Source organism: Lynx rufus, unplaced genomic scaffold, assembly GCF_022079265.1.
Source record: "Lynx rufus isolate CCGP_SWC_20201006 ecotype Redwood Valley unplaced genomic scaffold, mLynRuf1.p SCAF_10, whole genome shotgun sequence".
NCBI classification, from domain to species: Eukaryota; Metazoa; Chordata; class Mammalia; order Carnivora; family Felidae; genus Lynx; species Lynx rufus.
The window spans coordinates 32,191,602-32,335,780 of record NW_025814824.1 but is presented as its reverse complement, the minus strand read 5'-3'; the positions used below and the strand labels follow the sequence as shown (position 1 = coordinate 32,335,780).

At 40.5% G+C, this 144,179-nt stretch overlaps 1 protein-coding gene and 1 pseudogene across 1 annotated transcript; both read left to right on the top strand.

The window, feature by feature from the left end:
- Positions 1 to 42,633: 42,633 nt before the first annotated feature.
- Positions 42,634 to 143,539, top strand: GLDC (glycine decarboxylase). Its single transcript, XM_047103334.1, has 25 exons — positions 42,634 to 42,885; positions 43,426 to 43,504; positions 63,469 to 63,604; positions 75,365 to 75,529; positions 80,817 to 80,894; positions 82,569 to 82,716; positions 83,040 to 83,236; positions 85,055 to 85,151; positions 94,340 to 94,445; positions 95,632 to 95,771; positions 96,361 to 96,441; positions 98,068 to 98,165; positions 98,667 to 98,751; positions 98,914 to 98,955; positions 100,079 to 100,221; positions 115,151 to 115,226; positions 121,474 to 121,599; positions 123,026 to 123,175; positions 124,401 to 124,513; positions 126,158 to 126,299; positions 128,726 to 128,837; positions 135,823 to 135,918; positions 140,419 to 140,591; positions 142,077 to 142,157; positions 143,301 to 143,539. Exons 1-25 carry the CDS (start codon positions 42,634 to 42,636, stop codon positions 143,442 to 143,444), a joined length of 3,060 nt encoding a protein of 1,019 aa, XP_046959290.1. The 3' UTR covers positions 143,445 to 143,539.
- Positions 68,432 to 71,261, top strand: LOC124502422 (NADH dehydrogenase [ubiquinone] 1 alpha subcomplex subunit 1-like; annotated as a pseudogene).
- Positions 143,540 to 144,179: the final 640 nt, after the last annotated feature.

Here is a 144,179-nt window from a genome sequence, read left to right as displayed (position 1 = left end):
ATTTCTCCTTTTTTTTTCTTTTTTTAGTTTATGTATTTGATTAAGTGATCTCTACACCCAACATGGGACTTGAACTCAAGACCCTGAGATCAAGAGTTGCATGCACTTCAGATTGAACCAGCCAGGTGACCCCATGAGTGAGTTCCTCTTAGGACCTGTTTGTTGTTCCTCAGAGCTGAGGAGGACAGAACCCAGGCCAGGCCCAGTACTCTTCCAACCCTGCATCTCCCTTTCTCACCCATTGCCTAGAACTGGAAGAGAATACTAACCCTGGCATAAGGTCAGAGTCAGAGATGATGGAGCCCCAAGGATTCCCAACTGGGTGCTAAGGAACTAGAATGCCACAGCGTCATGGATCATTCTAATTCCATGTGGGGATGTGTGGTTAATAAGAAATATATTTAGTCTTAGTCCCTCTCTGGTTATTGGCACAAAACTCCTAAAACCTTTGGAATATCTTAAGTGAGAGTGGTTTTGTTGTTGTTTTCCTGAATGAGAGTAGTTCTTTAAAACTCTTTTGAAAGTTATTCATAAAAAAAAAAAGTTATTCATGGGGCGCCTGGGTGGCGCAGTCGGTTAAGCGTCCGACATCAGCCAGGTCACGATCTCGCGGTCCGTGGGTTCGAGCCCCGCGTCAGGCTCTGGGCTGATGGCTCGGAGCCTGGAGCCTGTTTCCGATTCTGTGTCTCCCTCTCTCTCTGCCCCTCCCCCGTTCATGCTCTGTCTCTCTCTGTCCCAAAAATAAATAAACGTTGAAAAAAAAATTAAAAAAAAAAAAGTTATTCATAAAAAATCCCTTTTTAGCATACCTGAGTTTATGCTGATGGGGTAACTTAGGGTGGAACCCCTGGATAGCCTCAGGATGGGGCTGGTCACCAGAGAGACCAAGCAATTAGAGGGTTGGAACTTTCAGCCCCACCTACTGACCTCCAGGGAGGGGAAGCTAGAGGGGATGTTACAGGTTAAACTCTTGAATGGCAAGATTTCATAAACTTCTGGGTTGGTGAAGACATCCAAGTGCAGTGAGGCTGGCATACCTTAATTCCACAGGGACAGAAGCTCCAGTGTACCATCTCATCTGGGTGTTCACCTGTATCTTTTATAATGTCCTTTATAATAAGGTGGTAAAGGTATGAAAATGTTTCTCTGAGGGGTACCTGGGTGGCTTGGTGAGTTTACTGGCCGACTCTTGATTTCAGCAGGTCATAATCTCAGTTTGTAAATTTGAGCCCCAAGTCAGGCTCTGGGCTGACAGGGCTCTGTGCTGACAGTGGGGAGCCTGCTTTGGATTCTCTCCCTCTCTCTCTACCCCTCCCCTGCGCATGCACTTAAGCACTCTCTCTGTCTCTTTCTCAAAATGGATAAGCCTCAAAAAAAAAAAAAAAAAGAATGTTTCTCTGAGTCCTGTGAGCTGCTCTAGCTAAGTAATCAAACCCAGGAGAGGGTTGTGGGAACCTCTAATGTATAGGTGGTCAGCCAGTACAGGTGACAATCTGGACTTGTAATTGGCATCTGAAATGGGGGCAGTCTTGTGGGACTGAGCTCTTAACCTGTGGGATCTGATGCTATCTCCAAGTAGATAATGTCAGAATTGTTAAATTTGTAGGACACCAAGTTGGTGTCCCCTGAGAACTGGGGAATTGTTTGGTGGTGTGGAAAACAGTACAGGAGTTGATGCCTAATGCTGAGCTGGACACATAGCTTTGGCAATGACTGACCTCATTCTGGCTCCAAATCCCTCCCACATCATCCCCTGCTGCAGGCCTTCACCTACTCCAGACTCTAAGAGTAATCCATTAATCTGGTCTCTAAACAGGGAAATACTTAGGAGATTAGTTTTCCTATTTAGCCTAGGGTGGGGGTGGGTGGTGATCTACTTGGACCTTATTCCCTGATTCCAATAACTGGGATTCTGCCTGGATTTTTAGTAATGGGCACTCTGCATGATTCATTGACCCTGCCACCAAAATTATCTTAAGTTCCAAGTGGATTTTCTATTACCCCAGTGTCTCTAGGATCTCATGGATTCCTTACTGTATTATTGGAGTATTTACCTCATGAACTTCAAGTGACCAGACCTTGCTTTGGAGTTACTGCTTGCTAGAACCTCTGCCTCCTACAGCTTTAAAAATAAACAACAAACAAACAAACAAACAAAACAGTTGCCTGAGGCCAAGCTCTGGCTGCTTGTGGTGAAAGATCCCCTCCCCACTCTACCACAGCAGTGGCTATTGCTAAAAGCTGACCCCTCCCCCCCAGATTCCAAGCTCCTAAAATATGCCTACTCCCACTCTTATGCCACCCCCTGGACTATGCACTAGTCCTATGACCCTTCTTCTATCTTGCAGACTCTCCAAGTCCCTCCTAGGAAGGGCACCACCACCACCAGCAGCAGCAGCCAGTCTCAGCCTGACAAAGTTAGAGGTTTTTCATCTTGTTTGTTTTCATCTCCACCGTACTCAGCCTTCTTCATCCCCATTTTTTAATGAGAACTGTGTTTGGCTAGGCTCCAGCTTCTCCAAATATGTAAATGAGCTGTTCATCTTCTGATGCAGTGTCTATATATGATGGAACTCCTTTCCAAAATAGGTACAGGTTCTATCTGCAATTCCAGAGGTCATTTTTTTATAGATTTGAAGAAAAACCACTCATGGTTTATTTGCTCTTTTCACAAGCTGGCCACTGAGTGAACTTTGGAATTTACTCTATGATACCTGTTGGTGTAAAACTCTGACCAGAGAGTGCTGGATTACACCACCTTGGCCAGCACCAGCCAGGAAACCCCACGTGAATGTGTCACCCATTGCCACGAAGGTCAGGGTCTGCTGCTTTGAAAACTTGCTCTGTCGTTTTCCTTCAAACCACCATGGGATTTTCCTCCAGACATCTGAAGACTGAAATCTGTTGCATCCCTTCCCTTGTCACTCTCTCAACTCAAGCCCTGCATGGACAGGCTCTGAACCTCGGGCAGTTGCTCTCTCAGAGGCCACAGGGGTCTCCTCTGTGTAAACTTCATTGATTCTTTTCCTGTTTCCCTTTCCCCTGACCTTTCTGAGGCATATGGACACAATGCCCCTACCCACCCAATCCTGACATTTCTCCTTTCTTGTCTCCAGGATTCTAAGCCATACTGTGTCTCCTCTTTGTTTCTCAAGACTTTTCCTTGCTTCCTTCAGGGGTTTTGCTCTCTATTCTTAAATATGGGTGATCCCTAAGTTTTGATCTGATCTGTTTGGTCACACCCCTTCCCAGAGACCTTGCTTGGATATGATATACTAACTTCCCACCTTTTCTTTACCCCATCCCCCCCACGTACTCCCCCCCCCACACACACTGAAAGTAGATGGCTCTTAGGCCCAGATTCCTAGACTTGACCTCTGACTTTAACCCTACATTATCACTGGCGTGTTCTCTGCCTTCCCTTGAGTAGCCTTCCTCCCTACCTCAAACTCACGGTTTGGGAAGCAAAGTCAACTTCCTATACCCTAAACTCACTCTCCTCCTGGATAGACCTATTCTGTTTTGTATGCTAATACTCTCCCATTTTCTAGACTCAGAATTTGGGAGCGACCTTTGATTATTCCTTTTCTCTTGTCTTTTACTTATATTACAGGAAGGGTGTTCATTATATCTTGTAATATCAAGTACTACTATTTTTTTAAATGTTTATTTATTTTGAGAGACAGTGAGTGAGCAGGGGAGGTGCAGAGAGAAGGAGAAAGAGAATCCCAAGCAGGCTCTGCACTTTTAGTGCTAAGCCTGTTGCGGGGTTCAAACCCATGAATTGTATCATGACCTGAATTGAAACCAAGAGTCACCAGGCTCCCAAAGTACTACTTTGTTTTTTAAAAAGTTTGGGGCGCCTGGGTGGCTCAGTCAGTTAAGCACCCGACTCTTGATTTTGGCTCACATCATAATCCCAGAGTCATGGAATTGAGCCCTGCATCAGGTTTACAGCATAAAGCCTGCTTAAGATTCCCTCTCTCTCTCTCTTTCCCTCCTTCTGTCCCTTTCCCACTCTCTCTCAAATGAAAAAATGTATATATAATATATAATATTATTTATATATTTATAATATACATATATTATTTAAAAAGTTTAAAAATATTTTTAGGAGTGTATTTCCCCATTGTGATTACCCTTCACTAATATTGGGCTTAATTATATACATTTAATTTATTATTAGGCCAATGTCTCCTTTTCAAGTGATTGAATTATTGGCATTTAAATATATACATATATACTTCTTATTCTGACTGTAAAAGTGTCCCAACTCTCTTCTCCTTGGCTTGTCTATAAGTACAGAAGCTGTTTCCCAGCATGTAGTAGTGGCTATGAGACTAGATCTTACCAGTGAGTTATAAGAAGTCTATCAATTCATCTATTAGGGGATTTTGAATATATGATGACTTGATTTCTTAATCCAATTCCTATATATTCTTATTAAAGGAACAGAATAATTTCCCCCAGGGAGGTCCACAGTTTGACCATGTTCTCAGAGTGATCTACATTCTGGTCTCTCTGAGGTCACAGAGACATTACAGCCTGCATGTCTCCATGGATTTGTTAGGGAAGAAGTGACCAAGCATGGTCTCAGAAACACAGAAAGCAGATTAGGGGTTACTAAGGTGTAGGATTAAGAAGAAATACCTGCTTAATGGCTATGGATTTTCCTTTTGGAGTGATGAAAAGGTTTTGAAACAGGATGGTGGTAAGGTTTGCACACATTGTGAATTTACTAAATGCCACTGAATTGTTCACTTTTAAATGGTTAATTTTATGCTATCTGAACATCACCTCAATTTGTTTATTTATTTATTTATTTATTAATTTTTTTTTAACATCACCTCAATTTAAAAAAAAGTCCCACCAGCAGAAACATCATACTGCCCTACTTGTTCTTTCCAGGAAGAAGAGGGATAGAGAATGGTATGGTAGCAAGGGCATGTATATGCAAGAATCACAAACTGTAAGACCAAGAATTCTCCACCCTCTTTTCTTCTGCTCTCCCATGTTTTACATAGCAGTATTGATTGTGGAATGGACTGTCCTCATGTCAGACCCTAGAGAAAAGGAAAGAAATCTGTAGTAACTTAAGAAAAGTGTGTCAAAAAAAGTTTTTATTATTATGAAAGCAGACAAAATACATATGAATAGAGAGTTAGTAGGGCATCTGGGTGACTCTGTCAGTTAAGCATCTGACTCTAGATTTCTGCTCAGGTCATGATCTCAAGGTCTTGAAATCAAGCCCCACATAAGGCTTCATGCTGGGCATGGAGCCTGCGTAAGATTCTTTTTCTCTCCCTCTGCTGCTTATGTTCAATTGCTCTCTAAAATAAATAAATAAATAAATAAATAAATAAATAAATAAATAAATAAAATAGTTATTAGATATAAACATAAAAATTCATTGGTATATAGGTTTTTTTTAAAAATTATTGAAGTATAGTTGACATACGATATTACATTAGTTTCAGGTGTACAACATAGTGATTCAGCAAGTGTATATATTCTGCTATGCTCACCACAAGCGTAGCCACCATCTGTCAGTATACAACACTATTACAACACGATTGACTATGTTTCCTATGCTGGACACTTATCCCTGTGACTTATTCTAGCTTTAAAATTATTATTAAAAATAAATTTCCCAACTAATGTTCTGGCTTGTATAATTCTGAGAAACAGGGATTCAGCGATTCACCCAGAAAAATCACCGCTGTGATTGCCTTCTTTGTATTCACACCATTGAGACCACTCTCTGAAGCCCTCACCTTGAATCACTGTAAAGACTCTCAACTGTTTCCCCAGCCCCCCAGATAATTTCCTTTAACCAAGAGACTGTAAAATGTCTCTCCATGCTTCAATAAAGTCCTGACTGACCTAAAACTTTTGGGCTTCTTCTCCCTACAGCCTGGATCAGCCACGCTATACCTGTAGGCTCAGCCTGGGTTATCAGGCTCTAGGACAATTTCAAACTTTGGGCAGGTGGCAGGGCTTGCCTGAAATGTGGTGACACCCCACTTAAGCTAATAATTTGGAGTTCCTTTTGATATATTTTCAACATTTATTTCATGGGAGCTACACTGGTGCTTTTATGCCATGTTTGTTGTTCTTTTAATTTTCTGTCAAGGGGTTGGAATCACTGGGTTTGGGCAGGCATGTAAGTGGCTTCTTATGGAAAGCTGTGTGAAAGGGTGCCCTGGTGCTGGCTCATTCCTGATAGTTTATTCCTCTAAGACTGGTGCTCAGGGTAGGGTTGGAGTGGATTGCCCTGATCTGGATCTTGCATAAGAAGTTTGGGAAGGCTTTACATCTTGTTCAGTGCTTAAGTGACGTGGCATCAGATTAGCCCTGAGGTTGCCTGTCTGTGATATTTAATAATGAAGATATGCATTAGGGCTTGGAATGGTGACTAAACTACCCAAATAATCCTACCAATGTCTCCCTGACATTTGTTATCCTGTACCTGACATTACTCTGAACTTCTCATATTCTCAGGTCTTTTGAACGATATGGCTTTTGCCAATTTGGATCCTGTAGGCATGTATGACAAGATTTCAGCCCAGTAAATGACTAAAAAGGTCTTGATCCTCTTGCATCATGTTGACTTACTGACGTTAGGAAACTGTAATGCAAGCAAATAAAAAATAGCAATCTCTATAAATATTTGGGGCTGTGAACATGAATACTTTGGAAGTATAAGAAAAGGAAAGGAAGGGAAAGGAACATTTCATTTATTTATAACCCACAATAACTGGATTTTACTAATGAAGAATAGTGGTGGAGCAAGGTTAAGATCTGCTAAAACACACACTTCAATAAGTGGCAGAGCCAGGACTTAGCTGCAATCCTTGCAGTCAGAGAGCTGAGTTTCTACTCCTCCTCTCACAGCAAATGCTCCTTTGCTTGAGGTAGCTCCCTTGCTTACCTAGAGCACTGTCTTCTGTGTGATATTTTTTCCATTACAAAACACATAGTATTTTTTTTTAATTTTTTTCAACGTTTTTTTATTTATTTTTGGGACAGAGAGAGACAGAGCATGAACGGGGGAGGGGCAGAGAGAGAGGGAGACACAGAATCGGAAACAGGCTCCAGGCTCCGAGCCATCAGCCCAGAGCCCGACGCGGGGCTCGAACTCACGGACCGCGAGATCGTGACCTGGCTGATGTCGGACGCTTAACCGACTGCGCCACCCAGGCGCCCCAACACATAGTATTTTTTAAAAAATAAGTTTTGTTTTTTTTAAATTAACTTGAGCGCCTGGGTGTCTCAGTTGGTTAAGTGTCCGACTCTTAGTTTCGGCTCAGGTCATGATCTCATGGTTTGTGGATTCAAGACCTGCTCAGGTCATGATCTCATGGTTTGTGGGTTCTAGCCCTGTGTATGTTGGGCTCTGCACTGACAGCCTGGAGCCTGCTTGGGACTCTCTGTCTTCCTCAGTCTCTGTCTGTTCTCTCTGTCTCTCTCTCAAAAAAAAAAAAAAATCACTTCAAAAAGAAGAGATAAAATAAAAATATGTCTATTTCTATTGGATCCTTAGAAAGAACAGTACTTATTATTTTTGCAATGAAATTTACAATCTGAGCAAGGCCGTCAGAGTTTAGCAGTTGTGTTGAGCCGGTGGCCAGTTTTGCATCAGAATCCTGTTTATGCATGTGGTAACAGCCCAGGTCTGGAAGCAAATTCTTCAGCACATTGCCTGCCCTTAACAGTGAATTAGTGGTCTTCTGGGCTTTGAATCAGGCTTTTGCTTTCTTGTCTTTCCACACTGCACATGCTGGTCAATGAAAGAAACATGATCCTTTTCCAGTACATTTTCTGTATCACCCATTGCCACAGTCATCTTTCTGAATCTGCTTCTTTCTCCTTTAATTTTAATAGAGAGATACATGTATTTACTTCATAAATTTGCTGTTTGGTAAATCCAGGGACTCTAGCTGGACATTTACAAGGCCTCAGCTAAGAGCTGAGTGGATTGTCTGTTTAAAGGAATTCACAGAGTTGTTAGATGAGGAATTCACATGAGACTGGGCATGGCAGTAATTGCTTTTAAAGTACTGGGCACATAGTAGGCCCTCTATAAATGTTACTTTCTGACTTAATTGAGGTCTTCCAGGAAATGCATGCTCAATTCAGGGAAGGAATATTTGATGAATCTTTCCCTGTTAAGTGTTCCATGTTCTACCATTCCCCTCACGCCCCTATCCCCATCTTTCCATTGTTGATGCAAATGTTTACTGGCCAGAATGTTTCTGTATGGGAGAGATCAATTTTAGTATCTATTACCTACCTCTCCATTTATAATGGAATGCTAATTTTTGCCTGAGCATATAGCTATCCCAATATCATTTACATTTTCTAGCTTTTGCCCCTTGCAACTGAGTATAGCCACATGACTTATTTCTGGCCATCAAGATGCAATGAAAGTTGTGTATACAACAACCCAGAAATGTCCCTAAATGAAGAGGCATGCCCTATTTCTTCCATCCCTACTTCCTGCTGGATTGAGTGTGGATGTGATAGCTGAAACTTGTATAGCTAGCTTGAACCATGAGGTGGAAGGCACGTAATGAGGATGGGAGAGACAAAAACCTAGAAAATTGACTGTGGCCCCATCATACCACCCCTAGACTGTCAAATCTCTAGATCTCATTTATATGAGAAGGAATAAGCCACTATTATTTCAGGTTTCTTTTCACTGGTGACCTAGCTAACCTAATCTAAATAATAAGGCCTGTATATTCCAAAGGGCAGGGATTTTGGGGTGGCAGTTCTTTAAAGTAATAAAACTAATCACTGCCAGTTTCCTTTGAAACAAGATATCAAATGCTAACTTGGGGTGTTATTTAGTTCTGGTTGCAGAACAAATACTCAACATGGATCCAAGCATATAATGTTTAAAATTTTTTTTTTTCAACGTTTATTTATTTTTGGGACAGAGAGAGACAGAGCATGAACGGGGGAGGGGCAGAGAGAGAGGGAGACACAGAATCGGAAACAGGCTCCAGGCTCTGAGCCATCAGCCCAGAGCCCGACGCGGGGCTCGAACCCACGGACCGTGAGATCGTGACCTGGCTGAAGTCGGACACTTAACCAACTGCGCCACCCAGGCGCCCCGTAAGCATATAATGTTTATAGGTCTAAGTATCTTTGGGACTTGAAGGATGTTTACTGAATATTGATTGCATGCCAGACTCTGTGCTGGGCATATCAAAGATACTATTTTGCATTTACTCTACTTTGTGATTTCTGTGGCCTTGAGAGCAAAAGCATACTGCAGTGGAGGACGGGGACTCCGGTGGGGTAGAAATATGTCAAAACATTTTCCCAGGTGCTTCCCTCTAAGTCGCTCAAACCCAAGCAGTGTACTCCTTTTCTTTTACTACACAGATGCTACCAGGTGACCATGATCTGGGCTCCTGCTCCTGCTTCTCCCTGCTCAGACTGACAAGGGCCTTTATTTTGTAGGGATCACACTTCTTTCAAGGTTTCTTCTCCCAATCACAAAGGGGCTGTGGGCACAGAAATGCTCAAAAGAGAAAAGTTGCTCTTTGCTCTTGGCTTTCTAGCCCTTCCTAGCTCAGTCATAGAAAGCACTGCCAAATAAAATCAGTTCTGCATTTCTCAGAATGTCTCACTCATTAAAGAATTTATTTTCATCAGCTGTTCTACCTACAATATATCATTTACTTCTCACAGTAACTATATGAGCTAGGTATTATTTTCATTTCTGCTTTATAGTTAAAGAGTCTGGAATTTAAATTCATCTGAAGTCACCACATTAATAAGTAGTGGAGGCAGGATTTGAATTCAGGCGACATGACTCCAAAGTTTGTGTGTTTGACTAAGCTATATTATCTTCCTAATGCTGAATTCCTGTTAATATACCCTCATGTCTAAGCACTACCATATAATTTAGTTTGGAAGATTCTAGACACTCATGAAATACATGAGATTTGGGGTACAAAACATTTTTGGTGAGAGATCAAGAAAGAGAAATTTTTAGCTCACAGTTTAAAGGTATCTTGCTTTTAAGGGGTGCTAGGTCCAGGTTCTCATCTAATGTCATAGGAATGGGATATTTCTTTGTCCATATTTCTCTCTCTCTCCTTTTTTTTTTTTTTTTTTTTGAGAGAGAGAGAGAGAGCATGCACAAGCCCCTCTTTATCCATTTCTGTGTGATTAAGCCACTTGGGCAGGGGTTGTTACATGTATTGAATCTAATTCAATCTGATATGCAACCCCAACTCTCAGGACTTACAGTGAAAGTCTTGGGCAGGCCTGTGGCCTGGTGTGGCATCACCTCATTCAGATACATGGCCTGATAATGTGGGAGAGATGCTTTCCCAAAGGAAATGATTGTGCTCTTAAATTTTTTTTAATGTTTATTTTTTTTTTGAAGGAGAGAGAGACACAGAGCATAAGCTGGGGAGGGGCAGAGAGAGAGGGAGACACCGAATCCAAAGCAGGCTCCAGGCTCTGAGCTGTCAGCCCAGAGCCTGATGTGGGGCTCTAACTCACAAACCACGAGATCATGACCTGAGCCAAAGTCAGATGCTTAACTGACTGAGCCACCCAGGTTCCCAGAAATGATTGTCCTCTTAACAGAAGCAGGGAGAATGCTTCAGAATAGGCAGGAACTTGAGATATTCACAGCAATAATTAAAGGATCATCTTTATTTATAGGACTTGAAATGCTAGTTTAATGATCAAGTAACCTTTCCAATAGAGAGGATCTTGGAGTTAAGATCAGAAGGCCTGTGTTCTAATATTGCTTCTGACAATACAAATAAAACAGTCAACTCTTTGCCCTCAGTAACTCCTTCTATAAACCAAAGGACTTGATTGAATAAATCATTTCTAAGGGTCCCACTCAACTTTCAAAAAAAATTTTTTTTAACATTTATTTATTGAGAGACAGAGAGTGAGCAGGTGAGGGGCAGAGAGGAGGGGGAGTCACAGATTCCAAAGCAGGCTTCAGGCTCTAAGCTGTCAGTACAGAGTCTGACACTGTACAGGGGCAGTACAGGGGCTTGAACTCACAAACTCTGAGATTATGACCTGAGCCAAAGTCAGGTGCTTAACCAACTGAGCCATCCAGGCACCCCAGTCCCACTCAACTTTTTAAGCTCCATACCATTTTAATTTTTTTTATGTTTATCTTTGAGAGAGACAGAGCATGAACAGTGGAGGGGCAAAGAGGGAAACACAGTATCTGAAGTAGGCTCCAGGCTCTGAGCTGTCAGCACAGAGCCCAATGCAGGGCTTGAACCCATAAACTGTGAGATCATGACCTGAGCTGAAGTTGAATGCTTAACTGACTGAGTCACCCAGGTGCCCCTAAGTTCTATACCATTTTAAGCAACTCTCCCTACTCTTTCTCTCCCCTTCCTCCCTCACTATGCTCCAGGCATAGCAGTTTTACCTGCTCATATATGGCTGTTATATTTTTTGAACCTTTGTCTACATTGTTCCCTTTACCTGGAAAATGCCTCTTTCCCTACTTGACATCTGATTTGACATTCAGATTTCAGCTTATATCACTTCCTCAGCAAAACCTTCCTTGCATTCTCCAAATTAGATTGACTTTGTTATTATCTCTCATAGCACCTGTTTCTTTTTAGATTCATTATCAAAATTTGTATTGATTGATGTAATGTAATGCAACACAATGCAATTTAATGTATTATTTTGAGCACATACTAGGCACCAGGCAATGTTCTAGACTCTGGGATATAACAGTGAGAAGGCAGGGTTTTTGTTTGTTTGTTTACCGCATGGAGCTTACAATCTAGTAAGGGAGACAGTTGGAAAACAAACATAAGATCATGACAAATATGTGTTATGAACAATAAAGCAAAGAAGGGGATATAGTGTGACTTGCTTTAATATCATTTTACATGAGTGACAAGAACAGGTCTCTTCAGTGATGTGACATCTAAGCTGAATGAACTGAGGGAGCAAGCCACAGCAATATCAGGGGAAGAGCAATTCAGGCAGAGGGAACTGCATGTGCAAAGCAAGAAAGCTGGAGTCAAAGGATCTGGGGTAGAGGTGCATATCTACAGTTAGGGAAATGGCTACATTGATTATGTTATATGTTAAAAAATTATATATCCGTTATTAATATAACATAACTATTTACTTTTGTTCATTATTTTAAAATATACAGAACCTTTCCCCTACCAGAGATTAGGTATTCATCTCTGTATTCCTTTCATATGTGTAGCTATATTTTTATATTTATTTATCTGGAATTTGGGGTTTTTTTGTTTTGTTTTGTTTTAAGATTTTATTTGTAACTAATCTCTACACCCAACATGGACTTGAATTCACAACCCTGAGATCAAGAGTTGCATACTTTACTGAATGAGCCGGCCAGGTGCCCTGGAATTTAGTCTTATGTGAAACTACATTGAATGTTTTTACAAATTCTTTCTCTTTTTTTATATATTAAGTTTTTATGTGTACTAAGATATGCCTTGGGATCTTGGTTCTATTCACCTGACTGCTGTGTCTTAGGCCAATGTCCCACTGCTTTATTATTATTATTATAAGTTTCCAAACAAAGGAAAAATAAAAGAATAACATATATATCATGAACACCTCTACATTGCCTTGATTCAACAATTATATACCATTTGCCATATTTGCTTTAGATGGTGTAGGAATGCTGAAAACATTGACTCCATTTTTGACCCTCTGTCTTCTTCATGCCCGTACAATGACCTTCCTCAGGGCTACATGTTCGAGGCCCCATGGAAGTTAAAGTATGCCTTGATTAGAATATGGGAAGGCTTGTTCTGGTGCACAGAAGGCCACTTTAGAAAGCCACCATTTGACCTCATCACAATGCCCCTTGCTATATAAAGGCTGTGGATAAAGTCTGAACTGGGCAGAAAATAGCTGCCCAGCACCTGGACTGTTGCCTACCTGATCCCCCACATCAGCAAATTTTCTTGAATAAAACTCTGTATAAACAGTATGGAGTGGCTTCCTTCATTTTTCAGTCTCAAAGTGTTTTCTCAGTCCGGAGGATACTTTACTGTTCTTCTACCACCTTCTAACTATTGGCAAGCAAACCAGGATGCTAAAAATAAAACAACCATGGGTAATGGGGCCATGCCAAGAGAAAGCCTGTTGTCTGAGGGGGAAAACCCAGGTTGGCCAGCCATCTCCATCTGGGAAGATTTGGTCATGTTTTTGAGTATTTTGGACCGGTGCATGGGTACAGGGATGTCCCAAAATGCCCCAGGGATTGTTAGATATCTTATCTGAAATGGTGGGGAAAAGGAAATGGAGAAGGGAAAGTGAACAAGCTTTTGCAACAGTAGCTTGGCCATTGATCTGTTCATTAAGAGATGCTATCGAAAGGGAATTATAGGTAAGGAGAGTATTGGAATGGACTAGAGAAGTGTTGACTTTGGAAAAAGATGTACGAGGTGCATGTTTCTCTAATATGGACATTTTGTCCAAAAGAATCCAACAGCAGGAGGAATCCTTAGAAATTATGGCATGTGGGGTGCCTGGTTGGCTCAGTAGGAAGAACATACAACTCTTGAGCTCAGCATCATGAGTTTGAGCCCCAAATTGGGTACAGAGACTACTAAAAAAGTAAATAAACTTTAAAAAAAAAGCATGTAAGAAGACAAAGATGCATGCGTGCAGACTATAATGCCCTAAAAGGAGAATTATTATAACTCAAGAGAATTGGGACCCTTAAGCATGGGATCCCTGGGATAATGACTCTTCTGATGAGGAGGACATTATTATAGGGGACAAAAATGATTTATAGGCATGCTGTTTGATTCAAACAAAGACTCAAGCCAGTCATGAGTCAAAAATGGCCTCAGTCACTTACCCAACCTGCCTTGTGACAAAGATTATATGCCACAGACATTGGGTGAAAATTGCCATGACTAACTGGATAAATGCTGGCATTAAAATAGTCTGGCCTGGGGCGCCTGGGTGCCAAAGTCAGTTGAGCATCTAATTTTGGCTCAGATCATGCTCTCATAGTTCATGAGTTCGAGCCCTGCATCAGGCTTGCTGCTGTCAGCACAGAGCTTGCTTCGGATTCTCTGTCCCTCTCTCCCTAGGCCCCTCCCCTGCTCACTCTCTCTCTCTCAAAAATAAGTAAACATTAAAAAACCAAAAACAAAAACAAAAAAACATAGCCTGGCCTAACAAAGTACACTGGACCTGCATTACACCGGACCTCTAATGAAGAACTACAGGAAATTATACAGGAACTGGCAATGAAACATGGCATTTACACCCAGCATTTTATTTTATTTTTTAATTAATTTATTTTTTTAGTTTATTTATTTTGAGGGAGAGAGCATAAGCGGGGGAAGGACAGAGAAGGAGAGAAAAGATCCCAAGCAGGCTCTGCACTATCAGCACAGAGCCCAATACAGGGCTCAAATTCACAAACTGTGAGATCATGACCTGAGCGGAGATGAAGAGTTAGATACTTGCTTAATCGACTGCACCACCCAGGCGCCCTGACGCTCAGCATTTTAGAGGCCCAGATAATGAATTATTTTCCTCTGGTATGAAAGGCTGTATCTTAGAGTCAGCCCCAGGGATATGTTACAAGACTTTAGCATCTGTCCTTGCCGCTATGGTTAATCAGCCCCTTGCTACAGTAGCTGCTATGGTGGCTGACTTAAGTGAAAGTAAAAAAAAAATCTGTTGGGGTGTCTTGGCTGGCCCAGTCAGTGCAATGTGCAGCTCTTGATCTCAGAGTCATGAGTTCAATCCCCATGTTGGGCATGGAGCCTACTTAAAAAAAAATCTGTCATAGGGAAATAGATGGGTTGAAAAATGGGGAAAAACAAGGAGGTTTGGGAAGATGGTAGAAGAGGACCCTAAGCTCACCTCATTCCATGTTTACAACTAGATATTCATATCCAAGTAAATAAACTGGAGAGTGATCCAAAGACTGGCAGAACAAACTTCACAACTAAATGTAGAGAAAAAGCTGCATCGGAGAGGTTAGGAAGGGAAGAAACCACGGTCAGAGCTGCCTGCAGGAAGAAGGGGCCGAGAGAGGAAAGCACCAGAGAGCCCACACAGGGAAAATGAATTCCCATAGGGTCTGGCCTTGCAGACCTGAGGGGCTGAATTCCATGAATTTGTACAACCAGCAAGACTTGGAGCTTGGAGCTTTAAAGTCAGCTGACTCAGCACTGAGTGAGCCAAGAGGGCTGGTGGTGGCTGGGACCCCGCCCTTAAAGAGACAACAGCCCCAGGAGAGGCAACGGAGAACTGACAGTTTGCGCAATAGAAGGGAGATATGTTTATACTGATTTTGGAGTGTGTTAGGGGACTTCTCTAAGAACAAAGGAGCTGGAACTCTCCATTTTTCTCCCCAGCCCCATAGCAGGAGGTAGCACTGCCTAACCTGTTAGCAGTTCTCCCTGGGGAACATGTTCTCCTGAGAATTCACCCACTCCAAGTCTGCTGGCCTCCACCCTGAGCTAAAGGCAAATTTTAAGCCACCACTGGACTTCAGGAGATCCAAGCTACAACTAGTAGTTCAGTGCAAATTTTGCTAACACCACGTGAGTACCCTGCCCAGCTACAGCATGCACAGAAGCCATGAGACCCTGACCACTGCCATTCCTGTGAGCCATGCCCCTGCAGCCACCAGGCAAGTGTAGGAGCCATGCCCCAGCAGTCACCAGGCAAGTGTAGGAGTAGCAGCTCAGGGCAAATTTTGCTAACACTGCTGCCCTGTCCCCAAGCCCTTCTGTGTCATGTCCCCTCAAAGCTGGCCTGCCTGGGTCTCACTAACAATCACAGACAGTAAGCACAGCCAGTAAGCACAGTAAGGCAGTGCAGACATCTGGACTGAAAGAAAAAGCGACTCAGACACAATAGAGGATTCAAGCAACACACATAGGAGACTCCCCCTGAAGCACCATGTTCTGGTGAACAGGGGACACAACACTGTATGGCACTACAGAACCTCTTAAAATTTTTAAAAATATATTTATTTATTTTTGAGGGGGGGAGGGGCAGAGAAAGAGGGAGACACAGAATCTGAAGCAGGCTCCAGGTTCTGAGCTGTCAACACATAGCCCGATGTGGGGCTTGAACCCATGGACCGCGAGATCATGACCTGAGCTGAAGTCAGCTGCTTAAATGACCAAGCCACCCAGGCATCCCCAGAACCTCTTCTTCATAAAGCCACTCACTACTTTCAAAAGTAAAATATAAAAAAAAAAAAAAAGTAAAAGATAGGGCTGACTTTCCTAACACACAGAAACAGACACAGAGATGTAGTCAAAATGAGGCAACAGAGAAATATGTCTCAAATGAAAGAAGAGGAGAAAATCACAGCAGAAGATCTAAGCAAAATAGAAATATGTAATATGCCTTATAGAGAATTTAAAGTAATGATCATATGGGACACCTGGGTGGCTCAGTCAGCTCCTCATGAACTGTCTTTCTTAAATACACAAAAACATTTAAAAAGCAATGATCATAAAAATACTCAATGGGCTTCATAAAGGGTGTAGGGCATCAGTGAAACCCTTCATAAAAAGATAAAAAGTAACTCATCAGAGACAGAGAACTCAATAAGTGAAACAAAAAATAAAATAGGTAGAATAAATAGTAGGCTACAGGAAGCAGAGGAACATATCAGTGACCTGGAGGATAGAGTAATAGAAAGTAATCAAGCTGAACAGGTGAGAGAAAAACAAATACTTCATAATGAGAATCTTACAGAACTCAGTGACACCATGAAGCATAATAACATTCACATTATATGGATTCCAGAAGGAGAAGAGAGAGAAAGGAGGGCAGAAAATGTATTTGAAGAAACAATAGCTGAAACGTTCCCAAATCTGGGGACGGAAACAGAAATCCAGATTCAGGACGCACAGAGGTTTCTCAAAAAATTCAACTGAAGGAGGTCCACAGTGAGGCACATTGTAATTAAAATGGCACAAAATAGTGATAAATAATTTTAAAGATTGCAAGAGAAAAGTAGACAGGTACATACAGGAAACCCCATAAAGCTATCAGATGATTTTTCAGCCGAAACTTTATAGGACAGAAGGGAGTGGCAGATGTATTCAAAGTGCTGAAAGGGAAAAATCTGCAGCCAAGAATACTCTATCTGGCAAGGCTATCATTCAGACTAGAAGAAGAGAAAAATAGTTACCCAGACCAGCAAAAGATAAAAGAAATTCATGGCCACAAAACCAGCCCTACAAGAAATATTAAGGAGGACTCTGTGAGTGGAAAACAAAAGCCATAGGTAAATGTAAGACAAATAGGAAGCACAAAAGCAAACAAAAATTAACTATATCTGTAAAAATCATTCAAGAGAAATACAAAATAAAAGAACACAAAATATGATACTAAATATCTAAAATGTGGAGTGGAGAGAAGTAAGAATGAGTTCAAAATTCAGCAGCCATCAGCTTAATATACAATGCTATATGCAAAAGATGTTAATATATGAATTGAATGGTAATCACAAATCAAAAAACAGTAATATATATGCAAAAACTAAAGAGTAAGAAACCAAAGTATATTACTAAAGAAAACCAGTAAACCACAAAAGAGAGAAAGAGAATAAAGGATCAGAGGAAAACTACAAAAGCAACCACAAAACATGGCAATAAATGCATATAATAATTACTCTGAATGTAAATGGAATCAAAAGATGTAAGGTGACAAAGTATATAAAAAAAACAACACCCATCTATATGCTGCCTACAAGAGACTCATTTCAAACATAAGGACACCTGCAGATTGAAAGTGAGGGGGTGAAGAAATATTTGTCATGCAAATGGATGTCAAAAGAAACCTCAAGTGGCAATACTTACATATAATACTTGTATGTGTGTGTATATATATATACACACACATATATATATACTTGTATATATATATACACATATACTTATGTATAATACTTGTATATATATACATACACTTGTGTGTGTGTGTATATATATATGTATATATATATATATATACTTGTGTGTGTCTCTCACTATATATATATATATATATATATATACACACACACACATATATAATACTCGTATATATCAACAAGAAGATGTAACAATTATAAATATCTATGCACCCAACATGGAAGTATCCAGATATATCAAACAATTAATAAGAAACATAAAGGAACTAAGTGATACTAACACAATAATAGTAGGGGACTTTAACACCCCACTTACATTAATGGACAGATCACCAAAACAGAAAATCAATAAGGAAACAGTAGCTATGAATTACACACTGGACCAAATGGATTTAACAATATATTCAGAACATTCCATGCCAGAGCAGCAGAATACACATTCTTTTCAAGTGCACACGGAACATTCTCCAGAATAGATCACATATTAGTCCACAGAACAGGCCTCAAAAACACAAAAAGAGTGAAATCGTACCATGGATCTTTTCTGACTACAACACTATGAAACCAGAAATCAACCACAATAAAAATCTGGAAAGACCACAAATACATGGAGATTAAATAACGTGCTACTGGGGCTCCTGAGTGGTTCAGTTGGTTGAGCATCCGACATCGACTCAGGTCATGATCTCACAGTTCATGAGTTTGAGCCCTGTGTCAGGCTTGGTGCTGACAGTTTGGAGCCTGGAGCCTGCTTCAGATTCTGTGTCTCCCTCTCTGTCTGTCTCTCCCCCTCTCATGCTCTGTCTTTCTCTCTCTCTCTCTCTCAAAAATAAATAAACATTAAAAACATTTTTTAAACAAATAAATATTTAAAAAATTTTAAATAACATGCTACTAAACAGTGAGTGGGTCAACCAAGAAATCAAAGAAGAAACTGGAAAGTACATGGAAACAAATAAAAATGAAAACACAAAAGTCCAAAACCTCTGGGATGCAGCAAAAGGAGTTTTAGGAGAGATGTTTATAGCAATACAGGCCTACTCAAGAAGCAAGAAAAATCTCAAACAGGGGTGCCTGGGTAGCTCAGTCATTTGGGTATCTGACTCTTGATTTCTGCTCAGGTCATGAACTCACCAGTTTCAGGCTCCTTGCACTGACAGTCCAGAACCTGCTTGGGATTCTCTCTCTCTCCCTCCCTGTCTGCCTCTCTCATCCAATCTCTGCCGTTCCTGTGCATACTCTTTCTCAATATAAATAAACTTAAAAAAATTATTAAAAAAAATAAAAAAAATAAAAATCTCAAACAACCTAACCTTACATGTAAAGGACCTATAAAATAAAACACAAAACTAGCAGAAGGAAGGAAATAATAAAGATCAGAGCAGAAACAAGTGATATAGAAACTAAAACAAAACAAAACAAAACAATAGAACAGATGAACAGAAACATGGAGCTGACTCTGAAAAGATCAACAAAATTCACAAAGCTCTACCCAGACTCATCAAAAAAAGAAGAGAAAGACAAAAAAAAAATAGAAGAGAAAGAACTCAAATAATTAAAATCACCAATGAAAGAAGAGAAATAACAACCAACACCACAGAAATACAAACAATCATAAAAGAATATTATGAAACACAATATGCCAACAAATTAGACAAACTAGAAGAAATGGGTAAATTCCTAGAAATATATAACCGACAAAAACTGAAGCAGGAAGAAATAGAAAATTTGAACAGACTGATTACCAGCAAGGAGATGGAATCAGAATAAAAAAAACTCCTAACAAACAAAAGTCCAGGACCAGATGGCTTCACAGGCAAATTCTACAAGCATACAAAGAAGAGTGAATAATTATTCTATTCAAACTATTCCAAAAAATAGAAGAAAAAGGAAAGCTTCCAAATTTATTTTATGAAGCCAGTATCACCCATAAAGACACCACAAATAAAGAGAACCACAGGCCAATATATCTGATGCAGATATAATCCTTAAGAAAATGATGCAAAAATCCTTAAGAAAATACTAAGTAAACAGAATCCAACAATAAGTTAAAAAATCATTCAGCACGATCAAGTGGAACTTATTCCTGAGATGCAAAGGTGGTTCAATGTTCATAAATCAATCAACATGATTCATCACAGCCATAAGAGAAAAGATAAAAACCATATGATCATTTCAGTAGATGCAGAAAAAGCATTTGACAAAGTACAAAATCCATTCATGATAAATGACCTAAAGATGGTAGGCTTAGAGGAAACATACCTCAACATAATAAAGGCCATGTATGAAAAACCCATAGTGAATATCAGAGTCAATAGGGCAAAACTGAGAGCTTTCCCCCTAAGGTCAGGAACAAGACAAGGATGTCCACTCTTACCACTTTTATTCAACATAGTACTAGAAGTCATAGCCACAGCAATTAGACAACAAGAATAAATAAAAGGTATCCAAATTGTTAAGAAAGAAGTAACACTTTCACTATTTGCAGATGACATGATAGTATATACGGAAAACCCTAAAGACTCCACCAAAACTCTAGTAGAACTGATAAATGAATTTAGTAAGGTCAGGATAAAAAATCAATGTACAGAAATCTGTTGTATTTCTATATGCTAATAATGAAGTAGCAGAAAGAGAACTAAGAAAACAATCCTATTCATAATTGCACCAAAAATAATAAGATATCTAGGAATAAACCTAACCAAAGAAGTGAAAGACTTGTACTCTATAAACTATAAAACACCAATGAAAGACTGGAGTACCTGGGTGGCTTAGCTGGTTAAGCATCTGACTTTGGCTCAGGTCATGATCTCACAGTTCATGGGTTCAAGCCCCGCATCAGGTGCTGTTATGACAGCTCAGAGCCTGGATACTGCTTCTGGTCCTCTGTCCTTCTCCTTCTCTCTCTGTCCCTCCCACACTCACACTCTCTCTTTGTCTCTCTCTCTCTCAAAAATAATAAACACTAAAAAATATTTAATAAAACACTGAGGAAAGAAATTGAAGATGACACAAAGAAATGGAAAGACATTCCATGCTCATGGATTGCAAGAACAAATATTGTTAAAACGTCTGTATTATCCAAAGCAATCTACACATTTAATGCAATCCCTATCAAAATACCACCAGCATTTTTCATAGAAGTACAACAAAAAAATCCTAAAATTTATATGCAACCACAAAAGACCCCAAATAGCTTTTTCTTTAAAAAAGAAAAGAAAACTGCATGATCACAACTCTATACTTAGTTATATTACAAAGTTGTAGTAATCAAAACAATATGGTACTAGTACAAAAATAGACACATAGATCAATAGAATATAATAGAAAACTGAAAAATAAATCCACAATTATATGGTCAATTAATTTTTGACAAAGCAGGAAATATTCAATGCAGAGCCCCCTGGGTGGCTCAGTTGCTTAAGCATCTGACTCCTGATTTCAGCTCAGGTCATGATTTCACAGTATGTGAGTTTGATCCCTACATCGGGCTTGCTGCTGTCAGCACAGAGCCTGCTTTGGATAATCTGTCTCCCCCTCTCTCTTTGCCTCTCCCTTGCTCTGTCACTCTCAAAAATAAATATTTTTTAAAAAGAATATTTGGGTGCCTGGGTGGCTTCATTGGTTAAGCATCCAACTTCAGCCCAGGTCATGATCTCGCGGTTTGTGGGTTCGAGCCCCACTTCTGGCTCTATGTTGACAGCTCAGAGCCTGGAGCCTGCTTCGAATTCTGTGTCTCCCTCTCTCTCTCTCTCTGCCCCTCCCCTGCTCATACTCTGTCTCTCTCTGTCTCTCAAAAATAAATAAATGTAGGCACCTGGGTGGCTCGGTCGGTTAAGCGTCCGACTTCGGCTCAGGTCATGATCTCACGGTCCGTGAGTTCAAGCCCCGCGTCGGGCTCTGTGCTGACAGCTCAGAGCCTGGAGCCTGTTTCAGATTCTGTGTCTCCCTCTCTCTCTGCCCCTCCCCTGTTCATGCTCTGTCTCTCTCTGTCTCAAAAATAAATAAATGTTAAAAAAAAATTTTTCTTAATAAAAAAATAAATAAATAAATGTTAAAAAATTAAAAAAAAAGAATATTCAATGAGAAAAAGACAGTCTTCTCAACAAATGGTGTTGGGAAAACTGGACAGCTATATGCAAAAGAATGAAACTGGACCATTTTCTTACACCATACACAAAAATAGGGTTATTATCCAAAATCTATAAAAATAAGGTTATTCTCCAAACTCAACACCCCCTAAAAAAATAATCCAGTGAAGAAATGGGTAGAAGACATGAATAGACACTTTTACAAAGAAGACATCCAGATAGCTAACAGACACAAGAAAAGATGCTCAACATAACTCCTAACCAGGGAAATACAAACCCAAACCACAATGAGATACCACCTCCCACCTGTCAGAAAGGCTAAAAGTAATAACTCAGGAAACAACAGATGTTGGCAAGGATGCAGAGAAAGGGGAACCCTTTTGCACTGCTGGTGGGAATGCAAATTGGTACAGCCACTCTGACTACCCTGCAACCCAGCAATTGCACTACTAGGTATTTATCCAAAAGATACAAAAATGCTGATTTGAAGGGGTACTTGCACCCCAATGTTTATAGCAGCATATTTGAGTAGTGAAACCCACAGTTATGGGTCAAGCAAAATGGGAATTTATCTATACAGCTACCATTCCCGGAGAGTAATAAACATTAAACACCGTAAGCCACTTAAGGGGGCACAGCAAGATTATGGCCACAATTAGAGAATTAGAAAAGGTGGGGATAATCAGGCCTGCTCAAAGCCCGTACAATAGTCCGGGTTGGCTTATAAAGAAATCTAATTGGGACCTGGGGAATGATGAGATTATATGGAACTCAATAAAATTACTCTGCCCATCCTAATACGGCCTATTGTTAGAAAAAAATTACGGCACACTTTAAGACATATCATTATGTACTGGATTTGTCTAATGCTTTTCTTAGCATTCCATTAGGACTTGAAACCCAAGACCAATACACCTTCACATGAAGGGGGTGACAGTGGACCTTCCAGGCATTGCCCAAGAGTATCTCCATAGTCTCACAATTTGCCACAGGATGGTAGCCAGAGATTTGGAAATATGGATATTGCCAGAGGAGATGGTACCTTCTCATTACCTAGATGATGTTATGTTAATTTGTGGTGATTCAGCCTCCTTGTCTCAAGCAGGTTCATCATTAGAGGAGTACTCAAGTTCACTTTGAGGATAGGAGGTAAATACCAAGAAGATCCCAGGGCCAGATCAATCAGCATAGTCCTTGACCATAGTCATCTGGTTGGGTAAGACAAAAGTGATGCCATAGGCAGGCACTGATAAAATAGAAGCCTTCCTGATTCCTAAAACAGTAATGGGATTACAGGCTTTTGTTGGTTTATTGGTTTGCTGGAGACCTTTTATGCTCCATCTAGTACAGATACCTGGATTAAGAGGAGGAGCCAATGGGAATGGGATGCTAACCAACAAGAGGCTTTCTTAAAGGCAAAAATGGTAGTAAAACAAGTACAGGCTCTGGAAGTATTAATGCCAGATATGAGTTGTGGATTAGCAGCAAATTCACATCCACAAGGGTTTGGCTGGGGCTGCGACAATGACAAAATGGGAGACACATTCTGGTCTCAATTATGGAAGACAGCAGGAACCAGGTATGTAGTCCCATTGAGAAATAACTATCAGCTGTATATCTCAACTGCAGCAGATGGGCCTGACTGCCAACCTTCCCATGTTGATATGAACTTCTCTGCCAGCAGGAGGATGGATTAAGGATATGTTAAACAAACCTAAGAGTGCTTGTGCCCAGGTAAGCACCTTACAGAAATGGCATGCTATCTCATGAACTACACTGGTTACTACTGCCAGTCAGTCACATCCACCTGCCCAATTTCCAGAATTTGAGGACATTATGCCTCCCATTCCCCAAGTAAAGGAAAGGGTAGGCTTGCCTCCAGTGGACACATAGTACACTGGTGGCAGTTGCCAGAGAAACTAGCCTATTTGGCATTCCTCTGGCATTTGACTGCATTCTGATGTACTTTTGTTCAAAGAAGGAACTAAACAAAGTAGTGAGTGGGCAGAATTGAAAGCAGTATGGATTGTGTTGATGCTTACCCATCCATTTGGCCACTGACAGCTAGGCAGTGTGGTAAGTATTAACAACATAGAAGTTGCAGTGGAAAAAGAAGGCTGGGATTTATCAAATACACCCCAGTGAGGAGCAGAACTAAGGAAAGTTATTTGTGAAATATGCACTAAGCCTGATGCACTCATCCAAGTATGGCTCATGTCTGCTCCTTCCCCATCCAGGCAATCATGAGGCAAACACTCTAGCCTGGGCATGAGCCGTTCTGCCAGAAGAAATCTTGACCCTGTCTGTTGTAGCAGAATGGGTCAACTATAAGTCAGGACACTGAAGTTCGAAACTACTCAGGAAATAGTAAAAAGATTACATTTATCTTTAAAATATCCCAGTTGAGGAGTGCCTGGGTGGCTCTGTCAGTTAAGCACCCAACTCTTTTTTTTTTTTTTTTAATTTTTTTTTCCAACGTTTTTATTTATTTTTGGGACAGAGAGAGACAGAGCATGAACGGGCGAGGGGCAGAGAGAGAGGGAGACACAGAATCGGAAACAGGCTCCAGGCTCTGAGCCATCAGCCCAGAGCCCGACGCGGGGCTCGAACTCACGGACCGCGAGATCGTGACCTGGCTGAAGTCGGACGCTTAACCGACTGCGCCACCCAGGCGCCCCAAGCACCCAACTCTTGATTCCAGTTCAGGTCATGATCGCAGGGTTCATAAGTTCAAGCCCTATGATGGGCTCTGTGCTGACAGTGCAGAGCCTGCCTGGGATTCTCTCTCTCCCTCTGTCTGCCCCTCCCCTGCTCATCCATTCTTGCCCACAAAATAAATAAATAAACATTTTAAAAAACATTCCAATTGACAAGCTGCTGACAAGGACTGCCCCCAGTGCAACCTCAGGTGACCACTGTTGTGCCACATCCTGGGACATATTGAGTGGACTGCTGCCCAGTTTCTCACAGGGACATAGACAATATAGGCCCTTTGCCAGTATCAGAAGAAAACATGCACTAACCTGTGTGGACACATATTCAGGACTTGTATGAGCTTTTGCCCATAAAAGAGCTAATCAAGCTGCAACTATAAAGGGATTAATAAAACTAGAGGGCATGTATGAGCTCTGACTCAGATAGGTAGTGATCAAGGGACATATTTTACCAGTCATGAGGTCCAAGAATGGGCAGAGGCCTAGGATATATTATGAACATTCCACCTGCCATGCACTGCTGTATGGCCTAATTGAAAGGGTGACTGGGCTAATTAAAAAATGCGCTAAAGAAGCTTCCTACAAATGATAGTCTCTGATACTAATAGAGGCAATTCAACTCAATGCCAAGACTACAGCAGGATAGATATCAGCATATCAACGCCTAACCACAACTTTCTTGGACCTCTGGGTGCAGGTACTGTCAGGAGGTCTGAGGCCTATCTGGGAAGAGGGACTCATTTTGTGACTGCCACAAGACTTCCCACCTGGTAAGACTTTAGCTCATTGGGAATTGGCTTGGAGTGCCCACAGATGGGCTTGGTGTGCCCATAGATGGCTTGGTGTCCTAATTTCTTGGGGCCAAAGGTTCACATCCAGTATTAGTCTTTTTTTTTTTTAATGTTTTATTTATTATTGAGAGAGAGAGAGAGAGAGAGCATGAGTGGGGAAGGGACAGAGAGAGAGAGAGAGAGAGAGAGAGAGAGAGAAACAGAATCCGAAGCTGTCTCCAGGCTCCAAGCTGTCAGCAGAGAGCCCGGGATGGGGTTCGAACCCACAAACTGCAAGATCATGACCTGAGCTGAAGTCAGATGCTTAACCTACTGAGCCACCCAGGTGTCCCCAGTATTATTCTTAACCTCTGGTTCTACATTGGTCAAGGCCCGACACACATGCAAATAACTGCTTCTGAATCTCTGACGCTTGGTACTGAGGTAGAGTTGTTGGTATGGGGACCAACTGAGATGCCTATGCACAATATAGACACACCCTCTGATGATACTAAGGGACAAAATATACAGTATCATCCTCCAGGGAAAATACCGAAGCCAGAGTTAGTATTGACTCTTGGGGACCAAACAACTGTGTTGTTACTAAATGAAGATTTACCATATACATTGCCTATAAAACATTTGTCTTCTTGCCACGGCCTCCTATTACTGATGTATCTTTCTGTCACATCAGGAAACATCTTTCTGTCATGGGCCTCCACTTACACTGAAGTTCACGATCACTCCAACTGTTGGGTCTATGGAATGGGCTTCTTTACCCTCTGAGGAATCATAATTCTAAGTATTTTCTTTGGTGTGATAGGTATATTAATATTGCTGCTGTGGCATAGGGACATAAGTCACCTCCCGATATCTGGGTATAGGGTCATCATGGAAGAATGGCGTATAAAGATTGTACCAGCCATAGAGATGTTGAGGGTGAAGTCTAGGAGTGCTGACAACACTGACTCCATCTTTGGCCCTCCATGTTGTTCATGCCTGTGCAATGATCTTCCTCAGGGCTGTATGTTCCAGGCCCTATGGAACTTAATGTATGCCCTGATCAGAATATAGGAAGGCTTGTTCTGATATTCCCTAAAGTGGCACACAGAAGGCTCCACTTTAGATAACTTGTAGGTGGGTGGTGTCCAGAAAGTATCCACTTTAGATAACTACCCTTTCACCCCACCACATGCCCCTTGCTCTATAAAAGCTGTAGGTTAAAGTCCAAACTGGGTGGAGAATAGCTTTTTAGTGCCTGGACCATTGCCTGCCAAATCTCCTCTTCTTTCCCACCTTCCTCCTCCCCCATCCTATCTGTAAGTTATTGTGAATAAACTCCATAAAATGGAGGATACTTCATTGTCCCTCCTCCATCTTCTAACAAAATGACTGTCTTTTAAATTTCTGTACCACTTCAAAATAAGACCCAGACATCATAACCCCCTCCCTGAATACTTTATATATATCTCCTAAGTATAAGAACATTGTCCTACATAATCATTATCATGTCTAAGATAGTTAACAAAAATTCCTTCATGCCATGTAATACTCAGTTTTATCTTGTATAGCTAGTGTTTTGAGCCAGAACTGAATCAGGATTCTTGTGTGTATCACATTGTTGTAATTTTTATTTCTTTATTTTTCAAGTAGGCCTTATGCCCAAGGTCTTGATCTCAAGACCCCAAGATTGAAAGCACATGATCTACTGACTGAGCCAGCCAGGTGCCTCACATTGTTTTTTGTTTTTGTTTTTGTTTTTGTTTTTGTTTTTGTTTGAGAGAGAGAGAGAGAAAGTGAGTAAGGGAAAGGGGCAGAGGGAAAGACAGTATCTGAAGCAGGCTCCATACTCAGCACAGAGACTGATGCAGGGCACGATCCCATAATCTTGGAACAACACCTGACCAGAAATCAAAAGTTGGACACTCAAACAACTGAGCCACCCAGGCACCCCTTGCATTGTTGTAATATTTTATTAAAAAAATTTTTTTAAGGTTATTTATTTTGAAAGAGCAAGCAAGCGGAGTAGAGACAGAGAGAGAGAGACACGCGAGAGAGAATCCCAAGCAGGCTCCACAGTGCCAGCGCAGAGTATGATGTGGGGCTTGAACTCATGAACCGTGAGATCATGACCTGAGCCAAATCGAGTGCTTAACTGACGGAGCCACTCAGGCTCCCCAGCATTGTAAGTTTTAAAGTTCTACTGTCATCACTCTTTATGTTTAAAACAGTCCTAACGATTCTTGTTTATTATTTCCAACTAAAACTTAGACATACTTTAACCTCGTGATCCCAGGGTCATGGGATAGAGCCCTGCATCAGGCTCCTGCTTAAGATTCTCTCTCCTTCTCTTTCAGCCCCTCTCCCTCATTTGGGCTTGCTTTCTCAATAAATAAATAAGTAAATAAAACAGACATATTTTTTAAAGCTCTAATTACTGTTGGATTTTTATTAGACTTCAATTAAACCTATACATTATATTGTGCAGAAGTGATCATTTTTTACTATATTTAGGTTTTTTAATAAGCCTTGTTTTTTATACTATAAATTTTGAATATTTAGTGTTAATATTATTCTCAAGTGTTATGTTGCTATTATGAATAAAATTTTTCTCATTCTAAGTGATCATTGCTTATTGCAAAGGAATAAGCTATTGAAACTCTTATTAGTTCAAATTACTTTCATTTAATTCTTTGTGAGCAAAGATTCAGTAGATTCTTTGTGAAGAAGTCAAAGGAAGCTGCCACTGGCTGCCAGATTTGTGTTGTTGCTATGGTTCTGAAAAGAAGTAAGTTGTGATTATCACACAGGTCAGGAAATTACAGGAACTAGCTACCAATTGTCATTGCTGTTTTGTTGCATGGACGCGAGTGACTAACAGTGGAACACCTGTTGTTACAATGCTTCCCATCTGCCTCATCCCACACATCTGCCCACTGCTGTCAGGGGAAGAAAGAAATGGCTTTTGCCTCTCTTCTGCCTAACAAATATTGTATGAATGTATATGTGGCTGGCTGTAAATTGCATTCAGGTTCCTGGAGGAAATGGGGTCTGAGAAATACAGTTCCAAGACTTGCCAGCATTTGTCATATAGAGAAGAGAAAGAAGGGGGTAGAAATGCATTTTCGATAAAGAAAAAAAAGCAGTCTATTTCTCTGGCTTCTCAGCAACCATATAGAGCATTCTATCTATATTCAAGTTGACAAATAACAGCAATAAAAATAGCCTGCTTCCTTCTAATGTAATGTAAAAATTGCATATACAAAAGAAGCATAACCCACCGTTTCCCCTGGAATGGGACAATCAAATTCTCATCAATTCTTATATTTATGAATGACACTTCTAGTTCAGTTATAATCCCCCTTTGATATTCTGTACACAGTGCATTAATTTATAATGGTAACTATCCCCAACATACCTTAAAGTAATACAGAAAGGGGAAAGGGAAAATAGGTTGATAAAGTATACACACAACAAAACATGGAAAAGCATACACAGGAACCTCATGTATGTTTCTGCAACTCGTCATTGCCCTATAACTTGTATTTATAATCTCCCTAATCTACTACCTATATCTTGTTCTCTTTTTCCTCAGCCAGAACCTTAGCTGGTCATGATTCTCTACCAGTAGTGGGATGACCCAAACCTCCAGTTCTGAAGGGTCTGAGCTCTTACTGGCCCTGTCTGTATAGGATTACTATAGTTTTCCATTACATTTTAGCCACTGGACATGGAAGTAATGTGGACAATGTGAAGCTGTAAACCTATTTTCTGTTTATAATTAGCATCAATGGCCTCAGCTGGTAAAGTAACCCTCTTTTTTGCTTGTTGGTTTAATGGCATGAAGAGCCCCATATGTCCAAGTGACAGCCCTAGCTGGGATCATTTTATTTCCTGAAAGAAGGATTCCTTTCTTTGGAATTAAATTCTCTGAATCAACAGAGCCAAAAACTAGAATGAGGATAGTCTCACACTGTTAAGCCTGTATTTAACTCCTTGTCCATTTTAAACATGAGCTCACTGAGTAAGTACTGAGGTGTTTGGGGACTGATTCTGGTTGTAGTCTTGTCCACTTGATTATTGGGTCCCTCATCTGCAGTCGGTGCTCTTTGGCGAATGTTCACATGGAAAACTCATATTTTTTCATTTTGTGCCATTCTAAGAGGTCCAAGCAATCTCTCTCCTTATCACTGATCTTCCAGTCTTGTTTTGGAACAATGTATTATCCACAAACCATTAACCACTATCACAGAGTCAGTGAGATTTATATCTCTGGACATCTGTCTTTGCAAATGAACTATTTCAAGTTCTGCCCATTTGGAGGATTTCTCTTTCCTGCTGTCCTTCAAGGCAATTCTGGAGTGGGCTATAGTTTTATAGTAGTTTCTTCTAGTTTTTGCCAAATATCATGAAGAACCAACTATACGTCAAGCCTAAATTCTTTCTTTCATGAGACCATACATGTGGGTTGAAGGGGAGGAGTCAATGCAGCACAAGTAAGCACCAAGGAGTCTGAGTACTTGTTCATGAAATTACTGGAATCTTCAGAAACTGCTTGAACCTGTCTTCCACTGGATGATGGAATGGATACCACTTCTACTTGACAGAATGCTACTGGGCATGATCCACTTTAAAGACTAGTAGGTTAGTTAACATCTAGTTCTTAATGGGCATTATAAATCACAAGATCTCTTAAGTAACTCATTGTAAGATGTTCAGTTTCATGACCCAATATCTGTCCAAAAGCTGTTTCTCAAAAAGATCATATCATTGCAGAAAAGGGTATGGCTTTGCTTTAAAGCCTATGTCTCAACTCTGTGATTCTCCCATTAGTGCTTACCAGAGGCTCCATATAGTATCCCTATGTGCCAAAGACAGACCAGTATTGGATTTACTAGGTTGTGAATCCCAAGGGTTGAAACCAGCTTGTATTTCCTCTTTCTTTGGCTCTACTGAAAACTGGCAACTTTATAGGTAAATAAGTTGGAGTAGTATACGTAAATGGGACATATATAACCTCCAAAATAAAAATAGGACCACCAAACATTGTACATCTTTTTGAATGGTATGAAGTTTAAGGGGTACAAATTGTCTTTTACTTCAAAGTGTATAGCTCAACATGACTAAGACCACTAGAACATTAGGAACTTAACTGAGGTAGTGGATTCCTGAATCTTCGTGAGGTTTATCTCCCACTCTGATATGTGTCTTACCAAGCATCAAGCAAATTTGCTGCATTCAGTTCACCAGGTTCTTCAAGTGTCTTTTCCTATGGGAAGGCAAGACAGTCCAAGGTCCTGGCAGATTAGAGCATGGCAGAGAGTTGAAAAGCCGACACAGCCCTGTGGTAAGATAGGCAGGTGTACTGCTTCTGTTGACAGGTGAAATTAAGTCTTTCTGGTGGTCTGTACCAATGTATAGAGGAAAAATACAGATTAACAGCCACATATCAGTTGCAAGGAGCTATGTTAATTTGTTCTAGTAATCAGTAGGAGCATCTCCAATTGGAATTACTACCTGCATAAATTTTCATAATCCATTATCAATTTCTAAAATTATGTCTTCTGCACAGATTAAACAGGAAGGTTAAAAGAGATATGAACCAAACTTCTGCTTCTGGAGTAAATGTACTTTACCCTATTCCTCCCACTATTTAGAACTAAAATTCCTGGTTGAAATACATAAGGCACCTATCAGAAGACTCTGAAAGGTGGAGAAAAGAAAGTGGCCTAGGCACTTTAGGACTGAAACATGACCTAGCCGTGAGTTTCCTGAGGTCTTTGTGTTGGTTTGGGTTTTTTTTTTTAATTTTTTTTTAATTGTTTTTATTTTAGAGACAAAGAGTACGGATGTAGGGGAGAGGGGCAGAGGAAGAAAGAGACTGAGAATCCCAAGCAGGCTCCATACTCAGTGCAGAGCACAGGGCTCCATCCCACAACCCTGGGATCATGACCTGAGCCAAAATCAAGAGTCAGACTCTCACTGAGTGGACTGAGCCACTCAGGCACCCATTTCCTGAGGTTTTTATTGTGCCTCTTGTGTATCCAGGCTTCAGTGCAAGAGAAACCTGCTTTCAGTAGCCAAAGGAATGAGAAAAGGGAGACCCTGCAGGACAAAACCTGTCTGACTGTTCCTGTCCTACTCCAGGTAGACACCATGAAAAAAGCCACACCCATCCTCCTGATTGCTGGGTCTGGACAAGACTGTGGGACCAAGCCCTGTGGGTCATGCCTGCCCTGCAGTAACAGAGGCAGCACTCCTCTAACCAAGCGCTGCAGAAACTATGAGGTGGTACACTTTTGACCATCATTGCATTAAGAATGCCATTTGAGGGGCGCCTGGGTGGCTCAGTCAGTTGAGCGTCCGACTTTGGCTCAGATCATGATCTCCCGGTTCGTGACTTCGAGCCCCACATTGGGCTGGCTGCTGTCAGCACAGAGCCCGCTTGGGATCCTCTGTCCCCCTCTTTCTCTACCCCCCCCACTCGTGCACACTCTCTCTCTCCCTCTTTCTCTCTCAAAATAAATAAAAATAAAAGTTCAGAAAAACTAATAAATAAACATAAAAAAATAATGCTTTAAAACCACAATGAGATACCACCTCACACCTGTCAGAATGGTTAACATTAACAATTCAGGCAACAACAGATGTTGATGAGGATGCAGATAAAGAGGCTCTCTTTTGCACGGCTGGTGGGAATGCAAACTGATGCAGCCACTCAGGAAAACAGTATGGAGGTTCCTCAGAAAAATTAAAGATAGAACTACCCTACGACCCAGCAATAGCACTGCTAGGTATTTATCCAAGGGATACAGGTGTGCTGTTTTAAAGGGGCACATGCACTCCTATGTTTATAGTAGCGCTATCAACAATAGCCAAAGTATGGAAAGAGCCCAAATGTCCATCGATGGATAAATGGATAAAGAAGATGTGGTACATATATACAATGGAGTATTACTCGGCAATCAAAAAGAATGAAATCTTGCCATTTGCAACTACGTGGATGGAACTAGAGGGTACTATGCTAAGTGAAAGTAGTCAGTCAGAGAAAGACAAATATCATATGACTTCACTCATATGAGGACTTTAAGACGCAGAACAGATGAACACAAGGGAAGGGAAGCAAAAATAATACAAAAACAGGGAGGGGGACAAAACATAAGAGACTCTTAAAAATGGAGAACAAACAGAGGGTTACTGGAGAGGTTGTGGGAGGGGGGATGGGCTAAATAGGTAGGGGGCATTAAGGAATCTACTCCTGAAATCATTGTTTCACTATATGCTAACTAACTTGGATGTAAATTAAAAATATTAAATTAAATTTAAAAAAAAAACAAAACAGGGGCATCTGGGTGGCTCAGTGGGTTGAGCATCCTACTTTGGCTCAGGTCATGATCTCTCGGTCTGTGAGTTTGAGCCCCACGTCGGGCTCTGTGCTGACAGCTCAGAGCCTGGAGCCTGCTTCAGATTCTGTGTGTGTCTCTCTCTCTGCTTTTCCCCCACTCATGCTCTGTCTCTCTCTCCGTCAAAAATAAATAAAAACATTAAAAATTTAAAAACATCTTTCAAAAAAAATGCCATTTCATCTCAAGTAGAGAGTGAGTGAGATTTAGAAAAGGGAAGTGGAAAGTGAGATTCTTGGATGGAACTACAGGGTATTATGCTAAGCAAAATTAATCAGAGAAAGACAAATATCATAACTTCACTCATATGAGGACTTTAAGATACAAAACAGATGAACATAAGGGAAGGGAAGCAAAAATAATATAAAAACAGGGAGGGGGACAAAATATAAGAGACTCTTAAATATGGAGAACAAAAAGAGGGTTACTGGAGGGGTTGTGGGAGGGGCGATGGGCTAAATGGGTAAGGGGAATTAAAGAATCTACTCCTGAAATCATTGTTGCACTATATGCTAACTAATTTGTTTTTTTGTTTTTTTCATTTTTTTGTTTATTTATTTTGGACAGAGAGAGAGAGACAGAGCATGAGTGGGGGAGGGGTTAGAGAGAGCGGGAGACACAGAATCTGAAACAGGGGTTAGAGAGAGCGGGAGCACGGAATCCAGGCTCTGAGCTGTCAGCACAGAGCCCAATGCGGGGCTCGAACTCACAGACCGCGAGATCATGACCTGAGCTGAAGTCGGACGCTCAACCGACTGAGCCACCCAGGCGCCCCGATATGCTAACTAATTTGGATGTAAATTAAAAAAATAAAATAACAATAAAATAAAATAAAATAAAATAAAATTCAAAAAAAAGAAAGTGGGATTCTTTAAATCTGTGTATGAAGTCCTGGACAGACCTTGGAGTGGACCATGCATGAAACTGATCATAATCAACACAGCAAACTGAACTATGTGTGGACTACTGCCCAGGTTTTAGATTGTTGTGGGAAGCACCCAAGTGGGGCAGACCAGAATAGCACAGCAAAGGCTTTGAAAACTAACTGACATTTGAAATATGGCCCACAAACTGGGCCAGGACATGCATTCTAAACCTAAACAGTTTGACTGCCTTATAAAATGGAGGGTTTAAATAGGACCCATAGTCTCATAATATTTGAAATGTCCTGGATAAAATGCAAAATTACTCATCATATGAAGAATGAGGAAAGTCCTCAACTTGATGAGAGATACAAAAAGGAATTACATAGAAATTTTAGAGCTGAAAAATACAATGAGTAAATACTATTAAAGTTATATCAGTGTCTGGGCTTTACACAGGATGGAAAGGACAGAGGACAGAAGGTACAGCAGTAACAGTTCCCCAATCTGAACAACAGAAAGCAAATAGGAAAAAAATGAACAGAGCTTCAGAAACATATGAATTTATGTATATATAAAATAAAAAAGATCTAATATTCATGTTATTGAAGTCCCAGTAGGAGAGGAGAAAAAGAGAGAAGAGCTCAAGAAAAAAATGTCTGAAAATTTCTCAAGTTTGGTAAAAAATACAAACCTACATTTTTACGAAGCTGAGTGCTATGGACTGAATTGTACTCCTCACCCCAAATTCATGTATTGAATGTGATTGTATTTGGGGATAGGGCCTTTAGGAGGCAATTTAATTAATTAAATGAGGTTATAAGGGTGGAGGAACTAATCCAATAGGATTGGTGGCCTTATAGGAAGAGGAAGATTTCTTCCTTTCTACCCACCTCTCCCCTGCCCACCACCTCTCTTTTCTTGTGTGCACACCAAGGAAAGGTCATGTGAGGACCTAGCAGGAAGGCATCCATCTGCAAGGCAGGAAGAGTACTCACTAGGAACTGAATTGGCTGGTACCTTGATCTTGGACCTTCTAGCCTCCAGAACAGTGAGACATAAATTTCTGTTGTTTCTACCCACTCTGTGGTATTTCATTATGATAACACAAGTTGACTGAGACACTAAGAAAACCTCAAATAAGATACCTCCCCCCTCTCCGCCCCCCCAAAAAAGATAAACCCAAAGAAGTTCATGCCAAGACATATCATAGTCAGATTGCTAAATATTAAAGACAAAGATAAATGCTGGAAAAACCAAAAGAGGAAGGACATCTAATATATAGGAAAAAAACTACTTGAATGATAATTTTCTTACAGAAACCATGGAAGACAGGGGTGCCGGGTGGCTCAGTCAGTTAAGCAACTGACTCTTGGTTTCTGCTCAGGTTATGATCTCACCATTCATGAGACTGAGCCCCACGTCTGGCTCTGTGGTGACAGCATGGAGCCAGCTTGGGATTCTTTCTCTCTCTCTCTCTCTCTCTCTCTTTCTGCCCCTTCCCCACTCAAGCTATCTCTGTCTCTCTCAAAATGAATAAATAGAGGTGAAAAAAAAAAGGAAAAGAAAAACTTTAGAAACCATGGAGGACAGAAAGACATGGCACATGTTTTTCAAGTGTTGAAAGAAAGTAAGTGTTGACCCATAATCTTTTGTCTTATGAAAGATCTTTCATGAATGAAAGGGAAATCAAGTCATTCCCAATAAAGCAAAACTAAGAATTAGAATTAAAAAATACCTGAAGAAAGTTCTGTAAACAAAAGAAAATGATTAAAAAACAAACAAACAAAAACCACACATATTCTTGGAATGTCAAGAAAAAGAAGGAGCAAGGAAAGAGCAAAAATATAGGTAATGTCTGCTAGTTATGAATTCTATTAATTTTTGTCTGAGGAAGTTTTCATTTCTTGTTCAGTTTTGTTGTTTTTTTGTTTGTAGTTTCAAGTTTTTATTTAATTCCAGTTAGTTAACATATAGTGTAATATTGGTTTCAGGAGTAGAATTTAGTGATTCATCACTTATATATAACACCCAATGCTCATCCCAACAAGCCCTTTTAATACCCATCACCTGTTTAGTCTGTCCCCTCTCCCATTTCCCCTCCAACAACCTTCAGTTTATTCTCTGTAGTTAAGAGCCTGTTTTATGGTTTGCCCCTCTCTTCCCCTTTCTTCCCGGCTATGTTCATTTATTGTTTCTTGAATTCCATGGATGAATGCAATCATATGGTATATTTTTCTCTGACTGACTTATTTTGCTTAGCATAATCCACTCTAGCTCTATCATGTTCACTTTTTTTTTTTTTAGTGTTTATTTATTCATTTTGAGAGAGGGAGAGAGAGCATGAAGTAGGGAAGGGGCGGGGGTAAGGGGGTGGTGGTGGTGGCGGGTGGTTGCAGAGAATCCCAGACAGGCTCTACACTGTCAACACAGAGTCTGACTCAGGGCTCAGTTTCACGAACTGTGAGATCATGAGCCAAAATCAAGAATCAGACACTTAACAGACTAAGCCACCCAGACACCCCGATCTTGTTCACTTTTGAAGGATAATTTCACTGCATTGGATTTCAGGGTGGTGGTTTCTTAATAGTTAAATATCTCACTCCGCTTCTTTTTTGCATATTTTTAAGAAATCTGCTATAGAAAGAAAGAAGAAAGAAAGAAAGAAAGAAAGAAAGAAAAGAAAGAAAGAAAGAAAGGAAGGAAGGAAGGAAGGAAGAAATCTGCTGTAATTCTTATTCTTGTTCCTCTATGATAGGTAAGGTGTTTTTTCCTCTGGCTTTTAAAAATATTTTATCTTTTGGGGCATTCACTTTCGAATGTCCTCTCTCTGTAAAGAGAGCTTTTCTACTATTATTACTTTCTGATCTTCAACTCTAATACATTTTTGCCTGCTGCTCAAAAAAAAAAAAAAAAAAAAGATTTTATCTTTTGAGGCACCTGGCTGGTTCAGTCAGTGAAGCATGTGACTCTTAATTTCAGAGTTATAAGTTCGAGCCCCATGTTGGGTGTGAAGATTACTTAAAAATAAAATCTTTAAAAAAGAAAAATTTTATCTTTTCCTTGGTTTTCTGTAGTCTGAATATGATATGCCTAAGTGTTGCTGTATTTCTCTTGCTTAGTGTTCTCTGATCTTCCTGCATCTGTGGTTTGATGCTTATTTTAATTTTTAAAAGTTTTCAGTTACTATTACTTCAAAAGTTTCCTCTGCTTTCTCACTTTTTCCTTCTTCTGATATTCCAATTATGTACCTTTTGAAATTGTCCCACAGTTCTTGGATGTTCTGATGTTTTCTTTTTCATTCTATTTTCTTCTTTTGCATTTCAATTTGGGAAAGTTCTACTGACTTATGTTCAAAGTCACTAATTCTTTCCTCAGCTATGTCAAGTCTACTCATGATCACTCAGAAGGCATTCTTCATGTCTCTATAGGGTTTTGATTTCTATCATTTCCTTTTGATAATTTCTTAGAGTTTCCATCTCTCTGCTTACATTGGCCATCTATTCTTACAAATTGTCTGCTTTTTCTATTAGAATTTTAACACTTTATTATTTTTTTAAAAAATTTTCTAATGTTTATTCTTGACAGAGAGAAGAGAGAGCATGAGAAGAGGAGGGGCAGAGCAAGAGAGGGACATAGAATCTGAAGCAGGCTCCTGGCTCTGAGTTGTCAGCACAGAGCTCGATGTGGGGCTTGAACTCATGAGCCGTGAGATCATGACCCGAGCCCAAGTCAGACGCTCAACCGACAGAGCCACACAGGCACCCCTAGAGCTTTTAACATTTTAATCATAATTATTTTAAATTCCTTGTCTGATGATTCCAACGTCTGTATCATGTATGAATTTGGTTCTGATGATTTATTTGTCTCTTCAGACTGTTTGTCTTTCTTGACTTTTTGCATGCCTTGCATTTTTTTGTTGAAAGCTGAACATGATATGCTGGGTAATAGGAACTGAGGTAAATAGGGCTTTAGTGTGAGGATTTATGGTAATTTGACTAGGGTTGTATTGTGTTTAATGTTTGCTGTAGCTAAAAGTGCCAGAGACTTTATTTTTTTTTTTAATTTTTTTTTTCAACATTTATTTATTTTTGGGACAGAGAGAGAGAGACAGAGCATGAACGGGGGAGGGGCAGAGAGAGGGAGACACAGAATCGGAAACAGGCTCCAGGCTCCGAGCCATCAGCCCAGAGCCTGACGCGGGGCTCGAACTCACGGACCGCGAGATCGTGACCTGGCTGAAGTCGGACGCTTAACCGACTGCGCCACCCAGGCGCCCCAAAAAAAGTGCCAGAGACTTTAAATTCCTCTAGTGTCCTTGTTTTTCTTTCCCTTGTTGCTTGTAGGATTCCCTAGTACTCTTCCTTAGAGAAAACCTGTGTCGTACAGCAATTTTGGTTGTTTTTCTGGAGCCCTATTAATGTGGTGATGTGTTATGAAAGAGGAAAAGTGTTTTCTAATGTTCTAGTTAAGTATATTCTATGTCTCAGACTGTGAACTTCCAATGTTTCTCCAGTGATATAACTGTTCACTCCCACCCCACCCCATACTCCCTTCCTTGGCTGCAGGATTCCCAATCTATTTCCTGGAAGCACTAAACCCTGTTGACCTTTTTCCACATTATATGAGACAAGAAGGCTGCAGAGGGCTTCAGTGGGAGAAATTCCCTTCCCTAGCTTGGATAAACTCTGAAAGTCCTTTTCTTTGGAGAGTAGGTCTTTGTTATGAAGAAGGCTCTGGGTATATTTCACAGTGATTACTCTTTTCCTTTTCCTACCAGTGCTGTGCAGGGACATTTCTTGGGTTTTCAGCCTAACTGTGGCGGGGCTTCTAGAGGTAAAGCCCATGAAATCATGCAAGTGTAGGAGCCCTACTAAGACTGTAGTCCCCAGGAGCTTCTCCCTCTCAAGTTAGTCCACAGTCAGCATCCAACAATCCATCATAATTGCCATTACACGTTCCTACCAGTTTATAGCTCTAGCAGCTTCTGTTCCTGGCAAACAGATCTTGGGTGTGTCTCTTTGGATGAGCCTGTCTCATTAGATTTCAGAGTGGCATTTTGTCCTGCAATTTTACTTTTCAGATGTGTCCAAAGTTGATTTTTAGTTTATCCAGACTTTCCTTGTTCTAAGGACAGAAGTGATATAGACAGATAGGTAGATAGATATAGATATAGATATATATAGTGATTATATATATATATATATATATATATATATATATATATAAAGAGAGAGAGACAGAGACAGAGAGAGACACAGAGAGAGAGACAAAGAGAGAGATCACTTTTTCTCTGTTATACCAAGAAAGTTCTAGTATCTTAACCTAATTTAATGAAGGCCATTGTTGAGTCTGGTTTCGGTCAACCAGCTCAGCAAACTCTTAGAGCCACTGAATTTGGAATCTTTGGTGCTGCTAGCATATCAATAATTTCAGTATTATTTTCCTTTTTCCTTGGTCTAGAACCCACTCCTACATAGAAGTCTTCCAGTACTGATATACATTAGCAATATCTTGTAATTTTTCCCCTGTGTAAGCTTCTCCTCTGGTGTCAGATGTCTTATTCATCTTCCCAGGGTATGCTGAGATCAGAGTCTTGTTGTGGATCTAGAGGTAAAGAATTATTGACATACCTTTGCAAGGTTAATGCTTTTGTGAAACCATTACAGAATGTTCAAGCAAGGGATGATCAGCATGTCAGGGTATGAGGAATAGCTTCAGCTGGCAGGGGGTCTCAGGTTGGGGGGTTCAAGATAGTCAAATTCAATCCAAACTACCAAAATCTCCCTGCTCAAAGTTAACACTTAATGTTTAATTAAACCAAAACTTTCACATGTGAGACCTAATAAGGTGTGAATTCAACTTGTATGATCATTGGGCAATTCACAGGATCAAACATTGGGTCTGATTTATAAATACCTTGCAGCTAAAGAAGTTAAGAGATTCTTTTAGAGTGGTGAAGCCCTCTAGTTCTCTGAACTGTCATTTTATCTCGTAAATTCTCCAGTGCATCCGGAAGCCACCAGCCTTCCCAATAGTCCTTGTAGGCATCATTCCCACCACAGCAGTCCAACCCAGCAACTAGTTGATCTTGCAAAGACTTGCCTTCAACAGGCACTTAATCCCCCATTGATAACTTAAGCAACTGTTTCTATTTCATGCCTAAGACTATAATGATCTCATTTTCCACTAGTAATAACGTCGAACTTCCACTAGTGTTTACTTCAAATAGAACCAGGTTGGATAGCTAATCCCAGATTCCTATTTTGGGGGGTCAGTTTCCTAAAGCTACTTTTGGCCTCAGTTACAGTCTGTTAAGGTTTATTTAGAAAACCTGGAGTACTCAAGCAGAGGAGGATTAAAATTCCAGGAATAGGTGCATATAAAACCATTGGAAGGACTGGAAGAGCAAAAAATAGAGTAGACCATCCCTATCTTCAGGTAAACCACTGAAACTCTAGTCCAGGACAGTGAGAAATTCCTGCAGCCTCCGATGTTGGAAAACCAAAGGACATTTTTATAGAGGGACACAGCTGTGCTGTGGGTGGCTGGTAGGGAAGCACTTGTGTTTGCTGCCACTCATGCATTTTTCTGCTGCTGTCAGAGAAATAAGAAAATGGTGTCTTTTATTCTATTTTCCAATTCTCACACAAGTGTATCTTGTTGACAGAAGATTAATAACATCCAGAACCCTAGAGCTGAAGGAATCTGGGAGATACAGTTCTCTGGCTTCCAGGCCCTGTGATACAGAGTGCATAAACAGGAATAGGGATAAATGCCTCTCTGCCTCATCACATCTTACACTGAGGGTATCTCTCAACTTTTATGCAGGCTATAATTTCAATTCCAAATGGATGAAAGACTATTTAAAGACACTCAACCAGCCCTTCTAGCTCACTAGCTGCCCCTGCCTCCCATACACACACATTTTGCTTACTGTTTGCTTACTGTTTTTGTCTTATACTTTCCTGCCTCTCTGCCTAGTCTATGTGCCTATCAGCTACAGAAACCAGAATGCGCGCGCATAGGATAGTTGAAGGAGGAAGTTAAGAGGAGGAAAAAAAAAACAGGTTTTACTTACCTGTAGTCTAAGTAATGTTCTGATGGCATCTGTCCTCTCTTCCTCATATTAGGACAATAATAATTTTGAAAGTTAATTTTTTAAAAGATTTTATTTTTTAATTTTTTTAAAATTTATTATTTTTAGAGAGAGTGTGAGCAGGGGAGGGGAAGAGAGAGGGAGAGAGAGAATCCCAAGCAGGACCCATGCTGTCAGCACAAGTCAGTCTCACCAATGGCAAGATCATGACCTGAGCTGAAACCAAGTGTCAGATGCTCAACTGACTCAGCCACCCAGGCGCCCCAAAGGTTTTATTTTATTTTTTTTATTAGAAAAAAAATTTTAATTATTTATTTTTGAGAGACAGAGAAAGCAGAGTGTGAACAGGGGCGGGAGGGGCAGAGAGAGGGAGACACAGAACTCCAAGCAGGCTCCAAGCTCTGAGCTGTCAGCACAGAGCCTGTCGCAGGGCTGAACTCACAAACCGTGAGATCATGACCTGAGCCAAAGTCGGAGGCTCAACCAACTGAGCCACCCAGGTGCCCCAAAGGTTTTATTTTTAAGTCATCTTTTTACCCAATGTGGGGCTCGAACTCAGAACCCCGAGATCAAGCGTCACATGTTCTATCCAGCCAGGTGCCCCAAAAGTTTATTTTTGATAAAAATCTTAAGAGACAGCTGGAGAGCTTAGAGTTACAAAATTTTCCAAGATGATAGTGCATAATATATACCTCAATATCTTTTGTATTTACCCCCTCCCCACACACATATGGAGAAAAGGTGTGGGGGAGGGAGAGAGAAGTAGTTCAAGTCTACTATTAGGGCAATTCTTTCAACAGTATAATCTCTTTTTAAATCCCACCAAGCTATGTGAGATGAGGACACTGAATGAAGCTGAGAGGTTGCGTAATTTGCCCACAATACAACTATAAAAGACAACTATTTTTTTATTTAAAAAACTTTTTTTAATGTTTATTTACTTATTTTTCAGAGAGAGAGCGCACGCGAGCAGGGGAGGGACAGAGAGTGGGAGACAGAATCCCAAGCAGGTTCTGGCAGTCAGTACAGACGGAGCTGGAACCCACCAACCCTGAGATCATGACCTGAGCAAAAACCAAGCGTCGGATGCGTAACCGACTGAGCCACCCAGGCGCCCCCAAAGACGACAACTGCTAAAAAAAAAAAAAAAAAAAAAAAAAAGTTCATCTGTCCATAGTGGTTTCCATGAAATATGAGCCTAAAATTAATGAATGAAGCCTAATTATTAGAGTCTGGCCTCCCTGTCAGAATCATCTGTCACCTCAGCTTAGTTCCCCAGGCACTTCGCCCGCCGTTGTGCAGCCGGATCCCGCGCCAGTGCGGTCCCAGACCTTGGCCCCGACCGCATGGAGCGCCCAGATCTCCCCATCAGCCAGAGATGGGGTACGAGTGACTGAGGACAGCACGTTCTGGGCCGGGCGCAGGACTCGGTTGAGGGCAGAGAAGAGAGTAGGGAGAGGGGGCGGGGCGTCTCCCGCCCCGCCCCCGCCCCTCCGTCTACTCCCATTGGCTGAGGGTTTCCAGGCCCCATCCCACCGCCCGCCTGCCGGGCGACACTTAAAGTGTGCAGAGCAGGTGCCTCGCGTGGAGCAACAACTTTGCGCGCGTGTTTAGGCTGAGCGCGGCGCCCATTCATTGCCCACGAGCACCCATCCGTCTGTCCTACCGGTCGTCCAGCGAGAAGAGGCTCCAGGCCGAAGGCAACCGCCACCTGGAGAACTGTGACCCAAAGGGGCCGAGAGTGCGGCTGACCCTCGTGGGCCAGGGCAGGGGACTGTGGTCGCAACCATGCAGACGTGCGCCAGGGCCTGGGGGCTGCGTCTGGGCTGCGGAATCGGGGGCAGCCGCCGCCTGGCTGGGGGCAAGGGACCGCTTTGGGTGCCGCGGGGCCGTGACAGCAGCAGCGGCGGGGACAGCAGCAGAGCTGGGGACTCGCGCCTCCTCGAGCGCCTCCTGCCCAGACACGACGACTTCGCTCGGAGGCACATCGGCCCGGGGGACAAAGACCAGAGGGAGATGCTACAGGCCCTGGGGCTAGCGGTAAGGACCCCACCCGGCCCTCCAGGGCCTCACCCTGCCTTACCCAGGTTCTGCCGGCTCGGCCTCCCGGCCCCCGCCTGAAGCTCTGCTTGGCTCCGCGTAGGACCCGCACCCCGGATCTTGGGCCCTGGCGTGGAAGCGAGCCCGCGAGTTCCGTTCCTGTGCCCCAGGCTTCTCTCACCCGTTTACTTTCTCCACCCGCTTTTCGCGCCTCAGAACCTTATGTTTTTCAACCCAACTCGCCCTCCTGATGAACCCTAACTTTGCAAAAGGAGGACCTCCTGGTTTATCCAATTATCTCTGGTTGCTGACTGAAATCCAGCCTAGAGTGGTAGAATCGCTATCCCAGTTCATTTGCTTTCCTCCAAGTGATTTCTGATTTGCTCAAAGTTGTTTTTTTTTTTTTAAAGAAACACTAATTAGGAGATTTAAATGAGGTTCCCACAAGCCTTTGTAGATGCAAAACAGAGGTGTCTCCTTTAACTCAGAAGCACTTTCCTCTCCCTTTAGTGTTCACGGATTTATGTTTTTTCATTTTAGAGTATTGATGAACTGATTGAGAAGACGGTGCCTGCCAGCATCCGCTTGAAAAGACCCTTGAAAATGGAAGACCCTGTTTGTAAGTTGCCGGGAGAGCTCCCTTCGACTCTGCTTGCTTTGGCCTATTTGTCTTCTACAGTTTCTGAAAATCCAGCTCTGGGTTAGGATTGCCCAGGACTGGGAATATCTTTATTAAAACAAAACAGTGCGAGTACCTCAAAGGGCAGGAGAGGGTGGAATATTTAGTTCCTGGAGCAATCAGTTCTGTACCCTAGGTTGGAGTCCATGCCTCGCCTTTCTAGCTCTTTATCTAGGCGCCAGCAAACTGCCAGTGGAAGGAAGGCAGTGCACAAGGCTGTGGAAGACTCCCCATGTCCCAGGCCATGGTTCTCACATCCTTTGGGATGAGATGTCATCACCTCTGCAGGTCAGGATACTGAAAGGAGAAAGGACATGCTTATAATCATATACAACTAAGGAAGTGACAAAAATGGGAGGAGATGCAGACATAAGGCCTCCTAGCCCAAGCTTCTTTATATCACAACAGCTTCAAATTGTTCTCTTAGGTCCAATTTCATTTACTTATATCTACTGTAAGGCTGTCCAATTTCATTTACTTATATCTACTGTAAGGCAGCAGTAATCTTCAAGTTCAAATAATTTTTATGAAGAAATGTGCAAAAAAGATTTGTGCCTGGTTAAAAAAGTTTAGTTTACTCATAGGATTACTTAGAATTTTGTTTCATACTTAAATATTTTTAATAGTCCTGAAGACTGACTTTCAGAGGTATTTTTATGAGTACTTGACTTCATGGAGTGAGACAAGAATCCGCATGTCAAAGGGTCAGGCAGAGCTGAAGAGCTCTCGCTCTCTCTTTCTCTTTTAAAAAAAAATTTTTTTTAATTTTAATGTTTATTTATTTTTGAGAGAGAGACAGAGCACCAGTGGGAGAGAGGCAGAGAGAGCAGAAGACACAGAATCCTAAGCAGGATCCAGGCTCTGAGCTGTCAGCACAGAGCGTGACATGGGGCTTGAACTCAAACCATGAGATCATTGACCTGAGCTGAAGTGGGATGCTTAACGCTTAATTGACTGAGCCACCCAGGCGCCCATCTCTTTCTCTTTTAAACAGGAAAGAATTTTCTTGGGTTATCTTGTTTTTGAATCACAGAGATGCTGTCTCTTAGACTTTTGGAGTCAGGTGAAGAAAAAGAACTTTGTTTTTGTTATTTTTTTTTTAGGACACAAAAGATAGGTGGATGGCAAACTTTATTTTGTTTTATACTTGATCTTAGCCAAAAGGCCAAGAAGTGATAAAATTTATTTTGTTTTAAAGTAGACAACTTGAAGTATGAAGCCAGTCCAGCTCCAGGTGGCTAATGTAACTCAGGTTATGATAAGAATTGCTCCCCTTGTTGGTTTCAGATCTGAACCATTTCTCCTGATGGCAAAGACCTTGCCCTTAGAAGAAAATCTGCACATTTTGTTCAATTGAACTGATTCAGTCCTGGGATAGTCTTATCTATTTCAGTTTTAGGAAACCAGAATCCTGATTTATTGGATGTTTAAAGAGTGAAGAGTTGTATATATATATATTTTTTTTTAAATTTATTTATTCATTTTTGAGAGAGTGAGCAGGTGAGGGACAGAGAGAGGGAAACAGAATCCTAAGCAGACTTTGTGCAGTCAGTGCAGAGCTCCACATCAGGGCTCAAATTCACAAACTGTGAGATCATAACCAGAGCTGAAATCAAGAGTTGGATGCTTAACCAGTTGAGCCACCCAGGCACCCCAAGAGTTGTATATATTTTTAAGAGTTGTATATTTTTTTTTAAATTAAAAATCTTTACTTATTTTTGAGAGAGAGAGATAAAGCATGAGCAGGGGAGGGGCAGAGAGAGGGAGATAGAGAATCTAGAGCCTGAAACAGGCTCCAGGCTCTGAGCTGTCAGCACAGAGCCTGACATGGGGCTCGAACTCACCGGTAGTGAGATCATGACCTGAGCCGAAGTCAGAGGCTTAACTGACTAAGCCACCCAGGTGCCCCTAAGAGCTGTATATTTTTAAAGCAAGCCTTAGGTAATGCATTTCTGAGATTTTCAAAGTCAGAAAATGTTTGGGTCACCCATTCTTACAATACACTCTAAAACAAGATGTTCTTTAAGAGCATTAGAGCCTAGGGAACATGTCAAAGCCGCCTCTCTAAAAAAAGTTCAGCTGTTTCTTCCCAGCTGAATAATGTGAACATTGGGGGATTCCATTTCTCCTCTTTCATTGAAAGTGAACTCCTGATAAGTAATTTGCAACTTAACTGTAAACTTTAAACCCAGTGGCTTCTGTGAGATTTGGGGCTGGTTCCATCTGGTTATTCTGAGATGACTCAGAGAAAATATTGCACAGTCAGGATTCCACCCCCTTCTCCCTCGCCTTGAAGTGAATTGGCTTTCCAACAAAGCTTGCTTCTTGGAAGAATGAGCTCTGGTTGGGGCAGTCAGAGAATGTGTCAGAAAGGCATCAATGTTTTATTCTGAGGTGTGCACATGTCATGGTTAATGAATGTCCTTCACATGAGGAGAACAAACTGGTCCGGGTAACCTCCAGTAGTAGCATTTCCATTTAATAGTAGAGCAGCATTACCCAAACAGTTTCATGTTGAATGCTTGTTTTCTGTTGTATTCAGAGAGGAATTCTGGACCCAATATTTGTTCCCTGTATACACAGGAAACTAACAAGAGCTAGTTGGTTACATGAGTCTTAAATGCCCTCATTGCTGAGTAAAAAGACAGAGCTGTAAGCACCATGGAGATCCTTGAGTTAGTTCTTAGACATAATTTAATAATCTCGAACATTTGTTTAGTGCTTACCATATAGTAGGTACTTTTAAAAGTGCTTTTCATGTGTTAATTTAGTCCTTAGCACAATCCTATGAGGTAAGTACCAGTATCATCTGTTTTACAGGGGATATGTCGTAACTTACAGTGGAGGCAGAAGTTGACCCAGGCAGCCCAGATCCACTGTCCACCCTCCAAAGTCTACCCCACTGTTTTCACTGTGCCTTCTGCGAAGTAGAAAACTCCTGACTCTGAAGTATCCAGTTTATTGATATGCACAAATCCAATCATGCCAGAATCCCTCTGCCATTTGCCAACTGCTCTGGTGGAAATGCAGTGGCATACTGAGAGCACAGATGTGGAAACACTCAGCCCACTACCAGGGAGAGGGAAGGGGTGATGGGTGCAGCACTAGGGTTGAGTATTGAGGGATGAGTCGTGATGGCTTTGCTGGACAAGGCTGGGGGAGGCTGCCACAGAGGGACCGTCATGTACTGGATAGAGTGGCCTGACAGAATCAGATGATTCATCTGTCCTGAGGGATGCTCCCCTCCCCTTGGACACTTAAGTGCTTTGAAAGAATACCTTGATTATCAGTTGAATTCTCAGTAAATCATGCTTCAAAGAAGCAAAGCTACTCAATTCAAAATCCTATTATCCTGTTCAAGTGAATCCACTCTCCCTCACCCACATACACATAAAGACAAAAAAATAGGAAGGATATATATCAATGGCAGCATTCATTTCCCTGGATGGGCCATGAGGGATGATTTTAGCTTTCTTTTTATTACCTTGTTTTTTCTAGATTTTCTACAGTAACTATTTTATAATACCAAATTTCAAAGTACTTTGTGTATGAACCAACTAATCACTTTTAGCTATGGTATGCCTCTCTGTGTAGTATTCTCAGTAAAATAATCTCAAGCTGACCAGACTGAACTAGTCCAGAACTGCACAGAAGCTGCAGGGTTTAAAGTTTACACAAAATTGCACATTGCTTATTGTGAGCATGCTGAGGAAGAAAGACATTAACCCCTCTAATGTTCAAAGTGTTCAAGCAGAACTAAGCAGCTGAGCTGTCACAATGAGACTTTTGACAGACTTGTGGGAACTTAATGTACTAAGCCACATCTTTTAGAGTGTTACTTAATAAATGGTTAATGGAAGGAGTGTTGTGTAATGCAGCTGCAGGTGGTGACTATGTCACCCAAGTGGGGTTGGGCATTTTCCTGCACTGATCTCAAGGACACCTAAACAGGATAACACTTCCCCAGGTGATAGATGTCAGGTGTCTTTCAGCTGGATGATATCCATCATTGGGTTCTGTCTGTAGACTCCTCAGTTTGTGACAAGGCTCACCCTTGGCCTTTACCTGGCCAAGTTCCCAGTTTATATGAATTAATTTGTCTTTTTAATACTAGTGGACTTTCATTATGCAGCTGTGGAAATAAATGAAGACCAGTCAAATGAGAAAAGCAAAGACTATTTATTCTGTACTTGTTATAGGGGGAGTCAGCCTTTTATTTTGGCAGAGGAATGGGAAAACCTTATAGTGAAATAAAGGAAAGGCTTCAGGTATGCCAGTGTTGGGGGCTATTGGCATGCGGAAGATGTAGGGGAGGCAAGTAGAAGCAGGGGATCCTGTGTGATTGGTTAAGGGTGTGTATTTGGCTTTTATGGTTGGTCCTACATCAGAAGCCAGCACCAAAATTAAGGTAGCTGTCAGTTGATTACAAGTCCTGGCCAATAATTTTTGGTCAATTATTATGTAAGTTATTGTGCAGTTTGCTGCATAGTCACTGAAGATAACAAGTTGACTTTCTGCAAGTCTAACTTACAGCAGGCTGGCTTCTGGAGTTTGTTATAGAAAAGATGTTGGTTTCTTGAGCAGGTTGCTGCAGGTTGTGGGTGAAAGTTCTGTGGTAATATATGGTCTGCCATTGTCTATTTGTGTATTCAGTCTCTTACAATAGAATCTATCTTGTCCTTTTATTTTTGTCATGAATTCTTATTAGGCAGATGGCTGCGGATCTGATACCTTGGAAAGTCAGTCTATTGCCTAAATTGCTAAATGTTCATCGGCCATCTAGTATGTGCAAAGCACTGTGAGGAAAAATATATGAGTAAACATAATCACTCTCCTCAAGCTTATATCTTACCTTCTTAATATAAATATGTCAGTTAAAAAGTTAAACACAGTTAAAAAGTCCCAGGTGCCCTGAGAAGTTTGGATAAAATGCTGCGAGTATTCAGCAGTTGGATGGAGAAATGCGATTTCTGGAACAACATAAAGAGTTGAAATATATCTTCTCCAGTTAGAAGCAAAGACAATACCTTTACATTGACTATGTTCTTTTGGTGTGTAAATATACTTCATATAAGAAGGGAAAAATGCAAAGGAATAAAGGCAGTATCTTCACTGAGAACAGAAAATGGCAAATGCAGCATGAAAAGCATAATTAGGGAAGTATTTTAATGTTGTTGTAGTTCTGTTCATGGAATCTTAATCAGAATAATTATGTTAATCACTCAGGGATTCTAGTGTATGTTCCAACATGACAAAAGCAATTCTTTAGGTGTTCTACAAATTTAACTCAATTCTGACACTATCCACCTGGAGGTAGCATAATATGCTACAGATTAAGGACTTAATAACAAAACTGCCTCTTCTTCAGATGCCAATCCCAAGTCCACCTGTGCTTCTGACCAACAAGCTATAAATTGGAGGTTCCCACAATCCCCTTCATGGGTTTGATTAATTTGCTAGAGCAGCTCACAGAACTCAGAAACATTTCATATGTTTACCGGTTTATTTTAAAGGATATCATAAAAGATACAGATGAGTCACCAGATGAAGAGGTACATAGGGTGAGGTCCATAAGGGTTTTGAGCACAGGAGCTTCTTCCCTTGTGGAACTTGGGGTTCACCACCCTCTCAGCATGTGGATGCATTAGCCATCCTAGAAGCTCATCAAATTTTGTCCGAGATTAATCTGTAGCCTCCCACCCCCACCCCTTCCTCTCCTCAGAGGTCTGTGGGTGAGGCCAAGAAAATTCCCACCCTCTTATCACTTGGTCTTTTTAGGTCTTTCTAACCAGCCCCATCCTGAGGCTTTTTAGGGACACCACCCTAAAACACTTCATTAGCATAAATGTGACTTTTTACAAGGGCTTCTTATGAATAACAAAGGAATCCCATTACTCAAGAAATTCCAAAGACAAAGACCATATATAGTTTTTATTATTACCACAGGGATATTTCAGTTAAATATGTGGAGGTGTATCCCAATAGAAGTTGAGAAATGAACATATTTTAAAAGGGATGTGTCCTGAAATAAATTATAATCAGTTTTTTCATTTTTTATATTTATTTTTTAAAGTTTTTATTTATTTTGGATAGAACCATGAGGAAGGGGCAGAGAGAAGGGGACAGCGGATCCAAAACTGGCTCTGTGCTGACAGCAGATAACCCAATGTGGGGCTCAAACTCAAGAACTGTGAGATCAGGAATTAAGGCTGAAGTCATACACTTACTTAACTGACTGAGCCACCCAGCCACCCCAGTTTTTTCCCTTTTTAAAATTAGAATACAAAGTTGAAATCTCAGTCTTTATAAATTGACCATTTTTAGCATTAAAATGTTTGGGGCTTATTTATTGACATATAAAGGATACAAACATGTAAACATGCTGATGAGAGCCCAAATAAAATAGGTCCTGTGATTGGGACAAAGAACATAACATATAAAAACAACTTTTCCTGGGGCGCCTGGGTGGCGCAGTCGGTTAAGCGTCCGACTTCAGCCAGGTCACGATCTCGCGGTCCGGGAGTTCGAGCCCCAAGTCAGGCTCTGGGCTGATGGCTCGGAGCCTGGAGCCTGTTTCCGATTCTGTGTCTCCCTCTCTCTCTGCCCCTCCCCCATTCATGCTCTGTCTCTCTCTGTCCCAAAAATAAATAAAAAAAACGTTGAAAAAAAATTAAAAAAAAAAACAAAACAACTTTTCCTTTTCATCTTGCTAATGGATAATGGAATTCGTCCAGCATCATCAAACATTTTATATAAATGAAATTGCTTATTGGGGCGCCTGGTGGCTCAGTTGGTTGAGTGTCTCTTGATTTAGGCTCAGGTCATGGTTTGTGGGATCAAGCCCCGCCTCCAACTCAGCACTGACAGTGAGGAGCCTGCTTGGCATTATCTCTCTCTCCCTTTCTGTCTCTCCCCTACTATCTCTCTCTCAAAATAAATAATAAAAATAAACTTAAAAACAGTAAAGTTTAAATGATATTGATGGAGTGTGAGGCAGGTTGAGGGCAAAATACAAGCTAGCACCCCCCCTCCCCCAAGTGGGATTATGGGTGATACTCCTCAGGCACTTTTGGCTGCCCAAGCGATAAAGTTTTGGGGTAATGGGGGGGTTCGTGAGCTCTGGAGCTGAAGACCAAGAAAGAATTCTTGAAGAGGAAGAGCTGCACTATAAGTGCGGGGGTGGAGGGTGACCATTTTATAGAGTCAGGGGCAGTTTCCAAAGAGACTTTAACATGCTAAAGACTTTCTGGAGGCCTAGCTTTGTCTGGCTAAGGTTGTTTTTCCCTCTAGCAAAGCATTAACATTAAGACAGTAGGGATTCCTGGACTTTAGGAAATGATGGGATTGCCTCTTTCTGGTAAACTGGTGGAGATTCTTATCAGTTTACCATTTGGGTTTTTTTGTCCTTTCCTGTTTTGGGAGCCTAGAGTGTCCAAGGATTATCATACACAACCCACCTGGGGTGGGGAGGGTGCTGTTAGCCTGCACTTTTGCCCTCAGCTTGCCCCATCCTCCCTCATCACAAGGACAAAGGAAAGGACAAAACAAATGGTTAAACTGATAAAGAGTACACCAGTTTACCAGAAAAAGGCAATCCCATCAATAGCCTAATCTCCAGTAACCTGTAGACTGAGTTTCCTGGAGCCCTGACATCACCCCTCCATCGTGATATGGGGAACAAAAGAGAAGGAAATGGCGGATAAAACTAAATTTCCTTATAACCTGCAGCCCATTGACAAATACTTATGGCAAATATAAGAGTATAACATTTCTCCAGGAACTCCCTACTGTGTTCATGTTAATGCTTTGCTAGGGGGAGAAACAAATTTAGCTTGACAATAGCTAAGCCTCCAGTAATCTGTGAGTCTTTAGCATGTGGAAGTCTCAGCGGAAACTTGCCTGTGGACTTTACCTTCCCCAAATCCATGGTTTATAACCAGTTACACTCCACAACCCCAGTGCAGTTCTTCCTGCCCACGGGTCCTGTCCCTGTGCTTCAATAAAATCACCTTTTTGCACCAGATGTCTTCAAGAATTCTTGGCCTTCAGCTCCAAACCCCACGAACCCCACCATCACCCCAGAAGGGCAAAGGGAGGGAGAGAATCTTAAGGAGGCTCCATGCCCAGTGCAGAGCTGGCCTTGGGGCTCTATCTCAGGGACTTGATCTCACAACCGCTGCTGCATGGGATATTTAACTGACTGAGCCACCCAGGTGCCCCTGAAATTACTTCTTTAAAATATTTTAAAAACTGACTTTTTGGTGGTGGGGGCTGGGGGGGCGGGGGAGGAAGCTACTATATCCTTTATCTCTTGCTGTATAAGAAGTTACTGTAAAACTCCATGGCTTAAATATTTATTGGACATTTATTATCCTCAATGTTTCTGTGGGTCAAGAATCCAGGAGCAGCCAAGCTGGATGGTCCTGGCTCAGAGTCTTTTATGATATTGCTGCCACATATTGGTGGATGCTCATCTAGGCCTGGAGGAGCCACTTGCAAGGTGGCTCACTCACAACTGCTGGCAAGTTGGTGCTGTCTGTGTGGGAGATCTTAGTTCATCCCCACATGAGTCTCTCCCAAGGGCTGCTTAAGTGTCTTCACATGACAGGTGAATTCCCCCGGAGCCAGTGATTCAAGAGAGAAAGAAAGCCAGGCAGAAGCTATCCTTTTGATGACATAATCTTGGAATTCCTATAGCATCACTTAACACCACTTTCTATTGATTAGAATGAGTTATTAAGTCTGGCCTGTATTCAAGGGAAGGGGAATTAATGTTCACTTAAAAGCGTGTGCTTTTTTTTTTTTAATTTGAATATAGTTGGCACATAATGTTACATTAGTTTCAGGTGTACATCATAGTGATTGGACAACTCTATACATTCTGCTGTGCTCGCCACAAGTGCAGTTACCATCTGTCACCATACAGTGCTATTCCTTATATCATTGACTATATTCTTTATGCTGTGACTTTTATTCTCATGCCATACTCATTCCATAACTGAGAGCCTGTATCTTCTGCTCCCCTTCACCCATTTTGCCCACTCCCTTCCCCTCCATCCCCTCTGACAACCATCAGTCAAATTTGTTCTCTGTATTTATAGGTCTGATTCTATTTTCTGTTTACTCATTCGTTTTATTTTTTTAGATTCTGCTAAAGAGTGGAATCATATGGTATTTGTCTTTCTCAGTCTGATTTATTTTACTTAGCATAATATATCCAAAACATAAAGAAGTTATACAACTCAATACTAAAAAACAATCAGATTAAATTAATCTGGGGAAGAGGACCTGAGTAGACATTTTTCCAAAGAAGAAATACAAATATCCAATAGGCATATGAAAAGATGTTCAACATCACTAATAATCAGGGAACTGCAAATCAAAACCACAATGAGGTATCACCTTATACCTGTCAGAATGGCTAAGATAAAAAAGACAACAAATGACAAGTGTTGGCAAAGATGTGGATAAAGAAAAAGGAACACTTTTACACTGTTGGCGGGAATGTAAATTGGTGCAGCTACTCTGGAAAACAGTATGAACTTTGCAAAGAAACTTCAAAATAGAAATGTCATATGATTCAATAATTCCACTAGTGGGTATTTACTCAAAGGAAATGAAAACACTAATTTGAAAAGACACGCACCCCTATGTTTAGCACAGCATTATTTACAATAGCTAAGATATGGAAGTAACCTGTGTCCACTGATGAAATGAATAGGGAAGATGTGGTATATATGTGTATACATACACATACACACAGTGGAATAAAAAAAATGAACAGGGAAGACATGGTATATATGTGTATACACACACATACACACAAAATGGATGGGATCGTGCCATTTACAACAATGGAGGACCTAGGGGATATGCTATGTCTCCACCCTTTGAAAACAGGACTTAAAAAGAATGTACAGATGTATTTTTTTACTAGACTTAATTATTTATCTTGAAAAAAAATTTTTAATGTTATTTTTGAGAGAGAGAGACAGAGACAGAGACCAAGCAGGGAAGGGGCAGAGAGAGAGGGAGGCACAGAATAGGAAGCAGGTTCCAGGCTCTGAGCTGTCAGCACAGAGCCCGATGTGGGGCTTGAACTCACAGATCGCGAGATCATGACCTGAGCCGTACTTGGCCGCCCAACCGACTGAGCCACCCAGGCGCCCCTAGACTTAATTTTTAGATCACTTTTAGGTTCAGAGCAAAATTAAGTGTAAGGCACAGAGTTCCCACATACCTCCTGCCTCGAGATAGCCTCCCCCATTATTAATATACCCGCCCCCCAAAGTGATACAGTTGTCACAACTGATGAACCTCCATTGACACATCAACACCCAAGGTTCATAGTTTACATTAAGGTTCACTCTTGGTGTTGTACATTCTATGGATTTGGAGAAATGTATAATGATGTGTCTACCTCTATAGTATCATACAGAATAGTTTCACTGCCCTAAAAATATCCTGAAGACATTTTTTTCCCCTGCAGACATTGAAAAAAAAATTTTTTTTTTAATGTTTATTCAATTTTGAGAGACAGAGAGACAGAATGCAAGCAGGGGTGGGGCAGAGAGAGAGGGAGACATAGAATCTGAAGCAGGCTCCAGGCTCTGAGCTGTCAGAGAACAGAGCCCGACATGGGGCTTGATGACCTGAGCCAAGGTCAGAAGCTTAACTGACTGAGACACCCAGGCGCCCCTCCCTGCAGACATTTTTAAACTACCACATTCATCCAAATTAGCACATATTTCTATCATAAATTATAAATAATTTTATCTGTTACAATTATTCAATGTTATCAAAATGAAATCAGTCATATTGTATCACTATATTGTAAATATAGTGTTACTCCTAAGGATTATTATGGTACACAGGTCCATTTGTCCATACACTAAATGTCCCCATCTACTCACCTTTGTCACCAATGGGTTATAAGCTATCATCAAAGCTAATTTTACAGCTTCCTCCATCTGCTTCCCTTTCTCATTTATTGGGAAGCTTCTATTGAAGATAAGTTACCGTTTTAGGCACTGAGGGTAAGAATCAAGGGGTAAAGAATGATAAAGATATGACCCTGACTATAGGTTATAAATAATAGGGAGATAGATATTGAGTAGCAGTGAGATCTGTAAATTAGGAAGAATGCTTTGGCTGAAGTTAAGACATGAGCAGAGACATGGAGGTATAGAGATAACATGGATATTTTGATATGGTGAATGACCATGTATGTAGAATATCAGGCTGCCAAAAGGCACAGAAAACAAGGTATGGGGGGGCTCAGAGCCATGATAAAGGATTTATTTTTTCTCTCTAATGAGAAGATAATAACAGTTATTACAGAGGGAAGTGATATGACTGTGTTTTGCAGAGTGCCTCTGATATCAGAGGCAAGGAGACCAGCTGGGAGATTGTTGGAGAGTTTAGAGGTGAGATTTTAAATGTGCATTCATTCAGGTCCACCAAGAAATACTCACCAGGACAATATTAGATATGCAAGAAATTTACTGGGAGTGGGAACAAGAGAAGGCAGGGGAACCTTTAGACTGTGATGCAGATCTGACTCTGGTGGAAAGGGAGAGGGATGGAAGGAGAAATGGCTAGGAAACTCTTAGACTGCATCACAGATCTAAGAAACTTGTGGTCAGTCCAAATGAGAGTCCTTGAGTCAAAGTTGCCCATGGGACGGGGTCCCACAGCTTGCAAGAATGGGCCTGCATTAGTTCTCTTGCTGTTGTTAGTAATTGACTGGGAGTAGCCTATGGGGATTATGGTTTCAGTATAAACATGGTGGTTGATCCAGAGACGCAGCAGGCGGACTGTCAGTCAATTTCTAGGCTGAATGTCTTGAGGTGATGTAATCTTATTAAGAGAAGGAACAGGACAAGAAGAGGGTACTGGAGGAAGTAGAGATTATGCTCTTGTTTGAGCAGAATTGTGTTTGAGGTGTTCATGGAACATGCATTTGGAAATGTTGAAGCAATAGTCAGAAACATGAGTCGAGAGATGGAGTTCCAGATTTTGTGAGTCTTCTAAATGAATTCATGGGAGTGAGATTTCCTAGAGATGGAATATGGGAAGAAATGTGGAAGCCAGGATGTTGGGAAATAGAGCATGTAAAAGGGAGGCAGAACAGTCTGAGGAGAAATAATTCCAAAGGCTGGAGGTAGGGTGTTCTGTGCCCTATTGTCATATTCTGGACCTTTCTTAGGCATAAAAGGGAATAAAGTCCACCTGAGGGTGTAAGGACATTCTGAAGTAAGTGTTGAGAGGTTGCCTGTCTGATGATCTGAGTAAGAGACAGGAAGTGGGAGACTGAACATTAAAGAAAAGTGGGAAGGTCCAGAATAGCTATTGTGAACATCTGTGTAGGAAGAAACCTCATAATTTTACATACACATAAACAGTATTTTTACAAAAATGTAAACAATTTTAGTAAGGATTCTCAATATCTAGAACATCAACATACTGATTAAGCAATGAAGAAATACAATTTCTGAGATTCTGAAATTATTGCATTAATGAGTTAATGTAGTGCATTATTTCACAGAACTTGCTTAATAGCTGAATTTCCATTTATAAACGTTTCTCTGAAGCCCAAACTTTTAAGGATGCAGTTGAACTAAATGTGAGAACAGTTTGTGCATTGATTTGTCATCATGGGATTCTGTGATGGGTGATTATTTATTGTGAATATTGAGCTAGCTATATGTGGGAGTTTAGGTGAGTTTTCATTGCAACACCTTGATCCACCCATATTTTCTGAGCACTTACTATGTGCCTAGCAACCCGCTATGCCCCTGCTCATAAAGAGATTATAATTTAGTGGGTAAGGTTCTGGGTTGGACTATAAATTTCTCCCTATGCCTATTCCTTTGATCTATAAAAAATGATCTCTTTCCTGCAAGCATGTTAAATTGTTTGAATTGGACTCCTAGAACATATTCTTCCCTTGGTTTTGTTCTGCTGGCTATAACAATGTCCCTGCAAGGCAGCAATGAGGAAAAACAAATAATCCAGGACTTGCACTCTGATTCTGATTTCAAATTTACCATTTGGCCTGATTACATAGGTAAACTGGTATTCCAGATAAATATGAATTGTAATGTTTCTCTGTATATTTCTTTAAAAAATGTTCATAGATTAAACGAAAAGATGTGGTGGAGGAGGCCTCTCACAGAAAGTAGTGTGACCCAAGGCTGAGGAGAAAATAAGAGACATGGTGCCCCTTCTCTTCACCTCCCCACTGTGGGATGTTCTGGTTTTCTTACAGCTAGTAGTAAGATCTTGAATCTTATATATGTTTTGAGTGAATAAGAAGAGCTGTAGGGGAAGAGCTGTCTCCTGTGGAGACAAGGGACCAAGGAGCCATTGCAAACAAAGATTGAACTTGCCTCAGCTCCTTTTGACTTTGGAGGTACCTGCTGGATGGCTCTAACCCCTGAGGGTAATGAGGGTCTGGGTGTGATGGTGTGTTAATTAACTTAGAAAGAAGATGGGGAAGAACCTGGCAGGATTAGGGCCAAGTGGATCAGAGCCCCAAGTCAGGCCTGCATGGTGCTGTCCCAACCACATCTTGTCATGTAGGGTGGGTGTCCCTCTGCCAGTCTCAAAGAGTTTCCAATTCAAAGAGTTTCCATGCATTTTTCTACACTACACAGAGCTTATGAATTGGTTTACCTTCCTGGAATAAAGAGATTCTGTAATTCACAGACTTTGGTTGTGAAACTATCTTTCATTGGTGGGAAGGAAACTTGACAAGAGGGAGTAGGGTTTATGGGCTGGGTAAGTGGGTTGAAGCCAGGGTGTTATGGGGGAGGGAGAGGGGTGCTGCAAATGATTAGGTTATGCTACTGAAAGGCTACAGATTAGCATGGAATTTGTATACAAACTCCAGCTTCCATTCAGAAAATCCAAAAATGTCCGGACAAATGCTATCTGAATATTCATGGTCTGTTTATCTTGATTGAGACCTTCGACCCTACCCAATTGTTTTCTGAGCAGCTTTGAAGCCAAGGATCTGCAGGTTGGCAAGAAAAATATGCTAAGGCATTCTGTGTCTTAACATGCTGGCCCCAGCTTTCCCCTTCAGTCTCTGGCAGAAAAAGGTCTTTCTGGGCAAATTCAAATATGACTGTGTTGGTTTTCAGTCCTGATGATTTCCTTGGCGACCTTTTCTGAGTATCTTGCCAAGTACACGAAGGGCAGGGAGTGGGAGGGAGGCTCTGACACTGGTTGAGTGACTGTTCTGCGTTGGGTGCTGCTGAATTTCTCGGAAAATGCTCTGTGGACTTTTGGCCACTGTGGCAACTGATAGGTGTCTACGTTCATAGATTTCACCAAGAAGGATTTTGTTCTGCACATAACATTTTAATTTAATTTTTAGTTTTTGAGTATTATAGAAATATTGTCCAAAATTTTAAAACAAAGATAAATAGGAAAAAGCAAGACCCCTCAGTCTCCTCTTATTAGTTTCTTGAGAATCATTCAAGAGATATTGTTAATAGATTGCATATACATATGTATTCTCTTTTTAATGTAAATGGCAGAATCATATATACTCTCAATGGAAACTTATGCCTAATATTTTTAGATTGTCAAAAACCAGAAGCAAAGCATGGATACATTTTTTTCATATAACTGACACAAAAAGTAATCATGGGGTTATGTGTTAGGGGTGATAGGTTAAAGCATAAGAGGGAACTGTGTGTATGCATGTGTTTTGAAGCCACAAGAATATTAACCCATACAGCCTGCCTGTCTATTCTAATGATATTTTTCCAATTTTTGTCAAAATTCACACACATGAAAAATTATAATCTGGGCCTAGAGTGCACTGAGTATTTAATAGCTAAATTAATTTATTCCTGTTAGAAAGTATTTATTTAGTGTAGTGGTTAGTACAAAGCCCTCCTTGATATTTTATGTGCTGGTGACAGAAGGGAGTCACTATTGGAAAGTCTCTTACATGGAATTATGTAACAAGAAAGTGTTCATTCTGAATTTTGCAAAGAGGAACAGCAAGAGGAGCAGTGTGAGACCCACCTGTAGATTCTTAGGGACTCAGGGCTCAGGCCTCTGAACTCTATTCTTGGTACATTAGAACCAGGGCATTATGCAATGCTCAGAGGCAGACTAGTAAACAAGGTCAGAAGCAGGGTTTGTTCCATAAGAAAAGAACTTACTGCCTGAATTCCTGAAGGATTGCCTGGGGACTTTCATGGCTGGGGGTGGGGAGGGGCACAATAGTGAGACTAGCTGCTCCCCTGGGAGGCTATAGGAAAGCATTTGAAGAATGACACTTGTCTCCAAGTGTTTCTTAATGGACACTCCCTTTCTCTTTCTGTCTCATTTCCCCCCTAGTTTCACTGCCATTCTCATTAAGGAAAACAGTTACTGGAATTGGGTCTGGTTACAGAAGGAAGCTGTTTTTGTCACATTGGAAGGAAGAGTGAGGAATGTGCACTGTTGTGGGGTTTGCTCTGGGGAAGATGGAATCTTTTTCCTCTCTGTCTTGTCCACAGAGTTCTCCTTGGGCCATGCTGCCCAAGGTTTGGATGGCACAACTGCCTCTTTATAATGCTTATCTTACTAGGTAGGGGGAAAAGACTGCCACTTTACAGTTATAGATCCTACACTATTTTCCCTAGAAAGGAATTCTGTTCCAAGAGAGAAAGGAATCTAAATCTAGTGTGAAGTGCAGTGGTAGATTTGCATGCTTAGGATTTTGGCTTTTATTTAGACCAATCATGCCCCAAAACTTGCCCTTAGAGACTGATTCTGCTAGGTTCCATTTGAGATAAGTTCAGTAGGTAGATCTCTAATTGTGGACCTTTCCTCTTTCCTCCTTTTCTCAATGTCCATTGGATCTTGGTTGGCATCATTTAACATAGTAATTCAAACTCTGGACTCCTAAATACATGGGGTTGGCTCTTTTGCTAATTGGGCCAAAGTGAGATTTCATTAGTGGGTATGAGAAATGGTGAGCAGTGAACAGACATTTGAAACAATTCAGGCACTTACCCACTAAGCTGTGTGTCTGGGAATGTTTTTTATGATATGTGACTGATGCAGCCTGAGGTCTTGATTTTATCACAATAAAGGAGCAGCTTTGTTCTTCAAGTCACAAACTGCCTTGGTCTCCAGGTGGGAAGTGTCTTCAGGATGAACAATGGATGAGAGAATGAGAAAGACTTCCACACCATTCTCACTTTGAAAAGTGTGGCCAAGTAACTACCCTACTCTTGATGTCTCAGCAGTGTCAATTAGCTTGGTGTACATTCTATTAACTCACTTTCTTCCCAAGAGAAGGTAAAATTGGTTGTAAAGACCATCTATGATGAGAGCCAAATGGGGAACATTTGTGTTAGCCCCAAGCTGAATAGTGGTAGAGCACATGAGTGCTTTGGCAGTTTGGTCCAGTGAGGACTAGAATAAATCTGTTATAGGATTAGAAACTTCATTGTCTCAAGTTTGATCATTTTCATGCTCTGGGTATTGTGTGTGTGTGTGTGTGTGTGTGTGTGTGTGTGTGTGTGTGTATGTGTAGTGTGTAAGAGATAGTGGCAGTTATGAAGGATGCTGATAATGTATCTGGAGACCCCAAAATCTCAGCTAGAATGGTGGAGGGATCTGATTTTTCCTTCTGCAGGAAAACCCATTCTCTCATACCTCTTAGCAGAGCTGTCCAGGGTAGAGCCCAGTGGGTGCCTCAACTAGAGCCCAGCTCTTTCCAGCAGCCTCTGCCACCCAAGCCCTGGTCCTGTCCTGGCCATATGCCTTAAACAGTTAGGAAAAGAATACATGAACCCAGACTAGCCAGGTACCCACTGGCACATTCCATATCAGTTCAAGGTCTTCAGATAGATATCTATATCCCTTATAGCTGCCATTATGCCTTACACACTTGAATGAAACACTTGAAGAAATTTAAAGGCCCACTGGCATAAGTGAAGAGCAAAAGAATTAATTATAGAGAAGACCCAGAAGCATAGAGTTTACTAGCCAAGAGAGCTCCAGATGAAAAATTACGGGAGCAGAGAGGGGTAGTACTCAGTTGACTGCAGCCATGTTATTATGTCTCTGGGGTTCCTCTTCCTGCAATTCCCATTAATTCACTTGATCCTCAGTCCAATTTTTTAAGGGGGGGAAAACTTTAATCACTAAAATAAGAAAAAAAGTCAAGCTTGAGAAGCAAGGCTTGTTGATCCTATAGTGCTTCTGTCATTACATGGTGATGTGTTGCTCTATATCCACATTTCCCTTTTCTTACAAGGACACCAGTCATTGAATTAGGGCTGACCCTAATATAGCCTGAGTTCATCTTAACTTGATTACATTACTGAAACCCTATTTCCAAATGAGATCACATTTACAGGAATCGGGGGTTAGGAGGTCAACATCTTAGGACACAGTTCACAGGACTTCTTTGCCCATCTCCCTCCTGGACTAATGTACTGGCTTCTTACCATACCTCCCTGTTTCCAGGGTCTCCTCTCTGACCTAGGCACAGTATCATTACAATTTTCTTTCTATAATGTAGAAAAGATCATATTATTTAGTACTCTGTTACTCCTAAACATTAAACTCTTGATTTGACAGATAAAGTCCTTCACAGACTGTTGTCATTTGGATGCTAGACCTTTTGTCCTCATGACATAATATGGAAAAGGGACCCATCCCTCTTTTATAAGATCTTAATTGAAGCTGGCCTTGCTGAATAGTGGGCCCGCCAGGCACTGCTAGTCTATCCCAGCTCCTAATGGACTTCTCAATCACTCTATCCTAAGACTTTGGTAAGTGATTGGATTTCTTGCATAATTGCTAAGGATGCTATATCTCCTCAGATATTGGTTTATTGAACTTCACATATTCCTAGACTTTCAATGGAATAAGGCAAGGTTGTCTATCATAAGTCAGTTGAATGATATTTACTCAGGTAACAAAACTGTCTTCTCTTGGTGCACCTGGGTGGCTCAGTTAGTTAAGCACCCGACTTCGGCTCAGGTCATGATCTCATGGTTTGTGGGTTCAAACCCCACGTCAGACTCTGCTGACAGCTTGGAGCCTGGAGCCTGTTTCAGATTTTGTGTCTTCCTTTTTCTCTGCCCCTCCCCTACTCGTGCTCTGTCTCGCTCTCTCTCTAAAATATAAACAAATTAAGAAAAAAACCCTGTCTTCTCTTTCTTTAACTTAGTCTGGCAAAATGATACATTTCTTGTAAATATATTTCTTGTGAAAGCATGTGGAGTGGGAAGGTAGATTGGAGGGTAAAAGTGCTTTCTTTGAGGATAAAGGAGTAATGAGAGAAATATTCACATAGAGTTCAGAAAGGTTAAAAGAAAGTGAAGCATCCTTCTAGCCAGTTGGCCATTTTAGAGACGGCTGTATATTTTTCTCTGATATAGTAACAATAAAATCAGATAATTCTAAGATGTAAGTGACTGAGTCCCTGAGAAGATCTTAAAAGAGCCAGACATTTGCCCAAGTAGTTAAATTTTTAGCAGCATGATGCATCTATATGCAGAAAGGCAGAGAAAGAACCATGTAAGGTCATTTGTATCTGGAAACTATTAGTATAAGTGCTGTACCTGTAGCAGGTCTGTACCTGGAGGGAAAGTGTAGAATCTGTAGTTAGATAAACTGGGTTGTAACCATTCAATTTAAAAGCCATGTAGCCTTGGGCCAGTGATCCTGTTCATGCCTTAGATTCCTTAGCTGCGTGAAAAGCATTTGGTGCAATTCTTGGCAAAGAGTAATGCTCAAATGTCAGATGCGATTATTATTTTGTTATTATTATATGAATGACCCCAAATAAGGTCGCACCTGTACCAAAAACTTTGTACTTCCTTTTCAATTATCTAAATGCTCTAATGGGAATTCTGGTTAAGACTGCATCTTTTATGGGGTGCCTGGGCAGCTCAGTTGGTTAAGCATTCTACTATCACTCAGTTCATGATCTCACAGTTCCTGAGTTCAAGCCCCATATGGGGCTCTGTGCTGACAGCTGGGAGCCTGGAGCCTACTTCGGACTTGGTCTCTCTCTCTCTCTCTCTCTCTCTCTGTCCCTCCCCTGCTCGCACTCTGTCTCTCAAAAATGCATAAACACTGAAAACATTTTTTTTAACTACATCTTTTATGACAACTAATATTTTACACTGTTGGGTGAAGAGCTTTTTATAAGTAACCCTTTCAAGGGTGCCTGGATGGCTCAGTCGGTTAAGTGTCTGACTCTTGGTTTTGGCTCAGGTCATGATCTCATGGTTCGTGAGTTTGTGCCCCATGTCAGACTCTGCGCTGACAGCTCAGAGCCTGCTTGGGATTCTCCCTCCCCCCCCACCCTCTGCCTCTACCCTGCTCGCACATGCTGTCTCTATCTCTCTCAAAATAAATAAATAACCTTGAAAAAATAAATAAGTAGCCCTGTCAGTGATACAAAGGGAAAAGCATCAGAGTTAGTAGAGGAGTTTTAGAGAAAAATATAGGTCATGTATTTTTAAGACTTATGCCAATATTGGTATAAGGCAATTTAAAAGGGAAAACAGTACTTTACTAAGAGAAAACTGAATTTTTATTTGGTGTAAATACCACAGAAATGTAAAGGAACCAGAGGAAAGTTGGAATGAGGCAAGTATTAAAATTGGGTAATTCTAACAAAGCCAAAAAAGGGGAGCCAAAAAAAAAATTGTGAGGAACCAACTTGGAGGAGTAATTGAGTACTATTTTGTAGATTTTTGAGATTTCTACATTTAGTCCTTAGTGTTGTTAAGGGATTGATTCTTATATTTTCCAGATAGCTGTTTTCATATATAGGGTATATTCAAATGAAATAAAGGTCTTCAACTATAATTAAAGCTCTCTTTTGCGATATTTTTTGCCTATAATATTTCTCTCTTTCTTACAATCAGGTGAAAATGAAATCCTAACAACTCTGCATGCCATTTCCAGCAAAAACCAGATCTGGAGATCGTATATGGGCATGGGCTATTATAACTGCTCTGTGCCACAGACGATTTTGCGGAACTTACTGGAGAATGCAGGATGGTAATGTATTAGTTGATTGAATACAGGAGTACTGTGTTTTGATTTGCATTATTCCCCTCCATTTTCCCATGCCCTCCTCCCCCTTGGAGCATCAGAACTTATACACTAACACCTACACTCCTGTGTTGTCTCTAACCTCCAGGAACCTACCTGGCTTTCTCTGGTTTGGGAAATTTCCTTACTTAAATGTAAAGAAAATGTTGAGGTTCTTCCCACTTTTATTCCCTTAAAACATTCTAGAGCTCTAAAATGTCGATGGTGTTAATCTGTTCCAATATAATGTTCATTCTGTCTTTGTAAGCACATTGAGCAAGATGTCAACTTGTAGGTGGACAGATTCAGGGCTTTATTCTTCGGAGACACTGGGATTTTAAGGTCTTTTTTTTTTTTTTTTTTTTTTTAAGCCTATGTCTGAGCTTACTCTGTGAGTCTGAATCTTAGTCCATTGCCTTCTCAGGATTTTAGGAGTGTCCTTTACCTCCTTCCCCCAATATTCTGTGTTCATAATCAATGGCAAAAGCAGACATAGTATTAGGTAAATGGAGATTAAAATATCAGCTTCATTATTTAACACTTTGTAGCGAAAGAGAACACATGTATTCTGTGAACAGGCTCTTCTAGAAACAGTAAAAGAAGGGATGGAGCTGCACATACTCAGTTGCTTGCTCTGTTCTTATCTCACCAATTAGGAAACTCATTCCTATTCTAGGGGTGTGCGTGCTAGTGTGTGTGTGTGTGTGTGTGTGTGTGTGTGTGTGTGTTCCCCTGTTCTGCCCACTCTTGCTGCTACTGTTTGCACAACTCAGAAAGTGTTTCCCCCACACTTAAGGAAAACACCCAAGTCCACATCCATGCTATTTTGCTATTTTCCGTTGCAGTTGGCTGTATGATAGGAAGAACAAAACAGAGGTTCACATCTCAATACTAAATAAGAAAACACCTTGGATATTTCTTGATAGGCAGAGGTCATGGCTCCAAAGGAGCCTGAGAGCAGACCAGGCCATCTGCTGCTTCTACCCAGTGGGAAATATTATCTGACTATAGAGGAGGAAAGATGGCGATGCCTGGGCCTTTCTTTCTCTTGGTTTTGGATCACTATCATCGCATACACTTTATTTGAAGTGTGAATGTTTGAATATGAAATTGTATTTCAATTGATGTCTCAAAAGGAATGTATGCACTTATTTCTGGTGTAGAAACAGAAGTGTGGAGGCAATGATAATTCCCAGATGACTTTTTTTTTTGAGTTAGTTGCTGTAAGAAATAACTTTTTTTTTTAATTATGTAGGCACGTATAACAAGTATGCAGATGCCATTTCTTTGGTCCATAAGTATAGCTGTACTTGAGTTTTATAAAACATCAAATATAAATAACCTGAAACTGTAATAATACACAATTGGCTTCTTACACAGACATACCAGGAAGTACAAGCTGAAAAATTGAGTAAATTAACATGGTTTTACGTTAATATATATAGTGCCAGTTAATATTTAAAAATAAGTTTCAAGGGGCACCTGGGTGGCTCAGTTGGTTAAGGGTCGACTCTTGATTTCAGCTCAGTCACAATCTCAGGGTTGTGAGTTCAAGCTCTGTATTGGGCTTTGCACTCACAGCATGAAGACTGTTTTGGATCCTCTGTCTCCCTCTTTCTGCTACTACACTGCTCAATATCTTAGTAAATTATAAGAAAACGGCAATCTTATCAAAGCCTAATCTCTAGAAACCTATTTACTCAGTTTCCTGGAGCCCCAATTTCACTCTCCCCTCCATAGTGATATGGAGAACAAAGAAAAGGAGGAAATGGCAGATAAAATTGAGTTTCCTAGGGCGCCTAGGTGGCTCAGTCCTTTAAGCCTCTGACTTCAGCTCAGGTCATGATTTCACAGTTCTGAGTTCAAATCCCATGTCAGGCTCTGTGCTGACAGCTCAGAGCCTGGAGCCTGCTTAAGATTCTGTGTCTCCCTCTCTCTCTGCCCCTCCCTAGCTCATACTCTCTCTCTCTCTCTCAAAAAAAAAAAAAAAAAAAACAGTAAACAAAATTTTAAAAACAAGTTTCAATGCTTGGCACCTGATGATATAAGAAGTAACTTTAATTTCTAGTACTACCAATTATCATGTGAGGATAGAGTAAGCAATTGCCTCTGCAATTCAAAGGTAATTATAGCAAGATGTAAAGATTGTCTTTTAGGTTAGCATATGTAAAAAAATCAACTTTAATAAAGGGAAGGTAGGCTTCCCTATGGGAAATCATAAGTTGCCCCAACGTGAGCTTTTGAAATACCAAAGGACATCCTCCACAGCAATAAATTTTAAATTTAATTTGAATTCTCAGTGATCAGAATTCTCATTTCTATATAATGGCTTTATATAAGTGGCTCTTTACCCGCCACCCTAGGACAGACTATTGAGACATTGATTAATCCATTTTTTTTACCTTAAAAACAAATATGTAACCCTCATACCCCCCAAAAACTCAGGAGCTGCCAAAAAATGTACTGTTTTGTTGTAGTCAGCACATGAAGATAGGGCCCTCTGTGGGAGGGAAAGAGCTAACTTCTGAGCACCAGTTAGCAAAACCAGATGAGTTCACACTCCTTTCTGATTTTTGTAATTTTTCATTTCCCTGATTCCACTGAGATCCTGTTCACTCCCTCCCTACCCCCTCATTCTCTCCTTAAAACATCGAGCTTCTTGTACACATACCACACCACATACATGCACATATGCACAGACACATACAAAGATGCAGACCCATCTAAGAATACAAATTTTTTGACAATTTTGGCATTTTGAAAATGTCCTACTTAAACTTTGCACGAAGTGTTCTTAGCACCAGGAATAAACCTGCTGTGGCTACTGTTTACGACATGGGAACTTATACTTGCCTGCATACCACCCACAAGCATAACTGGTTTCTGTGTGTTTGAGTCTGTGAGGGGCTGGAGGTGTGTTTCGCTATCAGTACAGATGATAGTTATCTGCTGCCTCAAGTCCAGACCTGTAGTTCTGAGGAAAAAGGCATTTGTGCGGGTCAGCACAGAAGTTATCCTGCATGTATGGGAGCACAGCACCTTTGCATCATTTTCTGCTTTTGCATGAATGCAAAGCAGACCTGGTTGCTCAGAGTGCTTTGTCCTAGATGCAGTTACTTGTGTCTCATCATTATAGGCGCCAGATCCCTGGCCACAGGGATCCATGCTCCCTTTTAGTTTGAACATGCTCCATTCCTTCATTAGTAAGAGAACAGGAAAGAACTATCAAAGAGGTAGAGTTGTTTGTGTTTTGTTGTTGTTGCTTTGCTTTTGGTATGTGTGAGAGAATGTATTTGCATTGCTGAGGCATGTTTTCCACTATGGTTTTGATAAAAGTTTGAATGATAAACTCCAAATGCAAATGGTCTGTCTCTCTTTCCCCTTACAAAATAAGCCTCAAAAGTACATGAATGAGCTTCAGCATTTCTGAATAGTGGCCAGGGTCCTTCACTCTTGGTGGCCATAGAGAATATTCACCATATTGCTTCCTGGCTGTGAGTGGATGTGTTAATTTACTTTAGGAGCAGCCAGGATTTTGAGAGGGAGCCAATGTTGTTTGTGCTTTTCAGTCCTGGTTTTTGGGCACATTTTACATATTATTCTTTTCCATTTACTGAAAGCGGATTTGAATCACAGGGTAATATTGTACCTCACCAGCACTGATAGAGAGGGCTGTGCACATGAGATTTCACATTATCATCCTTCTGAATGGTTTCCATAGAGACGGAGCCAACAAATTCCGGTAACGTGAGGTGAAAATAAATGGACAACATAGCTTCAAAAGAATACAAACATTGGGGCTCTTACAAGAAAATTTACATCAGGTCCAGAATTTTATTTTCTGGGGTCCACTGTTACAAATCTTTTACTGCTGATAACATCGGTAACTAATATAAAAAAAAACTTATAGATTTTTTGTACCTATTTCTGTTTTGTGTAACTTTGGCACTGGGATTAAAATGACAGAATCTAATGAATGTTTGTCCTACCTCAAAACCCACCATCATCTTCTTTCTCAATTCTACGAGGAAGTCACAGCCCCAAATCATGAAAATACTGATTATTTTGAATAAATGTTAATGCCAAGTTGAATATATCAAACATCCTGTTTGAGCCAGACAAAATGCCTTCTTGGATGTGCAGATGCTTTAAAAAAAAAAAAATTAAAATACAACAAGAAACAGAAATGAATTCAGTTAAATAGTCAGTTGAAATATAGAAAATGTAGAAGCACCTGGTTGGCTCAGTTGGTGGAGCACACAACTCTTGATCTTGAAGTTGTGAGTTTGAGCCCCACATTGGGTGTAAAGATTACTTAAAAATAAAACCTTTAAAAAAGAAAAGAAATAAAGAAAAATGTAGATTACAGACACACTTTCTTAATCAGTGTATTTTGTCTAATTGAAGCATGTATTACAGCAGGCCCCGTGTTAACATTTTTCCCCTGAAATGAGGGTTTTCTAGTATCCTTGGGCCTCAGACTCACTGAACTGAATTTTTTAAATAGATGCTTGTTAAGACCTTTAATGCCAGTTATTTCAGTACTGTAGAAAATGTGTAGACTATAAAGGAAGTTCACAAGTAAAAGAAGTGGGATCATTATGTTATTTTTTTGCAAGAAAAAATTATATCTCTCTACCTTTAGCAGTGCTAGTTAGCATCAGCCCAAGTTTGGGCTTATGAAGTGATGAGCACAGTGAGAAAAGATGAGCAAGGGAAGAGAATATTAAATCTCAAAGTCTCTTATGAAAGGAACAGCACAGTCTCTGGTATGAAGGACTGTTCTTGGGAGGTATGGGGTTTTTTCCTGCAGGTAATGGGGAGACATCCCCATTTAAGCAAGGAAGTCAAATACAGCACACATCTGCACCACAGATATTCAATAGTTTCCTGTTCTAAGGACAGCATCAGGGCAGTAAGGCGATAAAGAACAAGCGGTGGATATAAGGCATTGGAAGGAAGACTATGGGAATTAATCATTATTTGAGCTCAAAAAAACTGTATTTTCTACTTTGACAATTGGCAGAGTACCTCTGAAGGAATAAGAATATTCCGGAAGAGAAACTAGTTTGTTTGGGGGATCTAGTTGGAGGAAGAATAGGCAATGTGAGGCTGACACAAGATGTGATAAATTTCCAGGGGGAGAAAAAAAAACTTTCCAAGTAGAAATATCTAATAATATCTGAGTAGAGCTATATGTAAATCCTCTTAAAGATCAAAATAGGGGAAAAACACAACTTTTTTTTTTTTTAAAGAAAACTTCAGTTTGGTTTTTTTTTTAACGTTTATTTATTTATTTATTTATTTATTTATTTATTTATTTTTATATATGAAATTTATTGGTAAATTGGTTTCCATACAACACCCAGTGCTCATCCCAAAAGGTGCCCTCCTCAATACCCATCACCCACCCTCTCCTCCCTCCCACCCCCCATCAACCCTCAGTTTGTTCTCAGTTTTTAACAGTCTCTTATGCTTTGGCTGTCTCCCACTCTAACCTCTTTTTTTTTTTTTTCCTTCCCCTCCCCCATGGGTTCCTGTTGAGTTTCTCAGGATCCACATAAGAGTGAAACCATATGGTATCTGTCTTTCTCTGTATGGCTTATTTCACTTAGCATCACACTCTCCAGTTCCATCCATGTTGCTACAAAAGGCCATATTTCATTTTTTCTCATTGCCACGTAGTATTCCATTGTGTATATAAACCACAATTTCTTTATCGATTCATCAGTTGATGGACATTTAGGCTCTTTCCATAATTTGGCTATTGTTGAGAGTGCTGCTATGAACATTGGGGTACAAGTGCCCCTATGCATCAGTACTCCTGTATCCCTTGGATAAATTCCTAGCAGTGCTATTGCTGGGTCATAGGGTAGGTCTATTTTTAATTTTCTGAGGAACCTCCACACTGCTTTCCAGAGCGGCTGCACCAATTTGCATTCCCACCAACAGTGCAAGAGGGTCCCCGTTTCTCCACATCCTCTCCAGCACCTATAGTCTCCTGATTTGTTCATTTTGGCCACTCTGACTGGCGTGAGGTGATACCTGAGTGTGGTGTTGATTTGTATTTCCCTGATAAGGAGTGACGCTGAACATCTTTTCATGTGCCTGTTGGCCATCCGGATGTCTTCTTTAGAGAAGTGTCTATTCATGTTTTCTGCCCATTTCTTCACTGGGTTATTTGTTTTTCAGGTGTGGAGTTTGGTGAGCTCTTTATAGATTTTGGATACTAGCCCTTTGTCCGATATGTCATTTGCAAATATCTTTTCCCATTCTGTTGGTTGCCTTTTAGTTTTGTTGGTTGTTTCCTTTGCTGTGCAGAAGCTTTTTATCTTCATAAGGTCCCAGTAATTCACTTTTGCTTTTAATTCCCTTGCCTTTGGGGATGTGTCGAGTAAGAGATTGCTACGGCTGAGGTCAGAGAGGTCTTTTCCTGCTTTCTCCTCTAAGGTTTTGATGGTTTCCTGTCTCACATTTAGGTCCTTTATCCATTTTGAGTTTATTTTTGTGAATGGTGTGAGAAAGTGGTCTAGTTTCAACCTTCTACATGTTGCTGTCCAGTTCTCCCAGCACCATTTGTTAAAGAGGCTGTCTTTTTTCCATTGGATGTTCTTTCCTGCTTTGTCAAAGATGAGTTGGCCATACGTTTGTGGGTCTAGTTCTGGGGTTTCTATTCTATTCCATTGGTCTATGTGTCTGTTTTTGTGCCAAAAACACAACTTTTCAAAACAACTAACATTTAGGTAGGATTTTACCGTTTCCAAATACTTTATATATATTAATCTCCTTTGAGTGCAAAGAAAACATGATATAGGTGATGTTATCACCAAGAGAAATTGGCAGAGAGATTTAGTTACTTGTCCCAGTTCACAGGTAGTAAGTTAAAGAATTAAGGTTGAAACCCAGGGCATATTAATATTTAGTGTCATGATAATGCAGAGAAATCTGTGAATCATTATACTACTTAAGAGTACATACAGATATGTTCTTTCTGGAGAGGGACATGGCAATATATACTGAGAACCTTAAAACTAATTTTCATATACAATTCAAAATTTCACTTTTAAGAAATTATCCAAAGGAAATAAGACAAAAAGAAGGCTGTTCACTGTTATGCTATTTCTAATATTTAAAACACAAAGCAATATTTAATTTGAAGGGAATTTATGGTAAATAAAATGATTTAATACCACATAACAATTAAAATTATGTTGTAGAATAATGAAGTTATTAGAAATTGTCCATGGAATAATGTTAATGAAAATCAGTAGAGAAAAAATCAGTATAGAAAATCAGTATTTTCTAAAATCAGTACAGAAAAATTTACAGGAGCCTACCGGGAAGGGTCCGAGGTAGGGTCACCTTTAGGGGTCAGGAAGGAAGGGCTTGGTCCTGGCAGCCGCAGCACGAGGTGGTTCGAGATTCTGCCCGGGATCGGCATCATGGTAGTGTGCTTGGTCATCCCTGGCATGAGCCACTGCGTACATCCAAAGGTTCTGTAACGAGGGCAAGGAAAAAAGGGTTGCCTATTATCCGTTATCAGTGGACTCTGATGCAAAGAGATAGCCACATCTCTGGAGTTAATCGTTACTATGTGTCAAAGTGTTTGGAGAATATTGATTGAAGAAGCCTTTTCCTGACTGATGAAGAATAATTCAGTTATGCTCATCTGCCCTTTCTAGAAGGTTATGCAGTGTATCAATGTAGTACATAATAAAAACAAAAAAGTAAAATTAAAAAAATAAAAAGAAAAATGTACATAGGGCATAGTCTTACTTTAAATATAAATATGGGGGCACTTGGCGTGGCTCAATAGGTTAAGCATCCAACTCTTTATTTTAGCTCAGGTCATGATCTCACAGTTTTGTGGGCTTGAGCCCCATGTCAGGCTCTGCCCTGACAGTGTAGAGTCTGCTTGGGACTCTGCCCCTCCCTGGTCGCTTGTACTCTCTCTCTTTGAAAATAAAAATTTGCTATTATTTTTTTAAATGTTTATTCATTTCTGAGAGAGAGAGAGAGAGAGAGAGGCAGCGTGAGTGGAAGAGCAGAGAGAGAGAGAGGGAGACACAGAGTCCAAGGAGGCTCTAGGGTCTGGGCTGTCAGCACAGAGTGTGATGATGCGGGGCTCAGACTCACAAACTGTGAGATCATGAACTGAGCCAAAGTTGGTCACTTAACCAACCGAGCCACCCAGGTGCCCCTGAAAATAAACATATATATATATATATATATATATATATATATATATATCTCATATATATATATATCTCATATATATATATCTCATATATGTATATATATGAGTTAATTTACTCTCATATATATGATGTAGAAAAGAGAGTAAATTAACCAACTGGTAATCTCGCAATGTATACATATATCAAATGATTACATTGCATACTTTAAATATATACAGCTTTGATTACCTCAATAAAGCTGGAGAAAAAAGAATTATAAATAAAAGTCACAAATCAACAAGAGACAGACAACACAACAGAAAAATGGACAGCATAATAGTTGAGTGTGCCTGTCACAAAAGAGAAAAAGAAAAAACACAGAAAAGAAATGTATGTAAATGTTAACTATTATAACAATGGAGTTTTGGGATAAAGAGTGATTTTATTTTTTTGACAGTTGACTGAGTTTTTCACTTTGTACAATGAAAAGGTGTAAGGTTGTAAATTCTTGATATATAAAGTGATTAATAAATGGTAGCAGAGGTCTTTAATATTCAGAATACAAAATAAAAAGGAAGTAAAAACCACCCAGAGAAAACTATAGTTTACACTTTGGTTTACTTGTTTTTATGAATTTATAAAAATGGGATCAAGGAATTTTACATTGTACTTTTAAAATTAATATATTGGGAACATCTCCATGTCAGGAAATATTCTTTTATCCATCATTTTTAGTAAATGCATAGTATTATGTGTGTATAGTGTCCAATCATTCTTTTTTGGTGGACACTTCATTTTGTTCCTCATTTTTCAACTTTCAGTGCTTTAGAGCATTGCTCTCTGTATTCCTATTGTATATTATATGTCATTGGATATACTGGGTCTCTCCCATTCATTAGATGGACTAGCTAATCTGTGTGTACGCTCGTGTGTGCATGTATGCAAGTTTGTGTGTCTGTCTATATGTAAAATAATGACTCTGAATAAAGTTTCATGTTAGCCAGGCATACTAAGCGTGTCTTTGTGGTGGCAGGCAATGCTGTGTGTGAAAGTCTTATCTGATGTGAGGTCACAATTGCTCCTTGTCTATGCCTTTTGTGTGACCCCATTTCTACTCAAATTCCTTTTCTACTTGTCTACAACATGTATTGTGTGCCTCATTCATTCCAGTTCACCACCCAGTTAGAATTTGGCAAACCGAGTTGCTAAGGCAGGCTGTTCAAGGAGTTAACTGAAACAAAAATGTACTCTGCTGTGCGCACACGCACGCACACATGTGCGTGTACACACACACACACACACACACACACATACACAGCTATACCAATAAAAGTTTTGGGAAAATTATTTCAAAGTCTTGACATTGTACTGCTTGGTAAAGCAAGTTCCCCCACCCACTTCTGCTCAACATAAGAAGTATTGTTTTCAAAGCCTTCAAAAAAGAAAAAAGAAAAAGGATGGAAATATCCTGTACATGATTACCAGAGGAGGAGAGAAAGGCATAAGGCTTGAAAAAGTGAAAACAAAACAAAAAGCCTAAATTTTTTTCCTAATGCTTTCCTGGCTGGGAAGAACAAAAATAGAGTTATGTCAACCATATGTGGGAGCGTGGGCCCCAATCTATCCCACTTTGGTGGTTGTCAGAGTGAACAGATTCTTGGTGAAAAGATAGCTCTACCACACGTTCTCAGTTACCCTCTATCTCATCAGCTTATTTTAGTTTCTTTAAAATATTATCATGGTGAAATAATTTCATTTATTATCACTTTTTCCCCATTACAATATGTTCTCCTTGATATCAGGGACCTATTTGCTTATGATGTATCATTACCAGAACTTATTATATGGTTCTTGACACTTAGTAGGCATGTAATAACATGGATGAATGAGTGAATGAAGGAATGAAAAAAAAAAAAAGGATGAAAGCACTAAGTGGGTTAACTCAAATACCTAATAAACCATTTTTGGCTAGTAACTGGAGGATATAAGGGTGGAACTCACATCTATGCTGCTTTCTAACCATTTATATCCTTGAATTTTTTTTTTTTTTTAGCATTTATTTTAGAAAGTCCATGCATGTGTGTGCACGTGCACTTAAGGTGGGGGGTAAAGGCAGACAGTGAGGAGAGAAAATCCCCATGAGAAGCCTGCCTGACACTGGGCTAAAACTCACAAACTGTGAGATCAAGAACTAAGCCAAAACCAAGAGCCAGGTGCTTAACCAACTGAGCCACGCAAGTGCCCCTAAACAAAAAGTTTTGAGTATTAAATAGTAGATTCTTGGATGCTTTCCTATTGTGAACTGTGATTGAGGTAGTCTTTTAGCTAGAAGAAAGATAACAGGGAGTAAAACTTCTGTTTATGTTACTATAGGTAGCTTCAAGTGGATTTTAAGAGCCAGCTTATAATAAAATACAGTAAAACTTTGGTTCCAGAAACATGGTTGTAATCCAAAGCACTTGCATATCAGTGAATTTCAAGAACCATTGTCTCAGTTGTGATCATGACATAGCTCATTTGTCAAGTTAAAATTTATTAGAAATGTTTGCTCAAGTTACTCTCAATTCAAGGTTTTACTGGACATAGATATGAAAAGGTTATTAAAATAGAAAGGTAAGATTAATAAAAAAAGAAATGTAAGATTAAAAAATAACTTAAAGAGATAGAAATGTAAATACTGAATGTACCCAAGCAAAAGATAATATTGTTAATATGACTTATCTCTGAGCTTCCTTACAAAGGTCAAAGGGAATGGGAATGAAAGCTGGTGCAGCCACTCTGGAAAACCGTAGGGAGGTTCCTCAAAAAACTAAAAATAGAACTACCCTACGACCCAGCACTTGCACTACTAGGCATTTATCCATGGGATACAAGTGTGCTGTTTCCAAGGGACACATGCACCCCCATGTTTATAGCAGCACTATCAACAATAGCCAAAGTATGGAAAGAGCCCAAATGTCCATCGATGGATGAATGGATAAAGAAGATGTGGTATACATCTTGTGGTATACAATGGAGTATTACTCAGCAATCAAAAAGAATGAAGTCTTGTCATTTGCAACTACATGGATGGAACTGGAGGGTATTATGCTAAGTGAAATTAGAGAAAGACAAAAATCATGACTTCACTCATGACGACTTTAAGAGACAAAACAGAGGAACATAAGGGAAGGGAAACAAAAGTAATATAAAAACAGGGAGTGGGACAAAACAGAAGAGACTCATAAATATGGAGAGCAAACTGAAGGTGACTGCAGGGGTTGTGGGAGGCGGGATGGGCTAAATGGGTAAGGGGCATTAAGGAATCTACTCCTGAAATCGTTTCACTATATGCTAACTAATTTGGATGTAAATTTTAAAAAATAAAAAAAATTGAAAAAAGAAAAAGAAAAAAAAAGCCAACAAAGGTCAAAGGGAAGCTTACTGATACACAATTCTCAAGAGGGGCAAAATTAATTTTCAGTTACTAAATTCCAAAATGAAGACATTCTGTGAGCTTTTCCCAATAGTGGAGTCAGAGTTTGGACATGGCCTCTTATGTCTCTCACAGGATCAGCCAATATACTCCATACCAGCCAGAGGTGTCTCAGGGGAGACTGGAGAGTTTACTAAACTACCAGACCATGGTGTGCGACATCACAGGCATGGACATGGCCAACGCATCCCTGCTGGATGAGGCTACAGCAGCTGCTGAGGCGATGCAGCTGTGCCACAGGTGAGAGGCCCACAGGGCAAGGGACATCCTCCAGTCTCACCTGCTGTGCTGGTGAAGCTGGTCCTGTCAGTGTCCAGTGACTCATCCCTCTCACACAGACACACATAGCATTATACTAGTCACCTGACATAACAAAATCTGAAATAAAACTGTGGCTTTTTAAAGCTTTTTAAGCCACTTGTTACCTTATTAAAGTTTGTATTTTGAGAAAGAGCATGAGCAGGAAAAGGGCAGAGAGTGGGAGAGAGAATCCCAAGAAGGCTCCGTGTTCTCAGTTCAGAGCCTAATGTGGGGCTCAAACTCATGACTTGTGCGATCCTGACTTGAGCCGAAACCAAGAGTTGGATGCTTAACCAACTGAGCCACCCAGGTGTCCCTAAAAAAGCTACTTTTTAAAGCCACTATTGTTCACTGTTTTACATTACAGAAGAAAAACATTTGTCCTCTTACATAGTGTTAAGTTCAGGGATGTTACAGCAATTCTGAGATAGTATCAAGCTCCTTGCTCTGTACCATCTTCAGCGTGAGGTCTTGGTCCTCATGGTCACAAAATAACTGCTGGGGCTTTCACCATGACCTCTGTACCCAGAAAGAAGAAAAGGGGCAGTGTAAAGGGTGCTGCTAGCTAAATAAGCCCTCTTTAAAGAGTCTTGGAAGGCAGCTCTGCTCACCACTATACCACCAACGCTGCACTTTAAAGAAGCCCCAACTTTTGGAAGCCCCAACTCAGCAACTTTACTCTTCATTGAGCACATCTATCTACAAGTGGCCTGGAGAAATGTGGTTTTCACTAGATGGGCACATTGCTGCCCCCTTACATATTGGGATTCTGTTACTATTGTTGGTTCAGGAGAGAATGGATATTACAAAGGAACTGGCAGTCTGTATTGTAATACATAAATATTACCTTCTTTCATGAAGCATATTGTTTTAAGTTGTATATAATTTTTATAGCCTGCTTTCTTTTTCTATTTAACAATATATGGTGAACGTTCCCCCCATTTCTTTAGTCAGCTTTTTAGGATATGGCTTTTATTGACTACATGATAGTACTCACTTGTATGGAAATACCATCATTTATGTAACCTCACCTCTATTGTTTCACACGTATTTTAATCCTATCTTTTACAGTTACTAATGTTCTTGTTATTTTTTACATCTTTAGAATCAATTTTGTCAAAGATTCCGATTATTTCCTGAGGACACATTTCTAGAAGTAGAATTGCCGGGTCATGGTATATACTTAACAATTGCTCTCCAGTTTCCACCTTCCTTTGCTTCTTGCCTTGTGAGTACATTTGAGCTTACCTTACTGGTAGAATTCTCATGTAGATGTCATCTGGTGGGGAAATCTGCCCACATTCACTGGTGTGTCTGTGAGGTTTTGTGCCTCTGGCCCTGAATGCTCATGTAAGTCTCTTTCTTGGCTTCCACAGACTTAAGGGATGGTTAAATTGGTTCTGTGTGCATGGAAGTTTCCCCCACACCAACAAACGATTCTTGGATAGAGGCAGGTGTCCAAGAATTCAACTCAATTCTGAATGACCAAATATGTATTTCTTATACATCATAACATTGCAGTAGTGAACTCCAAACTCGCTTACCAGGTATGGAAATGTCTAAATATACCGCCGCAGGCTGTTCTGCTTCCCAAGCAGCCCTAGGGGTGGGCTCAGGCTCTTCCTCCTTACCCTGGGAGGATAGCCAAAAAGGAATACCTCTCTATTCTCAGCTTTTCATATTTTTGTCTTCCTCATCCACCTTTGTGCTGCCTTTTCATTTTCCTCCCTGACTCTGTTTCTAGGTAAGGGCTTCCATTTCACACTTGGAGAAGCTGAGGTCTTTCTGGTTGATGGTTCAGGGGTTCTGTCCTGAACTGATTTGAGTTAATGACCTACTACTCTGTAAATGCTTGATTTGCTTCCTCTCTCTTCAGTCTCATACCTTCGGGCCTGCATTTAATTATACCCTTGAAAAGCAGCCTTGTGCTTTTTGTCTTCAGGAAAACGTTCTTTAAAATAGCAGTTTTTTTTGTTTCCATCTTAGGTCATTTAGGCTCAGATGGCTCTTCTCTCGATTTACTTAGATTCACACTGTGAAGAGCATTGTGCTTTGGGTAATTAATCACTTTTGTATTTCCCCAACTCTACTTATTCTTCTATTAACTTATGCTTATTATAAAAATACCTGTTAAGAGTGGAAATAATATGCAAACAGTAGAAAATATAATGAAGTGAAACCTGCTGTTTCGCAGTCCTGTTCCATTGAGAAAACTGTTGTTAACTGGTCATTGTGTACCTTTCTGGGAAATTAAATGAAAAGCGCAATATATATGCGCTTCCCACCTTTTTCACCCAGATGTGCTCATGATACATGAACTGTTACGTATCCTGTTTTAAAAACCAAATTCAACTGGGCATATTTGAAGATCTAATTGCCTTTATTAAACAATTCATAAATGGGGCAATGTTCCATCTAAAGGGTAGAAAGGCTCCCTGAGGAGTTGTACAAGAAGTTTTTTGTTTTTTATGGAAAGCAGGGCAGGGCAAGAAAATGATAAGTAAAAGTAAAGAATCCAGGCAAGATCACCTTCCCTTTAGGGAGAAGGTAAGGGGGTCTTATTATTTGCAGATGACCTCATATAGCCTCTGGTGGATGGAGAACACCCCTGTGACAGATCACCTTTGCACTTATCTGAAAATTCCTGATTCACAGGTTAAGACTAAATTTCTGGAGGAGGTTGAAACTGCAATTAGGTTAGTAATTAAGCCTTGGTTTGGTGACTGGGCTTGGCCCGAGAAATACCATTTTGGGCCTATGGTTTTCTTTTTAACAATCCCTATCAGTCTGATTTCCTGAAATCATGAATTGTTAGAAAACTCCCAGGATTTGGGTCCTTTAGGAGCTGTGTGGTGCTGTACATGTCACAACTTAACTCAGTCCTTTTCATCTCTGCTAAATGAGGACATTTGGTTTAGATAATCTCTAAATGCTTCTTTGGCAGTAAAATTCTCAGATGTTTTTATTTCAAGAGTTAGTTTTGGGGCACCTGGGTGGCTGAGTCGGTTAAACGTCCCAACTTTGTCTCAGGTCATGATTTAATGCCTCATGGGTTCGAGCCCCATATCATAGAGCCTGGAGCTTGCTTCAGATTCTGTGTCTCCCTCTCTTTACTCCTCCCTTCTCATGCTTTGTGTGCGTCTCTCTCTCAAACATAAGTGAAAATTTAAAAAAAAATTTAAGAAAAAAAAGAAAAAAGAAAACAGTTTTTTATTTCAACTTGCACCCAATTGCTACCCTGTTTTTATTTCTCTTAACTCCTAGCATATTTTTCAAAATTTAAACCAACTTAAGATTGATTTTGCTAAATGGATCAGATTGGTGTTAAAAAAAACCCAATTCAACTGAGTAAATTTAAAGATGTTTATTCAATAAAGATAAATAAAGTAGAATGGAGCACCAAAGGGCTACAGAAAGGGAAAGGTTTCTCCCCCACCCCCCACCTCAATGATTTAATTTTCTTTTTTCAGGTTTTTATTTAAATTCCAGTTAGTTTATGTACAGTGTAATATTTGTTTAAGGTGTAGGATTTAGTGATTCAACAGTTATACAACACCCAGGGCCCATCACAACAAGTGCCCTCTTAAGTATCAATCACCTATTTAACCCATCCCCCTGCCCACCTCCCTTCCAGCAGCCCTCAGTTTGTTTTCTATAGTTAGGAGTCTGTTTCCTGATTTTCCTCCTTTTCCCCCCTCTATGTTCATCTGTTTTGTTTCTTAAATTCCACATATGAGTAATATTATATGGAATTTATCTTTCTCCTAGTGACTTATTTCACTTAGCATAATACTCTCTAGCTCTATCCACATTGTTGTAAATGACAACATTTCATTCTTTTTGATGGCCAAGTAATATTCCATTGGCATGCTCGTGTGTGTGTGTGTGTGTGTGTGTGTGTGTGTGTATGTGTGTGTGTGTGCCTGCCCGTGTGTGCATGTGTGTATCACTATCCATTCATCAGTCAATGGACATTTGGTCTCTTCCACAATTTGGCTATTGTTGATAATGCTGCTATAAACATTGGGGTGCATGTATCCTCTTGAATCTGTATTTTTGTATCCTTTGGGTAAATATCTAGTAGTGCAGTTGTTGGATCATAGGGTAGTTCTATTTTTAACATTTTGAGGAAACTCATACTGTTTTCTGGAGTGGCTGCATCAATTTGCATTCCCACCAATGGTGTAAGAGGGTCCCCCTTTCTCTGTGTCCACACCAACATCTGTTCTTTCCTGTGTTGTTAATTCTAGCCATTCTGATAGGTGGGAGGTGGTATCTCATTGTGGTTTTATTTTGTATTTGTCTGATGATGAGTGATGTTGAGCATCTTTTCATGTGTCTGTTAGCCATCTGGATGTCTTCTTTCGAAAAGTGTCTGTTCATGTCTTCTGCCCATTTCTTCACTGGATTATTTGTCTTGTGGGTTTTGAGTTTGGTAAGTTCTTTATAGATTTTGAATACTAACACTTTATCAGATATGTCATTTGCAAATATCTTCTCTCATTCCATCGGTTGCCTTTTAGTTTTGTTGATTTTGTCCTTTGCTGTGTAGAGCTTTCTATCTTGATGAGGGCCCAATAGTTCATTTTTGCTTTTGTTTTCCTTACCTCAGGAAATCCATCTAGTAAGAAGTTGCTATGGCTGATGTCAAAGAGGTTACTGCCCATACTCTCGTCTAGGATTTTGATGGTTTCCTGTCTCACATTTAGGCCTCTCCTCCATTTCGAATAGATTTTTATGTATGGTATAAGAAAGTGGTCCAGTTTCATCCTTTTACATGTTTCTGTCCAGTTTGAAAGGCAAAGGTTTTTAAAGGTAGGTAAAGGAAGTCCTAAAGAAACAAAACAGGGATTATTTAGAGCAAGGTCACTTTCCTTTGGGAGACAAAAAGTGTTTTATTAGGTGAATTACCTCTTTGGTGCTTACCAGGAAATTCTAGACTGACTAGTTAAGATTATATTACTAGGGAAGGTTGTAATCAGGTATGTATTAAGCCTCAGTTTGGTGACATGGGCCTAGCACAAGTGACTCCCATTTGGTAACTGTTGTTTTTTTTTTTTTTAACAACACAAATTGGATTTCAGTAGAATTCTAACCACTGTAATTAATGCCTCATATTTTATACCATGCTCAGAGATTCCCTAAGAACCAACTTTGCTTTGCATTCTTAGAAGATACTTTGATTTCTTTAATGTGCATTTTTTAATGTGATTTTTCTTTCCAACAGACACAATAAGAGGAAGAAATTTTTGGTTGACCCCCGTTGCCACCCACAGACAATAGCTGTGGTCCAGACTCGAGCTAAGTAATTAATTTCACTCATTTTTTGAACTTAGGGATAGCATCATGCTCATCTCTGTTGTTTCTTTTCTTACTTCCAAACTGATTGGAAGTGAACCTGGTTTAAATTGCGGTTGTTGAATTTTACTTTCTTTCCCACTTTCTTCCTGAGATCTTGCTGGTAAGAAAAATGTGTCAGAACTGAGAGAACACATGAGTGACTTTAGTTGGCTCTGCTTTATTTATTTATTTTTAAAAATTTTTAATGTTTTATTTATTTTTGAGAGAGAGGCAGAGTACAAGTAAGGGAGGGGCAGAGAGATAGAGGGAGACACAGAATCCAAAGAAGGCTCCAGGCTCTGAGCTGTCAGCACAAAGCCTGAGAGGGGCTCGAACTCATGAACTATGAGATCATGACCTGAGCTGAAGCTGGACACTTACCAACTGAGCCACCCAGGTGCCCCACCTCTGCTCTATATTGAATAACCATGCTATTTGTTTCCTTTTTGTAAAAATAAAATTAAAATAATTTCAGCAATGTTTCAGAGTTTGCAAAGCAGAGGGAGAAAATGGAACTCTCCCACAATTAGGGTTTTGTGTGTATTCTTGCAAACATAGTTTATACAGAATCCACTTAAACCTAGATGTGGTATGATATAGATTAAAGCAAGTGTACTGTATTTGTTTAGTGCTGCAATCAGATAAACAGCACAACTATCACTTGCCAGTGTGTTTATTTGCTTTCTTCTTGTTTTTTTGTGTCTAAAAAAAATTTTTTTTAACATTTATTATTGAGAGAGAGAGACAGAGCATTAACATGGGAGGGGCAGAGAGAGAGGGAGACACAGAATCTGAAGCAGGCTCCAGGCTCTGAGCTGTCAGCACAGACCCCAATGCGGGGCTCAAACTCATAAACCGTGAGGTCATGATCTGAGCCGAAGTCGGACGCTTAACCGACTGAGCCACCCAGGTGCCCCTTTTGTGTTTTTTAAATGCTTGTTTATTTTTGAGAGAGAGAGAGACAGTGTGAGTGGGTGGGGCAGACAGAGAGGGAGACACAGAATCCAAAGCAGGCTTTAGAATCTGAGCTGTCAGCAAGAGCCTGATGTGGGGATTGAACTCACAAACTGTGAGATCATGACCTGAGCCGAAGCTGAACACTTAAACCACTGAGCCGCCTGTTTTCTTCTTGTAAGAGCTGGGCAATCTCCCCCAACCCCATACCACCATCCCTTTAGAAGGTGTATTCTCACATATGATTGGAACTGGATGGTTAAGGAAGGTCTTTCTCTTTGTTTAATTGATGGCTTTCCATTCATCTAAAACTGATCCTGGGTGAAGGTGGTGACCTGGTGAGACAGCTCTGTAATTGCAGGAATTGATTCTTTAGTCCTAGGAAGCCATGTTCCTGATCCTCTCAGAAGGTTCTGGCAGGAAATGGGTAATGGGAATGGTAAGGGAAGGTACAAGAGAGAAACAGAAGTCAGACTGTTGGCAGCATGTGAGATGGTGTGAAGCATTGTTACCAGTCAGGTGTGAGATGGGGGTGTGTGTGTATTGGATGAAGTTGGGGGGGGGGTGGTGGCAACGAGGAAGGACACAGAATATGAATTCTCTATCACTGAAAACAAATTTTACGGAGTTTCATTTCCTTTTGAAAACCAAAAGCATGATTCTTCTTTGTCTTCTGTCTTTCCAGATACAATGGAGTTCTCATTGAGCTGAAATTACCCCATGAAATGGACTTCAGTGGAAAAGATGTTAGTGGAGTGCTGTTCCAGTACCCAGACACTGAGGGGAAGGTGGAAGATTTCACAGAGCTCGTGGAGAGGGCCCATCAGACGGGGGTAGGCAGCTGTCTCCTTGCGGGGGTCCACGTAGGTCTGTCCCAACTTTGTATTATGATTTTTGGATATGTCTTAATTTCCATATTTGTATCACTTGGAATGGTAAAACTGTCTCCTTCCTGCCTGCCTTCAAATTTGTTTTGTTCACCAACTAATTCCTGGTACGTAGTAAAAACTCCGTAAATATTTTATAGTGAATCAATGAGTAAATGGCATGAAACAACCCTCTGTCTGTCTGCTTATATTGGGGATAATTTGCTACTCTCCCACTTCTTTCAGGGGAAGGGAACAACCATGTCCATTTTCTCTTGTTTCCTCTTTAGAGCCTGGCCTGCTGTGCTACTGACCTTTTAGCTCTGTGTATCTTGAGGCCACCTGGAGAATTTGGTGTAGACATTGCCCTAGGTAGCTCACAGAGATTTGGAGTGCCACTGGGCTATGGCGGACCACATGCAGCCTTTTTTGCTGTCAGAGAAAGTTTGGTGAGGATGATGCCTGGGAGAATGGTGGGGGTAACAAGGTAAAGCAGCTCATGTTTCTACCCTTTTATTGTTACTATTAGTTTCTTTGTTCCTTCTTATCACAAAAGCTGTTGATTTCTCTCTAAATTTACCTGGGCCATGTATATAGTAATTTATAACATATTTGTGTTGAAGGCATATAAGTGAATTAAATTAGGTTGTTGAAAGCATTGGAAGACTTGATATTCTAGGTGTGTTTTTTATCTGACCAGTTTCATTCTCAAAAGCATTATCATGCTACACAGTTATGTAAAATACAAGTATAGTGAGAGATTATCATGAACATAATGTGATCCTAGAGGCCTGCCACTTGTTTATTCTAGTAATTTTTAAAAAATGTTTATTTGTTCATTTTTGAGAGAGAGAGAGAGAGCACCAGCAGGGGTGGGGTGGGGGGGACAGAGAGAGAGGGGGAGACACAAATCCTGAAGCAGGCTTCAGGCTCCAAGCTCTCAGCACAGAGCCTGACTTGGGGGCTTGAACCCACAAACCGTGAGATCATGCATGACCTGAGGTGAAGTTGGATGCTCAACTGAGTGAGCCACCCAGGCACCCCGCTAGTAATTTCCAAATGTATCTTCCCAAGTGCTATTCATTGATAAAGCTCCTCAGATTAAGAATTTAGATGAATGACATGATCATTACTGGGGAAATTTAGCATGATCTTTTAGACTAGACCTTTCATAGAGGTTGGACTTACTAACATAAGTGAATAGTCTATATTAGTGAATGATGTGAATTTTTGAAATATTCATGGATTATCACATAATAGCAAGAGGCACCTTGCTTTTCAGTGTAAAAATAAATGTCTTCAAATATTCTTACATTAGTTTCTTTCAATGATGTGTCTTGACCAGATGAGATGAGGTAGAGACTATTCTAATTAATAAAAGTTTAATATATTAATTATTGTCTGCTGATTTTTATATTGAACTTACCTTTCTGAAAAATGGACCCCAGAGCTTGATGAAATACAGGATAAGACTGCTGAATCTTTGTGTTTATCCAAATACTTTTCTTTTAATGTGTATTTATTTTGAGAGAGAGAGAGAGCGCGAGCGAGCAGGGGAGGGACAGACAATCCCAAGTAGACTCTTCACTCAGCATGGAATCCTACTTGTGGGGCTTCATCTCCCGACTAAGGTCACAACCCAAGCCGAAATCTTGAGTAGGTCCCTTAACCGACTAAGCCACCCAGGTGCTCCATGTTATCCAAATTATTAACTGTATTCAGAAAGAAGGAAAATTTTTCTTAGAGATAGGTGGTAAGATTATTAACATTCTTTTTTTTTTAAGTTTTTATTTAAATTCCATTTAGTTAACATACAGTGTAATATTAATTTCAGGTGTACAATTTAGTGATTCAGCACATTCTTTTTCATAATAGCTGTATAGTTACTTTAGATTTCCAGTGAAGAAATTAATTCCTTTGTGAGATATTTCCCCTTTTCCTGTGTGTGCCAATAAGCTCATAGTCAACTTTAATTCTCATTAAATTTAATTTTTTTTCATTAAATTTAATTTTAAATTCAGTCCACATTCACCATCATTATATTAGCCTGGGTAATTCCTGGGAAGTTTCCATTCAAGTTTCCTAGCTTTATTGTGTATACCTTGGTCCCTCCCTCAAAGTACATACTAAAAATTAGTAGTCCTATTTAGAAGTGGACGGCTTGGTAATTATTTCCTTATGGCCTTGCAGCCGAATAAATTCGCTGGGTTCCCTTCAAGCTGGGAAGGAAAGAAGTAGGTCTATTTGTGACTACCCTTGGTGTAGTGATTATCTTTGCTAACTAGATGTTTTATTCTCTGCCCAGAGATGCCACTGGGAAAGAAGTGTATCGTCTTGCTCTTCAAACCAGGGAACAACACATCCGGAGAGACAAAGCTACTAGCAACATTTGTACAGCTCAGGTAGATCACATGACTGTCCTTCCCACTGAATGCCTTATAATCTGTAGACATGAGCTGCTCATTCATTCACTTAATTTTCCTTCACCACCTGCTGACCAGTGTGCACACCAGAAATGGAGAGATCTTATTGGTAGAGAAGCCTTGTGATCTTGTCAGAACCAAAATACGATGTATTTACCTGGAGCTCTGTCCATGTACATACTTTATACTTCAGTGTCTCTAGTAATCTTGTCCATAGGCAGGTCCATTATGGGTGGCTATTGGGCACCTTCTCTTAGGGCTAAAATGGAAGCCCTCCAGGAATGTGGTGAGGAAGCAAAGTGAGAGTGTTTGAGGTGACTGTGCTTGAGGGGATGGTACAGATTGACCAGTTGGTGGTGGTCTTGGGGTATTCTTACTGTGGGCTCATGAAAATCATTCTTGAAATGGATGGAATAAAAGAGGAGGAGCTTCGCAAGTTCCTGATGAGCCTGGAAGTTGCCCAGGACTCAGGTCAGAGGGAGCAGTGTTTGAGACCCAGCCAATTTCTAGGCTTAGGTAGAAGATGGTTCCTGAGCATCCAATCCATTCTAGGTCCATCTTCTCCATTCAGGGTCAGAGAAAGAGATCTTACCCATACCTCATTGGGCAGTACAGTAGTTTTTTCTCTCAGGGCATTGGCTCAAAGCACCACCACCAGGTTTTAGAAACCCTTTCCAGGGTCAGTAGATGATAAGGTATTATTAAAGGTGGTTCTATAGCTATTGGTCTTTGGAATACTTTCCTCAGTAGGTTTTCCTGTATTTGTTGCCTCAAGAAGGTGGCTGCTTCAGGGCACCTGGGTGGTTCAGTTGGTTAAGCATCTGACTCTTGATTTCAACTTAGGTCATGATCTCACTGTTCATGAATTTGAGCTCTGCATCAGGCTCTGCATTGACAATATAGAGCCAGCTTAGGATTCTCCATGCACCTCCTTCCCCTCCCTTGCTTGCTCTCTGTCTCTTTCTCTCTCTGTCTCTCTAAATAAATACATTTAAAAAAAAAAAGGTGGCTATTTCTTTTCAGGTAAGAGCTCTTCCATTATCTTAGGATGGAGCTAGCTGTCACAAACTTTTCCTCTGCTGATAGCAAGTTGAACTTTATACGATGCTGTTACTTTCTGTAGCTTACCCTTCATTTGTTGAATTATCTGCTTAAATATTTCTCTGTCCTCTGCAGCTGACTGCTCCTGTCTTGCCCTTTCTGCCCATGTTCTTCCAAAAAAATGCCGGTCTGATTATAAGTGAATTAAGGGGTTTTCTTTAGAAAAAAAATTTTTTTTTACATTTATTTATTTTTGAGGGACAGAGAGAGACAGAGCATGAGCAGGGGAGGGAGAGACAGAGAGAAGGAGACACAGAGAGAAGGAGACACAGAATCTGAAGCAGGCTGTATGCTCTGAACAAGCTGTCATCACAGAGCCTTATGAGGGGCTCGAACCCACATACTGTGAGATCATGACCTGAGCCAAAGTCAGATACTCAACCGACTGAGCCACCCAGGCACCCCAAGGGGTTTTCTGCTTCAATGTTTGGAATTAATTTTACAGGTGAACTTGGGCTGAACAAAGGTCTCTATCTTTTTCAGCAATTATTAAAGTCATATTTGCCCTGGAGATAGCCCAACTCTGTCTTCTCTGATTTTAATTTTCTCATTCTGGAGAACTTCCAGCTATGCATTGTCTATTCCATTTCATGAGTTTCTTTTCATAATTGGTTGTATGAAGCAGTTGCCCATAACTCCAGTGTCATTCTCTATAAAGATGCAATTATTCTTTTTTGTTAGGAGATGATGTATCTTTGGAAATGCTCCTTGAGCTCTCTGTCTTCTGATTTTCTCCAGCCTTCTGATTTTTTTTAATGTTTACTTATTTATTTTGAGAGAGAGAGAGAGAGAGAGAGAGAGAGCAGAGGAGGGGAGGGGCAGAGAAAAAGGGAGAGAGAGAATCCCAAGCAAGTTCCAAACTGACAGTATGAAACCCCATGCGGGACTTGATTCCACAAACCGTGAGATCATGTCATGACCTGAGCCGAAATCACGAGACAGACACTTAACTGACTGAGTCATCTAGGTGCCCCAGCCTCTGCTTCTTAAAGCAACTGCATTGTGTTCTCAGGCAGCCCCTTTTCCTCTTGAGTATGACAGGCTCCACACTGTACTTGTCCTTGCTTTGCAATGTTGGTGGTGCAGAGATTTTTTTTTTCCTTTAATCTCTAAAAGTGTGTTACTAAATTGTTTTTAAAAATTCTTCTGTATACTTGTGATATTTCACAGATCTCTGAATTTACATCATGTTCTTTGTGTTTTCTTACGTCTTAGGCTTTACCACCACAAGCCATTTTTTCATTAACTTTTATCTAAAGTCAGGTGTGTTCAGATATAATTTACATTTCATCAGCTCTTTCACTGAGGTATACCTTTCCATAAAATTTGCCCTTAAAAAAATTTTTTTTAATGTTTATTTATTTCTGAGAGAGAGAGTGCAAGCGGGGAGGAACAGAGTGAAAGGGCTACATAGAATCAGAAGCAGGCTCCAGGCTCTGAGCTGCCAGTACAGACAGTGAGATCATGACCTGAGCTGAAGTCAGATACTCAATCGACTGAGCCACCCAGGTGCCCCAAAATTTGCTCTTTTAAAGTATACAGTTCTGGGGCACCTGGGTGACTCAATGGGTTAAGCGTCTGACTTCAGCTCGAGTCATAATCACACAGTCCATGGGTTTGAGCCCCGTGTCAGGCTCTGGTCTGACAGCTCAGAGCCTGGAGCCTCCTTCAGATTCTGTGTCTCCCTTTCTCTCTGCCCCTCCCTTGCTCATGCTCTGTCTTTCTCTCTCTTGAAATAAACATTAAAATTTTTTCAAAAAATAAAGTATACAGTTCAATGATTTTTAGTATTTTTATAAAGTTGTGCAACCATCACTGGCATTCATTTCTAAACATTTCATCATCCCAAAATGAAACATGTTCCCATGAAGTGATTGTTGTTCTCCATCCTTTTATCTTCCCTGCAGCCCTTGAGAACCACTAATCTACTTTCTGTCTTTGCATTCTGGACATTTCATATAAGTGGGATTATACAATAAGTGGCCATTTGTGCCTAGCTTCTTTCACTTAGCATAATGATTTCAAGTTTCATATATATTCTAGTATGAATCAGTACTTCATTTTTTTATGGCTGAATAATATCTCATTGTATGGACATACCACATTTTGTTTATCCATTCATCAACTGATGGATATTTGGGTTGTTTTCACTTTATTCTATTTTTACTAAAGTGGTTATGCACATTGATGTACAAGATTTTGTGGGGTCATGTTTTCAGTTCTCTTAGGCACATACTGAGGAGTAGAATTACTGGGCCATATTATAAATCTACACTGAACTTTTCCAAAGTGGTTGCATCATTTTACATCACTTTCACTAGTGTATACGGGTTCTAAATTCTTCATGTTTTCACCAATGCTTGTTACTGCCTTTCTGGTTATAGCCATCTTAGTAACTGTGAAGTGATATCTCATGTGGATTTCATATGAATTTCCCTTATAACTAATGATTTTGAGCATCTCTATTATTTATTTATTTATTTATTTATTAAATTTCCATCCGAGTAAGTTAGCATATAGTGCAATAATGATTTCAGGAATAGTTTCCAGTGATTAATCCCCTATGTATAATACCCAGTGCTCATCCCAACAAGTGTCATCTTTATGCCCCTTGCCCATTTAGCCAATTCCCCCACCTATAACCCCTCCAGCAACCCTCTGTTTTCTATATTTAAGAATCTCTTACGTTTTGTCCCGCTGTTTATTTTACTAGTTTTGCTTCCCTTCTCTTATGTTCAAATGTTTTGTATCTTAAATTACACACATGAGTGAAAGCATATGATATTTGTCTTTCTCTGACTAATTTCACTTAGCATAATACACTCTAGTTCCATCCATGTAGTTCCAAATGGCAAGATTTCATTCTTTCTGATTGCCAAGTAATAATACACACACACACACACACACACACACACACACACACACCACATCTTTGATGGACATTTGGGCTCTTTCCACACTTTGGCTTTTGTCGATAGTACTATTATAAACATTGGTGTGCATGTGCCCCTTCATAACAGCACACCTGTATCCTTTGGATGAATACCTAGTAGTGTAATTTCTGGGTCATAGGGTAGTTCTATTTTTAATTTTTTGAGGAACCTCCATCTGTTTTCCAGCGTGGCTGCACCAGTTTACATTTCCATCAGCAGTGCAAAAGGGTTCTTCTTTCTCTGCACCCTCACCAACATCTGTTGTTGCCTGAGTTGTTCATTTTAGCCACTCTGACTGGTATAAGGTGGTATCTCACTGTGGTTTTGATTTGTATTTCCCTGATGCTGAGTGATATTGAATATTTTTTCATGTGTCTGTTTGCCATCTGGATGTCTTCTTTGGATAAGTGTCTATTCATGTCTTTTGCCCATTTCTTCACTGGGTTATTTATTTTTTGGGTGTTGAGTTTGATAAGTTCTTTATGGATTTTGGATACTAACCCTTTATCTGATATGTCATTTGCAAATATATTCTTCCATTCTGTCATTTGCCTTTTAGTTTTGAGGATTGTTTCCTTCGCCTTGCAAAAGGTTTTTATCTTGATGATGTCTCAATGGTTCATTTTTGCTTTTATTTCCCTTGCCTCTGGAGACATATCAAGTAAGAAGTTGCTGCGGCCAAGGTCAAAGAGGTTTTGCCCGTTTTCTCCTCTAGGATTTTTATGGCTTCCTGTCTTACATTTAGGTCTTTCATCCATTTTGAGTTTATTTTATTTATTTATTTAACAAATTTTTTTTAATATTTATTTTCTTGGAGAGAGAGAGAGACAGTGACAAAGAGACAGCTTGAGTGGGGGAGGGGCAGAGAGAGAGGGCAACACAGAATCTGAAGCAGGCTCCAGGCTCTTAGTTGTTAGCACAGAGCCTGATGCGGGGTTCCAACCTATGAATTGTGAGATAATGACCTGAGACCATGACGGATGTTTAACTGACTGAGCCACTCAGGTGCCACATTTTGAGTTTATTTTTGTGTATGGTGTAAGATTGTGGTCCAGGTTCATTCTTCTGCATGTTGCTGTCAAGTTTTTCCCAAACCATTTGCTGAAGAGACTGTCATTATTCCATTGGATATTCTTTCCTGCTTTGTCAAAGATTAGGTGGCTATGCATGTGTGGGGCCATTTCTGAGTTCTCTATTCTGTTCCATTGATCTGTGTGTCTGTTCAAGTGCCAGTACCATATGGTCTTAATGATTACAGGTTTGTAATACATATTGATGTCCAAGCCATCAGCCTGCCAGGTGGCACCTCCCTCCCAAATTTTTTCTCAGCTGGGACTGTCTTTCCATACCCCTCATTTCTGAGGGCCCTGCGGCTTGAGCCCGCTCCAACCCTTTGGGGGAGGGTCTCAACAAGCATTGCCTGGGTGCTAGTTTGCTCCCGGGAATGTTTGTACAATTGCAGTATTGCAGAGGTTGAAAAATTCTGGCTGGGTGCTGTCTTGCCCCAGAAAAAGTCCGTGCAATTTCATGGCAGTAAAGGTTCAAGGATTATGGTAAATCGGAACATCTAGCCAGCACCAGATTTCACCACCCCCTGGCATCTTTCCTCCAATGCCAGCAAACGTGACTATTCTTCGGGGTCCATTGGGATCTTTGCCTGTGGGGAGACCATAAGGCCTCTACCAAATGCTCTCCTAGCAGGGGAACCGCTTCTCCCTGTGTGGCCTTTTGTCTCTTTGGACCTCACTGCCTGCTCCTGGGGATTCGCCCCTCCTGCTGAGCACCACCAGGTATTAAGCTGAGGAATTTCCCAGTCTGCTCTCCTCTGTTTATAGAGTCCTTATGGTATCAACCCTGTCCTTTCTCCTCTTCTTGTTCAGTCACTTGAGTGTTCTTCCACTCTCTCTTTTCTCTCCAGTTACTTCTGGGGGGAGTGCTTTTCCTGTACTCTCCCCCCTTTGTCTCTTCTCTCTTCTCATAAACAGCTCCCTACCCTCCATGGCTTCTCTCTCCCCCAGTTCATCTCTCCCTGCCACTTACCTGTAGCTTAAGTTATGCAGATTGTTGTTTTATTCCTCAGATCAATTTTCTAGGTGTGCAAAAGGGTTAGCTGCATTTCAGAGATGAGAGAAGCCTGCTGCCCCGCCATCTTGGCCCCTCCCTCCCAAAGTCTTGAGCAAATTTTAATCACGAGCTTTTTTTTACTCCTTTTTAAATTTTTTTTTTCAACGTTTTTTATTTATTTTTGGGACAGAGAGAGACAAAGCATGAACGGGGGAGGGGCAGAGAGAGAGGGAGACACAGAATCGGAAACAGGCTCCAGGCTCCGAGCCATCAGCCCAGAGCCTGACGCGGGGCTCGAACCCACGGACCGCGAGATCGTGACCTGGCTGAAGTCGGACGCTTAACCGACTGCGCCACCCAGGCGCCCCGTTTTTTACTCCTTTTTAAAAAAATTACTTTCTTTAAGTATACTAATTAACTTTATCCAGATTATCCAGAAAATTCAAATTTTCTCGGTCTTTATTTGTCTGAACTTCCTTTGGAGTTCTAATGCCTTTCTAAGATTTCTAAAAATGATTTAAAAATTTTAAGTTTATTTTTTTTTTTATTTTTTTTTTTTTATTTTTTTTTTCAATGTTTATTTATTTTTGGGACAGAGAGAGACAGAGCATGAACGGGGGAGGGGCAGAGAGAGAGGGAGACACAGAATCGGAAACAGGCTCCAGGCTCCGAGCCATCAGCCCAGAGCCTGACGCGGGGCTCGTAAGTTTATTTTAGAGAGACCACTAGAGTGCAAGTGGGGAAGAGCAGAGAGAGAGGACGAATCTCAAGCAGGCTTTGTACTGTCAGTACAGAGCCTGATGTGGGGCTCTAGCTCATAAAACATGAGACATGATCTGAGCTAAAATCAAGAGTCAGTGACCCAACTAGCTGAGCCAACCAGGAGCCCCTAAAAATGATTTTACTAGTCATCAATTTGTTGGCTACTCAAGAATCACCTCTGGATTAAAAAGGGACATGAACCACCATCTACAAAGCTGTTACAATGAGAGGCTTCCAGAGGATTTTGTGATTATGAGGCCTGAGTTTTAATTCTCCTGTAGTAGTCATAAACATTTAGATACACAGTGTCATGGATTGTTTGACTTGCCCTCTTCATAGCTGGAATGTATTGTAGTGCTTCTACATTTCTCTTTCTTTTTTTTATTTTAATTTTTTTAATGTTTATTTTTGAGAGAGAGAGAGACAGAGACAGAGTGCAAGCAGAGGATGGACAGAAACAGGGAGACACAGAATCTGAAGCAGGCTCCAGGCTCTGAGTTGTCAGCACAGAACCCAAAGTGGGGCTCGAACTCACTGTGAGATCATGAGATCATGACATGAGCCAAAGTTGGACACTAAACCCACTGAGCTACCCTGGTGCCCCAACAACTAGTTGTTGTATAGAGTCCCACACGATAGTCTAAACTCTCTTGGGGAATTTTGGCCCAATGAAGTCCATTTCTCTGTTTTCAGATGTTTTCTTTTCCTTTCCATTTTCTTTATTGACTGTTGGTTTCAGTTTCTAGTATTTTTTGTGAACTGTTTCTTGTTTTCCAGTGGTCCCATGGATTCCTTCTAGTAGCCTAGCAAAGAAAATATGCACCTGACACTAGATCCAATAATGAACACGTTCCAACTTTAAAGCACTGTGTTTTTCGGGTGTTCTTCCCACTCTAGGATGATTGACTGTGAAGTGGACCTTGAACTGCTAACCTTGTACATTAGTAGAAAAGTCACTAGTGGGACTGGAAATATCAGAGTCTAGGTGCTAGACCAGTAAAATAGCAGGGGCTGTGGGAGAATGGAGTGGACTGGGTAGGGAAGGAGTCTGAGACTTGGTTTTGGACCAATTACCTGGGGGGCAAGGATGATATTGCATGGTTAGAAGATTGCTTATTGGCAGGATCTAGGATGATAAAGCCAATAAAGATAAGAACAAGAGGAGAAGCAGGAGGTGGGCCTCCATCATTTTCCCCCTCATTGTCACTTATTTTGGTCTCTCATCCTAACCATTCTCTTTTTATCCTCCTTCCTGACCTACATGCCATCACAGTGGGGCCTTTCCTTGCTCCCCATGCAGGACTTCCTCACTGAAGCGTCATTGGAGTTGTCTGTGTCCCTTATTTCTGAGAAATTTCAATGCCATTCTTTTCTATTTTCTGTCACACAAAAACATATACTTCCCTGTAAATATTTTTGTGAAACTTCAGGCCAATGGTCAAGGGGAGATATCTTTACTTTAGAAAGTGACCTTGCTATGAGCAGAGAGGAAATAGCCAGTAGATTCTGATTTTCCCTTCCTAATACATGTCCTGCAAATTTATTTTGGTTTTATTCCACTGCATCCTTCATTTTCATCTTTGGTAGAACCTTGCCACATAATCCTTATTCATCTCTTGGTTTGCTGAAATTCAGCATCTAGTGCTTTAAGTTCTCAGAAGATATGTTCCCTGAGTTTTTTTTTTTTTATTTAATATTTATTTATTTTGGGGACACAGGCAGAGTGCAAGCAGGAGAGAGGCAGAGAGAGAGGGAGACACAGAATCTGAAGCAGGCTCCAGGCTCCAAACTGTCAGCACAGAGCCCAACATGGGGCTTGAACCCACAAAGCATGGGATCATGACCTGGGTTGAAGTCGGACACTCCCCAGGGCCCCCCCTGAGTTCTTATATATTTGAAAATTCCTTGTTGGTTTTATCCTTGAATAACTGATTGAGTATAAAATCCTTGGATATCACTTTTTTTCCCTGATGACTTTAATGCTCCACATCTTGCAACATTAAATATTGCCCATCAATATTTAATGACAGCCTGATCTTCCCCTTATGAGTGACATGTTTATATTGCATCAATGAACCTTCTCCTTGATAGTCGTAAAATTTGATCTGGGTATATTGGATGTTGTGTTTGCCCCTCAGATAGTCAGGTAGGTTGAGAATGGTCTCCCCTCTCATAGTTAATGCAGATCATTTTGTTTTGTCCCTGTTTTTAATTTTGGCATTTCAAGTCAAGAGAATACTCCTTCCCACTAATTGTCTTCCATCATGTTATTGAACATGGTTCCTTAAATGCTGTTTGTTGTTTTAGGCTCTCTTGGCGAATATGGCTGCCATGTTTGCAATCTACCATGGTTCTCATGGGCTGAAGCATATTGCTAGGAGGGTACATAATGCCACTTTGATTCTGTCTGAAGGTGAGTCATTTATCTGTTTAAAAACTTTCGAACATAACAAGACTGATAAACCTGAGTAAGTAAAATAGAAAACTCACTGTATGTCCAATACTGTATTCAAAATTAAAAGTCAAATAAGAAATTACTTCAACATCTATGATATACTGAGTGTTAAAAATTTTAATATGGATTTTTCTTATCCCTCAACCCCATAAACGAGAGGGATGATCACTCAGAGAAAAATGACCAAAGATCATGAAGCATAAATTATTTTATTTATTTATTTTAATATTTTTATTTTTTGAGAGAGAGATACACAGTGTGTGATCAGAGGAGGGGCAGAGAGAGAGAGAGGGAGACAAAGAGTCCGAAGCAGGCTCCAGGCTTCAAGCTGTCAGCACAGAGCCTGACACAGGGCTCGAATTTGTTAACCGTGAGATCATGACCTGAGCCATCTGAGCCACACAGATGCCCCAAATTTTAGAAGAAATACATGTACAAATCAATGGCCAATAAACATATGACATTTCAGCATCACTATTAAGGAAATGTAAATTGAAACAATAGTGTTTCTCCCATTACTTTGGCAAAGATTAAGAAGAATGCTGATGTTGGTATAACTTTTATGAGGCCTTTTAAAATATGCCTACATTTGGGACCAAAAATTCTACTCTTAGAAATGTATCTAAAGGAAATAATAAGGTGTCCATTGAAACATTATTTATAATACCACAATCTTGAAAACAGCCTAAATGTCCAAAAATAATTGATTAACTCTGGCACATGCATACATTTGAATATTACACTGCCATTAAAAATAATGATATAGTTATTGATCTGTAGAAAATAAAAATATTCATGATATATTAAATTTTTTTAAAGTGTAAAGAGATGTGTGATATATCACACATGCACACATACACACATACATTACAGTTCTAGAGGAATACACACCAAAATGTAACCCACGGTTATTCCTAGATGATGATTATGGTGATTTTTCTTTTTATATGTATTTATTTCATAATAGTCTCTACTATAGTAATAAGCTTTAATTTCTTTACAAAAAAAAAGCAGTTACCAAAACACTGGCTAAGACCAGAAATAGACAATGGTTAGAATTTACCTCTTTATTTCTCTGTGGAATGCCAAGAGCAGAGGAGCAGATTTCTTTGTTGGGGACTGGTGGCTCTCCTATCTTATCTAGGTCTCAAGAGAGCTGGACATCAACTCCAGCATGAATTGTTCTTTGACACTTTGAAGATTCAGTGTGGCTGCTCAGTGAAGGAGGTTTTGGACAGGGCCACTCAGCGGCAAATCAATTTTCGGCTCTTTGAGGATGGCATGGTAAGTAAAACTTTTCCATTTCTTTATATATTCTCTAAGATTTCATAACTTTACTCACTAAAAATTTTCTTCTTTATTTAAAAACCCAATATTTAAATTTTAGGCACAATCTACGTCTTACAAACAATTTTGTTTTCCAACTTTGAACATTGTGACCTTCAAAGGATAATTCATTCTTAGCTTTCCTTAAGACTTTATGTTTTCATGTATGATACTCCTAGGCACATATTTTGCTCATAATACTCTTCCCAGGATGACTGTTGAAGTATAGTATCATACCCAGTATGGTGTGATAAGCACCATAATGAAGTAAGTTGAAGGAAGTCTATCTAGCATCAGTAGGGGTGACCTGCAGGCATGAGACTGCTGGGGTCCAGAAATGGTTCATAAAACCTAAACTAAACTAAACTAAACTAAACTCGTCTAGTCAACTTCACCTACGGGCCAACTTGGGTATAATGGCACCCTGATAGTTTGAAACAACTAAGAGTTTTATCTAGCATCTTCTTCCCTTTGACCTCTGTTGGGGTTTCTCCACTGGTCTTGGAGTTTAGGGCTGATGTTTTCCCTTTAATTTTCATTTCTGCAGCTTGGTATTTCTCTTGATGAAACAGTGAGTGAAAAAGATCTGGATGACTTGTTGTGGATCTTTGGCTGTGAGTCATCTGCTGTAAGTAAAATAAGAAGATACATTTCTCTCAATTAGTATTTGAGGTGTTGTCCAAGATAGCTGTGCCTCTTGTGATTCCAAGTGTGAAACTGGGTGGACTGCTGTTAAAAATTATGCCACTGACCATCCCCTATAGCTAGTGGTCACTGCTGTGGGCCCTAGCAAGGAACTGGAAGTCAAGCTAATTTGAAGGATGGTTAATGGTGTTTAATTCAAACTGTCCCAAATGGGGAATCATGACATTGGTGTCCTGGTTATGTCAATTCTGGGAAAATACTCATTCATGTAACATACTTATTGAACACCTAATATATGGCAGGTAGTATGTTAGGCTCTGAGGACTGTGAATCTAAGATGGCACAGTTAATGACCAGGAGGCTGGGGCTGGAGAGGTTCCAGACACTTGGAAAAGCAACTATAAAGGCTTAGAGGCCAAGGATTATAGTGAGAACTAGACACAGTACAGTGTGACTGAGTTGATTTCTGAAACAATGAAATTGCAGGGCCATGTGAGGAGAAAGGTTACACTTGCACGGATGAAAAAGAAAGTGGTCAGTAGTAATAGGTTCTGTCCTGGTTGCCTATGCACTCTTGAACAAGGGACTTATCTAGAGTACTAGATAACAAATACAAATCATCAAAGAGATATCACACTGTTCTTTTTTAAGCCTTAAGTAATAAATAGGACTGAATAAGCCATATTCTGTCTAGAATTCTGCATTAAATTTAACCACAGGTATTTGTTCCATGCATTTAAGGAATATTTATGAAGTATCCACTGAGGGCTCTAGATGGCTATACTATCAGCCTGAGGCAGAATGAAGAACAAGACATGTATTTATATATTCTGGATATTAACCCTTATCAGATATGATATGGAAACATTTCCTCCCATTCTGTGAGTTCTTAACTCTCTTGATAGTGCCTTTGATATGCAGAAGTTTATTTTAATTAAGGTCCACTCTATTTTTTCTTTTGTTACTCAAAAGCATGTTACTCATGCTTTTGGTGTCGTATTTAAGAAACCAAAATCTAAATCCAAGGTAATGCAGATTTGTGCCTATGTTTTTCTCTTAAAGTTTTATAATTTTAGCTTTTAAATTTAGGTTCTTAGTTCAGTTTGAGTTTTCCTACATGTTGTAAGATAAGGATCCAACTTGATTCTTTTGCATGTGGATACCAGTTTTCTCAGCCTCATTTGAAGAGATTGCCCTTTCGCCCATTTTAGTGCGTGTATTTTATTAAACTTGTTGTCAAAGATAAAAGCAGTGTCAAGTGAGAATCCTTACTTGAGTGGTATCATCATAACTTTTTTGGATAGCACTTTAAAATAACTTCCTGGAACTTGCTTCATTACTCAAGGAACATGCAGGAGAAGTTTTTTGGTGCAGTGGGGGGCATAAAAATTGTCATATTTCCTTTTTTATCTGAGGCAGAGGTCAACAGACTTTGAAAATAGTGCTCTGGACAATTGCCACAATTCATGACTCCTGATACCTTTTACCTAACCATGACAGATGCCAGGGAGGTGGGCAGTGGTAGTAGATCTGCAGTGCTTTGTCAGAATGCATGCTGAGCAATTCAAGGCTTGCTTCCCTTCCTTTACTCTGTGGTCTCTCCATGCAGGAGCTGGTTGCCGAAAGCATGGGTGAGGAGCGGAGAGGTATTCCAGGGACTGCCTTCAAGAGAACTAGCTCATTCCTCACACATCAAGTGTTTAACAGGTTTGCTTGGGTGTGAGACTTCTGCATTGTGTACTGTGGCTCAGGAGTACCATAGAGAGTGGCTTCTGAATCCACCTGTGAGATGGATCTGGTTTTTGTAGCTCAGCCATGGCTCACTAAGAAACCATTGCCATAAGGATTCCATTCCTGATTGTGGCAAAGCCACCTGTTGCTGGCTCTGCTCCATTGGAACTGTAACCCCTAACCCACTTGTCAGGAAGAGGGGAGTTTGGATGCATAGTTGCCAGGCTGATGTTCATACCCAGGAACTCAACATCCTCTTCTTCCTAACCTGACCACTGGAACCTTCTTGTCCTGGTGCATCCCTGAGGTTTGTGGGGGTTCTATGTCCTTGCTTCTGACACTTTGTTAGCATGTTGGCTATGGCTCAATTTGATCTGTAGTTTGAAGGTAGATCTCAGTGTGTCTTATCTTTCAGGAGGATGTGCATGGACTCTTAGCTCATTATAATGGCCCAAATCATGTGTTTTGTGTTCATAGCTATCACTCAGAAACAAACATTGTCCGATATATGAAGAAATTGGAAAACAAAGATATTTCCCTTGTTCACAGCATGATTCCACTGGTAATTGTTGCCTTTTATTCCTGCTTCTATCTCACACCTGGTTCCACCTCTTTGGGTTGCAGCTGATATGCTGCAAGAGGAATGAAGGGGTGGCCATGTCGGGAGATCAGAGGGATAAGAGGAAATTATTAATGTGATACATTTTGGATGTGCTTCTTAAAGGGGTCCTGCACCATGAAGCTCAACAGCTCATCTGAACTCGCAGTAAGTAGGAGGTTTTCTTAAAAACTTTTCTTAGGAAGGAATTTAATAGGAGCAGTGTTCTAGCTTGTACATAAGTGGATAACTAGAGAAAGCTACTGGGACTGTGATTTAGTAACTGTCTAAATAATTCTTTACCTGGTATTCAACAACCTCAGGACAAACCCTAGTTTTATTGCGACTTGGTCATTTAAATTTATGAGTACAATTATTTTTTTAAATTAAAATAAATATTAATTAAATTAATATATGTAATTAATAATTAACTAATATTAAAGTATTTATGCTTTCCTATCCCCGTTATTTATTTATTTGTGTACTTTTTAAGATTTTATTTTAAGTTATCTCCCCATCCAATGTGGAGATCAAATCACAACTCTGAGACTAAGAGTCCTATGTCTACTGAGTGAGCCAGCCAGGTGCCCCTCCTATTTCCCCTTTTAAATCTGCATTGTAAAAAGCTTTTATCAACTTGGAGTTTATTATGCTCAGTAGAATTCAGAACCTTAAGCCTTCTTTCTAGAAATACCAGAAGGTATAGACTGGAGGTTTTCATTTATTTCTTATATCAACAGAAGATTTGTTGTAACCTGATCATGTAGTTGGTAAGTATCTCTACTAGGCTAGGATCCATTTTAGCAAAACTATCTTCCTTTTTTTCCATACAACAAATGACATCAGGCAAAGGAAATCATGTTATATTGTTATTAGAAAGGTTTTCCCCCATTTACTTTGGTTTATGTCTTGTTCTGCTCAATGAAGACAGAATAATATAGGTGCTATATAAGAGTTTGAGTAAACCTTACCTGCAACAACTCATTGGATTTCATGGATATAAATATATTTTGTTCCTGAAAAGATAGAAAAAGTTTATATTTTTGTGTAAGTTCCCTTTCTGGGCTTTTGTGACCCACTTGTAAAATGATGGCAGTAACAGTATTTATCTGTTAAGATTGTGGTGAGGTTTAAATGAATATATTTAAAGTGCTTAAAACAGTGCCTGGCACATAGTAAGCACTCTTTGTGCTAGCTATTACTATACTCATCATCATCATTAAAGTTAGTATTGGTAATTACTATTACAATATGTACATATGCATGTGTCTTCTCCCCCATTGCTCTTCAGCCTATTACATGGAAGGAGTTTGCAAATATCCACCCGTTTGTGCCTCTGGACCAAGCTCAAGGATATCAGCAACTTTTCCGAGAGCTTGAGAAGGACTTGTGTGAACTCACGGGCTATGACCGAATCTCTTTCCAGCCTAACAGGTAAGAGATTTCTTCTGTCATTTCATCTATCTCATGTGATATAACACCCACTCCAAAACTTGGAGGCTTGAAAAAACAATTTATTATTTCTTACTCTGAGAGTTGAGTAGACAGTTGAAATCCACTGGGGCGGATGGCTAGAAGGTCCATTGTAGTCACATTCACATAGCCAGAAAATTAGTGATAGGCAGCTGACTGGGAGCGCAGCTGAGTATGCTGACCTGGGTCTTGGTTCTTGCCCATGTAGACTTCTCCATGTGGTTGCTCGAGTGTCATTCCTCCTGGAATGTTGTCTGGGTTCAAAATGGAGTGTTCCATAATGGAAGAATGTAGAAGCTGCAAACTCCTTAAGGCTTAGCCTCTGAAGTTTCACAACGTCATTTCCAGATGCTGTGCTATTTATTCAGCAAGTGAAAGAGTCAGCTCAGTTTGAATGCAAGAGTGGATGATACATGGGTGTGAATGTCCAGAATTGAGGTTCATTGTGGGCCGTCTTTGGAAACTAGTTACTACATCCATCAATGACATAGCATAATAATTAGAATCAAGTATACATTAACTCCTAACTGGAAGCCATGTCTCAATCCAGTAGGGTCAGGAGACCCTAGATCCTGGTTCCTTCTGTCACTAACTTTGAAAGTTCCCTGCCAGGGGCGCCTGGGTGGCTCAGTCGGTTGAGCGTCTGACTTCGGCTCAGGTCATGATCTTGTGGTCTGTGAGTTCAAGCCCCGCATCAGGCTCTGTGCTGACAGCTCAGAGCCTGGAGCCTGTTTCGGATTCTGTGTCTCCCTCTCTTTCTCTGCCCCTCCGCTGTTCATGCTCTGTCTCTCTCTGTCTCAAAAATAAATAAAACATTAAAAAAAAAAAAAAAGAAAGTTCCCTGCCCGCCTCTGGCCTCTGTCTCCTTATATGTAAAGGATATGTTTTTGAAGAGTGATATTTATTTATTTATTTATTTATTTATTTATTTATTTTTAGCACTCTAATTTTATTTTTTATTATTTTTTAAAATTTACATCCAAACTAGTTAGCATATAGTGCAACAATGATTTCAGGAGTAGATTCCTTAGTGCCCCTTACCCATTTAGCCCATCCCCCCTCTCACAACCCCTCCCGTAACCCTCAGTTTGTTCTCCATATTTATGAGTCTCTTCTGTTTTGTCCCCTCCCTGTTTTTATATTATTTTTGTTTCCCTTCCCTTATGTTCATCTCTTTTGTCTCTTAAAGTCCTCATATGAGTGAAGTCATATGATTTTTGTCTTTCTCTAGTTTCACTTAGCTCAATACCCTCCAGTTCCATCCATGTAGTTGTAAATGGAAAGATTTTGTTCTTTTTTGATTGCCTAGTAATCTCCATTGTGTGTGTATGTATATATACACCATATTTTCTTTATCCATTCATCAATCGATGGACATTGGGCTCTTTCCATACATTGGCTATTGTTGATAATGCTGCTATAAACATGAAGGTGCATGTGTCCCTTTGAAACAGCATACTTGTATCCCGTGGATAAAGAATAACAGTGATTTTTAAAAGCAGAGGGCTGTAGCACAATCTCCTGGGTACTTGTTAAAGATACAAATGTCTGTGTCCCTCTCCAGACCTACTAATCATAATCTCCAGCAGTTGGGACTAAGAATCTTTTTTTTTAAGAAGCAAACAAGTGATTCTGATCCCTTCTGATTTCCAATCTGGAATCCACTAGGTTTGTGAGCTGTCTTCATGGGAATAGATACATCATAGATGGATAGGCAGACAAACACTACCAGCAGGAGTCCACATTTTAAGTATCTTCAGAAGAGTTGTGTTTCTGCCGCTGGCTTTTCCACCTTCCACTACTCAAGTGTTAATTTTCCACCAGCAGCCTCAACACTGGCAACACCTAGGAGCTTGTTAGAAATGCAGACTTTGTATTTCAAGATACAAAAATCAAATGATTTTAAAACTGAGACATTTATTTTCTGACTCTATGCAACAGAAAATAATCAGATCTTAGATACAGCCAAGCCCCACCTCCTGTTTGGTAAGATAGGGTATACAGCAAAGCCATGCACTCTGTAAAAACAGTACATCCTATAAAATACAAACCTTTTAGGAAGGGGGCATATGCAAATGAAAGGACACAGAGATCTTTTAATAATAGCCTCTGGAACCCTGATTTTATAAATAGGAAGGAATGATATTCATGAAAGTCAGGCTTCATGCCTTCTTGAAAACATCATCATCCGGCCCCTCTTCCTTTTCAAAGGAGGAAAGGAAACTGAATGATAAGCCTGAAGAAATAATACGTTAAATAAATATTGAAAGTGAAGAAATTTTGCCCTCTAGTGATGGAATATGATTACATCTTCTGTGGATTAGTAATTTTTCAGGATTATTTTAACTCTTAAATCATTAGCTTTTGCAGCTAATTGAGGGCCAAAACAGGATTCCCAGAAGTCCGACCTACAAATGAGGAAGTTTGCCTTCCCTTAATAGAATGGTTCCCAACCCTGCATAGAAATTACTCATGTGGTGCGTTTATAAAAAGATCCTGATGATCAGATCACAATCCCAAATTGAACCATAATCTTAATAGCAAAAGAGGGGTAAGGGAAGGGACACAGGCATGAGTAGTTTTTTGTTTTTTTTTTAAGTTATTTATTTTGAGAAAGAGAGAAAGACAAGGCAAGGTTAAGAACTACTCTCTTAGAAGTTTCTCTGTCCTGCTCTCCTCATATGATTGGCAGTGAGTTTCATTACCCCATTTAAGTTGTGCAGAAAATAAAGAGATCATTATCAAGATGCCTTTCCTGTCAGTGATGCCTTCTTACACTACAGAGATTCCCAGGTGTAACACTTATTTCTAGGAGCCGATTTGAAAGTGACAGTAGCTGTACCCAAAGTTGAGGCTTAAGATGAGGGATATTTCTGGTTCTTAGCAGAGGTTGCTCTGACAGGTAAGGAAATGCCCTGCTCTTTTGTTGGCCCTTCTATCAAGGGCCATGCTTCCAGAGATGAAAGTGATTTGATGTCTTAATTTGAGGAAAAGAGGAAGGGATGCACCATATATTCTATATGCAAGAGATTTTATTTTTATCTTGCTGTGACACTATCTTGGTTTACTTGTGCTAAGCTTCTCTCCACAAGTGAATTATATTTTCAGGTCTTATAACCTATGTTTGAAGTATTATAATTAGTCTACCACAGGGTTAACTGTTATTTATCATGATTTATTGCTGGCTAGTGACCAATCCAAGGTGCTGATGTAGGCTTCATATTTATTGTAAGAAGTTTTCTTGAGTATTCTGTACAGAGGAAGAATTTGATGTATCGTGTCAGCCACTGAAATTATGCTCATAAAATAAAGGGTGCGGTAGCAATTATCAAGAGACTGTTATAGCAACTCCTCGGCGCCTAGGAAGAGACAAGCCGCATGCACTCAGGGAATCACAAAAAACTGTTTATTGCACACCAGTGCTGGCCTAGCAGAGTCACCTCCAAAGGCTGAGCCCCAACTTTGGCATCAGTCTCCTTTTATGGCTGGGGATGGTAGGGGGTTGAGAGACAAAAGAAAAAGGGGAGGGGTCCTTTATCAGTGGTGCTACACAGGTAGTTGGTGGAGGCAGGAGGCAAACAAGATTACAGAAGCCAAAAGTATGCAAGGGGAGTATCCAGCCTCATCTGGGGTTATCTGGCTGACCCGTTTTATCTTGTTTTTCTTCTCAAGACCATTTCTTGGTGTTTTCACTTATACCTAATTGGAGTTGGTCAGTATGTCTGTAGACTAGAGTCTGGTCACCAAAATATATCTAAATGTTTCCTTTCCCTGGCACCTGTGTGGTTCAGTCGGTCAAGGTTAAGCATCTGGCTTCCGCTCAGGTCATGATCTCACAGTTGGGAAGTTTGATTCCCCCATTGGGCTCTGTGCTGACAGCTCAGAGCCTGGAGCCTACTTTCTGTGTCTCCCCCTCTCTCTGCCCCTTCCCTGCTCACACTCTGTCTCTGTCTCTCTCAAAAATAAATAAAGACAATAAATAAATAAATAAAGAGTAAACGGTTCCTTTCCTTTTTTGTTACCGTATAATATTTATTTATTTATTTCAAGTTTATTTATTTTGTGAGAGCGCAAGCAGGGGAGGGGCAGAGAGAGAGGGGCAGAGGATTCAAAGCAGGCTCTGTGCTGACAGCAGGGATCCTAATGCATGGCTTGAACTCACAAACCATGAGATCATGACCTGAGCCACATTTGGACACTTATCCAACTGAACCACCCAGGCGCCGCTATCGTATACTTAAAAGTTAAATATGGCAAGAATTAGGAAGTAGCATTAGTAATGTTTTGCAACTCTAAAAATTTTTTTTGTGGTAAAATAAACATAACATGATAATTTACCAATTAAAAATTACATTTTTAAGAGTACAATTCAATGTCATGAAGTACATTTATATTGTTTTGCAACCATCAACACCATCCAACTCCAGGACTTTGTCTTCTTAAAGTTCTTTACCCATTAAACAACAACTCCCCATTTCTCTGTTACACTAGCCACTGGCTTGTGCTATTATTTTCTGCTGCTTTTAACTTTACTACTCTAAGTATGTCATGTAGGAGGAAACACATCATGTTTGTCCTTCTATATCTGGCTTATTTTTTTTTTCACTTTAACTTCCATTATTTATTTTTTTTTATGTATATGAAATTTATTGACAAATTGGTTTCCATACAACACCCAGTGCTCATCCCAAAAGGTGCCCTCCTCAATACCCATCACCCACCCTCCCCTCCCTCCCACCCCCCATCAACCCTCAGTTTGTTCTCAGTTTTTAACAGTCTCTTATGCTTTGGCTCTCTCCCACTCTAACGTCTTTTTTTTTTTTTTTTTCCCTTCCCCTCCCCCATGGGTTCCTGTTGAGTTTCTCAGGATCCACATAAGAGTGAAACCATATGGTATCTGTCTTTCTCTGTATGGCTTATTTCACTTAGCATTACACTCTCCAGTTCCATCCACTTTGCTACAAAAGGCCATATTTCATTTTTTCTCATTGCCACGTAGTATTCCATTGTGTATATAAACCACAATTTCTATATCTGGCTTATTTTACTTAGCATAATGTCTTTATATCCATGTCTTTATCTTGTAGCATGTGTCAACATATCCTTTTTTTTTAATATTTTTAAATGTTTGTTTATTTTTGAGAGAGAGAGAGAGAGAGAGACAGACAGAGCATGAATGGGTGAGGGGCAGAGAGAGAGGGAGACGCAGAATCTGAAGCAGGCTCCAGGCTCTGAGCTGTCAGCATAGAGCCCAACACGGGCCTTGACCTCACTAACTGCGAGATCTTGACCTGAGCCCAAGCTGGATGCTCAACCAACTGAGCCACTCAGGCACCCCTCAACATATCCTTTTTAAGGCTGATCAATATTCCACTGTATGCATATATCACATTTTGTTTATCTTTTCATTTATTGATGGACATTTGTGTTGTTCCCACCCTTTGGCTATTGTGAATATTGTTACTATGAAAATTGGTACATACATCCCTGAGTCCCCGGTTTTAATTCTTGGAGTATATGCTCAAGTGTGACATTGGCTATATGGTGACTCAGTTTAATTTTTTGAGGAATGGCCATACTGTTTTATATATCTATGCAGAGTTATAGTTCAAAAGAGGTAAAGAAAAGAATAGGTATCTCAAGTTCAATGCTTTTTGTCCTTATCCTTTTTTAGATTACGAAAAACCTTTTTAAACCATGATATATGTTTAATATATAATCTAAAGAGAAGTTAATTCAAAAAAATGAAAAGAAGTTAATTTTATTTGGGGGACATGTGTATTATGAAATAATTAAATGCAATGTAAGACACTTGCAGATTCAGAGGATTTCTCCGTCAGCTGATGGCATGATGAAGCCAGCTTCGAAGCTTGCCCTCGGGTTGGAGGCAAACCATATACTACCTCAGTTTTAGGAGCAACTCAGTACTCAAAGTGTGAAAGGCTCATAACAAAGGGAAAGGAACCAAGCTCTGCAGAAGAGAATAATATTGAACTTGAAATACAACTCTGGCTCTAATAGGCCTGTATAAGAGAACTATATTTTCAGGGACAAACCTGAGTGTTTCTGCATATATGGCCCTGACTTCTATACCTCATCTTTGCTGCTAGGCCCTTCAATAGTGTCCAGATCCAGTACACTTCTATCTACATTATGCTTACCGGAGGCTTTTGTTCCTTCTCTAATAGTTTATGCCTTGACATAGACTTGCTTTCTTGTCAGAGGATTTTTCTCTGAAAGGAAATTCAGCAGCTCAAAGTTGTAAGGATAGCACCCACAATGTGTGGAGGCCTCCAAACCTCTGTTATATGGCTTCCTCCTTAGTGATGATGTAGATATCTGTCCTATACAGCAAGAAAGCAAATGCTATGTTATTGATCTGAGTGAGGTTTAATTGAGGAATGGCCAGTGATTATAGTTGATAAAGGATTTTATTATGATAAATTGTGGCATAAAATCTTTTGTTCATGTGACTAAACCTTTATTAGGTCTATTTTCTGGGATTCCTAAGATCCCAAAGGTGTTTAAAAGACTTGAAACAAAAATGTCAAGAAACTTGTCCCCCTTTCTCCTATTTATTTGCTCAATCTACAAACCTGGAGAGCATTTCCAGTTTGGTGAAGAAAATCGCCATAAAATATTTAATTACCTTTCCATTTTCCATTGTGCCCAGTGTGGCTTGCTTTGACTTGTTCCCCATTACACTGTGACACTCTTAAAATCATTCAGCAGCTCACAAATACACTCCAGGAATTGCTGGGTAATGTAATGCTGGGTAATGTAATGTTGGAGGCACACAGCAACAGTAATTAACACCTTCCACAGATATCTAATGTGAAATACAATCTGGAATTACTATTAGCTCCTTTGGCTTATAAGAGTGAATAAGTTGCTTTTGTCTTTAAAAGCAGCAAACTATGATCTTGAATGTAGATTGAGGCTGGCAGTTGCTTTTCCAGAATCTCCAGGAAGGTTCTTCTTCTTTTTTTAAGTTTATTCATTTATTTTGAGAGAGAGCAAGCACAAGTAGTGGAGGGCAGAGAGAGGGAGAGCGAGAATCCCAAGCAGGCTTCACACTGTTAGTATGGAGCCTGACTCGGGGCTTGAATTCAAGAGCCTTGAGATTATGACCTGAGCTGAAACCAAGCGTCAGAAATACTTAACCAACTGAGCCACCCAGGCTCCCCTTCCCTGGAGGTTCTTAAATAAAGGTGTAAACAGGGCATAATCTATGAATCTGAAACTTTATTGTGCATGAGAATCACCTGGGGGAGCTCATTAACTTGCTAGCTTCACAGCCAGAGTTTGATTCAGTAAGTCTAGTTTGGAGCCTGAGAATTTTGCATTTCTAACAAGTATCTGGATGATGCTAATGTGCTGTTTTAACTACCATCCTGGGAAAACCACTGGGGTTACAGAGATTCATAGTTCTGGCTGTATGTTAGAATTACTTGGGGAGACTCTGAAGAATACTGATGCTCTTCTCACTCCACAAACTAGTTGCATCAGAATTTCCCCTTAGGGTGGAGTTCAGGAATCAAGGTTTTTAAAACTCTTCCTGGGTGATTCTAATGTGCATCACTGAGGTGGAAAGTGTGTTGCCCTGAAAGAACACCAAAGAGGAAGGTTTAGTTAGATTATTAATATCTTCCAGTGGACTGAACTTTGAAACTGCCCTTTGAAGACTAAGTCATGACCACCATGTGTGTATCAGGACAGTTTACAGTAAGGAGAATCAAAACACTTGATGGTTGTTACCTCCCACACCCCCATTCTTGAGCTCATAATTGATTAATTAGCTCTAACATGACTGATACCATTGATAATCTCTGATAATGCTTTCCTACTGAGCCTGGTGCAGCTTCAGAACCCTCCTATCAGAGAACTCCAGGAAGCCAGATATCAGAGACCTCTGGTCAGAGACTGATTTCCTAAAGAAGTACTCAGAACACCAGGAGGAAGAGAAAGAAGGGTGAAGGATGAAGAGAACCATCTTTGGGGACACAGAAAATAGTGAGGAGAAGGACCTCCCCTCCCCCAATTTCCTTAACTCTCAAAAGTATATTTTGATTTTTGCAGTTTGTAAGGCTTGGAGCAGTGGTTTTTGCACTTGGTCACACCCTCAGAATTTCTGACTCAGTACTTCAGAACTTGAATTTCTATCAAGTTCCCAGGTGATGCTGATGCTTTGAAGATTTAAGTTTGAGAACCATTGCTTTAACATACTCTTCGGATATCAGAATGGTTAGAACAGCTGGATCTATTCAGATGTTTCTTGACAGAATCTGAAGGTTAAGTATAGAATTCAGCTTAAGTCAAATCAGATATAGACTGGGGTGCCTGGGTGGCTCAGTTGGTTAAGTGGCCGACTTCATCTCAGGTCATGATCTCATGGTCTGTGGGTTCGAGCCCCACGTAGGGCTCTTTGCTGGCAGTCCACAGCCTGAAGCCTGCTTCCGATTCTGCGTCTCCCTCTCTCTCTGCCCCTCCCCTGCTTGCTCCCTGTCTCTCTCTCTCTCTCTCCCTCAAATAATAAACATTAAAAAATTTTTAAGTCAGATACAGATTGGTAAGAACATTCCAGAATGATACATTGAGATTTTTATTATAAGCTCATTGGAATGGATATCCAGGCAGTGTTTGGGTACTTGAGGTAAGCAACAGAATTAGACTGATTAATATCCTATTGCTTCCAAGGTATGTTTATTGGAAAAATTGTCAGTCACCCTATTTATTCCATTCATAAGATAGGAATCAGTGCCATTTTTTACTTTATTTTCTTGGAGGTGTCTTAAGATGTTGCCATGGACTAAAGTGGATCATTTTGAAGCAGTGGTTGTTTTGATCATCTTACTGGGATCAGTTTTACCATGTCAGTTTTTTTCTTCTCTTTTCTTTTCTTTTGAGATTGCAAGTGAGCAAGGGGAGAGAGAGAGAGAGAGAGAGAGAGAGAGAGAGAAATTGAGCTAGCCCAAAGTGGGGCTCCAGCCCATGAACCATGAGATCATGACCTGAGCCAAACTCAGATTCTTCCCACCAGGCATCCCATCATGTCAGTTTCTTAGCTAATGTTTCACTTGGTCACTTCCCAAGCACTTGGTTGTATTATTAAAGTGTTTGGTTGAGGGGAGTTTGACATCAAAACATATATCACAGGGGCACCTGGATGACACAATTGTTTAAACATCTGACTCTTGATCTCATCTCAGGTCATGATCTCACGGTTCCTGGGGTCAAGCCCTGCATCGGGCTCTTGCACTGATGGTGCGAAGCCTGTTGGGATTCTGTCTCTCCTCTCTGACTCTACCCAGCTTGTGGTTTTCTCTCTCTCTCTGAAAACAAATAAATAAACGTTAATTAAAAAAAAACATTATAAAATTAAAAAAAACATATCATTAATAGTGTTTCCTTTTGGAGAATTAGATGGGGAAGAATGGGAGAAGGTTGCTTTTTTTTTATAGATGCAAATTTTTTAAACACATGAATGTTTTATTTTATAATAAAAAACTTTCAAATCCACCTATGAATTAGGTGACAATACCCAAGGGAGGCTTGCAGCAGAGAACAAATCAAGGTTACTCCAGGTGAAGGGTCACCACTATCACTGGAAAATCTGTGACTGTCCCACTTCTTGGGTCATTTCCTCCAGATTATGAAGTCCCAGGCTGTGGGAGTTTCCTCTATGCTGTGATTGGGTCACATGTTCAATAACTTGTTAATGGACAGTGATTGGGAATGTTTGCTCCCTTCCTACTTCTTCTTCTTCTTTTTTTTTTTTTAAATTTATTTTTTGAGAGAGACAGCATGAATGGGGGAGGGGTTGGGAGAGGGGGAGACACAGAATCCGAAGCAGACTCCAGGCTCTGAACTGTCAGCACAAAGCCTGACGTGAGGCCCGAACTCACAAATTGTGAGATCATGACCTGAACTGAAGTCAAACGCTTAACTGACTGAGCCACCCAGGCGCCCCTGCCCACCCCCCCAATTTTTAAGATAAAAACCTTCTTTAAAAAAATTTTTTACATTTATTTTTGAGAGAGAGAGAACGTGAGCAGGGAAGGGTAGGAGAGAGTGGGAGATCCAGAATCCATAGCAGGCTCCAGGCTCAGTCAGAGTCTGATGCAGGGCTTGAACTCACAGTGAGATCATGACCTGAGCTGAAGTTGGACTAGTAACCAACTGAGTCCCCCAGGTGCCCCCAAAATTCATTCATTATCTTAACCCATCTTTAGTTTTATGCTTAAGGAGTGCTAAGCTTTCTACCTGTGACTACTCGCCGTGAATGTTCTCCACAATCATCTGTATGAGTAGGCCTTATTCCTTCTTCATCATTGATTGTTAGATCATCTGCAGTCATATTTCTAACATCTAGCAGAAGTCTTTAAGTCTTCCTTGGGATTCATCTTGTGTGAAGGTCCAAAAAAATTTGTTCCACAGGTCTAAAAACTAAACCTTTCCAGGTAGAACTAAGTTGCAATATTTCTAAATCCCAGGGTTCTTAGCAAAGATGAAGGTAAAGTGATAAAAATCATTGACATTTGTGTCCTTGAATTCTAGTTCTAGTCTCTTTCTAGCAAAAGAGCTGTAGTGTCACCCTGTTTCTGTCATGCCATCTTCAAATTCTACCCTCTTCCTCTCCCCCCCAAACCTTTTGCTAAGTTCACACTGACTAGGATTGCACTTAGAATTCTACACTGATACTAATAGTCTAGTTTAATCATTACAAAACTGTTGAATCCCATCAACTGCATTTTATTTTCACCTTGTGGGACATTGTACTTGTTCTAGCTTCTTATAGTCTATGACTTCTTATAGATTTTTTGTGCAATGAGTCTGTGTTTTGGAGGATGTTGTCTGCTAGACTTCGCTCATTTTGTGTTTAGCAGTACAATATGTAGCAGTTCTTTCACCAGCCTGAATATATGCCATGACTGGAGGATGTTGTTTTTCTAAGACAATTTAAGCTTATGCTTACTTGACACTTTTGTGGGTCTGAGGCTCCCCACCCACTAGTGTCCTCCTTTCTGTGGCCAACTCTGCAGATCCAAGCCACCAACCACTTCAATTTAAATGGATGTCAGAAAACCACTGTTTTTGCTGTGTTTTTTCTCCACATGTAGTGGTTTTCTGATGGACTTTCAATCTGGGTTATGGAGATAAGCAGTTATTTTTCATAATACTTTTCCATCAACATGTGGCACTAATTCCTCTTATTTTAATAGAACCCCAATAATAAGCCTTTGTGGCATTTATTTATTTATTAAGGTTTTTTTTAAAAAAATTATTAATTTTGACAAAGAGCATAAGTGGGATAAGGGCAGAGAGACGGAGAAAGAATCCCAAGCAAGTTCCGTGCTGTCAATGCCAGCCCATCTAGGGGCTCTATCTCATGAACGGTGCGATCATGACCTGAGCCAAAATCAAGATTCGACACTTAACCGAGTGAGCCACTCAGGTGCTCCTTATGTGGCATTTAGTTTTAAGTTGCCACATCTAGCATTTATGATCATCCGTAGGATAATGCCTCTCTCTTGGATTACTGGCTCACAGTTCCATTCTCTTTCATTCCTGTTCTGAATACCTTGATTGGTTTCCAACAAGATAAGATGAGTAGAAGTCATGAGAAAAAAATAGAGGTTAAGTATAGAATCCATTTGTTGAGTCCCCTTTCCATGGAAGAAAGGATATCAATGTTGACTGCTTCGGCTGGAGATGGGAACTAAATTTTGGGGGTTTTTTTGTTTTTGTTTTGTTTTTTTCTACCAACTTTTTTGGCTATTTTATTTTATTTTCTAATTTTTTTAATATGAAATTTATTGTCAAATTGGTTTCCATACAACACCCAGTGCTCATCACAACAGGTGCCCTCCTCAATGCCTATCACCCACTTTCCCCTCCCCCCTACCCCCACACCAACCCTCAGTTTGTTCTCAGTATTTAAGAGTCTCTTATGGTTTGCCTCCTTCCTTCTCCGTAACTTTTTTCCCCTCCTTCTCCTCCTCTGGTCTTCTGTTGAGTTTCTCAGGATCCACATATGAGGGAAAACATATGGTATCTGTCTTTCTCTGCCTGACTTATTTCACCTAGCATAACACTCTCCAGTTCCATCCATGTTGCTACAAATGGCCAGATTTCATTTTTTCTCATTGCCAAGTAGTATCCCATTGTATATTTAAACCACATCTTCTTAATCCATTCGTCAGTTGATGGACATTTAGGCTCTTTCCATGATTTGGCCATGGGAACTAAGTTTTGAACAAAGTCCATGCAGAGTACTGTTCTATATATGCTGAGAACTATATCCTACCCTCAGCGCTTACACTCTAATTGAGATAAGACAGGCACACAAAGTACATTGGAGTTCTAAAATAATTTTCAATGTACAGTGCACTTATAGGATTGTGTTATAACAGTAACAAAATACTGAGTGCATATAGGTACAATTATTATCCCTATTTTAGAGATGAGGAAACAGAGGCTAGGTAACTTGGTATTGGTGGTTTGCTGAAGCATATTCATTTTTCTGTTTCCAAAATAAAAACAACAAGTGAGCAACAACTTGTTTTTCCAAAGACAGGAAAATGGAAGACTCATGTCTGCCTACCTCCCTGGAAGAGGGAAGAGGCAGACCTCACTCAGTGTAAGTGACAAGAAACTTATTATATGTGTTAGCCAACCCTCCCTAGTTCGACAAGGGTTATGTGAAAGAAAATCACAGCTCTGAATCCTTTGGGAAGCACAATGTGCTCGGAGAAACAGTATTGCTCTCAGGGGAAACATGAGGCTCCTTGAGAGGCCAACTTGTACTGAAGTCTAATTCTGTCACTGTTGGCCATGTGGGCATGTAACACTTTAACCTCAGTTTCTTCATGTACACAACGGGGGTGATGGACCTATCATATGGGGGTATTGGGAGGATTAAATAAGGACTAAATAAGATGATGTAAAGTGCTTTAGTGGCAACCCCCACAACAAGGGCTACCATTTCTCTGTACTCTGTGCAGAATGCCTGTTAAGTAGGAAGTATTTAATTAATGGAGCAATTTATACTTATTATTACTATTACTTAGCTAATCTACCCTATCCTATTGCTTTGCAAGTCACCACTTTCTCTTTCTCCAGCCAGGCTATAAGCCCCAGATACTTCCCTGTTATCTCTCCTGACCTAAGTCCTCAATTCTGCTGTTTCCTAACACCAGACCATCAGTGTCCCCACAGTAGTTTGAAAACATTTCAAATCCAACTGGTTTTGTCCTGGTGTTCTCTCAAAATAAAACAAACAAGGAAAAAAAACAAAACAAAACAAAAATAGTGCTCCAAATTTTATCTTTTGGTTTAAAAAAATTTTTTTTAATGTTCATTCATTTTTGAGAGACAGAGCATGAGTGGGGTAGTGGCAGAGAGAGAGGGAGATACAGAATATGAAGCAGGCTCCAGGCTCTGAGCTGTCAGCACAGAGCACATCGTGGGGCTCGAACTCACAAACTGCAAGATCATGACCTGAGTCAAAGTTGGACGCTTAACCCAATGAGCCACCCATCACCCCTAGCTTTTAGAAGTTTTTTTAATTTAGAAATTTACCTTATTCTTACAACTTGTACTTGTAGAGTATTATCTCAGTACTATGGGATGATTAGAATGGATGAACACCCAAACCACTGGGTCTTCTACAGGATTAAGGGATGGTGTAATTTTGCAAAATAGAGGAAATAACCACTTTGAATGGGATTTAAAAACCTATTACTCACTTCCCTTTCCTTCTGCAAAGACTACTGAGAACATTAAGTAACAGTTTATGATTGACTCAGTATTGCTCACTGGACTGTTATTAAGTATGCTCTTAAATTGTTGCCTTCAAGGACTGCCTAGTTGAGTATGGACAGCTTCTAGCTGCCACATGCATGGGGGCATGGCAAAGCTCACCTAAGAATAAAGGACTATTGCCACACTCAAAGGGCATACATAGTTCCTTTGGGGTAATATCATCACTGATTATGTATGTGGTATGGACAAATTCTGGTTTTAGGTGTAATAATTGTAATTAATGTTATTAAAAATTGTTCTCCTTGGGGCGCCTGGGTGGCGCAGTCGGTTAAGCGTCCGACTTCAGCCAGGTCACGATCTTGCGGTCCGTGAGTTCGAGCCCCGCGTCAGGCTCTGGGCTGATGGCTCAGAGCCTGGAGCCTGTTTCCGATTCTGTGTCTCCCTCTCTCTCTGCCCCTCCCCCGTTCATGATCCGTCTCTCTCTGTCCCAAAAATAAATAAACGTTGAAAAAAAAATTAAAAAAAAAATTGTTCTCCTTGAAAGATACACACTGACATTTGAATTGATAAAATGATGTGATACTTGAGTTTCGCTTCAAAACAATCTAGTTCAGGAGGTGTCTAGTTGGCTCAGTAGGTAGAGCATGCAACTCTTGATCTCTGGGCTGTGAGTTCAAGCCCCTTGTTGGGTGTGGAGCCCACCTAATAAAAATAATCTAGTTCAGAGTGAGGGGGTTAGTGTGGGATATGGTTGGAAAAAGATTGACCATACCCAAGAATTGTTAAAGCTGGATAATACGTATATGGCAGCTCCTTATATTCTACTATTTTTGTGTGATTTTTGAAATTTTCTGTAATAGAATTCGTAGATACATGGTACTGAGCGAGGTTTGAAAGGCCCATTTCTGAGTAGGAGTAGATGAGCTTTAGTACACGGACTGAGTGCCATTCTGTGGTCATTCAAGAACTTTTAGGTTGTGCAGAGATCCTAGGTGAGCTTTCCATGGTGTCTGGTAGTGCCTTTTTGTCAAATGGAGAACATGCAGTCCCTGCCCAGTGAATAGTGAATGAGTCAATGAAAGCAAAGAGGCCCAAAGCCCTGACCCTTCTCTTCTTGTCTTTGCAGCGGAGCCCAGGGGGAATATGCTGGGTTGGCCACTATCCGAGCTTACCTCGAGGGGAAAGGAGAGGGACACAGGACAGTAAGTATGAGCAGGTGGTGCTTGCCCACCATCAGGGGGCAGTGGGTCCAGCTCTCAGAGCCCCTTTTCTTTTGTGGTGCACTCCTTCTAAGCCTTCTTGGAAGCAGCTAGGGAACATATAATCAAGAAACAGATTTCCCTGAACTGGCCATTATGATCCTTGCCCCGGAGACACTTCCATGGACGATTTTGAGGGAAAACATTTGAAAATAAAGGTTTTTGTTCAAGCCCAGTCTGTAAAAGTCAGCCAGTTGGCCATGGAACTGCTTTCCACAGGTTGCAAAGAATGGAAGGGGCAGGAATGTTACCCTTCCAGGTCTCTTCTCCCTTGTGTAGTCCTGGCCCTACACCTGGACAAAGGGTAGGGACTTGCCTTTAATTCTTCTGTAACCCCTACTGTGACTAGACACAATTCTGATCATATGTATGCTCAAAAAATGTTTATTGAGGGGCACCTGGCTGGCTCAGTCAGTAGAGCACGCAACTCTTTATCTCAGGATCATGAGTTTGAGCCCCACGTTGGCTATAGAGATTACTTAAAAAAAATTTTTTTTTATAAAATATTTATTGAATAAGTAAATTCCCTATTGAGGATTGTCATCTCTAAGCAGCAAAAGAAGATGGTGGAGCAGAGTTCATGGTTCTGCTTCAGTTTTTGCTTTCAGTATGGGAGTCTAGTCTCCAGGGTCCAAACTGCTTGTGGAACCTGTTTAGGGACCCACAGGTGCTAATGGGCTTGACTGGACTCCACTAATCTCCAGGTAGCAGTGCCTCTAGCAGTTGATCTGACATAAGCTTCAGAGTGTGGCGAATGAGCCTGTTTCTGAGGTCTTCATTTTGGTGTTGACCAACACTGAGCGAGAACTTCCACTGAGTTGTGGAGGTGGAGTTCTTAGAGGGAGCAGTGGGTAGGGGTCGGGAGCAGGATAAAAGTGACTGCCCATCCCAGGAGACTTAGAAAAGGGTGCCAGGCTAGTTCTGGTTGCCCAAGTTAGTGGGAGTGCAGAAGCTGGTGGCCCTATCTCAGTCCATTTCTGGGTATATTAAAACTAGAAGATTATTTGTGGTTAGTTGCCTGTATTTTGCAATGGAGAATCTGAAAGCTGTTATACTTCACTTTCAAAAACGGAGGGAAAAAAGAATTTTCTTTCTCCTCCTGTTTATCCATCCTGATTTCACAGGTATGTTTTCTCAGGCCTTTGTCCTAGTTGGGGAGTAGAACTAATTTTCAAAAATCTTTGAAAAAGAGGACATCATTAATTGAATAATTATTCAATCCTGGTTACATACAAGGCACGGTGTGTGCCAGTCCTGAGTTAGATTAAGTGATAAATCAGATAGACACAGTCCCTGACACTCCAAGTTGGGTTTCCTAGTGGTTTTGAATTCTTTAAGTTTCTAAGGAAATGTTAGTTTAGAACTAGAATCATTCTTTGGACCTCAGAGTCTCAGCACTGTCATAGCATCAGAAAGGAAACATTGAAGCTCATGTTGTCCAGGGAAAGAATGGCAGGTGACTGACATTAAAAGTTCCCCCTTCTTGGGGCGCCTGGGTGGCGCAGTCGGTTAAGCGTCCGACTTCAGCCAGGTCACGATCTCGCGGTCCGTGAGTTCGAGCCCCGCGTCAGGCTCTGGGCTGATGGCTCAGAGCCTGGAGCCTGTTTCCGATTCTGTGTCTCCCTCTCTCTCTGCCCCTCCCCCGTTCATGCTCTGTCTCTCTCTGTCCCAAAAATAAATAAATGTTGAAAAAAAAAATTAAAAAAAAAAAAGTTCTCCCTTCTGTTCTTCCTCTGTGGCTTCCATGTATTAAGGTAGCCACTGGAACTCCTTGTTATACTTTCTAACCACTGTCTGGGGATCCTGGGAAGGGATCCATTTGTTCTGTGTGACCACCTCCATGTTGCCTCCTTTTCCTCATCCTCCTCCTGCCCCTGCTTTATAAAGAGATTTTTGAGATCTGCGTTGTAGTGGTCATGCTAAAACCCAGGTTGCATCAAATCTGTGATGCTCCCCACCCCTTATTGTTTCCAGGTCTCCACTCTGACATCAGGAAGTATCTGTGAATGTCCAGGAGTGGGGGACCAAACCAGAAAGGTCAAGCAGAAAGGATGAAAGAACTTTTGATTGGGCCTGGACAGAGTTCTTCTGTGACTGACAGATCCTTTATGGTTCCTTTTCATTCTCTTTGTGTTTTCCAGTCCTCTCTTCTCTGTCTGTCCCCCTGCGTGTGATGTTTCTTGTCTGACCATTGTCCACACTGCTATAACCACAGTGTCATTTTTTCATTCTGAAGGACTGCAGGAAGCTAGCCACTGAAGCTGGGGAAGGGCCGAGGGTGGGAGAGACAGGGAAGGCCACCCAGGCCCTGAGCTTGTAGAAATACAGAACTCTTAAGTTTGGAAATGTTGGCATCCTTTCTAGATTAAAGATTTTAATTAAAGCTGACATTTTCAGTTAGAGAAGAAAATGACTTATTACTCAAATAATCAGGGAGGATTTTTCCATATCAGAAGAGTCTCAGACAGCTGTTCCTGCACAATAGACCCTAATGGAATCCAGTAAAATACATCCTTCTTTTTTGAAAAGGAGTGTGGGGAAATTGTATGCTACAGAACCACCCAAGTCCCTGACGGTTCTCTTATTTCAAGCTGTTTTTTGGCAATTATTTTTCACATTTGCTCTTGGGTTAAATTTTAGAGGTTCCTAAAATGCAACAACCAAGTTCTTGATTTACCAGTTTAATTTGGGGGACTATAAATTTGTTTAACAAACACCAGGGATTGTCTTAAACCCTTTGTAATTAACAACTCAATTTGTTAGTCCAATATTAACTTAGATTTGCTGAGCAGAGATGTGGTTTTTATACAACAGAAAATATTGACCCCACAGAAAATACCAAAAAACATCCCCCAAAATGTATATGGGAGTATTTTTCTCTTCCTAACTGCCTGAGACAAAGTAGTGGCATTTGGTTTTTAGATTTTCTTAGTGGTAAGAATTTGATTTTCCCTCACAAATGAGTACTCCTTCTTAATCCTTCACTCATTCAGCAAGTGTTGGAGAATGAGTTATGGGTTGGGTTTATACCAGGTACATTGGGGAGTTAGAAAAACAGCATCCATCTAAATGCTCCAAAGAGGATTTGTTTTATATAAACTAAAGCATCACATCCATTCCCTTGTGACCGCACAATTTTAAAGTGAGGCAAAACCAACATTAAATAAAATTATAGAAAAAAAATACTAAAGTTTCCTAATTTTACATAGAAAAACAGAACTGTATAATAGCAACATATAAATGAGTCACTGACAAAACCGCTGAGACTTTTTCTGCTGCTCCTTATATCAGGATATGTATTAGTTTTCTGTGGCTGCTGTAACAAATTCTTACAAACTTAATGGCTTGAAAAAACAAAAATTTATCTTCTCAGTTATGGAGTCCAGAAGTCTGAAATTGGTTTCCCTTGGCTAAAGTCAAGGTATTGGTAAGGCAGTCTCCTTTGGGAGGATCCATGAGAGAAAATGTTTCTTTGCCTCTCTGGATGCCTCCTGCATTCCTTAGCTTGGGGCCCCTTCTTGCCATCACTCCATCCTCTTGTTCATCCTTCAAATTTCCTGTCGTTTTTATTTTTTTTTTTAATTTTTTTTTCAGTGTTTATTTATTTTTGACAGAGAGAGACAGAGCATGAACGGGGGAGGGGCAGAGAGAGAGGGAGACACAGAATCGGAAACAGGCTCCAGGTTCTGAGCCATCAGCCCAGAGCCTGACGTGGGGCTCGAACTCACGGACCGCGAGATCGTGACCTGGCTGAAGTCGGACGCTTAACCGACTGCGCCACCCAGGCGCCCCATCCTGTCGTTTTTAAAAGTATTTTTTAAATGTTTATTTTTGAGAGAGAGAGAGAAAGAGAGTGTGTGTGCACGTGCATGCAAGTTGGGAAGGGGCAGGCAGGGTGGAGACAGAGGATCCAGCAGAAAGCCTGATGTGGGGCTCGAATCCATGAACCACGAGATCATGACCTGAGCTAAAGTCTGATGCTTAACTGACTGGCCACCCAGGCGCCCCCATTCATCATATTTTCTACTTACTTTGTTGTCAAACCTCCACCTGCCTCCCTCTGCTGAGAGTACTGGGGAATGTGTTTAGGGTCCACTGATAATCCAGACAGATTTCAAAATCCTTAATTTCTCATCTCATGAGCCTGAAGTTAATCGCATTTTCAAAGTCCCTTTTGCCATAAGGATACATCCATTGATTCTGAGAATTAGAACATGGGCATTTGAAGGGGTACTCAGCGTACCATAGGATGGTTTGACATTTTTACCTTGAATATATTTATTTCAGCAGAACTTCCCTGGTATGAATTCTTAATTTAGGCCTTTAGCCAATGTTTTATATTCATTAATTTTTTTTTTTTTAATTTTTATTTGAGGGGTGCCTGGTGGCTCAGTCGGTTAAGCGTCCAACTTCAGCTCAGGTCATGATCTTGTGGTCTGTGGATTCAAGCCCCACATCGGGCTCTGTGCTGACAGCTAGCTCAGAGCCTGGAGCCTGTTTCAGATTCTGTGTTTCCTTCTATTTCTGCTCTTCCCTGCTTGTACTTTGTCTCTCTCAAAAATAAATAAACATTTAAAAAATTTAAAACTTTCTTTTAGCTTAAGTATGGTTGACTGTATTCACTTTTAATGTTTGCCTTTTCCTTTGTGATCAATGTTCTGCCCAGAAGGGATCCTTTTATCCAAAGATCCTTTGGTAAAATAAAAATACCTTATGGGAAAGGACAAGTGTCTCCAGCTTTGGTTCTGAGAAATTAAACTCAATAAAATAGGGGAGCATTCAAACAAGAAAAAGGATTTGAATACAACACTGTATAACCAGCATGAGACAAATAACTGTTCAAAAGAGGCACAAACCTTCTGTCAACAGAAGAGTAACACTTTGCCTCTGGCAAACAGTTGTCTTTGTGTACTCCTGTGCTTTTCTGAAGTAGACACCTTTGCTGTTTTTGAGGAAATACCTGCAGAGCAAAGTTTTCTCTCCATAAGGCCATTTCTGTAATGCCCATCCATTTCTCTTCAAGGGGTTGCAATATTAGTTCTGGGACTTAAAAAAAAAAAAGGAGGATTATTTTCAGGGTGATCATTGTTTCTCCTTATTGCTTTCTTTTGGTAAAACCTCTTGTGATGCAGTTTCCTGCAGTGCAGCATCATCAGATCTATCAGAGCACGTGTGTTCACTTGTCTTCACATGATTTGTAGGAGGAAATGAAAATGATTTAAATCTGGGAATTCTAAAATTGTACCCACCCTCCACCTTCTGTAAGAATTCAACTTATCTTTAAATGTTAGCTTAGGCTCTAGCTCTTGAATCACCCTCCCTTGACCTCTTCCACTTGAAACAATACCCCCCTTATTCTGAGTTTCTATGGCACCTGTTTATACATTTACCAGCATTGTCAATGTGCCCAGGACAGGTATTGATTGGTTTTCATGCTTGCTGTATGATTCTCATGGCAATTCATTGCACAGAATAAGCATCCAGTAAATGGTGCCATAATTGGTGTGTCAGCATAGGAAGACCTTGGAATTATGTCTACTGTTATCATCTCTCCTGGATCTCAGCAAAGTGAAGCAGAGAACTGAAGCTGTGATGTGGGCAGTTGGGTCCTAGAGTTTAACTTCTAATCTCATGTTCTTATAAGATACTTTCTACATATAACTGAGACAAGGTCAGAATAAGCACTGACCTGTGTTTTGGTGTGCTGAGATAAGGGAGGACAATACTGATTAATATTATAGGAATCTTTAAAAATTGTTTATTCATCGTTTATTCATTTTTGAGAGACAGAGTGCAAATGGTGGAGAGGCAGAGAGAGAGAGGAACACAATCTGAAGCAGGCTTCAGGCTCTGAGCTATCAGCACAGAGCCTGATGTGGGGCTTGAGCCTACAAACTGTGAGATCATGACCTGAGCCGAAGTAAAATGCTTAACTGACTCAGCCACCCAGGTGTCCCTACAGGAATATTTAAAGAGCGGTATTTGTGGATTCAAACGGAACCTGCCCTTTTGGACATTGTTTTACAATACAGTAATAATGAAATTATAGCAGATTTCAGAGTTATGGTCAGTTTAAATAAAGCATGTGGCACCTATTTAATCTGTGCTCCAAGCATGTTGTAGGACTTTTCTCTCATGAATAGCCTGGTGATGATTTTTTCTGCTTCCTTCCTTTCATTCCATTCCTAAGGTTTGCCTCATTCCAAAATCAGCACATGGGACCAATCCTGCAAGTGCCCACATGGCAGGCATGAAGATTCAGCCTGTGGAGGTGGATAAATATGGGAATATCGACACAGCTCACCTCAAGGCCATGGTACTAGTCTTCCGCTAAACAGATGGAAGAGGTCTGGGTTGAGAAGAGGTGGTGGGAAGAAGGGACTGGATAGTTTATAGCAACATTGTCTTTCTTTGCATTCTAATTAAAAGACTGCAGTTTCTCCTGAATGGGTCTGGGGAAAATGGCATAAAATCAGAAAACCTGTCTCTGTAAGAAAAATAAAAAGCAACAGTCACATTTTTGGTCCAGAATAAAACCGAACATAGTCTACTTTACCTCTTCCTTCACCAGTCAGGGACAAGGTCCTTTAAACTGAAATCCTATTCTCTTAATTCGTGCATATGTAAGAAACTGAATGAATTATTCATGGTCATAGTAAGGCTACTCCTTGTAGGGCCTGCCTGTCTCCTTCTGCCCACCTTCCCCCTTCTTCCCCTATTAATAACCAAACAGGCAGTCACAGTTGTTCTCAATCTTTGTGTTGGGAATTAAAACATACATGTAGATTTTATAAATGTGTGTGACTGTCCCAGCCATTACCTGCTGAATTTGGGGCGGCATTCCACTCCTTTCTGCAACACCAACCCCTCACTCCCAACCTCCCAACCTCCAGGAAGAGGTTGCCTAGCAACTGTATCTGCTTTCCACTGGTGGACTGGAGGCTGCATCTTAAGAGGGAAGGAAATCAGTTGAATAGCAATGTGATTTTGTCAAGGTTATTAGGCATGGAGACAGAGAACTTCATGTAACTGCCTTCAAAGGAAGCTGAAAATAGCACTGTTAGTCTCTCCCAACCATCCCCACCTATTCAGCACCCCACAAAGTTTTTACCCACAGATATTCTGGGGCAGTGCTTGTAATTACTAAGTTTCCCCAATATAGGATATGACCTTTAAATTTTTTTTTTTTTTTTTTCCATACGAGCTTGCTCTGAGTCACTGGCCAAAAAAAACCCCCAGGAATATGCCTTTTATATGTTTGCTTTCTGTGAAAAGGAAACATGAGGGAGATTTTTTTTTTTTAAATCAGAGCAGAACACTCCTTGTGGGAATTCTAATTTCAACAGAATGAGAGGGAAAGGGAATAAGGGTGGATTATGGCAAGATGAGCAGAGAGAGATTAACTGTGAGAATAGACATGTCCATAACGAAAAAGATCTGAAGTAATTATTGAGATGACTAAAACCAAAGGAAAACCTAGGAGAGTTGAGCCCAAAATACCCAACTTCCAAACAGTTTTTTGGTCTTGATCATGGAGACTTAGTTTGAAGGGATTTTGTTGTTTCTTTGGAATGACTTAGGAAAGGAGTAATGGATTTTATTGTCATCATAGTTTGAGACAATTCTAGAAATGAAAAGACCAAAAAAATCACCTTTCCTAATCCTGTAAGGTAAAAGCAATGGTTTGGGCAACAAATAAACAGTTCCTCTTCTGTCTCCCTCTGCCCTTTTCTATCCCATAGGTGGATAAACACAAGGAGAACCTGGCAGCAATCATGATTACATACCCATCCACCAATGGGGTGTTTGAAGAGAACATTGGTGATGTGTGTGACCTGATCCACCAACATGGAGGACAGGTCTATCTAGATGGGGCAAATATGAATGCACAGGTGAGCAACAGAAGAGGGACTCCCTGAGAAAGTGACAGAAAAATATTATTTTCCTCTGATTTCTTGACAATTGTCTTAAAACATGATACTGAATTCAGAAATGAGGTTGACTTTCTGTATTGCCAACTTCAAGGAAAGTACCACAATTTCACTGAGATCAGATTTGAAGGGGGCAATAGGGGAGGTTGGGGGAGATAAAAAGGTTGACAGGAAGCATGGAATAAACTGAATGTCAGAGCGTTTGATCTCTCTTGGGTGCTACAGCTATGAAGGTCTCCTGACTCCCTATGGAAATTCCCATGTTCTAGCCACTGGTGGATACTGATCTCCCATGGCAATGGACAAGTCCTTAATCTGGCTTCAATTTCATCAGTGTAAAATAGCTGAATGGTTCTGTCCCTGAAGGGCCAATCCTAACTGTGTTTGTTGGGGGTGGGGTGTAATGTGCACCTCTCTGCAAATGCTTTAGGGGTTCATTGGAGCAGAAGTTTCAGTTTCAGAGTTTTCTTAACTTCTTTGTCATTATTTTGTGATTGTGGGTTGTTTGTTGTTTGTTTGCTGTTTGTTTGCTGTTTGTTGTTTTGTTTTGCTTTACCATTTCAAACTCTTTCTGCTTTTCTTTGCTTCTTTCTGATTCCCTTTGTAAGTGTAGTTGACAGATTGTCTATTGCTAAGAGTTCAGGAATGTACTCTTTATGTTTGGCACTTAATTTATGTTCAAAATTAGCCCTAATGCCTAAGTGGCAGGAAGGCCTGTTGTGACTGGTATTAGGGTGGTCTCAGGAAAACTTCCTTCCTTTCTTCGCCTTGGTTCAGCATCCTATCAGGTAGCCTTCCAGTCTCTTTCATTGGGGTACCCAAAATGCATGATGCTCAAAGCCAACCATGCGGGGGAAGTAGCATTGCTGGTCTGAATGTCATCTGTTTCTGCAGCAAGGAGGTACTTCCCTTTTGCTCATGGTGTTTCCTCTCCTCAAATCCGTATTTTGAAATCTAAATTAGGCTAAATGGTCAATTGCTGTTTCCACAGAAACCATAAGCCAGGCTGCTTATGGGATGTCAGATTTTGAATGTGGAACTCTTCCGGTATTAAGAACATTTCTGTGAACAGTGCTGCCTGCCTTTCCTCTGAGAGGAGAAGCTGCAGCAAATAGCATGGCTGCCTTTCCAGAATATCCTTGCAAGCTCTTGACTTTTGCTTTTGGCTCTTTTCCCTTTGTGGTAGGTGGGAATCTGTCGTCCTGGAGATTTTGGGTCTGATGTCTCACACCTAAATCTTCACAAGACCTTCTGCATTCCCCACGGAGGAGGTGGCCCTGGCATGGGGCCCATTGGCGTGTGAGTTCCGGGCTGCTCATTTCAGGGGTTTTGGAGACTGAGAATGAAAGAATGGCTCCAAGTTTGCTGTTCTTCTCATCGAGGTCTTCAAGTGTCATGGACACCGTCATATCTAGTCCTCCTTTAGGGGCTGGAGAGAAGCAGTGAGAGGGGTGATAACTTAGACTTCCAAGATGTTTTCTCTTTTTTTTTTTTCTGTCTTTTAAAAAAAGAAATCAGCTGTTGGTTACATTGAAAGTGAATTAACAACCAAAGGAACTTATAGTAGAAAAGTGCTACAAAAGGCCATATTTCATTTTTTCTCATTGCCACGTATGGCCTTTTGTAGCAACGTGGATGGAACTGGAGAGTGTGATGCTAAGTGAAATAAGCCATACAGAGAAAGACAGATACCATATGGTTTCACTCTTATGTGGATCCTGAGAAACTTAACAGGAACCCATGGGGGAGGGGAAGGAAAAAAAAAAAAAAAAAAAGGACGTTAGAGTGGGAGAGAGCCAAAGCATAAGAGACTGTTAAAAACTGAGAACAAACTGAGGGTTGATGGGGGGTGGGAGGGAGGGGCGGGTGGGTGATGGGTATTGAGGAGGGCACCTTTTGGGATGAGCACTGGGTGTTGTATGGAAACCAATTTGTCAATAAACTTCATATAAAAAAAAAAAAAAAAAAAAGAAAAGTGCTTGCCTGGGGCTGGGGAGCAGGGGATGGGTAGGGAGAGGTTGGTAAAGGGTACAAACTTTCAGCCGTAGATGACCCGGTGATTTAGTTGATAACACTATATTGTATAATTGAAATTTGTAAGAGAGTAGAACTTAAGTGTTCTCAGGAAAGAAAAAAAGAAAGAAAGAAAGAAAGGAAGAAAAGAGAGGGGAGGAGAGAGGGAAAAAGGAAGGGAAAGGAAGCAGTGAATTGGATATAAGGTGTTGAACCCTTTGCAGCCTGAACTCTGATTACATCTGAGATAAGCAGGAAACAAACCTTGTTACTGGAATAATTGGATGAGATCATAATAGCACTAAAGGAGTATCTTGCAGCTGTTGATAACTTTTTACACTGAAATTGAATCATCTTGTGAAGATGATGCTGATCAGCCATTTCCTGAGTTTCTAAAGTTTTCTAAACATGGACCAAAGGTCCCAGTCTTCAGATTGCTGGGAGTCTGGCCCTCTTGCTTTTTATTATTATTATTATTATTATTTATAGTAAGTGGGGGCACTTCAGTGCCTTAGATATGCGGGAGGCGGCTGAGTAGCATTCATAGGCTGGCCTCTGATGTGTAGGCCCTGTGGCTCCTCAGAAGCACCCTCTATCCCTTAGATGCCTTGGGAAAGAGTGTGGGGCAGGGAGGTCTCCACATCCTGGTGAGTCCATGAATCCACAAGCTATTTCATGGCTGCCTACATGAAATCTGCCAAATCCTCTGCCACAGTTCTCCAGTGAGCTGCTGGGACACTGATGGCTGGTGAGGAGGAAGAAGAATGGAACACTTCCTGAACATCTGTCTCTTAGCAGGCGTCAGATCCCTTCTGCTCTGAGTTTCTCTACTAGGAATAGAGCTTCCCAAGAGGGCCCAGCACTTACTTGTGTGTTTGGTTGGTCTGGATCTTTTTGATATCTTCTGAATTTGTGCTTGAAAAAATACAGGAAGAAGCACCTTGCTCCTTTTCTGCCCAATCATCCGATCATTTCAGTAAAGCCATGTGAGGATAACCGGCCTGTGGGTACTGTCAGCGCAGCCCCATGGGGCTCCAGTTCCATCCTGCCCATTTCATGGGCTTACATTAAGGTGAGGCCTGTGACTGTGTTAGGCCGGTGGGGGATGTGATATGTGGGTGGGAAACTAAGTCTGTAGACTTTCTTCTTGACTTAAAAATGAAGTCCGTGATCTGAGATGGAGTTCAGTGAACATTGCTGACTTGGGTGGAAGAAACCTTCTTAAAAAGATCAGCTAAAATTTATTTCATCTCTTCGTTATGCTTCCTTGGAGCTCTCATAGTGAGTTTACCATCAGAGAAACTGACATGCCAGATATGTTTTCCAGACAAAGTTCCATGAGTCATATGGATATTCTGGTTACATCATTTGATTTCCTGTAGGATTTGTATAGCCCCTTGCAAGTGAAAAACAGTGTACATACTAATTATTACAGAAGGTTGAAATCCTAGGATAAATTTTAGAAATCTCATTTTGGCTTAGATTTCTTATGAGCCTGGAGGGTAAGATGAAAAAGTAGCAGAAATTTGCTTATCTGGTGGTTTCCCTAAGCTCTTTGCCCTTTAGAGTCTGTGGAACTGTAATTCTCTGGGGTAATTAAACTTTGTTAGAGAACAGCTTTCCTTCCTTTGTGTTTCTCCAAAAAAACACTAGGGCCATAGTTTATTTTATACAGCTCTTGTTCAAACTGGCTTGCCTACCTCCTGGGCTAAGACTGTACATTGGACAGGAACACTTGTTCAGTGGCTAATTAGAACAGCCTTCCCAAACTGTCTTCCCTCCTTAAAGGAGGGTGAAACAAGACTCTCAAACTCAGCTGTGCAAATCATGTTGGATGACTCTCTGGGGCTGGCTGTTACTCTTTAACAGTGTGGCATTTATGATTCTTAATGAAAACTTTCTGGGAAGCAGAAACAACAATTCTGTACCCCGGAGACTAGAACCTGCTTTTAAAAATGATACTTGAGTTATTTTACAGGCAGTAACAACAAAAACAATCATAGTAAAGGTCTGCTTCTTTGCAAACAGAATCTTATTCCTAGGTTCCTTTTGGTCCCTAGATCATGTAAACGTGGGTTATTATGGATGTGTTTGGGTTGGAGATGATTTCCCACATTTAAAAAGTAAATGCCCCCAGGCTGGTTTGGCCATATGCCAGGAGTACCAGACAGAACCTCAGATAACAATGAAGTAAGTAAAGTAAATTTAAAAATACCCCTCTGACTTTGACCCCTCTCTTTGTTTCATGCTGTTGTAACTTGCCACCTGGGCATTAGAACTACCTTCTTTCCCTACTGCAGCCCATTGTGGACACTCCCTATAGGACTGCAAGATTCTACCGAAGAGCCAGAATTATCTTATGGTTTCCTTTTGCCTCTACTTCTCAGTCTTACTAGCCTACACAGAATTCTTAGGGGATTTATCCCAAAACACACATTCTTAGGCCCAATCCCAGAGAAAATCAAATTCAGCATATGACTGGGTAGGGCTTTGGCCATCAAGCTTCCAAGTGATTCTGGTGCATGAGTGGAGAGACATGGCTGGCTGAACCAAATCCAAGTTCTTTGTGGCAAAGGTTCCAGGCTTGCAAGAAGTTGTCACAACCCACCAACCTCTATAGTAACCTCCAGACTGCAACCATGTGCCTTTACCTCTACACCTTGGTTTTGGCCATTCTTCTCAGCTGGAGTGTCTTCCCCATTCTTTTTGCTTCACCAAATTCTACCCATTTGTAGATTTCCACTCAAGTACTAACTCTTACTCTGGGAACCCTTCTTTTCCAGCCAGGCAAGATGTGTCCTTTCCTTCCTTTGGACTTTGGTGTCTCTATTTTTTATTTGATGCTTTCTCACTTGCTTTATACTAGTTATGTATTTAATACATATTAATCCCCATCATACATGAGGTATTCTGGGAAGAATGTAGGCAATAAAAATTGATGCAGTGTTGATTTTAAGCTTTTTGCTGGTGATGATGTTCACCTGGTATAATCACAGGGACCTAGGAACCACCAGAACAGGGTAAGATCAAGCCTGGCAGTTGTTAAATGTATAAATAACTCTGACTATGGTCAATTGGAAGACAAACCATACCAAATTGATTCAGTGAGGATTTTGGTCAATATCCCATTAGATTCCTGGCAATTATCAAGATAATCTCAAATGCATAAACAAACAAAAACATTCCCAAATGAGTGTAGTCTAAGTTTCTTTTTCCTCTTTAGGTAACATAATAGTCAGCAATCAATTTTGCCTCTGTTACTTTGTTCCGTGTTGTTACTTTGTTATTACTTTGTTATTTTTATAAGAAATACAAAGTTATGTTCAAAGGAGAAAACCAAAAATCATTTCAGCATCAGAGAAGACTGGAAGACATCTTTGTTGGGATTGACACTGGGCTGACTCCCTTTGAGGGTGGGATTTACTTGGGTATGTCTTTCATTAGTGCCCCTTGGGTTTAACCTGTTCCATGGCTGATGACTCTTTCTCTCTGTTGCAGATGATGGGAGGCAAAGGCCTTAAACAGGCCACAGAAATTGCTATATTAAATGCCAACTACATGGCCAAGCGATTAGAAAAACACTATAGAGTCCTTTTCCGGGGTGCAAGAGGCAAGTATCAATCACAGTCTACTATCACCTTGGTTTTTTTCTTGACCAGGTTTGACCTAGTAAATGTTTTCTGTGGTGGGTAGGAAATTTTCGTTTCTTTGCATATATAAATCATAGTTATTGGAAATAACTTCAATTGAGTGAACAGGTTAGGAGTATCACTATTTGCAAGGCTGTGTGATGCAGTAGCCTACACAGCCCAGGTCAACAAGGAGCCCACAGCATGGGGAGATGTATATATAAATACCATGCACTCTTAACCTCACAAAGTGCTATGGGAATGGCTCCAGAAGAGTGGAGTAATTCAGACTGGGCAGAGGAAGTGCAGAATAGTTGGGAGAGCCTTCTGGGAGGAGACACTTGAGATGAGCCTGGAAAGGAGAGTATCAGACCCCAGTAAACAGAAATACCGGAGCAAGAAAGAATTGTGTAGGTGGTGAGAAGCTTGTTGGGGGGTTGTTGAATGGAATAGGAGGAAGGAGAGCAGATGAAGGTGAAGTTGGAGAGGCCAACTTAAGTCTTGGAAGGCTCTTGACTTTACCCTTGATGACAGCCATGAAAGGTTTTTTGAGTAGCGGAGTGACAGGATTAAGAGAAGGTAAACTCATTTCAAAAATGGCAAGGGAAGAAGATCCTATTAGAAGTAGGATCAGTAGGGCTTAGTTACTGATTAATTAAATGTGAAGTGAAATTCTATGTAAGCCTTTTATGCTTATAATAGAGGAACAGCAGAGAGAATAATAGTAGGGGAACCAAGTCATCCTGGAAGTGATAGGAGAGGATGGAGCCAGATAGCTTTGCAGAAATTTGGCTTAGGCACAGAATCTAAGAGCAGACTCTTGGAAATGGTGAAACTCAAGGAAAGAGTTTTGAGAAACCAGAGCAAAGCCCTGCAAGCAGATGGCTACCTTAAGAGGGATGTGGCACCTGGATGGCTCAATTGGTTAAGCGGCCAACTGTTGATGTCAGCTCATGTCATGATCTCACAGTTCATGAGTTTGAGCCCTGTGTCGGCTTCCATGCTGACAGTGTGGAGCCTGCTGGAGATTCTCTCTCTCCTTCTCTGCCCCTTCTGCAGTCTCTCTCTCTCTCTCTCTCTCTCTCAAAATAAATTAAAAAAAAAAAAAAAGGCAGGATGAGCATAGGGGACTCCAGTGAGAGAGGTCTCCCTGCTTGAGGCAGCTGTAGGACCCTGCAGCATTTGTCACAATGCCTCTCCCTAGAGAAGCCCCTGCTTGTCCTGCCTGCCTATGTTCTGGCCTCACACCTCCTCCCTGAAGCCTCTTTTTCCTGGTGGAGAGAACTTCTCCCTCCTCTTGGCTCCCTCTGCTACTGAGGATTTCTCCCACTCAGTTTATTGTCTGGCTCTGTCCATCAGACCTTGAACTCCTTCAGGGTAAAGACTGTGCCTGCTTCCATTCTCGAGCACCAATCCCTGGCATCATGCCTGCCCCAGTACAAATGTATTGCACAACAGGGAGAGACAGAATGGTGTTCTGGTAGGAGTCTTAAAAGAAGATTTGCCTGTAACAATTAGCAATCCTTTGGTCACCTTTGAAAGAATTGGAACAAAAATGGTAAGGCAGATGCCAAACCGCAATGAGTTGAGAATGGATTGAGGGTGGGGAGGACAAAGGAGAAGCAGTCATGGTTTGGGGGAGTTTGGTGGTAAAGCAGGGGTACATGTGGAAGCTATTTCAGTAAGATGCAGTTTTGTTTTGAAATCAGTAGAGGATTTAAAACTGCCAGAGAAATGGCTTTGAAGAGGGAAGAGTGAAGCTACAATAGAGGAAATAGTAGATGGGGGAACAAAGTTATACTGGAGGTAATAGGAGGAGATGGCCCTAAGACACACAGCACATTGGCTGTGAGCACAGAATTGGAGATCAGGGACAGATGGGGACTTGGAGCTTGGAGCAGACAGACAGCAGCATGCCCAGACCTGGGCCACAGGATGAGACCTCGCTTTGGCTCTTGATTTCTCCAGCTCAGGCAGAGTATACGTCTACATCTGTCATCTTTAATTTAAAGGCTGGTCTTGCCTTAAAAATATGTATCCAAAGACGTGGTTCTATAGTTTGAAAACAGGAAAGAACTAAATAGCCAGAAGCTCTAAATAACCAGAATGCTCCCTAGAGATTAGGAAAAAAAATTGTGGGCAATATGTCTCTAAGCAACACAATAAAATGCTTCTGAAGTGGGTATTAACCTACAAGAGCTACTAATTAATTCAAATATAGCTCCTGCTCTGTGAAATGCATCCTGTTATGTATTGGCCTTCAGGATAAGTTTAAGTATTTGTTTTGTCTGATTATATAAGTAATATGTATATGCTCAACATGGAAAATTTGGAAAATTAAAAATCTGAGGAAGAAAATGTAAATGATTCATGGTTTTGGTAAGCAGACATAACCACTATTAATATTTCACTGTATTCCTTCTCATCTTACTTTTAGACCATTGAACCAGTATTACAGTTTGTGTCCTGTTTTTTAATTTTATCTTATATTGTGATCATTTCCCCATGTTGTTAAGTGTTCTTTGAAAGAGGCTACATTGATTCATTTGTTTGGATATACCAGGATTCCACGAATTCTGTCATGTTTTCCCCTAGTCATTTGCATCTGTAACATGCTGCAATGGATATCTTTTACTTAGATTTTTAAAAAAACATCTCTGATTATTTCCTTAGAGCTGCAGAAGAGAAATTATTATCTCAGAGTGTGAATGCATTTAAGCTCTTGGTACATGTGCCCTGGTTATCCCCACAGGTGCCAATTTATTTCACTCTCATAGCATATGAAGTGACCATCATGCTGGGGACCAGTGAACACCAAGTGCCAGGCTGGGAAAAAACCCACAAACCGAAACCAAAATATCTTTCCCAATCCGGTGGCTGGAAAACGGTATTTTTGTTTTAATTGACAAGGTTTATAGGTTCCCCCCCCTTGTTTATTATTTTTTAAGGAAAAAAATTTTAATGTTTATTTTTGAGGAGGGGAGGAGGGACACAGAGAGAGAGAGAGGGAGACACAGAATCTGAAGCAGCTCCAGGCTCTGAGCTGTCAGCACAGAGCCCAATGTGGGGCTTGGACTCATGAACTGTGAGATCATGACCTGAGCTGAAGTCAGACACTTAAATGACTGAGCCACCAGGGGCCCCATGTTTATTATTTTTTAAATGTAGTTGAAACTTCCTTGTGATTAACTTAATTTGATAATTTCATTGAGACAATTCACATATCACACAAATCACCCACTTTAAATGTACAACTCACTGATTTTTAGTATGTTCACAGACTTGTGTAAATGCAAACTTTCATTTTTAAAGAGTCCATGTGATCTGGACTACATGGGGATTGGTGGCAATCCAGGAGAGAGGAAAGTGAACAAAGCAAGTGTTTCTCAGGTGCCTAACCACGTGCTTAGTGTTTGAGTGACTGCTTTAAAAACAGCGACTGTCTCAGTCCTAGGGGATTTGCAGCACAAAATGATAGATCCAGTTTCCGTTTGTTTTGACATTTTATCCCAGAATCAAACAATGAATTGTATTTCTCATCCCACACAGAGATGTATTGGTAAATACAGACCTTGTCACCTAATCCAAAAGTTCATGGAATCAAAAATTGTCTCATATTTGGTCTGGTAAACACATTTATTCTCGGACCTAAAAAAGAATTATCATTGTACCTCCTGAGGGCCCAAAATAGAAATGTTCTTAATAAGCACATTGTATTCCAAAATGTCTAATGGCAATATTAGAAGACTATTATTCATCTTAATCATATTTACTAGCTCTATATAAGACATTGTAATTACAGATGAATATGAGGCAATAATTTTAATGAACTCCAGTCTTCCCTTTATGAACCATTTCTTTGAGAGATTTGAAAACCCCAGCTGAACTGTTGAGGTTTAGGGTTTTGTGAAGCAAGGGAGTGACAGGCAAGAATTGGGAAGGGAAAAGCAGTAGTATTTAGGATGAGGAAAGAAAGGAATTACCTCAGGTAAGATAGTATATTTTTATTTATTTTTTTATTTGTTTATTTTTAAAACATTTTTAATGTTTATTTATTATTGAGAGACAAGAGCATGAGCATGGGAGGGACAGAGAGAGAGGAGGAGACACAAAACCCGAAGCAGCCTCCAGGCTGTTAGCACAGAGCCTGACGTGGGGCTTGAACTCACAGACTGTGAGATCATGACCTGAGCCGAAGTCTGACGCTTAAACGACTGAGCCACACAGGTGCCCCAAGATAGTACATTTTTAAAGGAGGAATTTAGAAAATTCACAGCTGTCTCCTCATGTGGGAGGCTAAACTCACTGATGAAAATGGAGTTCCTTTTAGTGGAGGCGGCAACTTTGTTACTATCCCAATGTTTCATTTATGTTTTAATTTTTTCAGTGCCTATCCCCTTATGACCTCAGACAAACCTAATGCTGCCTGGAAATTTCTGTTATGACTTGGTTTCCCAGTGGCCTTTACCGGCAGACATGGACTTCATGGAATGGTCTTTCATGTCCCAGGCAAGGAAGTGACCCTCCTGAGGCCAGAGGCTCTGCCTACCCGACCTCATTCCCATGGAAACATTCAGTTTTGATTCTATTAGTTATGGTCTCTGGATTGCAACTGAAAAGCTTGACTAAGCATTGATTGCTCACCTAAGCCTTAAAGAGTAGCTAGTGAGTTCCACATATCTCTAGGTAGTCATTCTGAGGATAGGAGTTGGAGGAAAGGTGTTCCAAATTTAGAGCCACGCCACTTTTATTTTGTTTTTTTGTCACCCCCTCCCTCTTCTCCCTGTTCCTTTGACTTGGTATCTTTTCAGACTCTCAGCTATAGCCATGGTTAGGCCCAGGAGAAATACCTACTCAGTGAAAATTAAACCTTGTGCTGATCAGTGTATACAATTTCTACTTCAGATTGCCCTGACTTACCACATACCACAGAAGGTTTGTGTACCTCTTCTCCTTAAAAACTACAAACACAGATGAACATCTTGGGATTTAGCCTCCAACAGCCACCAAGTTTCAATTTCATCCCTTTCAGAGCTCAGAGAGATATGCTAAAATTCTACCGTTTCCATTTGAACACATTAGAATATGGATTTAGAAAATAACATCTGAACCTCATTTCAGAAATGGAGCTCTTCCCAAACTGCCTGGTTGTGGTGGGGACACTGCAGATGTAGTCTTTGTGTTAGTGCTGGGCTGGGCTCCGTGTGATGGGGCCTTTCAGCTGTTACTGAACTTCTTGGAAGACAGCCCTCTGCCTGCCAGCAACAGTGACTTTCCTTTTCCTCCATGATGTGTCCCTCCCCTCTTCATCTCCTGCCCACTGAGGGCCCTTTAGAGCAGTGAACTTCATTACCCTTCTTTCTTGTGTCACTGTCACAGCACCGGGTGGCTGCCAGAGGCTCAGAGAAGAAAGGTCAAAGGTTGAGGCTGGGCTTCCAAAATGGGGTGGGGATAATTGGGTATTTAGGATTCCTGCACTTAAATGATCTCCACCGCCTCCCCACCCCCACCCCACCCTCACCCTTGAACATTCCAACTGGGCATTCCTTTTAAGCACTTTTTGCCCCTGACTTTACCTAGCTATGAATATAACTTCCCACTTTTGAATCACACTCCTCACAAATTTAATTTCCATCATTGTTAGAATATTTTATAATATTCAGTGACAGTATATTTAAAGCTTGAGGCTCTCATACTTTATTTTCTCACAAAATCAGTCCTTTCTTATTTATTCATTACATAAGAAGCAGAGCAGTTATGGATGATTTCAGAAGCTGTTTAGTGACTGGAGCAACTCTTCTCAGGCTTGAGGAATTATCTGCTCCATGTTATCTGTAAGTAGATTCCTTGTTTGCTGAGAGGAAAGTAGGTTAGGAAGTAATACATTATTGTCTCATCTACAGATACTTTCCTAGAAGGAAATTCATCAGATTTGGGGCCACAGAATTTGGGAAGCCCCCAGAACTGTTGTTCTATATTAATGAAAATGCTGACTTCATTGATGGTTTATTCCTGCTGATGGGTCAGTTTGTGCTGGGGAGATTGTGACCTGGGCCTAGAGAGGAAACCAGCTTACAAACTAGAGCAAAGTGAACTGACTCCCACAGACTTTGGTTTCATCTTCTTGCCACCTGTGGTGTGCTGTTTGACAGCCCCGATTTCTAATAATCAGCCTGAAGCCTGAAACCAAACCCTCAAAAGCCCCTCTGAAGAATCTCATACAATTATGTATGTGCCTTAGAGATACATGTTCCGTATATAATTACATTCACACAGATGAAACAGTTATTTGATGCTGGGGCAGAGTTATGGAGAATGGTATCAATGGACCTTTGGCTCTAGAGATATTTTGTATAAAAGGGTCAGGCCTGTGTGATGACATGTTTAACTATTGCAAATAGATTTTATATCATCAGAGTTGAAAGAATCTCATCCCCAGGAATCTCAGTCAAATGTTCCAGCAATGCACTGGCACCAAAGTTCCACCTCCCATCAGCCTCTTGCCTTGTGTGTGTTGTGCACTAAGGACTAAACACATTGGCTTGACATGTTAAAATTTTATTTTTATAATCACTTTTATATTTTATAATTATTTTTTAAATAATTTTTTAAGTTTATTTATTTTGAGAGAGAGGTTGAGAGAGAGAGAGTGTGTGTGCAGGGGAGGGGCAGAGAAAGGGAGACAGAATCCCAAGTAGGCAGCACAGTGCCCAATGTGGGGCTCAAACTCACAAATGGTGAGATCATGACCTGAGCTCAAGTTGGACGCTGAACAGACTAAGCCACCCTGGTGCCCCTATAATTATAGTTATTAATAAAAGTAAATGAGGTCTTTGTTGCCACCTATAAACTTCCAAGTTACCATGGCATCTTGGGCCTTGTTGATATGCATTACAAAGCTGATCTGTACATTTGCTTGGGCAAAACAAGCTGATGGTAATCTTGAACTGACACAATTTCCCACAGGTTATGTGGCTCATGAATTTATTTTGGACACAAGACCTTTCAAAAAGTCTGCAAATATTGAGGCTGTGGATGTGGCCAAGAGGCTTCAGGATTATGGTGAGTGATCCTCTGGGAAAAAACCCTCAGAGGGCATCTAAGGTTTTTGACATTCATGCTAGCTATGGGCGACTTCCTCAAGGCACAAAACAAACATGCAGGCACCACAATAAACTGGTCTGTAGGATAAATGGTGAGCACAGGATTCTGGGTAAACTTCAAAGTGATAGAGAAAAAACGTGCCCTATGACTGCATTGGTACTACCCTTCAAAAGATATTAAATCAGCATCTTGAATCCATTGGCATTCAAGAAAAGTCTTTATAGTTAAAAGAATTTAAAATCCCAAAGAAAATGGTTTTTGTTCCCTAGTTTCTTTTTTTTCATTTTAGTTTTTAAATTTTAATTTATATTTGTTTCAGGTGTACAATATAGTGATTCAACACTTGCATACATACTCAATGTCCATCATGACAAGTGTACTCTTTAATCCCCATGACCCATTTCACTCATCCACCCCACCCATCTCCCTTCTGGTATCCATTACTTTGTTCTCTCTAGTTAAGAGTCTGTTTCTTTGCCTTTCTCTTTTTTACCCCCTTTGTTCATTTGTGTTCATTTCTCAAGTTCCACATGAGTGAAATCATATGGTATTTGTCTTTCTCTAATTTATTTTGCTTAGCATTATACTCTCTAGTTTCATCCATGTTATTGCAAATGGCAAGATTTCACTATTTTTATGGCTGATATTCCACTGTGCATGTATATGTGTATATAATATATATGCCATCTTCTTCATCCATTTATCAGTTGGTAGACCTTTGGGCTCTTGCCATAATTTGGCCATTGTTGATATTGCTGCTATAAACATCGGGGTGCATGTATCTCTTTGCATCAGTATTTTTGTATTCTTTGGGTAAATACCTAGTAGTGCAATTGCTGGATCATAGGGATAGAGTAGTTCTATTTTTAACTTTTTTTTACATTTTTTTTAACATTTATTTATTTTTGAGACAGAGAGAATGAATGGGGGAGGGTCAGAGAGAGAGGGAGACACAGAATCCGAAACAGGCTCCAGGCTCTGAGCTGTCAGCACAGAGCTCGACACGGGGCTCGAACTCATGGACCGTGAAATCATGACCTGAGCTGAAGTCGGACGCTTAACCGACTGAGCCACCCAGGCGCCCCTCTATTTTTAACTTTTTGAAGAACCTCCATACTGTTATCAGAGTGACTGCCCTATTTTGCATTACCACCATCAGCTACCATCAGTGCAAGAGGATTCCTTTTTATCCACATCCTCTCGAACACTTGTTTCTTGTGCCTTTGATTTATGTCATTCTGACAGGTGTTTGTTAATATTGTGCAGGTTTTTTTTTAAGTATATCTATTTTGAGAGAGAGAGAGAGTGTGTGTGCATGAGCATTAGCTGGAGAGGGGCAGAGAGAGAGAGGGAGAGAATCTCAAGCAAGTTCTGTGCTGTCAGTGCAGAGCCTGAAGTGGGGATCGATTCCATGAACCTGTGGGATCATGACCTGAGCTGAAACCAAGAGTCTGGACACTTAAACAACTGAGCCACCCAGGCACCCCTCTTGTAGTTTTGATTTGCATTTCTCTGATGAGTTATGTTAAGCATCCTTTCATGTGTCTGTTGGCCATTTGCGTGTCTTCTTTGGAGAAATGTCTCTTCATGTCTTCGGCTCATTTTTAATTGGATTTGGGGATTTTTGGTGTTGAGTTGTATTGCCTATGTTTCTATTAAATTCTTATTCCTATCCCATTGCTGGTAAAGAAAGGAGTCCATGAAGAGGTGAGTTGGTGTAATGATGAAGGTTCAGGGAAACTGCTGAAGTGTTAGATAGAGATAAATGGCATTTGAGCTTTATAGCTGTTTCAGCTTCTACAGCTTCTATAGCTGCTTCCATAGATGAAGGAATAGGCACATGCTGAACTGACTGTATTTTCTTGGAAGACTTGAAAGACAGGCCTTTAATGAATTAGTGGATGTTCATTAAGCACAGACCTTATTGAAATACCTATTTTTAGTGACATTATTAATAATATCAACGACCCCTCAATTTTTAGAAAGGCAGAGATGGTGAGAAGTTTGCCTTTCAATGGATGTGGAGTCCTATCTGAATTTTAATAACTGGAATAACTTCTTTTAGTAAGGAAAGTGAAAGCTTCAGTAATTTAATAGTTTTACTACTGCATCATATTGGGAATCCCACATGTGTGATTCATTCCTCTCTTGAATGCGTGATCTTATTATGTAGAGTTATACTGATTATAAATGGGAAAGCCAGAGGAAGTTTTCATTAATGAAATTAGCAATCACCTCTCCAAAATCTCTTGGTTGCTCCTGTAACCTGACTAGGCCTCCTGGCTGATGGCAGATTCAGGCAGGATATACCTTCACTTCTGGGATGTGTTGTCTGTATCACATATCTGACTGCAGTAGCAGCATTTGCAGGGAGGGAGAGCACTGGCTAGGAGGTTATTTTGATGTTTGATAGAGTGAATGCCACACTTGCCCTAAGCCTAGAATTGTACAGGTGGCTAGCACTTAGTACCTCAAAACATGTGTCTAATAAGTGAGAGAATGAATGGATGAATGAATGAATGGCTAAGCAAAAAAACAGCAATCGAGAATAACAGATTCTGGGTCTTAATCACATGTACTTAATTAAAATCTCCAGGGGAGGGGCCTAGTAATCAGTATCTTCAAACAGCCAAATGTGGGGCATAATGCCTTTGGGCAGAGGCATCCAGACTTAGCGAGTAAATGAGTCACCTGGGGGAGTTTTAAGACTCATGTTTTTGAGACTTACCTTGGGCTTCCTGAATCAGGGTCAGGACCAAAGAATCTGTGTTCCCAAGATAACTCTGATGGTTCTGGTTATGGGAACCACTACAACAGTGTATGTTGGGCTGAATTTGCTCACCCATGAAATTGAGGTTGGACTTCATAGGTAGAGATTAGCTTTTAAAATCCCTTTCTGATTTGAGTGACACTATTCTATGTATTTGTCAAAACTTAGTAAGTGATAAACTTAAGATTTGTGCATTTTACTGTATGTAAATTTTATCACAAATACATGTAAACAGATATTGAATTCTAGTTAATGATATGCATCCTGAAGTATTTAAGGGAGAAGTATACTGATGACTGAAGCATTCTTAGAATTGCATCAAAAATAAGATGGATGAATGAATGAACAGATGTGATTAAGCAGAGAGCATCATTGTTGAATGTAGGTGAAAGATATAGGGGTGTTCACTTTACAGTCCTTTCAACTTACCATTTGAAAATGTTTGTAACATGTTGAGGAGATAATCCCTTAAAGCATGCAGGCATGACCCTAAAGCACTCCATGTAATTATGCAAATCAGAATTGGGGAACCATTTAAATGTCTTCATCTTTTACAGTTTCACAGAAAAAGAGCCAGAAATGGGAAAAGGTTTTTGGCTTTTGTCCAGAAAATCTCTCTTGAGTATGTCTTGGTGATTCATCTTACATATGAAAGCTTTTGTAAACAGAAACACCTTCAGCCTATGTTCTGAATAAAGGCAAAGGGTTTCCATGTACTGCCAAACCTCAGTTTCATCTGTAAAATGGGGTTAGTAGGCTTCTTTATGGTTGCTATCACTTTATTTAACTTTTGATAGGCTATAATATTTTAATTTCTCTTATTGTAAGTAATAAATAAGCATTATAGTATGATTCTAATAAAAAATAAAAGAATCTCAGCTTCATATTAGCAATAAGCCCTGTTAATATTTTAGTACTTATTTTTCAAGGTGTCTTCCCTCAAAATATAAACACTTTCGGTGCCTGGGTGGCTGAGTTGGTTAAGTGGTCTGACTTCAGCTCAGGTTATGATTTCATGGTTTGTGAGTTTGAGCCCCGAATCGAGCTCACTGGTGTCAGGAGTATCAGTGCGGAACCTGCTTTGGATCCTCTGTCCCCTCCCCTACCCTGCTCATGCTTTATATCTCAAAAATAAACATTAAATAAAAAAGTAAAATATTAAAAAATATATAAACACTATCATTTTCATAAAAATGGGATGTCATTATGTAACTTGCCCTTTTATATTTTTTATTGCTTACCCAATTTAACAAATAAAAATTTACATACATTTGTATGGTTGCATATTTATTATGGATACTCTCTAAAACTTGCTTAACTGATTGTTTCTTCTTGGGTGTTAGTTTATTTCCTAAGTTCTTCTTGCTGAGATGAATATATATATATATATATATATATATATATATATGAAATTTCTTCCAAATCAGGGAGGTCAGGGGTGCCTGGGTTGCTCAGTTGGTTAAACGTCTGACTTTGGCTCTCATGGTCTGTGAGTTCAAGCCCTGCATTGGGCTCTGTGCTGACAGCTTGGAGCCTCGAACCTGCTTCAGATTCTGTATCTCCCTCTTCCGCTGCCCCTTCCCCGCTCGCACCCTGTGTCTCTCTCTCAATAATAAATAGACATTTTAAAAAATTACAAATCAGGGAGGTCAAAGTTAGTGACACAAGTTCCCCTATCTCCTTTGCAGGATTTCATGCCCCTACCATGTCCTGGCCGGTGGCAGGAACTCTCATGGTTGAGCCCACTGAGTCAGAAGACAAGAAAGAGCTGGATAGATTCTGTGATGCCATGATCAGCATTCGGCAGGAGATTGCTGACATTGAGGAGGGCCGCATTGACCCCAGGGTCAATCCACTGAAGGTGCGTAGGTACTTGATCCAAAATGTTCCATAGAGTATAAGAGTGCATATGTACAGTGTACCAGCAACCCCTGAACTCCCATCAGAAGATATTTATTCTTGCCTAGAATAAGACCATTCTTCTGAAAGGATGATAAATTCATTACTTGCAGGTTTGAATCTTGAACAACACAGTAGCAGTTAAGTATAATGTGGATGTTTTGAGATATGTTTTGTTTGTGTAATTGTTTTGTCACTGTGAGAGGTATACCTCCCACATGCATCCAACTGGTTACCAAGGGAGGGAGCAGGGGCTGAAGACCTCTTATCTAGTTGGGGTAGTTTTATTCTTGTGTCTCTATTTAATGCACTCTAGTGAGATTATTTACCTCACAAACTCTTGATAAAGACAAGTTATTATTCTACTAGAGCAATTATTGCTTAGAACAACTGATTGGTACTTGGCCTGAATGTTTTTTAATGCTTATGGCCTATTTTGGAGAAAATCTGAAAGATGTTTATTGTATATTTGCTTCTGAGCTGTAAGTCTTTTGTTAGCTCCAGACATTAATCTGGGTTGGGGGCCAGAGGGAGATCATGAATTGGGAATATTGTGAAGGCTGTGGCTGTGCTACTATGGCCTTGAGCCAGAGAGCAAGTCTGAGATGCCTGGGGAAGCTCAGGCAAGTTCCAAAAGTGCGCACCTGAAGGTGCACCACAGGGGCCAAGGGCTGGCAGGAGAAGGCATCTTGCTCATTGTTATTTCTCCTTTCTGTGGATACTGAAAAGAGATTATAAGGATTTAGCTAATTTTAAAAATGGCAATAGACATTTAAAGGACATAATACAGAGCTATAAAAGCAAGTGGAGAATAATACTCGTAAAATGATAAAAGATTTTAAAATGTGCCCAACTATGCCATATGCTGTTTATACATATATGCCGTAATAGTATAAAATCACAATGAGCATGGTGAATACAAAATTCAGGACAGTGGTTATCACTGGGAATAGGGTAAGAGATGAGCTGGAGGAGTTATAAAGGCAGTTTTAATTGTCTCTTCAATGTTTATTTATTTAAAAAAAAAAAAGTTTGAGAGGGCGTGCATACACATGCAAGTGGGGGAGAGGCAGAGAGAATTCCAAGCAGGTTCCGTGCCGTCAGCACAGAGCTCAATCTCATGAACTGTGAGGTCTGAGCCGAAATCAAGAGTTGGACACTTTTGTGTCCCCTGTGTGAATGTGCCCCCAATGTTTATTTTAAAGGGTTAAGCAAATATGATAAAATGTTGACTTATATTGGGTGGTAGATGTGCTTAATGTATTACCATGACTTTCTGACATTTGAAATATTTCAGAATAAATTTCCCATCAATTTTTTCCCCCTCAAATTGAAATAAAACCAACCAGCAGCCCCATACCTGGGCTTCTGTCAGCTCACTGGTTGAAGCAAAGCACAGCAGAAGGCAGTGTTCTGCTCTGATCCCTTTCCCATCTGTGTGTCTCAGATGTCTCCACATTCCCTGACCTGCGTCACATCCTCCCACTGGGATCGGCCATATTCCAGAGAGGTGGCGGCATTCCCACTTGTAAGTTGTCTTCTGAAGCCGAGTGTGCCAGCTGGTATACCGTCCACGTGCGTATGAGGGGCCATCACCTATCTGATGGGACTCCTATCCTTGCAGTGTCATTACAGTTACCATATGTGGGACACTTTCTTAAATGGGTCATGACAAGTGACGCAGAGCACAGGAATTGGCTTTCAGAGCTCTGAGGTTAGAGTGTCAGCCACAGGTCTGAGGATCCACAGGGAATACAGTGGAGAAAGACCAAATAGGAGTCGCTGTCAAATGGGTTAAGGTATTTTCTACTATCATCCAAAGGGAGATATCCCCAAATGCAATTTTTCTTCCTTTCTGATTCTTACACGAAAAGGTGCTCTGCAGTCTCTGGCAGTGTGGGGACAAGGGTCAAAAGTTGGATTTGGGGGGACAGTAATGAAGGGGTGACTTAGCTTTTTTGTTGGGCTGGTGTATAGTTGACACACAATGTAGTATTAGTTTCAGGTGTACCACATAGTGATCTGAAAAGTCTATACATTATGCTATGCTCACCACAAGCATAGCCACCATCTGTCACTGGAAAAATGCTATTACTATAGTATTGACTATATTCCCTATGCTGTACCTTTTATACCCTTGAATTACTCATTCCATATCTGGAAGCCTGTTCCCCCCCACTCCTCTTCACCCATTTTGCCCATTCTGCCTGTCCCCCTCTGGCAACCATCAGTTTTCTGTATTTATGGGTCTGTTTCTGCTTTTGTTTTCTGATACCACATGTAAGTGAAATCATATGGCATTTGTCTTCCTACTTAGCACAATACCCTCTAGGTCCATCTATGTTGTTGTAAATGGCAAGATCTCACTCTTTTTCATAGCTGGGCAATATTCCTATGTGAGTATCTATGTGCACACATGTGTGTATACACACACACATGCACATACATACATATCTTCTTTCATCTACTGATGGACACTTGGATTGCTTCCGTATTTTGGCTACTGTAACTAATGATGCAGTAAAAATAGGAGTGTGGGTTTTACCTTCTTATGCTTTTAAACATTTGTGGTTTAGTGGCATCTTAGCCTGTAGGGACATCATTGCAATCTCTTTCTGCAAGAGAAATGTTTCAGAATACCCAGGACATTTCCATCTTTTGTCCCTTGCAGCCCTTTGTGAAACCAGAGAGCAAATTCTGGCCAACCATTGCCCGGATTGATGACATCTATGGAGATCAGCACCTGGTTTGTACCTGTCCACCCATGGAAGTTTATGAGTCCCCATTTTCTGAGGAGAAAAGGGCCTCTTCTTAGTCCTATTTCCCTAAGTTCATGTGACTGACTTGATGTCTTTCTCTGAAGCATTTGATGAACAAGAACTCTAGAATTTTCCACACTGGACTCACCATGGGGTTATACACTGTATATTTTTGTAATCTCTGTCAAGGTAAATGTAAATACAATTAGCATAGTAGTGTATGGAAGCTCAGTGTTGAAAGACTGGTTTGCTTCAGTGCCTGCTTTCACATGTAGCAGTTGATAGTTCAAGTTGCTTTGATTGGGAGCCATTTAGTTTTTTGCATAGAAAATTTTGGGTGTGCTAGGAGCTTTAAGTTTAATGTTGGAAACATTGTAGAGGCTATACTGTAGACTACTTGATAGAATCTTGTTCCAAATAAGTCTCTGTGGACTGTGCCATCTGTGAGGAATCCCAGGGCAAATGTTTACATTTTGCATACACTGAAGAAATCTTCTCTAATTTGCCTAATCTGTAATAGCATTTCTGAGTATTTTCCTTTTTCCATGTGTATGGTTTTCTTCTATCTTCCATTATTAGTATTCTAATAAAAGCATTTCAATTTGAAGAATGTCTTCTTGGTCCATTTTTCAATGTTATTCCCATTTATACTAAGTTCAGAGGGATTTGAATGGCAAGAAGATCCAACCCAATAACCATTTTTTTTTTACATTAGCAGTTTTGTCTAGCAACTTTTCTCATTTAACAATAAGTCCAGACAGAGTAAGTCCAGGTGTAGTGTCCCTTCAGTC

What these genes read in the sequence shown, in the direction of transcription:
- GLDC (XM_047103334.1), top strand. Translation starts at nt 42,634, where the DNA reads ATGCAGACGTGCGCCAGGGCCTGGGGGCTGCGTCTGGGCTGCGGAATC. An exon ending in TACAGGCCCTGGGGCTAGCG is followed by an intron (nt 42,886 to 43,425) that starts GTAAGGACCCCA and finishes TTTTCATTTTAG; the next exon opens with AGTATTGATGAACTGATTGA. An exon ending in CACTTTGATTCTGTCTGAAG is followed by an intron (nt 94,446 to 95,631) that starts GTGAGTCATTTA and finishes TATCTTATCTAG; the next exon opens with GTCTCAAGAGAGCTGGACAT.